The sequence below is a fragment of the Aquarana catesbeiana genome, linkage group LG08 (genome assembly GCF_042186555.1).
Source record: "Aquarana catesbeiana isolate 2022-GZ linkage group LG08, ASM4218655v1, whole genome shotgun sequence".
In the NCBI taxonomy this organism is placed as follows: domain Eukaryota; kingdom Metazoa; phylum Chordata; class Amphibia; order Anura; family Ranidae; genus Aquarana; species Aquarana catesbeiana.
The window spans coordinates 124,683,874-124,828,052 of record NC_133331.1 but is presented as its reverse complement, the minus strand read 5'-3'; the positions used below and the strand labels follow the sequence as shown (position 1 = coordinate 124,828,052).

The 144,179-nt window shown below is 43.2% G+C and overlaps 2 protein-coding genes across 2 annotated transcripts; one reads left to right on the top strand and one right to left on the bottom strand.

The window, feature by feature from the left end:
- Nucleotides 1-26,030: 26,030 nt before the first annotated feature.
- TFAM (transcription factor A, mitochondrial) lies at nucleotides 26,031-98,849 on the bottom strand. The gene is made up of 7 exons (XM_073596347.1): nucleotides 98,556-98,849; nucleotides 86,809-86,993; nucleotides 66,902-66,972; nucleotides 45,586-45,735; nucleotides 38,711-38,806; nucleotides 32,552-32,608; nucleotides 26,031-26,562 (listed from the first exon to the last, which is right to left on the bottom strand). The coding sequence occupies exons 1-7, from the start codon at nucleotides 98,630-98,632 to the stop codon at nucleotides 26,329-26,331; spliced, it is 870 nt and encodes a 289-aa protein (XP_073452448.1). The 5' UTR covers nucleotides 98,633-98,849; the 3' UTR covers nucleotides 26,031-26,328.
- On the top strand, nucleotides 98,812-117,248 carry DNTTIP2 (deoxynucleotidyltransferase terminal interacting protein 2). The gene is made up of 7 exons (XM_073596346.1): nucleotides 98,812-99,015; nucleotides 103,075-104,699; nucleotides 105,537-105,675; nucleotides 108,761-108,856; nucleotides 108,969-109,133; nucleotides 109,312-109,421; nucleotides 116,684-117,248. The coding sequence occupies exons 1-7, from the start codon at nucleotides 98,947-98,949 to the stop codon at nucleotides 116,775-116,777; spliced, it is 2,298 nt and encodes a 765-aa protein (XP_073452447.1). The 5' UTR covers nucleotides 98,812-98,946; the 3' UTR covers nucleotides 116,778-117,248.
- The last annotated feature ends 26,931 nt before the right edge of the window (nucleotides 117,249-144,179 follow it).

The following is a 144,179-nucleotide window of genomic DNA, read 5'->3' as shown; positions in this document are numbered from 1 at the left end:
CTAGCACACCTAAGATTACTATCACTGGTATATTATTAAATTTAGATTAAGATGGATGTACAGTTTTTGTGAATAAGCCACTAATATCTATGTGGGCTTGTTGATGAAGATCTATCATATAATTAAGGTTCTAGCATTGAACCCCCCGTATTCAGGGTGGTCACATGTATGAGTCACGAATATTGGAAATATTTAGTTTTTTATTTTTATTTTCTCTAATGTGGTCACATGTATGAATTATGAATTGCTTCATTGAAGATTGCACTGCTGCACTATAGGTTTTACACTTTATTGGGTTGATGGTATCCCGTACCACCATTAGGGGTATAGCTGGAGTAAATAATTGGTTCCAGTCACAAGGAATTTTGCAATAAAAAATCCTCCCCCTCTAAAACTCTAATACCCCATTACCCTAAAGGGAGCGCCATACCCCATTATACAATCTAAACTACTATTACAATGATCACCGCAATCATGACATCACCGCCCCGTCACCCCAACTCGTCTAGTTACAGAATGCTGTGAGAAAACTCATTGATAAATCCACTGAGAAAAATGCAAAGCGTTCTGTGATTGGCACTTGCGCTGAGCATGTGACCCTCTGTAGTTACTATGCAGTAGGGCAGCCACTTGGCACAGGATCTGGAAGACAGCAGCGATCACTGTAGTAGTGCGGCTACTACAGTGATTCTCCCCCTCTACATCAGTCCCACAAGTATGTACATATGCATATTAGCATGCTGGACAATGTAACTATGCAATAAATGCATGGACTATGCAACTTTGCAATTGGCATGGACCATAGGGTGAGTACATGGATTGAAAACTGGCTATAGGGGCGAGTTCAGAGGGTGGTGATGAATGGGTAGTACTCGGAATGGTCTAGGGTGGAAAGTGGGGTCCCCCAGGCTTCTGTCCTGGGACCAAAATGTATTTGTGGACGATACGAAGCTAAGCAGGGCAATAACTTCTTCGCAGGATGTGGAAACCTTGCAAGAAGATCTGAACAAATTAATGGGATGGGCAAATACACATGGCAAATGAGGTTTAATGTAGAAAAAGTAATGCATTTGGTGGCAGAAATATGAATGCAATCTACTCACTGAGGGGAGAACCTCTGGGGAATTTAGGATTCAAAAGGATCTGGGGGCCCTAGTAGATGATAGGCTCAGCAATGGCATGCAATGCCAAGCTGCTGCAAGCAAAGTCAGAATGTTGGCATGCATTAAAAAGGGGATCAACTCCAGAGATAAAATAATCATTCTCCCGCTCTACAAGACTCTGGTCCGGCACCTCGAGTATGCCGTCCAGTTCTGGGCTCCAGTCCTCAGGAAGGATGTACTAGAACTGGAGAGAGTCCAGAGAAGGGCAACAAAGCTAATGAAAGGGACTGGAGGATATTAGTTATGAGTAAAGGTTGGAAGCACTGAACTTATTCTCTCTGGAGAAGAGACACTTGAGAGGGGATATGATTTCAATTTACAAATACTGTACTGGTGACCCCACAATAGGGATAAAACTTTTCCATGAAAGGGAATTTAATAGGACACGCGGCCATTCCTAAAATGAGAAGAAAATCGGTTTAACCTTAAACTGTGTAGAGGGTTCTTTACTGTAATGCCCCGTACACACGGTCGGACTTTGTTCGGACATTCCGACAACGAAATCCTAGAATTTTTTCCGACGGATGTTGGCTCAAACTTGTCTTGCATACACACAGTCACACAAAGTTGTTGGAAAATCCGATCGTTCTAAACGCGGTGACGTAAAACACGTACGTCGGGACTATAAAAGGGGCAGTGGCCAATAGCTTTCATCTCTTTATTTATTCTGAGCATGCGTGGCACTTTGTCCGTCGGATTTGTGTACACATGATCGGAATTTCCGACAACGGATTTTGTTGTCGGAAAATTTTATATCCTGCTCTCAAACTTTGTGTGTCGGAAAATCCGATGGAAAATGTGTGATGGAGCCTACACACGGTCAGAATTTCCGACAACAAGGTCCTATCACACATTTTCCATCGGAAAATCTGACCGTGTGTACAGGGCATTAGAGTGGTAAGGATGTGAAATTCTCTTCCACAGGCAGTGGTTTCAGCGGGGAGCAACGATAATTAAAAAAAAAACTATTAGATAAGCACCTGAACAACCACAACATACAGGGATATACAATGTAATACTGACATAAAATCACATACATAGGTTGGATTTGATAGACTTGTGTCTTTTTTCAACCCTGTAAATGCTTGATTTTTTTTCCTTTATAATAAAAAACATGTCATACCTGTTCTATGCAAGGGTTTTTCATAGAGCAGCCCCGATCCTCCGCTTCTTGGGTCTCCTGGCGGCGCTTATGGCCCCTCCCCCTTGCCGCATGCCCCCAGATCAAGCTGCTTGCACAGGGGGCACTCGTGTGTGCTCACTCCTGAGCCGCCTCTGTGTGTCTATAGGGCACACAGAGCATGGCTTAGTCCCTCCCAGCTCTCTCTCCTCACTGGCTGTGATTGACAACAGGAAGTGCCTAAAAAAAGAGGAACTTCAGTCAAGTTAAAGAAATTATTTTAAAAACCTGCAGCAGGTAAAAATATCAATTATAATATATGGGGGCTTTATTTTAAAAAATAACCTGTGTTTCTATGTGAAAGTTTTATTAGTACAGCGTAACTGATATCTGACAGCGGCCATTTTAACTAGGGGCAGCTGAAGTCGCCCATTCCGAGAGATGCAGCAACTGCAACTCCACGATGTGCTGCTAAATTGCGCAGTAAGGACACAGCTTTCTTTCATATAACCCCTCCCTCTTCCATATTCCTCCACCCTTCAAGGACATAAATCTAAAAAAAAAAAAAATCTGCCCTAAGACTCCTAGTATTTATGATGATAATATTTCAGGAGTCAATGGTAGGAGAGACTATGTCACTGGTCTAGGCAAAAAAGGAAGAAGTCGACCAGGATCATATACAAAAAGATATTAGATTGGAGAGCAAAAAGAAAAAAAATAATATCCAATTGCATAATATGAGGGGAGAGAATTGTGTAGTACCGTCAACTTAGGAAGGTGCTAGAAGTTAGGTTTTTTGTAGTACAGGAAAATTTAGGCAGGCCTAGCTGGAAGCTTGATCTGTGTGGGCTGGGAGTGGCTCAGAGTAGCAGCTGTGACTCACAGACAGCATCATTCTACTGTCACCTACCTCTTTCTTCTAGAGGATTCTAGAAGAAGAGGAGGGGAAGAAGCGTGGAGCTGTGTGGGGTGTTTCGGAGGGGCAGGCCTCCTTGAAATACCTGGCGTCAGCCCAGCTGTGGAGGAGTTATTGGGTGGAAGAACTGAGGATGGAGTACTAGGCTGTCGGGACCTTTATGGGAGCTCCCCAGTCTGGGGGGGGGGACCTTGTGCCTGGAACTCTGGTGCAGGACGGAGCCCTTCAAGAACTCATGAAGGATCTGAACAGGAGGCACAGGAGGAGTCAGAGAGGAAAGCAGGAGATAGTGCTGCCGGGCAATTCTTCAGGAGGGAACCACTAGTTGCAGCCAGGAGGGCTGGTGAGTGACATGTGCAGTTGGGAGGACAGGAGAAGCATGACAGAGAGGACTAAGAGGAAACAGTCAGAGCTGGGTGTGGAGCCAGTAGGGAGCATTGCAATGTCATGTGCAGTGAAGTCAGGCAGCTGCAGCCAGCAGTGCTGGCAGGGCCTGAAGAGGACTGACTGGGAGTAGTAGTCCACCAGAAAGACAGCTAGCACTAATAAGACTTTCAATATTTTCTGCTAAACTATAGGGGCCCGCGGTCCCTGCCTGCAAAGGGCAAGTTACTTAGGCCTGGCTGAGCCAGTGTCAGGCCTCGCTACCATGTGCTAGCTGATCCTGAATCACTAAATAGCAAGCCACATCCAGGAGGGATGGAGCGAACCACTAAATAGGAAGCAACATCCAGGAGGAATGGAGCGAACTACTAGATAGGAAATAAAGAGTTGTGCTGGAGGAGTCTGGAGAAGTGTACAAAGAGTGTACATAGTTGTCCCTGCCAACTTGCTATTATTTCACTGTGCATTCCATAATTTCTAACCCTGTCCAAGTTGAATTTCCCCAATAAAATAACAAAAACAAAGCCAGCGGACTGTTCATTGTCTTGGAGTGTCTGGGAATTGAATACTGGGCTGGGCAGGGTGACAGGAGGGCCACATCACTTAGCAGCCCCTACGGGGGTACAGCTACAATTGTAAAAGGAGGAACTTTAAAAAAAAACACTGAAGGTCCCCTATAAGGACCATCATAGCAGAACTACAGCTATTATTTTAACAAAAGTTTCAGCTTTAAAACAATTAAAGATGACTATTGAAATAACATTAACTTAGTAAAGTTTAGGTGATGTTTTAGTGACTGGGTTTCCATAATCCTCAACTGAGAATTTCAGATGTTTGAAATTATGTATAAGAATATTTTATGCTATTTCTTCTTAGAAGAGGGTAACAGAAGAAGCTGACCAGGGCACAGGGAACTCTAACATATACTGAAATATTTGCAGTTACTGCAGTTCTTTCCTTAGATTTTCCTGACTCTTACATGATTGGTACATTTTGTTCATTAATCCCATAAGAAACAGGACATTTGAAAAGAGGGTGGTTCTGTAAAACAAGAACTGTTGTAAATAGGCATACTGCCCTTTCATTCACACTGACACACCCTTCTGTAATTTAAAAAATAGTCCTGGCTGCCAACCTAACAGACTCCTAAGAAGCCACATGTACCATTTACTGTGTTAATACAGCTGCAGTAGCCAGGATGCTGCACTCATTTAAAGCCTAAGTTTACTTAAAGCGGTAGTAAACCACAGCTGGTGAAAAAAAAAAAGAATTCCCTGCAAGGCAATAGCTAGTATGCATCACATAGTGGCACATTATGAGAAACTTACCTTAAAATAAAGTCCTCCAGCACTCCGCTGTCACCACTGAGAGGGCTTCCATCGTGGGGGCATGATGGCGTCACTCCCGCGCATGCGCACGGGAGCCGCTGTTTATGGCACAGGCTCTGAAGGTTCAGCACTGTATGCCGGACCTTCAGAGTGCATGCAAGTTTAAGAGATATTCACAGTACCTACAGGTATTATAGGCTTACCTCTAAGTATAAGTGGTGTAACAGAATTTACTACCCTTTTTTTTTTTTTGAATCGGCACATGGGGCAGTATTTACATTCAAGGAGAAGTGTCCCTTGTGATGGTGACTGCTTGTTTTGTTGAAATCTTATCCTAGGCACTCATCAGTGAAAAGTGCTCTATGAATAAAGGATGGGCGGACAAATGAAAGGTCTGCCTGCTCCATTTATAAAGAGTTTTTCATTGATGGAAGTTACAGATTCTATGAATGGAGAAAGGGGACTGAAAGGCCGGGGGGTGGGGGGGGGGGGGGCATAGTCTGCACTCTTGATAAATACCTATGGCAGGTCCAGCGGCTGTAATAACCCCTGCATCATTTGAACATTACTGCAGGGGTATGGGGGGTGGGGGAAGCAGAGGACTGAAGATTTTAGCAAGACAAGCAGCCATCAGCACAAGTGATACTTCTCATTGAATGTAAGTACTGTCCCTTGTGCTGATTTAGTTTTTTAAACTTAACTTTAAACTTAAACTTAACTAAATGTAGGCTTTAATAATTCAAACAACTTCGTTTTTACTTAACTACTTTTTTAGGCCCTGTTCACACCTGAGCGATTTTCAGCTTGTAAAACGCTTAGCTCTGAAGCTCCAAAATGCCCAGGAAGCAAAATTCCATTAATTTCAATGGCCCTTGTTCACATATGAGCATTCTGATGCCTGAAGCTCAAAAAGTACAAGCTTCTTTTTGGCAGACTACAAGAGGCCCCATAGACTTCAATAGAAACGCCTGACTTGAGCAGAAAAACGCTTGTAAAACGTTCGTAAAACGCCCATAAAACGCTCAAATAGCAGCCCTCTACCCCTAATTTCCACTCCCTCTCCTGCCCCTAGTGCTTTCTTTTGGCTACACAAAAATGCCTGAAGTTGTAAAACTCTTGTAATACACGTCTAAAACGCTTTAAAAAAAGCTGCAAAAAAAGCTTAAAAAACATCAGTAAATCGATACACTCAGGTGTGAACGGAGGGATGGTATATACAGTGCTCTATTCAGGATGCATCACAAGCATGGTCATCATAAGCACATTTGACTGTAAAGTGATTGTAAATGTTTTTTTTTGCTTTAAAAATAACAAACATGTTATACTTATGTAGCACCCTGTAGCTTAGGCAGGGAGCTCCTCACAAATTTAATTGTCAGGAGTAGTTATCCTGGTTGATTTATAGAGATCTATTGATTTCTCCCTAAGTTTGGCCTTGTTGCACTTTTCTCTTCTACCACTAGGTGGCCGGGTACTTGGTGGTACTAGATATGAGAAGGGCAACCCAAGGTGAGGTTATGGGTATATGGTGTATCTCAGCCAATGGGCAGGGGTTTTCTTGAATCCCTTGGCCTTCTGGGAGCACCTATATATTTGGGTGGAGTCAGGTGGGCTGTGTTCTGTGCCAGCTGAACGGCTGTCTGGGTGGACATGTGTCATACGCCCTGGGCTGCTAGGCCGGAGATTGGGCCTATCTCTGGGGCATCTGGCTGCCAGGCTGTGTGAGGGCCTATCCAGTAAGAGGGCAGCGCAGGGTTGGGATTGCGGCTTGCAATCCAAACAAAAGTGACGGTTCTGCTAGGCCGGAGAACCTGTCGTGGTTGGAGGTAGAAGGGGAGCTGTCACCACTAAGGGACCAACCACCTTTAATAGGGACCACAGTGAGTAACTGAAGCAAGTACCAGAGCAGTATTCTCACCGAACGGGCACGGTGGAGAACCAGAAAACTTCAGGCGGTGATCAAGTCAGGGACCCAACCAGCGGAGGTGACGCTTGCAGAGCAGCCTTGTGTGTCAAGCCAGGGACCCGAGCCGGTCAGCATGGGTGAAGCTTGAGGAGTATCTGGAGTGCCAAGCTAGGGACCCAGCAGGGAAGCATGGGTGACTCTTGAGGGATATACCACCGCAAAGATTGGAGGAGCTCAAGGGATTCAGTTATTGAATCATTGGGTCTAGTGAGAGACCGGCAGCTCAGTGTTGAAGAACTACAAGAAGCAGTTGTAGTGAAGCTGAAGGATCTGTTACATTTGTGTTAGAAATGGTTAAAGACTGTTGCCATAGGAGACAGCATTCCTGCATGTGCAGATGTGGCACCTTGCTAGGGACTTTCCCTGCACGGCTGTCTTCCTATTGAAGTCTCGGAGTCTGCCAGTTGAATCTACAACTACTTAAGTGTGTCCTGGCCCTAACGCTCTTTCCTCCAAAAATACAAAAGGACTGTCAAAAGAAATCCTCTTTTACATCCAAAAAGTGTCTGGCGCCCAATGACTGTCACCATCTTTGCACCAACTATGCCTCACAACGCCTTACTTATTGAAGGATGTCAGCTATCTTTGGCCTTGGAGGTCCTCATTAGACTGAAAGAGGCTAAAGACTTTGCTACACTTACCTGCACTGTTGCAGTGGTTTTGCACAGAGCAGCCCAGATCCTCCTATTCTCAGGTCCCTCTTCGGCTCTCCTGGCCCCTCCCTCCTGCCGAGTGCTCCCACAGCAAGCAGATTGCTATGGGGGCACCTAAGCCGAGTCACAGCTCCGTGTTTCCATTCAGACACAGAGCCCGACCTGGCCCGCCCCCTCCCTCCCCTGATTGGCTGACTGATTTTGATCGACAGCAGCAGGAGCCAATGGTGCCACACTGCTGTCTCAGCCAATGAGGAGGAGTGTCCTAGGCAGACGAGACAGTCGTGCAACATCACTGGAGAGGGATGGGACCTTAGGTAAGTATTAGGGGGGGCTGAGGCAGCTGCTGCACACAGACGGTTTTTTTTATCTTAATGCATAGAATGAAGTTCCTTCATGGAAAAAAGTTTGACAAAGACTGGGGTAGAAGTATAATGTTGGTGGCTTTTCATGTTGCTATAGCAGTAGTAAATGTAAATGGTTATCTGCTGCAAAATCAAAGGTGAACACTTTTACAAAAAAACTGTTCCAAGCAACTGTCCAACCAAGCAACAATCTAGTCCTAACAAGTAGGGATATATCCATAAGTGCATCTTTGTAACCCGTATCATAGGGACCTCATAGTACACGCAGCCTGATAAATCTGACTTTATATTTGTTATAGATACTTAAAGAAATCACATCCTATTCTTCACAGTTCATAATGTTCACACTAAAAGCAACACTGCCATCTAGTTGAAGCTTGTTGATGTTGACATTGATTAACGTGTAACTATGCCAAAACATTTTCCCGTTCGAGTAGGGAAGGCTTAGACCCTTTGTCAGGTGTTCAGTGATATATGTGACCCCTCTGGTAAGACTCCCCATCACTTGTCCTGTGAATAATGTTATCACTAGGACAAAAAATGATGAAATCTCTGTAACAGTTACAACAGTAATAATATTTTTTTGATAGTTTTGGGGGAAAAAATCCTAAATTAAGTTACATTTTAATAAAAAAAAATCCAGCTGATATTATGTTATCAAATAATACAAATTGTTGTGTGCAAATACTATTAACACTACCACTTTGTAACACGTGTTGCTCGAAAAGGTAGATTTAAAGTATAACTAATGGCAAAACTTTTTCCTGTTGCCTCCATGGCAGCATACCTGTGACAAGCTCCGCCTTGGCTCCTCCCTCAGGATCAGTATCTTTTAAAAGAGAGGGTCAGAGACCCACCAGCAGTCTCCTTTTTTTCCTCATACCTTATGGACAGTGATTGTTGGTCGAACGTTCTTACCTTTGCATTCAGCAGTTTCCATCTGGTTTCAACCTCTTCCAGATGCAGTCCCTGGTCTTGGGCTCCTAAACGCACTAATACAGTCAGGGAGTCCCTTCTGTTGGTCTTTTGGGACATACAGTGCTTCCTAATTAGGAACTTTTATTTCTGCACCTATTATCAGGTGTCTGCTCAAGGCCTGCAGCGGAGAAAACAGCTACAGTCAGCCCCTTAGCTTGCACATTTTTTTTTTTTTTCCCCCTTGTTTCTTTAAGAAGGAAAGTTTTCTCTGTGGCCATTCCCCTCCTTTTCAGTTTTCCCCTCTCCTCTTCCTTTTCACCTTATTTCGAAGGATTTATTTTTTCTCTTTTCCTTACCGGGCAGTGTTGTTTCTTTCCTCCTCTAATTTTAGCCTCTGGGGTCCTTAAGGACCGGCAGGCGTCTTGCGCCAATCTTTCTAAAGTCTCTGGCATCTCTCTGCCCCTACTGCGCAGGCGCGGGAGTCTATCATATTCGGCAGAGCAGGAAGGTCTGAGCGCCGTCGGCTGTGCATGCGCGGTACGGCGGGAAGGTCTGGCAACTTTGTTAAGGGAAAGAAGTAAATTCTTTGCCCTCACTTAAAAATTAAGCTTGGGAGGAGTTGCCTTTTGCAAAATACCTCCCCTTTTGTCCATTTAAGCCCAGGAAATTCAGCATGGCTCTGCTGTGCTTCCAGTGGGTCGACTCTTTGGAGCTCCTGGTGGTCTGCCAGTCTGTCATACACGGTACCTTTTTTTCTTGGATCTTTAACCATTCAGTTTTTTTCCCCCATCCTGTAAAGCCCAATAATTAAAATCGCTTCTTGTCTCTAGCTGTTTGTCCTGCCTGCTGCTTACAATGAGCTGTTGGCCACCCTCTCAAGACCTTCAACAAAGTTTAAGGTAAGGACCATCTTCCAGGTAAGTTTAAAAAAAAAAAAAGAGTGCACTTATGCTGGTACATATTATGTATTACAGCCCTGTACGCCAGAAGAAGTCTAAGAAGACCTCAAGGCGTCATGACGAATCCCATCAAAGCCCTAACCGGAGTAGATCCTCAAGATCGGGACATCATGCTCATGTAGAGGGCTCAGCTGCATAAAGGCATCACTCCTCGCATTCTCCAAGCGCCAGAAGTCCAAGGCGTAGAGCATGTGGAGCCACTCCTCTTCCGGATAAACTGGTCTGCAGAAGCTGCTTTAGGGAGTATGCAGCGGACAGAGAGTCAGAAAGCCAACAGGTGGCTGACCTTCTTAAGAGAGTGATCAAGGACTCAATAGCAGAGCTAACAGCAGTAAATACCCCGCAATCTCCGGCTCAGCCTCCTGCAGAGCCCCCAGTCCCTGGACCCTCATCTGAGGAGCCCGCTAGGCCCAAAGGGAATGTCCCAGTCAGACAGGAGCAGTCTGATGATTCAGAGGATTCCTAAAAAGAACAGGTTTCCTCTGGCTTCGCTTTTCTTTAGGTCAGCCATATATACAGGCTGTAAAAACAGCTATGGGCTGGGAGGAAGCTGAAACTACCTCTAATAAGTCAAAGCGCTATTTTCCTTTCCCGAAGAAGCAGATCTCCTTTTTTCCTCTAATGGAGGAAATCAAAGATGTTATCGAAGACGAGTGGAAGAAAACGAAAAAAGATTTCCCCTCAACCGTTTGGGTAAACTCTACCCAATGTCAGAACAGGACTCGGCAGTGTTAGATGGTCTGCCGGCGGTAGACGCGGCTGTAATTCATCTGGCAAAAAATCTCACTCTCCCAATGGATGATTCAACTTCTTTTAAGGATCGATAGGCGAATAGATTTTGACTTAAAAAGAGCGTATCAAATGGTGGGCAATGCATGCAAATCAGCGATTGCTTTAACATCGGTATCCAAAGCCCTGCGGACTTGGACAGAAAATATAGAGATGGCTATTCGTCAAGATATTCCAAAGGAAGATATGATAAAGGCCCTGGACAAGCTTAAATGCTTAGCAGATTTCATTAGCGAAGCAGCAATTGATACTATCAGGTGTTCCGCAAGGGCAATGCTACATGCCGTAATGGCTAAACGGGCACTATGGCTGAAACCCTGGGCAGTTGATACTGTATCCAAACAGAATTGGTGCAAAATACATTTTGACGGGAAAGCACTTTTTGGTGAAAAGTTAAAAAAAGCAATTTCCCGGGTCACGGGGGGGGGGTGGATCAAGTCTGCTTCCCCAGGACAGAAGAAACAGAAGCCCCAGAGGGCCGCCTTCTAGATTCCAGCAGTCCAGAACAAGAGATTATAGACAGCAGACAGGTAAAGGACACCAGGAGAAATTGGAGGAGTACTCAATCCACCTTCGTGAAAGCACACAAGCAGAGAGCCTTGCCTAACCCACAGGACTCTAATAAATCCTTTTGATGCCAGACCATCCCAGGAGGGTTCTATTCCACTCTCTTCCTGGTCCCCAAAAAGAGCGGAGGTTGGAGGCCTGTGATAGTTCTCAAAAAGCTAAATCGACATATAGCTCTAGAGAGGTTCAAAATGGAGTCACTACAGACAATAATCCGAGCAGTCTGCCCGGGAGATTGGATGTTGTTGGTGGATCTTCAAGATGCATATTTGCACATCCTCATTCTAGAACCCTTCCAAAAATATCTGAGATTTGCATTTGGCCAGACTCATTTACATTTCCAAAGTCTCCCATTCGGCCTTTGTACTTCACCCAGGGTCTTTACCAAGGTGCTGATTGCGATTTTAGCCCCCCCCGGGGCAGGGGCTCAGGGTGTTCCGCTATCTCAATGAAATTCTCCTGCTAGCGAAGCATCCAGTCCAGAGTGGTCTCTACACCCGAGGATATTCAGTGGGATAGTACACAGGTGGGGCGGAACTGGACCTATTTGCATCAATAGTCAATACAAAACTACCAAGGTTTATCTCACGTCTGCCTCACCCTCGGACAGAAAGGACGAATGCCCTGTCAAGTCCCTGGCCATACAGCCTAGCTTATGCCTTCCCTCCACGGCCTCTTATCTCGAGATTCCTCTCCAAATTAGCGACATGGAAGACAACGGTCATAGCAGTCCTACCATATTGGCTGAGACGCCCACGGTTTTCAAAGGCAATGTGTCTGAGCATCAGTCCTCCAGTGAGGATACCTTCAATATCATTTCTCCTATCACAAGCGCATGACACCCATGCAAACCCCCAGAGACTGAATCTCCATGCTTGGATATTGAGTGGAAGAGGTTCCAATCTCTAGGTTGTTCCACAACCATCATCTCAACTCTGCTGAAGGTGCTCAAACCTTCAACAGATACCATGTACAACAGAGTCTGGAACAAATTCAGGTTCTTTACCACAAAAGCTTCAACCCCTATACGCCCTCCTCTTCCCAAATTCTGGATTTCCTCCAAACAAGTCTAGATTTGGGATTAGGGCTAAGTACCTTAAAAGTGCAAGTGGCAGCCATTTCTGCAGCAACAGGCAGCAGATGGGCAGAAGACCCATTAGTGGTGCAATTTTTTAAAGCAGTCAGGAAGATACGTCCACCTATCAGACAGTCCTTCCCCTCCCGTGACCTCTCCATTGTCCTGGAATCCTTATCTGACAAACTGTTTGCTCCTTCAGAAACAATTTCATTATGGAACTTAACCCTGAAACTGTCCTGTTTAATCGCAGTAACATACGGCAGAAGGGTTTTGTCCTTAAAGTATCTCTCTCCATTAGGCTATCGGAGCCCTGGACCCTACCAGCCTTTTCTAACCAGGATGTGGAGCCTCATCGCGAATTTGACATAGCAGCCATTTTGAAACACTACCTCTGGGTCACAGCCACCTGCAGAAGCTCATCCAAATTATTTATTATCCCTTGGGGGAAAAAAAGGGCAAAGAGGCAACAGCTAGGACAATCGCATCATGGATAACAAGATTGATCCAGAAAGCGTAGAGGGTGAACCACCTACTTCAATTAAAGCTCATTCCACCAGGTCGGTTTCCGCCTCGTGGTCAGCAAGGGCGAACGTGTCGTTTGAAACCATCATGGATAACAAGATTGATCCAGAAAGCGTAGAGGGTGAACCACCTACTTCAATTAAAGCTCATTCCACCAGGTCGGTTTCCGCCTCGTGGTCAGCAAGGGCGAACGTGTCGTTTGAAACCATCTGCAGGGCAGCATTATGGTCATCTCAGCACACGTTTATGAAACACTACAGAGTAGATCCAGGGGCTCTCTCATCTGTTGAATTCGGCAGGCAAGCCATCAAGTAGGCATTATCTAAAACTAAACGATAGTCTCTTCTAAATACATTTTTTTCTAAGCATGGACCCACCCGTCTAGCTAGTTATTTGTCACGGGTATGCTGCCATGGAGGTACCAGGAAAACAGAAAATTGTTTCATACTTACTGTAATTTTCTTTTCCTGGTGCCTATCCATGGCAGCATACACACCCACCCGCGGTATGCTTTATTACGTAAGAATGCTGGGGGGGTCTCTTACCCTCTCTTTTAAAGATATTCACTGATCTTGAAGGCGGAGCTTGTCATGGGTATGCTGCCATGGATAGGCACCAGGAAAAGAAAATTACGGTAAGTATGAAACAATTTTCTGGGTTTTTTTTTCATTTTGGACAGAGGGGAGAGAGATTAGAATGACTGATTTTATTGACAGTTTTTATTGCGGTCTGTGTTCCCGTTAAGGAGATTCACCCTCTTTATTTGTCCTGTTTACCATTTTCATTGAAAGTGAAGGTAAAAGAAAATCCAAATTTTGGGTTTTTCCCACAAAAATAATAGAGGGAACATTTTCCAATGGGGACACTAGTTCTGGTGACCTGGGGGTCCCCAAGGAATTCCCTTAATTTGCAGGGATTTCCTCTCACTTCCTGTTTGACTATGGGGCAGGAAGTGAAGGGAATTCTCTGCAATGGGGCAGAGATGGCGAAAAAAATCTGACAGAGGTTATACCCTCCCTTGCTCTATCCAAAATAGAAAAAAAGTTTGCCTATAGTTCTACTTTAAGCAGATACAAGATAGATTATATATTGGGAACCCATTTGCTTAATTATCAATTGTCTTAAATCTCTCTTTTAACACCTTATAACAGAAAACCTTTCAAAATTATAAATACACACATAGACCATCCATATTGTTTTAATTCTACAGCGCAATTTTACTATGACCAGTGAAGGGTTTTACTTATTTTCCATTGAATACATGGTGTTCTCTGATTGGAAAATGTGGAGATTGCAAAATCACTGCCCCTCTTTTCTCCCTCGTCCAATCAGAGAATGTATTAACAAAAAAAATACAAGGAGTTCTAAGAATGCCAATAATGCAGAGCAAGCGACACCTTGTGGTCAATGTGCAGAGGGGCAGCTGCATGCACAGGACCCAGAAGATTGTGGCTATCGCTATAGTAGTAGCAGATTACTTCTACAGTCACTGTCAGCTTTCCCAGTGACCTCTCATGTATGAATTATGCATACTTACATTGGTCAAAGCTGGGCCAATGTAAGCATGCAATAAAGAGCATACCTGGAGATCATCTTTAAGAAAAGTGCAGAAGAGACATTGCTGTGCTTGGAAATTGTAAATTTAATATTACAAATACTAAGAGGGAACAATTTATATCTCCCTGTGGCTGTTTAATTTAAATGCAACAAATTAAAAAGTTCCAAGAATTTGAGATTTTGTCAATGTATACCCAAGTCATGAAAAACATGTAGGCGTCCATTCTGACCTTTAAAAATGCTAGATGACCCAGAAAAGATAAAGAAATAAGGAATCCCAACTCTTTCAGACACTGATTCTGCACGCTTGTTGTAAGTCTGTAACAACAGAAATGATAAAGACACAAGTACCTAGCACTTTTAGAACAAGGCCAGCAATGACAGTCTTCATGATGTCCTATAAAGTGAAACTCAGCTACCAAACAGAGGTTGCAACGTCAGCCTAATAACCATAAAAAAAAAAAGCCTAGAGCTCAATCTACTGGTTGAAAATAGTAAATATAAAATATTACTATGAAATGTCTCATACTAACCTGACTAAAGTATGAAAAAATATTTATGCATATTTGTATAGTGTCATAAATCATAATCAGCATTTTTTTGTTGTGTGCATACAACTAGAAAACTCCAGTATAGTGAAAGAGAACTGCCCATACAGGTTCACTTAATGCTCTCCTTTCTAATTGCTTTGTTCAACTGTCTGGAGTGAAAAGAAATACCTGGTACTCCTGAAAACTGAGAGAATGTAACCCTTATGGGCCGTACACACAATAGGATTTTCCGACAACAAATGTTAGATGTGAGCTTGTTGTTGGAAAGTCCGACCGTGTGTATGCTCCACGGAACATTTGTTGTTGGAATTTCCGCCAACAAATGTTTGAGAGCAGGCTCTCAAATTTTCCGACAACACTTGTTTTGGAAATTCTGATCGTGTGTACACAATTCCGAAGCACAAAAGTCCACGCATGCTCGGAGTCAAGCAGAAGAGCCGCACTGGCTATTGAACTTCATTTTTGTCCGCTCGTCGTACATGTTGTACGTCACCGCGTTCTTGACGTTCGGAATTTCCAACAACATTTGTGTGACCGTGTGTATGCAAGACAAGTTTGAGCCAACATCCTTCGGAAAAAAATCCACGGTTTTGTTGTTGGAAAATCCTATTGTGTGTACATAGCATTTGAGTGTCCGATCACCAGGCCCCAGCGCTGTTACATAGTCAAAGGGAGAGAGTCCATAGCCCTTTGTGAGCTCCAACCAGAGAAGCATGGAGTTCCATAGGTATAAAGTGCCATTTGGTGGTAAATAGAAGGTAAGTATAAGCAGTTGGAGGGTGGTGGAAGTTAAGTGAACCTGTTACTTTGTACTATATATTCAGAAATATTTCAGCATGGAAATATCTGTGAATGATAATGTAAAATAGTATTGTTTACGTCAGTATTGGTTGTTTATCACATTAGCTGTATCATTTATGACCAGTACAGAAATGTAAAAAATTAAGTACACCATATGAAAATGTTTGATTTTTCCAACATATTTTGAACACGCATTAGATGTTTATTCAAATGGCACCTACAAATAAAGGTGATAGATTTAATAAGAATTAAAAGGTTGATTTACCAAAACTGGAGTGCAAAATCTGGTGCAGCTCTGCATAGAAACCAATCAGCTTCTTTTTTTTGTCAACGCTTAATTGAAAAGTTAGAAGGTTACATGCTACCTTGCACAGCTGCTCCAGATTTTGCACTCTCCAGTTTTAGTAAATCAACCCCTGTGATGTTTTTGACCACTTCTCAATGCAAAATTCCTTCAGTTGCAAGGTGCTTGTGGGCTTCCTTGCATAAACTGCCTGTTTCAAAAGCCTCCTACAAAGTTTCTATCTATGTGAATCAAATCTGGGCTTTGACAGTGGAACTCCATAACCCTTCCATGTCTTTTTTTTTTTTAGCCATTCCTTGATGGATTTGCTCCACTTCAATTATTTTGACAGATGACCTCACATTTTCATCAAGCACACTTTGATATGATGCAGAATGTAATGTTGATTTGATGGCTGCAAGCTGCCAAGAATCTGAAGCAGAAAAGCAACCCCAAATCATAACATTTCCACCATCATGCTTGACTGATGGTATGAGGTTCTCCTCCCGAAATACTGTCTTTGGTTTGTGGCAAACAGTCATAGTAGATATGTCACCAAAAAACCTCAGTCTTCAGCACATTGATCCAGAAGGCCTGGTCTTTGCCTATATGTTTAAAGGCAAACTGTAATTTTACTTTTTTTTTTTTTTTAAACAGAAAAGGCTTTTACTTAACACCAAGTTGAATTGATGCAATATTTTTCTGATTTTTGACCCCAAATGTTGCATAAGTTACCTAAACACCCTGCAATGAAGTTTTGGAGACTTGTTTTTGCATCAAATGTTTAGCTCTTAAGTTGAATTTGCTGGCCTGGCCAGTCCTGGACAAACTGTTTGACATCTATGCCACTTGTAAATTATTTTTGGTACAGTGGAATGATTTATTTAAAAGCGATTTTCTTTTTAAATCTTTTCCAGACTCAGAAGTATGCATAAGTCTTAGAAAGCTCTGTTGATCTTGGCATGATGACACCACACATGGCAGTAGCAAAAAGAACACCATACCCTAGATGTCTGAGGTTTCAGGTTGGGCTTTAAGGTAAGCCATAAGTCAAATTAAGATTGGAGGCCAAGGGATGTGGGAGATCCCTTTTCTTATTGAAAATGAACTACTGAACTGAAAGGCACTGGCCTGAAATCATACCGCCAATAGGAGTGATATATTTTGATCTTAGGTAGCTTGGGAATGACAGCCAGCCGGTTTGGTAAAATCAACCAGTTTGTTTATTTGAGAAACAGATAAACAAAAACAGTTTTCTTCAGCCAAAACAATACTCCAAAGTCCTGGTACAACAACCTCACCGCCAATCTGTTGGTCCCACATTGGGGTTAAGGCTCCTCTGTGGCAGGGATGCCAGACAGGCCACAAGGGGCTCAGCAACCAGTATCACAGCTTGTTCATAAGATCATGCTTAGTCACAGCCTGTGAGCCTCTCTCTCCACTCTACTTCCTTGACACAGGTGCTGATTTCTCTTTCTTGCCTTTCAAGCCTCTTCTGCCTGAAGCTTAACCTCCCTGGCGGTATGATTATTTCGGATTTTAGGTGCTGAAAGCGGTACAATTATTTTGCATGGAAATTTGTAGGTCTGTAATTCTTAACAATAACACACTTAAATCTGTCCAAACAAGAGTCTAGTAGATATGATAAAGTTTGAAACACAAAAACATAAATTATAATATAATAAATAAAAATAAAGAATTAAAAAAAAATAAAAAATAATAATAATAGAATAAATTTCCCCACGATTCACTATCGCTCAATTCTGCAAGTGTTCTAATTTACTATTGCTGTTTTCTAGCTGGTCTAAAGCCACTTTTGACGTAAAGGGACACTTTTTGGTTGCTATGGACAATCTACAGTTTCCAGGCAGAAAGAACAGTATATATAACATAAAACTGCATGCAGGGCATAGGACAAAGCACTGGGGACAAAAGGGATGTGAAACGATTTCATACAGTACTGTAATCTGTAAGATTACAGTACTGTATGTGTTATGTTTTTACAATTTTTCGAATTTGCCGCCAGGCTCCGCCCCCATGCGTCACGCCGCTCGCAGGGAACAGAGCCTGGCACAGAGAGGCTTCGGAGGAGGACGGAGCCCGCAGACACAGCGGGGGACATCGCAGGATCCCGGGGACAAGGTAAGTAAAGCCACACCAGAATCCTGCGATGTAATCCCGAGTGTGGCTCGGGGTTACCGCTAATGGTCCTGAATTTTAACCCCGAGCCACACTCGGGAAAACCGCCAGGGAGGCTACCCCCCTTCGGGACCAGAGTCCTGGTAGTCAGGGTTTGGAGGTTTTTTCAAATTTCTTTGGACCTCCAAAATTCAGGGTCCCTAATCAAACCAGATGGTTTACTGGAAATCAGTCCCCTGGCTAGCCAAACACCCCCAAAACACCTCACCCTGCATGGGTGAAAACCCCTGAGTACAGCAATGTCTCCACAACTGTCCCCCTTAAAGGGACCACAGCCCAAATATCTGGGAAATGTACCTGCAATGCAGGACACACTCCTGGTGTCCTGTACAATGTATACAGAGAAGTCATCTATTAACACTCGTTGGCACAGGATACCTGCTGCTCCATGGTATTCTGCCATTACATAAGCATGACTATTCATGCCTCTTCTTGTACTTACCCTGGCTAGATAAGAAGGACTTTTATTATTCTTGCACACGTTATGTGGTCGGCAAGAGGTTAACATACATGCATACAAGAAAAACTGTTTATGTAAAAAATGTTCGTGTTCATTTTTAATATGGTATAAAATTGGTAGCTAAATGGGTCAATGATTTAGTGTTAGATTTAGGTAAAGCTTTATTTTAAAACTTAGTTTAAACTGATTGTAAAGCTTTGTTTTTTATTTTCTAAAAATAACAAATATTTTATAGTTACATAGTAGATAAGGTTGAATAAAGACAATAGTTCATCCAGTTCAACCTGTGTAGGTATCCCTGTATATTGTGTTCTTTAACCACTTCAGCCCTGGAAGGATTTACCCCCTTCCTGAGCAGAGCACTTTTTACAATTTGGCACTGCGTCGCTTTAACTGCTAATTGCGCGGTCATGCAATGCTGTACCCAAACAAAATTTGCGTCCTTTTGTTCCCACAAATAGAGCTTTCTTTTGATGGTATTTGATCAGCTCTGCGGTTTTTATTTTTTGCGCTATAAACGGAAAAAGACCGAAAATTTAAAAAAAAAAAAAAGATATTTTCTACTTTTTGTTATAAAAAAATCCAATAAACTCAATTTTAGTCATAATTTTAGTCCAAAATGTATTCAGCCACATGTCTTTGGTTAAAAAAATGTCAATAAGTGTATATTTATTGGTTTGCGCAAAACTTATAGTGTCTACAAACTAGGGTACATTTTCTGGAATTTATACAGCTTTTAGTTTATGACTGCCTATGTCATTTCTTGAGGTGCTAAAATGGCAGGGCAGTACAAACCACCCCCCAAATGACCCCATTTTGGAAAGTAGACACCCCAAGGAAATTGCTGAGAGGCATGTTGAGCCCATTGAATATTAATTTTTTTGTCCCAAGTGATTGAATAATGACAAAAAAAATAAAAAATTACAAAAAATTTCACTAAATGATATATTGCTCACACAGGCCATGGGCATATGTGGAATTGCACCCCAAAATACATTTAGCTGCTTCTCCTGAGTATGGGGATACCACATTTGTGGGTCTTTTTGGGAGCCTAGCCGCGTACGGGGCCCCGAAATCCAAGCACCGCCTTCAGGATTTCTAAGGGCGTAAATTTTTGATTTCACTCCTCACTACCTATCACAGTTTCGAAGGCCATAAAATGCCAAGATGGCACAAACCCCCCCCAAATGACCCCATTTTGGAAAGTAGAGACCTAAAGCTATTTGCTGAGAGGCATGGTATTTTGCAGCTCTCATTTGTTTTCATTTGGTTTCAATTTTCAAAATTGTCAAAACTTTGTGACAAAAAGCGAGGTCTGCAAAATACTCACCATACCTCTCAGCAAATAGCTTGGGGTGTCTACTTTCCAAAATGGGGTCATTTGTGGGGGGGTTTGTGCCATCTGGGCATTCCATGGCCTCCAAAACTGTGATAGGCAGTGAAATCAAAAATTTACACCCTTAGAAACCCTGAAGGCGGTGCTTGGTTTTCGGGGTCCCGTACGCGGCTAGGCTCCCAAAAAGTCTCACACATGTGGTATCCCCGTACTCAGGAGAAGCAACAGAATGTATTTTGGGGTGTAATATCATTTAGTGACAATTTTGTGCAAAAAAAAAATTTGTCTTTTTCCTTCAACTTGTGTCACAATATAAAATATTCCATGGACTCGACATGCCTGTTAGCAAATAGCTTGGGCTGTCTACTTTCCAAAATGGGGGGGTTTTGAACTGTCCTGGCATTTTATGCACAACATTTAGAAGCTTATGTCACACATCACCCACTCTTCTAACCACTTGAAGACAAAGCCCTTTCTGGCAATTTTTTTTACATGAAAAAATATTTTTTTTTTGCAAGAAAATTACTTTGAACCCCCAAACATTATATATTTTTTTTTAAAGCAAAGGCCCTACAGATTAAAATGGTGGGTGTTTCATTTTTTTTTTCACACAGTATGTGTGCAGCGATTTTTCAAATGATTCTTTTTGGGAAAAAAACACACTTTTTAAAATTTTAATGCACTAAAACACACTATATTGCCCAAATGTTTGATGAATTAAAAAAGATGATCTTATGCCATTTACATGGTTACCAAACATGACATGCTTTAAAATTGCGCACAAACATGCAGTGGCGATAAACTACATACATTTTTAAAAGCCTTTAAAAGCCTTTACAGGTTACCACTTTAAATTTACAGAGGAGGTCTACTGCTAAAATTACTGCCCTTGATCTGACCTTCGTGGTGATACCTGACATGCATGGTGCAATTGCTGTTCACATTTGACGCCAGACCAAAGCTTGCATTCGCCTTTGCGCGAGAGCAGGGGGGGATAGGGGTGCTTTTTTTTTTTTTGCTTTTTTATCTTATTTTTAAACTGTTCCTTTCATTTTTTTTTTTTTGTATCATTTTTATTGTTATGTCAGGGAATGTAAATATCCCCTATGATAGCAATATGTAGTAACAGGTACTCTTTTAAAAAAAAAAAATGGGGTCTATTAGACCCTATATCTCTCCTCTGCCCTCAAAGCATCTGACCACACCAAGATCAGTATGATAAAATGCTTTCCCAATTTCCCAATGGCGCTGTTTACATCCGGCGAAATCTAAGTCACGAAATGCTTGTAGCTTCCGGTTTCTTAGGCCATAGAGATGATTGGAGCCACTCTGGTCTCTGATCGGCTCTATGGTCAGCTGGCGGAATCACCGGCTGCATTCTCAGGTTCCCTGTTGGGACAGGAGAGCCAGAGAAAAACATGGAAGACGGTGGGGGGGGGGGGGAACATTCCCTCCCACTGCTTGTAAAAGTAGTCTAGAGGCTAATTAGCCACTAGGATTGCTTTTACATGAAAGCCGACCGCTGGCTGAAAAGAATGATACCAAGATGATACCTAAACCTGCAGGCATCTTTCTGGTATAACCACTCAAAGTCCAGCAACATACCAGTACGTTGCTGGTCCTTGTTGGGCATATATTGTAATCTTTTTTTCATGCAGCCTGTGGGCTGAACGAAAAAAAGAGATTGATTGGTGGGTATGCCCACCATTAGAATACCTCCCTTCATCCACCCACTTCTAATGATTGGCATACATGCACCATTTATATATGCCAAAGCATGGGGGCATCCGCCCCAAAAGTTAGGAGCAAATCGCTCCTCTGCCCCTGCTGCCCCCATGCTTCGGCATATATCACCTCCAACAGCGCTGGAGTCACGGCTTTATGTATCGTGGGAGCAAACGCTGTTGCTGTCAAGATAAATAAATCCGCGCTGCAGCTGAATGGCGTACCTGAAAACAAAAAAATGGTTAACAATAAAACACAGGAAACAGTAAAGTATAAAAAATTGCATACCTGAAAAGCAAACATGATAAAACATAATAACAATAAAACATTGCAGAATAGAATACAGTAAAAAAAGAGCAGAACAATAGAGAGAGAATAGAGAGAGAGGACAATAAAACGACAACTATTTTTGTTTTTTTTATTCTATATATTTGTTTGTGTTTTTTACACTTTTTTTATAACTGTAACTTTTATAACTCTAACCGGTTCCAGGTTCGGGTCTCTCAAAATGCGATGGCATCTTGGGAGACCCTGTGAAAGTGTGCCTAGTCTGTGCAATGCTGTACCCTACGCTAATACTCAACTAGTGTATGGAAGCGTTGAAAACATTCACCAATGCAAAGACCAGGATTGTCAGGACAGGAGGGACAATAATAGCGGGTGTCACACCTATATCCGCGCTTGCTGCAGACATGACATCTTTTTTGGGGGGGTTCGTTGGGTAGGGGGACTCGGGAGGACATAAAGAAAATGCCTTTCAAGCAGCCGACTGCATTTGGTTGGGGATGTGAATGGGGGAAGTACGGGTGCTGCAGAAGTGGTGGGTTCCAATTAGGATTGGCGATTGCAGCAGGAAGGGCACTATGGGCCTGTGTTTGTCTTCTTCTTGGTGGCAGCGGGACACTACTTGTGCTTGCCACCTCACCAGCTTGAACTGCACTTATGGGACTCGCCACGTCACCAAGTGTTACTGCAGTGCTTGTTTGACTACGACCGGGGTGTACTAGGCAGCTGGTGCTTGCCTGTTCACCAAAACGCTACCAAAAAAACTGTTAGCGATCGCAGGGATCAGGCCTGACTGACTGACCAAGATTCTTTTTTCCACATTCAATCTATTGATCACAGTGAACCTGTGTATTTAATGTACATTCAACACTTGGTTATTTTTTTTTTTTTAACTAAAAAAAAGAAAAAAAAATGTCATGATCCACGCTACACTTCCTAGAGCTAACCAGCCTAGCATGCCAGACATGCAGGCTAATATACTCAAATTAAATGGAGATGCAGTCTGGTTATCAGCTGACATGCTCTTCAGCATTGGGAGGAGGTACTCTGGGAAGGGTCCTGCTTCTAAATCACTGGTGCCTAAGGTGGACATTGGGGTGATAGCACGAGGTAGGGGGCTGGGGGGGGGGGGGGGTTATGTACCACTCACCTCACCCCTAACCTATTTACTAGCAGTTCACCAGGGAGTACAGTTAAAAAAAGCACAAGTCCTTTAATTACTTACCTTTCCAGGGTTTAGCGATGTTCTAAAATGCCCGGCTGGATCTGGTCCAGAATTGTTAGTAGCTGAGAGGAAAGAGAAGAGTACTCCTCATTCCTCACTGCTAAAACTCGTTTTAAATTTGCCACGCTGAGCAAGGTTATATGTGCGCTAGGTAATTTTGTGGATGGAGTTCTTTGCCCATATTTATGAAAAATCATATCCGTAAAGCTCATCTTTGACATCACCTGTTATTTCCTCCTACGCTGTGGGATTGCTTTAGAATTCAAGGGCAGAAATGCATTTGTGTGTTAGCTGCTTGGAGGTTGAAATGTGGCAGAACCCACCTACATCAGCCAAGTGCATGTAGGGCACTCTGCCAGCCCCTACCACTGGTGAGTGCAATTAGGAATTTTAAGCAGACCTTGTAATTATGTCAAAACAAAATAATTTGACAAAGGAGCAAGGTATTCTAAAAAATCTTTTTAAATGTTTTGGGAGAGTGAGCAAGGTTCTGGCATGTTTAGATCATGGATCATCAATAGGAAATAAAAACAACATAAAAACGATAACCCATGAGCTTAATTCAGTCACAGACACAAGAGCATAAAAAAAAAAAAAAAAAAAAGTAAGTTTTTTTTTTGTGCCAGCAGCACCATCTACAGGTTCCCTATTATATTATGCTGAAAATTACCCTTGTTTTACAGAAGGAACCTCAACACTTTGAAAAAATTCAAAAAGAATACACACTTTATGTCATAGTATTGAATAGGTCAGGCAGCATCTTTACAACTGTAATAAGCAAATATAAATTCCATGGCATTAGTCATAGCAAATCAAATCAATCCATTAAAATGCACCTCATGCATTAAAATACACACATGAAACACATTACGTGTATGGGAGCTATTTTGGGATCGTTAAAACCTTTTTAAGGTCAGCTGCTTTGATGAAAGGCTATACAGGGGGATTGGTGCTTGTAACTCCCCACCACCGCTACACCAATTACCCCCGACTGTCCCCCGTGTCCTCCTCTGGCTTCAGGTGTCCTCCTCCTTCTCTCCGTGTTGTCCTCCGGGGTCCCACTCTGTGCTCTGCGCGTCCATGTCCAGGTCCTCCTCCGGCACCCCCCCCCCCCCCCCAGATCTGTCAGGATGGAGAGCGGAGGAAGGAGACAGTATATGTATATATGTGATTTACCGGCTCCTTCCTTTTCCAAATGCACAGAGTCAGTTATCACAGTTAACTGTGTTTACGATGCTTCAGTTTATGAATGGAGAGGAGCCGCTGTCTCCTGTTTATTCATCTTTAGTGCAGCTGAGGCTGCAGAGAAAGGAACTTAGGAATCTCTGTCCTCAGTCGCTTTCCTTGTTTCCTTGTCTCAAAGGGGAGATGTCAGGAGTCTGTTTAGACTCCTGATATCTCCCCAAAGCGTCCCCCCTCAACAGGGCTGATAAATAAAAACATATAAAAAAAAAAAAAAAGATAATAAAAAATTAAAGGTTAAATTGAAAAAATAATAAAAAAGTAATAAAAAAAAACAAAACAAAAAAACAAAAAAAACACTGACCCCCCCCCCCCCAAAAAAATAAAGTATTATCGGTATCGGCGAGTACCTGGAAAAAAAAAAAGTATTGGTACCTGTACTCAGTCTTAAAAAAAGTGGTATCGGTGCAACCCAAGTGTAAAACACTAAATTCACCCAGAGGCTGGTGTACACGAACAAATTTTCTAATAGAAAGAAAAAGCCATAACGTCATGGAAGTTAGAAGCTCAATAGGGTAGGACAGGAAACAGGAAAACTTAGGAGGAAGAAGGGAAAAAAAAAAGAAAAAAAGAAAGAGGTTTGGGAATGCATGCACAGTCACAGTTGCTCACCCGGGGAGGCCATAAAGGTGTTGTAGTCTCGCGAGTACCAAGAAATCGTGCCAGTAAAACCAGATTTTATTTAATTGTTCCTCTTTTCATTTTAAAGCAGCCGTTAATAGTTCATGCATTCCACTTTTTAACAAAAAGGCCTCATTTACATTCGCGCTGAGGCCTATACTCTGCAAATGTACCATGTGATTTTGCAGCTTGACCTGTCAGGTGCTGCGGTGCAGGCAGCCCATGTTTGTGCATGGCTAAGCACTAGACAATTTGTTGGACCTTTCTCAATATATTCTGAATATGCTTCTTATTTCTTTTCTCGCCTGGTCTGAAAAGGGAGAAGGTGGGCCTTGCAATAAGGACAAATAAATACTTACCTTTTTTCTAGGTCCTAGACCAGCCAGGACTCCAGTCTTCTTTGCACAAGAATGTGGAGGGACCCTCAACCTCATCATGTACAATGCAGGACCAGCAGTGGCAGCTGGTGCTGCACTGTAGGTTACAAATATCAGCAAGGTGGGAGAAAACAAGCAGCTTTGAGAAAAAATGTTTCAAAAGGTGGAGATGGTTTTCCCTATCAGAAAATCTTTCACCGTTCTCTTATTGGGAGATCTGACATCTAGGGGAAGTTTGGGAGATCTGACATCTAGGGGAAGTTTTGGAGATCTAACATCTAGGGGAAGTTTTGGAGATCTAAAATCTAGGGGAAGTTTTGGAGATCTGACATCTAGGGGAAGTTTTGGAGATCTGACATCTAGGGGAAGTTTGGGAGATCTGACATCTAGGGGAAGTTTGGGAGATCTGACATCTAGGGGAAGTTTGGGAGATCTGACATCTAGGGGAAGTTTGGGAGATCTGACATCTAGGGGAAGTTTGGGAGATCTGACATCTAGGGGAAGTCTAAATGCAACCAGTCACCATATTTTGGACCATTTAACAGTTTACACATTTGTTTCAACAAAGTAAAAAACCTGAAAAGTACACTTCTGTTTTTTTTAATGCTAGTCTACTAAAAACAAAACAAATGCAACACAGTAAATGTGAAATTATTATTTAATTAACACACAAAAATAGCTGAACTGAAAGAAGTTAAATCGTTTGTTGGCAGAACAAAATGCTCTTACTGGACTCAGAATGGTATGAAAAAGCTGGACACATGTAAAGTCTTTTCCCTTGTAGGATAAAATGTCACATGAACATACAGACAAATCCTTTGTATAGGCAAGCTGCTGCATGTGTTGCGACGTGACAGTATGCCACTTGCTATTGTCCTCCTTAAGGAACCACGTTGCACAGTTTGTGGGGTATTTAAGTACTGTAAATCCTCATGACTTTACTCTTCATGCATTTTAGGACCTCTTGTCCTTCCTTCAGCAAGTTCAGAAGACTTCTTATTTTCCTTTTTTCCAGATTCCCCCTCTGCCGACACAAATCTTTCTTTCAAAAGACGTTTTCTTATCTTAGTTCGAACAAGATCTTCACGACCAATTTCGATCATCTGTTCTTCCCAAGCCTTTAACTCGTTTTGGTATCTGACTTGGTCATCTTCAGCTAACTGCAAATACACCTGTCAGAAGAGAAAAGAATGATAAAATAGAAACGGTTGTAATGCAATTATAGGATCTGGCAAACACAATAGCAAGCAAGCAGGTTGATTAAATAATAATCTCTTGTCTTAAGTAATCCAGTGGTGATACAATGCATTTTCGGTGTTTATATATTTTAACTGATTATTGTAGCATTTACCTTAAAAGGATAACTTTTATAACATCATCCTTTAAATTTATGCTCCTGCCCCTCTAAAATTGTTTACTCTCCTGTCTACTCTCTGGCCAGAGACATGTTGTGCGGCTCTTGGGGGGCTAAACAGCCACTACTGCAAACTTTATTGGTCAATCCCTTAACCACTTCCAGCTCCGCCACAATAAATGCAATAGCAGGGACTGGACAAATTTCGATCTGTGTAGCCCGCCCTCCTTGTTTGACAGAAGTTGATTGTCACAACAGTGTCTGTTGAACATACCTGCTGGAAAATTCCCATTCAATCAACGGCAGCAGTGCTGATCAGTGTATTCCAATGGTGGGGGCAATTCCTGCATCCACCTTGCTTGTGTGGATGCAGGAATCTGCCTTTTTTTTTTTTTCTTTTAGCCTACTGGCTAAAATAAGAAAATTGTACCCAGCTTAACATGGAGCTCCACCCAAAAGGGGAAGCTCAGCCTCTTTGCACCCACCCCCCCCTCCACTGCCACATTTGGCACTTTTTTTTGGGGGGGGGGGGGCAGGTAGCTTTTGACAGGTACCCATGCTCACTTCTGGGTAAGATCACCGATCTACGACATTTCCGGCTCCTCCTCCTTCCCCCTGCTGCCTTCTGGGACATACACAGGTCCCAGAAGATGGCGGGACCATTCAGAAAGCACAGCGTGACTCGTGCACGCTCAGTAGGAAAGGCTTCACTGCCAGTTTCCCCTACCTACAATGTCGACTCCTGAACCGGAAGCCAATTGATGAATTGGCTTGGGGGGCTGACATCGCGGGATCCCTGGACAGGTAAGTGTCCTTATATTAAAGGACAGCAGCTACAATATTTTATTTTTCTACAGACTGGAGCTTTTCTTTAAGGTGTATTTCGGATTTAAGAATTAGGTAGCTGAATAGCCATTAATAATTGACCTAGGAGTTATGAATTGGGAATGGACTGAAACTCAGAATTTGAAGATTTTTCTGAAGAGGTGGGGTCGGTGGTGGTATTTAACCTAGTGGATTTAGTGTAGTTTAGGGAGGCCTGTCTAATAATTATGAGGGGGTGGTTTGGGGAATGTCACATTTTCTTTCATTAAGGTGTGTGGGTCTTTGGTAGAGCTGGGCGATTTTCTCCAAAAAAAAAATCTGCGATTTTTTAAAAAAAAAACTTGATTCACAATTTTTCTTTTTTTTGATGGACAGCGCGCCGGTCCTGAGGTGCTGCGGGCAGGAGTTTTTAGGCGAGGCCGCGGCTTCGGCCCAGTCCGCGACATCCGGCCTCGCGGATTAGGCCTAAGCCGCGGCCTCGCCTAAAAACTCCTGCCCGCAGCTCCTCAGCTAAAAAATCGATTTGCTGAAAATTTGAATTGATTTGACCTCTGAACTTGATTCAAATAGATTTTTTTTACCCAGCCCTATTCTTTGGTAATTATAATAGCTACCTAGATAAAGGAACTTAAAGACCCAACAAAGTGGGTAGGTATAGGATTTATAGCAAAAAATTTAGGTTTTGAATAGTGAGGCCTGAGTAGTTGCCAGAATTTCCAATATTATCCAATGCAGTTTAAAGAGTCAGTGAGATTAGCTAAGAAGAGGATCGCATCTTTTGCGTAGAGTGCTAGTTTTTGAGTCTATGTGTGTATGATTAGGCCTTCAACATTGGCTCCTGTTTCTGTCAATCAAAGCTACTGAGGAGGGAGTGGGGGCGGGGCCGAACAGCACATGTGTGTCTCAGACACACAGAGGCGACTCGAGGGAAAACGGCTTGTTATGGGGGCACTTAGCAGCTGGCAGGGGTCCCGAGAAGAGGCTGCTCTATACAAAAACAAAGTATGACATGTTTGTTATTATAAAAAAAAAATAATTAAAAAAAGGCTGAACCTTTACAAATCTTTTAAGATGATCGTTGACAGCAGTTACTACTAGTAGTAAACAAATTGTGTGATACAAGTTGGTTACTGTTGCGTTTTAGATAGAAAAGCCAATAGTTTACCAGTTTTCATTGTTTATAAATCTTTTGTTGAGTAAAGAAGGCCTGAACTTTCGACTTTTCCGCACAATGCATTTTATGCTGAAAAGACGCCTGCTGCCAAGGTCATTCAGAGGTAAGAGAAGGATGTCGCACACACTTTGCTTCAGAGGCAAGTATTAGGCTGGTAAAACTATGCTCCTCCGCCATGAAGGCATGTTTTAAGTTTTGCACAGTGTTAAATAATAAACCACAGGCGTACACCTAAGTCCTCATGCACATTGGGTTTTTAACCTCATGCCTGTGCATGAGATTACAACCTCTTTGTGCAAGCGGGAGGCAAAGGCACATCTGTCCAGCCCCATTGCTGGCAGTCTGTAAATCTCTATGAAAGGCTAAAAGCGGCTGTGGCACCAAGTGGTACACTAATGCTTAGGGCAGTATGTGCCCAGGGATGAATGCCCAAAACACAAGAAATCTGCACTCTGGAAATACATCCCTGAGTGCATACTGCCCTAAACATTTGTATCACTTGGTGCACCATCAACACCCAGTACATTTCAGCTGCTCAAAGATTTTTTCTAGGCTGCCAGCAGCAGGGTTCCTTAACTTCCGTCTGCAAAAGAATGCCAAACTCTTGTGCACAGGGGCTAAATGTCCAGTGTGCACAAGGCCTTAAAAGAGACCCAAGTTATTAATACATCAGTGTTATCATTCAATTCATAGAAAGCAGACCATATGGGGGCGAGGTCAGTTTCTTCTGGGAACAAGGAAAACCAAACAAGGTTGAATTTCCACAATGTTCCAGGGGACCAAGTCCCCACTACATTAAGAGAAGGAGAAGGGAATTATCCAAATGCTGCCTGGGCAGGAACTCAGCTTTTTAAAGTAGGGTAAGGATAGAATGGGTAACATAGGTGTAGCCTATGGAATACAGCACAGAGTGGATGCTGGAATGACAAGACGATTGACAGGTATTTGGTAAAGCCCTCTCCACCAGTCTCAGTGGGAACTTAATTAAAGCAAAGGGGTAAGGCAGGCCACAGACTGTGCAAATTTCTTTCCTGCACCCAAAATTCCCCCTCATCAGCTTAGACCACGCCAGTGTTAATTTTGTCGACTAAAACATTTCATTACGACTAAATACTATTTTAGTCAACTAAAATAATTGAGATGACTAAAATAAGACTAAAACTAAAATGGCATTTTAGTCAAAAGACTAAGACTAAAACTAAATTGAAATTTGACTTAACACTGGTCTGTAGTGCATGTTCATACCTAAATAACATAAATAATAACATATTAGATTTTTCACTCCAGCAGAATATGAGTTTGGAAATTGTAGAGAAATGCTTAACTAATGCATTACAATTTAACCACACCCATTCAATTTAGATGACTAAAATGAGTTTGTCGACTAAAATGTACTGGAGATTTAGTCGACTAAATAGGACTAAAACAACTGCAGAAGACTAAAATGGGACTCAAACTAAAATGCCATTTTAGTCCTAAGACTAAATCGAAATTTGCTGCCAAAATTAACACTGGACCACGATGACTAGGAAATTCCTCCTGCTGAGACATTATATTCTCTCAGGAGGGTGGAGCCGGGTTGGGGAAAGCAGTCCCCGCTGGGAGAAGACATTGATTATTGCTAGCAGCCGCTAGCAATAATCGCAAGTAAAATCAGTTAGGCTGGTTGTGCCCAAGTCGAGTAATCAATAAACTTGGCCCATTTAGCCTGCCCATACACAGCTCGAAACTCGCACAGTTCCTGTTGAATCGGCTGTCGATTCAAACCGTCTATAGTCAGCTTTAGCCTATCCATGGGGAAAAGGAGTGGGGTGAGCTTGAATAGGGAGGGTTGTGGAATCTCATATTAGCCAATGTATTTCATATTATATATATTGATTTGCATATATTTTATTGATTATTATTATTATTATTATTCATATTATTATATAGTAGTGGTTTTATCAATATTATTATTCAATAAGTAAAGCAACAATTATTAATCTTTTAATAATGTATACTGTGTTTTCCATAGATTTAGAAAGTCTTCATTTATAAGTGTTGAACTTTAAATGACCTCTGCTTTATGACAAGTACTTGTAAACAGGTGTTCTCGAAAATGTATTAAGATAGTCTACTGGATGAAAGTTCATTAGAATAGATTCAAGTTATGTAGAATGGTCTCAGACAGATAAGAAAACAGGTGGTTAAAATAATTAGGTGGAATACAGGAAAGTTATGTACAGAACATTAATTAAGTTTGACAGGGTCAAACAAAGGTCTGCTTGTGCCCTCATTAAAACTGTTAAAATACATGCATATAGTGAAACATATAAAACATCTGGTGGGGTTATTGAAAGTTAATTGTCTCAAAGTTGTAAATCTGCAAATCCTTAAAGCTAGTTAAATCTTATCAAGACCTATTAGATTGTAAGCTCTTCTGAGCAGGGCCCTCTTAATCCTATTGTATTGTATTGTATTATATTATAACTGTATTGTCTCCCTTTTATATTGTAAAGCGCTGCGTAAACTGTTGGCGCTATATAAATCCTGAATAATAATAATAATAATAATAATAATAAGGAGAGTCTGATAACACAGCTGGGTGCCAGACTGTCTCTATACAGGTGTTTTTAATTGGACAAAACCAGTTATAAATCACTTTAATGAACATATAGGAATTTTGGGAATAATTAAGTTTATCTGGTTGTAGAACAGGTGTCAGATTTATGGTTGGTTACTTTGATGTAGATCTTAGCGACCAATCATATGTAAGAGATAAGTTGAGATAAGACTTGTAAAAGTGTATATAAATGCAAGCTCTGCAATTGTTAGACAGACAAGTCAGATAGGAGCTCATAAGGCTGAACTCTATGTATGCTGCCCTATTGCACGGGTCATAGAGGTCAGAACCAATGGGCAAGTATCTGTCCTAACTTGTCCCTTCGGACAAGTCAGATAGGAGCTCATAAGGCTGGACTCTATGTATGCTGCCCTATTGCACGGGTCATAGAGGTCAGAACCAATGGGCAAGTATCTGTCCATAACTTGTCTCCTCGTACGAGTCAGAGAAGACTTCTTAACTTGTTCCGGAGTGTGGTCTCAGGTGAATTTCCCTCACAAACTTGGTTGAGCTGGAACCCAGAACTCTGTGAGGAGACCAGACCACCGGCCAATTGGCTGGTCCCTATCAGGTGAGAGGTTCCCAAGAATTGGCAGTAAAGACCCATTCTGGTTCAAGGTAAGAACAATTCACAATTGTATCAATTGGGGTAGAGGATAAGAATATTTATATCTAATATGCTTCCATTGTAAGAAACTGTATAAATTAGACCTGTATATTGTAATATTTTGAACATAAACCTGTATGTTATCAGCTGTTAATAAACCTGCATTGCTTAAGTTCTGCCTGGTTCAATACTTTACTATTCTACTTCAGGAGCTAGTAAAATGGATTGGAATCCATAGATCCGTGTAACCTAATTTGGAGTTAACAGGACCAGAAAAACTTCCTACTGCTGAAAGCATCCAAATGTAATTTGCATCACAATTTAATGCTGTATTTAGCTCTGAATTTATTTTGTCCGTGCAGTTTCAAGTAAAAATAAAGGCCACATACAACCAATGTGAACATCTTAGCTTTCGCAGAAAACAGCAGTGATGGAAAGGTTTCTTCAAACAATGTTTAGTGCCTCAGCGTTTTGATGGAACGTCCTCTATTATGGACTATAATATATGTAAAAGCTACACCATCAAAACAACAACGTAATCTCATGGAAACCTATCATAGTGTTGGTAATCAAAAAGGCCACATGCTAATAACTCTTACCTGTTTTTTTGAGCTAGTCATATTTTCCCACTGATGTACTAAGTGCCTCATCTTTACCTGTAAAACAATAATAGCATTAATAGTTTCTTCCTCTGTCTTGCTCTCTGCTATATGTTTTTTTTTTGCTTTTTAGCAAACAATACTGTATATGTAAGAAGGGCTTAAACACTCTAAAACCTTCATAACTGCAAGAATGGCACAAGTTATATTCCCAACCATACTTTGCATAAAAAAAAAAATAAATAATTTTAATGTCTGCATATTAATGAATACAGGGTTTACAGAGAATAGTCCGAAAAAGAGAAAATATCCAGTTGTGGACGAAAGTGCTTTGTTGATGTTAGAGGAGAATGGGCAGACTGGTTCGAGATGATAGCAGGCAACATTAACTCAAATAACCACTCATTACAAGGTATGCAGAATACCATCTCTGAATGCACAACACATAGAAACCTTGAAGCAGATGGGTTACAGCAGCAGAAGACCACACCGGGTGCCGCTCCTGTCAGCTAAGAACAAGAAACGGTGGTTACAATTGTCACAGGCTCAGCAAAATTGGACAATAGAAGATTGGAAAAACAATGTCTGGTCTTACGAGTCTCGATTTCAACTGCAACATTAAGATGTAGGGTCAGAATTTGGCATAAATACCCTGAAAGCATGGATCCATCCTGCTTTGTATCAAGGGTTCAGGCTGATGGTGTAATGGTTTGGAGGATATTTTCTTGGCACACTTTGGGCCCCTTAGTACTAATTGAGCATCATTTAAAAGCGATTGAAAAGTCTCCTTTTTTTTTTCTATAAAAATAACAAACATGTCATACTTACCTGCTCTGTGCAGTGGATTTGCACAGAGCAACGCAGGTCTTCCTCTCCTCTGGTCCCTCTTCTGTGCTCCTGGTCCCTCATAGCAGCTTGCTATGGGGGCACCGAGCCGAGTCACAGCACTGTGTGTCCATTCAGACACAGAGCCCTGTCCCGCCCCGCCATCTCCCGATTGGCTAGCTGACTTTGATTGAAAGCAGCGGGAGCCAATGGCGCCACTGCTGTGTCTCAGCCAATCAGGGGGGAGAGTCTTGGACAGCCGAGACACTCGTGGACATCGCTGGACAGAGATGGGGCTCAGCTAAGTATTAGGGGGGTTGCTGCACACAGGCGGCTTTTTATCTGAATGCATAAAATGCATTCGGATAAAAAAGAAACTCCCGGCTTTACAACCCCTTTAAATTCCAGGGCCTACCTGAGTATTGTTGCTGACAATGTCCATCCTTTTATAACAACAGTATACCCATCTTCTGATGGCTACTTCAAGCAGGATAATGTACCATGTCACTAAGCTCAAATCATCTCAAACTTGTATCTTGAACATGACAATGAGTTCACTGTACTCCAATGGCCTCCATAGTAAACATATCTCTATCCATTAGAGCACCTTTGCGATGTGGTGGAACGGGAGATTCACATCATGGATGTGCAGCCAACAAATCTGCAGCAACTGCGTGATGCCATCATGTCAATATGAACCAAAATCTCTGAGGAATGTTTCCAACACCTTGTTGAATCTATGCCACGAAGAACTAAGGCAGTTCTGAAAGCAAAAGGCAATCCAACTCGGTATTACCAAGGTGTACCTAATAAAGTGGCTGGTAAATATGTGTGTGTATATATATATATATATATATATATATATCAGCATAAATGAGTATACCCCAACAGATTTGTCAGAAAACTTTTACTTTCCTTTCAGAATCAAAATTTTCTATGGGACGCTATACTACAAAAATACTCCCACAAATGTGGGCCATTGATTTCAACCAACATTTGTTAATTTGTACACACAAAAAAAGTATTTTTCCTAACAAATTCATTCAAGACCATGTTGAAAAAAGGAATACCACCAATGAAGCAGGAGCAAAGCTAAATTTTGGACAACAAAATCCTAATTAACAATAATTCAACTACAGGTGAATTATTCATTAAACAGGTGTCCAGCAGACAGTGGATTATAAAAGAGCATTACTTAACAAAGAAAACCCTTTCCCATTCAATGGCACCACATGAAAGAGAAATGTCACAAGGCCTGAGAAAGAAAATTTCTTTACACAAGAAAGGTGAAGGCTACAAGAAGATCAGCAAAGCTTTACTTATCAGTCAGAATACTGTAGCAAAAGTGATAGAAAAATTTAACAAAGATGGAACTGCAACCATCTCACAGAGACATCCAGGACGTCCATGGAAGTTAACACCTCGACAGGAGCGTCTTCTGATGAGAAGTGTTGAAGAAAATCACCATGCAAGTTCACTGCAGTTAGCTAAAGAAGTAAAAAGCCAACCTGGGGCGATTGTTTCCTGTGACACAATGTGGCGTACACTGCAGAGGAATGGCATGCATGGGTGTCATCCACAAAGGAAGCCTTTCCTAAAGCCCATTAAAAAAAAACCCTGCCTAGAATTTGCCAAAAAGAAAAAGAAGCAGACTACTGGGACTCTGTACTCTGGAGTGATGAGACAAAGATAAATGTTTTTGGAACGGATGGCTTCAAAACTGTATGGCATCGCAAAGGCGAGGAGTACAAAGAAAAATGAATGGTGCCTACAGTGAAACATGGTGGTGGCAGCGTCCTTCTGTGGGGCTGCATGAGTGCTGCTGGTGTCGGGGAGCTGCATTTCATTGATGATATCATGAATTCACAGAGGTACTGCTCTATATTCAAAGAGAAGATGCTACCATCACTCCGTTTCTTGGTTGTTGTGCACTTTTCCAACATACCAATGATCCAAAACACACATCTAAGGCCACTGTTGCATTTCTTAAAAAGAACAGGGTGAAAGTGATTCAGTGACCAAGTATGTCTCCTGATCTGAACCCAGTTGAACATCTATGGGGAATTTTGAAGAGACAAGTTGAGTATCACTCTCCATCCAGCATCCAGGCTCTAAAAGAGGTAGTTCTTGAAGAATGGAAAAACGTTCATTCTATGCCTAGAAGACTTGGCGCTGTCCTTTTAAAATTACAAAAATCAAGTAGTAGTTTTTGTTGTGGGGTGTATTTATTTTTGCATCAAATCATTTGAGTAAAACTGAAGACTTTGTAATCCAAGTTATATTATTACCTTGCTTTCATGTATTGAGCTAAACAAATGTTCTATAAGACTCAGTTTTGTGAAAATTTTGGAAATTATTCTTTTGTGTTCATTAATATATTGAATAAAATCTTATTTTTCAAAAGGGGTGTACTAATTTATGCTGAACACTCTATCTCTCTCTCTCTCTCTCTATATATATATATCTATATATATATATATATATACACACATACATACATACACATATATATATATATATATATATATATATATATATATATATATATATATATATATATATATATATATATATATATATATATATATATATATATATACACACCACACACAAAAACTTTAATGGCACCCCAGTCTTAGTCAGTGGGTTCAATATTTTAGCTACAACAGCTTCAACCCTTCTGGGAAGGCTGTCCACAAGGCTTAGGAGTGTGTCTGGGAATGTTTGACCATTCTTCCAGAAGCTCATTTGTGAGGACAGGCACTGATGTGGATGAGAAGGCCTGACTCCCAGTCTCCGCTCTAATTCATCCCAATGGTATTCTATAAGGTTGATGCCACTACTGTGCAGGCCAGTCAAGTTCCTCCACCCCAAACTCGCTCATCCCTGTCTTTATGGAGCTTGCTTTGTGCACTGGTCCAAATCATTTGGTGGAGGAGGGATTATGGTGTGGAGTAGTTTTTCAGGGGTTGAGCTTGGCCCCTTAGCTCCAGTAAATGGAACTCTAAAGGCATCATTTTGAACAATTTCATGCACCCAACATACAGTATCTCACAAAAGTGAGTAACCCCTCACATTTTTGTAAATATTTTATTATATCTTTTCATGTGACAACACTAAAGAAATTACACTTTGCTACAAAGTAGTAAGTGTACAGCTTGTATAACAGTGTAAATTTGCCGTCCCCTCAAAATAACTCAACACACAGCCATTAATGTCTAAACCGCTGGCAACAAAAGTGAGTAGACTCCTAAGTGAAAATGTCCAAATTGGGCCCAATTATCCATTTTCCCTCCCCGGTGTCATATGACTCGTTAGTGTTACAAGGTCTTGGGTGTGAATGGGGAGCAGGTGTGTTAAATTTGGTGTTATCGCTCTCACTCTCTCATACTGGTCAACATGGCACCTCATGGCAAAGAACTCTCTGAGGATCTGAAAAAAAAGAATTGTTGCTCTACATACAGATGGCCTAGGCTATAAGAAGATTGCCAAGACCCTGATACTGAGCTGCAGCACAGTGGCCAAGAACGCTCCACTATTTGTGGCGCAGACAGGGACTCCAGCTGTAGCCATTTCCGCACCAGGTGGACTAGATCAAACATCTGTGATCTTGGGGGCCTCTCATCTTGGAAGAACCAGCTGTGGACCCGCTATGCTCGAACGGCCAAGGTGACACCGAGTTGCGTCAGGATTTCCCGCTTGACCTTCTCATAGTCTCCCATTTCTGCTGACTCCAGATCATAGTAGGCCACCTGCGATTTTCCAGAAAGTAAGGGGGTGACCAGTCCTGTCCACTGCATTTCAATCCAACCTTCCACCTCAGCGGTCCGTTCAAACGTTAGCAGAAAGACCTCTGGATCATCATCTGCAGCCATCTTAGAAAGAAAGTGACCCACATGGATGGCTGAGCAACACCATCAATTTTAGCAGGTGACCACTGAGCTAGTGTCTCCACAACCTCAGTCAGGGTTTTCCTATCCGCTTTTGCAGCAGTGGCTATCTGTCGCAGCCTCTGCGATTGCTCATGTAAAGCACCAATCTGTTGGCACAGCGCCTTGGTTTGCTCCTGTGAGATAGCGTTGGCTTGCTGTTGTGCAGCATTTGCTTGCTGCTGTGTAGCGTTTTGATAACGCCAATTGTTTGAGTATTTCCTCCATGTTTAGTCACAGTAGGTACTGGCCTTTTAAGTAGTAACTTACTACAGCTGGTCGCAGCCTCCATCATATGTAACCCGGGGGACAGGTAGGCGGAACAAATCTCCCTGAGATAAGCAGTCTTTCAGGCACAGATACCAAATCCAGTGAGGTAGTGACAAACAGTGCAGTGTTTATTGGTGATATATACAAGTCTATATACAGGTGCTGTACAGTGTTTCAGAAACCAAACAGAACAAAAATAGTCAAACAAATACCTAACCGTGTCTCGGCACGAACTACATAATATATATAGGCCCTAACTACCAGGCTGCGTAAGCCTACAGCTTGTCAGCTTCCACAGATACAGCTTAACACCAACCTTTTGCTCTCGCAGACCAGCGTTGTCTGTGTTTCCCAGGCAGAGAGCGAAGACTGTCTGTCACAGGGGAGTTTAAATTAGCCTGGGGGAAAGGACCAAGATCCAAACTGGATCGTGGATCAGAGATCCCTGAACATGTATGAGAGGAGCCTGGGAGACGTATAAACTCCAAACAGGACTTTTCCCAGCTCTCTCTGGGACGCCCTGCTACAATATGATATCTATATTCTAAATCTATCTATATCAGATATATATATATATATATATATATATATATATATATATATTGAGGTAGAAGAAAGTCAATAATCTTCCTCCTCAGTTCTCCAAGGATTTTATCTGCCCCCACCCCCCCACTCTCCACCTTTGAGCTGGAGAATCTGGGAGGGAGAGCTCTGACAGAGATCGCCAGTGAGGTGACGAGATCACACCTTCATAAACTAGCCATTTCTGTTTTTACTAATGACAAATTCTTTGTGTGCTGAGATGGTCAGCGCAGAGCATGTTCTCCGCTCATCATCTCCGTTTCATAAACCGATAATGATCTGAGATCAGCTGCAATCATCACGATCATAGATCATCTCGGTTTCATAAAACGGACACAATAGTGAGCACCCTGGTACTGATATTAGGCATATTCTGACTTGGTTATTTAGATATTGGACCATGTTGCTTTTAATATACTGTGTCTCTTGTCAAGATTTTTATAATTCGCGTGGATACTCAATTTATGTGTAAATATTCAGCATATAAATGTATTAATAAAGATTTTCCTGTAATACCCTCAGAAACAAGCACTATATTTTGGCATATACTTACTGATAAAGTATTGCCTTCAGCCTCATTGTAATTTTCTGCCAGGAAGATATTGAAAGCATTACGACTTCTTTTGGGTCTCCCAAGTAATTTGCTTTCCTAGATAATAAAATATAACAAACTGAATTCAGTAAACTAAAGGAAACAGTTAAAACAGTTCATAACACAGCTTTACTTATTTAATAGATGTGTACCTGGTAAATGTAGACAATAAAAATTGCTTATAAATGTAACAAACCCTAGTCACATTGTCTTCTTAAATGGTACCTTGCTGTGCACCAAAAATATCTTAAAAAGACCCTGTCAGTTAAAAAAACAAAAACAAAATACCAGTTCCCTGCAATTGAAGAGGAAAAATATTCACCTCTTAGGGGACCTGTGTCTCCTATCTTACCTCCATTTCAGTGCTGCAGCCTCAATCGGATCCTTTAGCATTCAACAATTCTGGGAGTGTTGGATGCCTATGTCCTTTTCTGTCTGCTTTGGTTCTTTCCCTTGACCCCTACACTACTACAGGACAGCAATGACGTAGGGAATTTGAGGATGGTACCACAATATGCAGTGAAGAAGGCATCCAATACTTACAGAAATGCGAATGCTGAAGAGCCCGATGGACCTGCAGTGCTGAAACTAGGTAAATAGACAAAACAGGCAGCTGGAAATGTGAGCATAACCCCTCTTCTATTGCAGGGACATGCCAATTGATGTTTTTTTTTTTTTTTTTATCTGAAGGCACAAGGTACAGTATATACAGACAAATAGTGCATAATGTATAAATCACCATATACCCTTCCTAAAAACTGAAGTTATTTTTCCCCTGGAACAGCTGGATTCAAATATATTTGCAAGTTATGGTCTGGTCATACTGCTTTGAATAAAAAAATGCCTTTTTTATTAATAGATTTTTGATGATTTGTGCATTTTTCATGCCCTTAAATGCAAACCCCCAATTAGAACATATATAAAAGTGCTGCAAAGCAAGAAAAATTAAGCCCACCCTGAAGTACATAAGAAACTGCAATTTTACCTCACATTAGGGTGGATGGACCCCAAAGTAAACCTATGTTTTGCCCATACTTACCCCTCCCTCTACTCTACTTACTCCTTCCTCTCCAGCTGCACAAACTTTCCTGCCTTCACTTTCCCACAATTTAATTTGACAACAGGGAGTAAAAATTACTATTCAATACCTCCATGTATGGAGAGCATATGACTTACACCCTTATCTCCCATATGACAGCAGTGATACCTGGCTACACAGGTACTCACATAAGTACAGTAAGAAAGTCCTCAGCCCTGTGTAATCTTCAGTAGACAACTTGGACTGCCTACAGAACTTACTCTTTGTGTCTGGCAACTGAACAAAGCAAATTAATAAAAGCAACGTGTGCGTAGTTCGGAAGGGTGAAAGGTAAAGTGTTTGTAAAGTCACATTGTGACTTTGCTGGTATCCCCTCTTTTTTACACAGTTAACTACAGTGTGTGTGTGTGTGTGTGTGTGTGTGTGTTTTTTTTTTAAATGACAAGGCTAAATACTTTTTCTCACACCGCAGCTGTGCGATCACGTGACCACCGCTCTCCTTCCCCGATTTAAGGAGAGCAACAGGAGGGGCTGAGATTCCCCTCAGACGTCAGCAGAGGGAAATCAAATGACGCACAGCAGCGGTGTGAGAAAAGGCATTTAGCCTTGTCATTTAAAAAACAAAAAACAAAACACACACTGTAGTTAATAACTGTACAAACCAGAGGGGATGCAAGTATATTTGCTGCATATTGTAGCGGAATACCAGCGGGGGGAGAGACTCAGAGGAGAGAGCGGGATGACTGAGGCACGTAAACCAACCACAGTATCATGGCTCAGCAGCCATGATTACTGTGGTCAGCACACACAGGAACAGGCAGGATCAACCAGGTATATTACAACACAGAAAGAGACACAATACACAGCGCAAGCACTGTGCTATAGATCATGCCTTAAAATTACTTTTTTTTTTTTAAGGGTTACAACCACTTAAACTGAGCCTGTCGCTCTGCCCTGCCAATCACAGGTACACTAGAGATTGTAAACCCTTACATTTGCAGTGGATATAAAAAGTCTACACACCCCTGTTAAAATGTCAGGTTTCTGTGATGTAAAAAAAAAATGAGACAAAGATAAATCATCTCAGAACTTTTTCCACCTTTAATGTGACCTATAAAATATACAACTCAGTTGAACAAAAAACTGAAATTTTTTACATGGAGAGAAGTAAAAATAAAAAAACTAAAATAATATGGTTGCATAAGTGTGCACACCCTTAACCACTTCCAGACCGCCGCAGGACGATGTACGTCCAAACTTTGAAGGGGGATACTGTTATGGCAGCAGCTAGCTGCCATAACCCTGGTATCCCCGTTTTCGTGCGGCGGCCGGCTTTCTGATAAAAGTGGTCCCTGCGGCGGATTCGCCACAAGATCACTTTTAATCGGTGGCGGGAGAGGCCCCCCCGCCGCGATCCGGTGCCCTCTGCCGCTTACTGGAGCCGTAGGTAGCGACGGAGGCGATCGCGTCCTTCTCCGTCCTGTGTCTGGAGACAAGTGAGGCTAAGATGGCGTCCACTCGTCTCCATGACACTGCTGGGCGGAAGCGACGTCAAAACGTCACTTCCGCCCACGCCTCTTATAGGCATATTTTTTTCAATGTAATTTTTTTAAATTACTTTTTTTTTTTTTTTTTTTTAATTGCATTTTAATGTAAATATGAGATCTGAGGTCTTTTTGACCCCAGATCTCATATTTAAGAGGTCCTGTCATGCTTTTTTCTATTACAAGGGATGTTTACATTCCTTGTAATAGAAATAAAAGTGACACAATTTTTTTTTTAAAAACGGTGTAAAAAAAATTAAATAATGTAAAATAAATAATAAAATTTTTTTTTTAAAAAAACCCCCGTCCCGACGAGCTTGCGCGCAGAAGCGAACGCATACGCGAATATCGCCCGCATATGAAAACAGTGGTCAACCCAAACATGTGAGGTATCGCCGCGACCGGTAGAGCGAGAGCAATAATTCTAGCCCTAACCTCCTCTGTAACGCAAAACATACAACCTGTAGAATTTTTTAAACTTCGTCTATGGAGATTTTTGAGGGCGCAATTTTGAAGCGTGACATGTTGGGTATCAATTTACTTGGCGTAACATTATATTTCACAATATAAAAAAAATTGGGCTAACTTTACTGTTGTCTTATTTTTTTCATTCAAAAAAGTGAATTTTTTCCAAAAAAAGTGCGCTTATAAGACCGCTGTGCAAATACGGTGCAAAAAAAAAGTATTGCAACGACTGCCATTTTATTCTCTATGGTGTTAGAAAAAAAACATATATAATGTTTGGGGGTTCTAAGTAATTTTCTAGCAAAAAAAACCTGCTTTAAACATGTAAACACCTAAAATCTAAAACAAGGCTGGTCCTTAAGTGGTTAAACTAATACTTTGTTGAAGTACCTTTTGATTTGATTACAGCACTGTCTTTTGGGGTATGAGTCTATCAGCATGGCACATCTTGACTTGGCAATATTTGCCCACTCTTTGCAAAAACAATCTGTCAGATTGCGAGGGCCTCTCCTGTGCACAGCCCTCTTCAGATCACCCCACAGATTTTCAATCGGATTCAGGTCTGGGCTCTGGCTGGGCCATGCCAAAACTGTAATCTTCTGGTGAAGCCATTCCTTTGTTGATTTAAATGTATGCTTTAGGTCGCTGTCATGCTGAAAGATGAAGGTCCTCTTCATATTCAGCTTTTTAGCAGAAGCCTGAAGGTTTTGTGCCAATATTGACTGGTATTTGGAACTGTCCATAATTCCCTCTACCTTGACTAAGGCCCCTGTTCCAGCTGAAAAAAAAACAGCCCCAAAGCATGATGCTGCCACCACTATGCTTCACTGTTGGTATGGTGTTCTTTTGGGGATGTGCAGTGTTGTTTTTGTGCCAAACATATCTTTTGGAATCATGGCCAAAAAGTTCAACCTTGGTTTAATCAGACCATAACACATTTTCCCACATGCTGTTGGGAGACTTCAGATGCGTTTTTTTGCAAAATTTACCCGAGCTTGGATGTTTTTCTTCCTAAGAAAAGGCTTCTTTCTTGCCACTCTACCCCATAGCCCAGACATATGAAGAATACAAGAGATTGTTGTCACATGTATCAAACACTCAGTACTTGCCAGATATTCCTGCAGCTCCTTTAACTTCTTAAGCCCCAGAATGATTTGCCCCCTTAATGACCAGACCTTTTTTGCGATATGGCACTGCGTCACTTTAACTGACAATTGCGCGTTCATGCGACGCTGTACCCAAACAAAATCTATGTCCTTTTTTCCCCACAAATAGAGCTTTCTTTTGGTGGTATTTGATCACCTCTGTTTTTATTTTTTGCACTATAAACAAATAAAGACCGAAAATTAAAAAAAAAACATTTTTTTTTTACTTTTTGCTATAACAAATATCCCAAAAAACAAAACAAAAAACCCCACAAATTTCTTCATCAGTTTAGACCAATATGTATTCTACATATTTTTGGTAAAAAAAAAAAAAAATCTCAATAAGCGTGTATTGATTGGTTTGCGCAAAAGTTATAGCGTCTACAAAATAAGGAATATATTTATGGCATTTTTATTATAATTTTTTTTTTTTTTAACTAGCAATGGCGGCGATCTACGATTTTTAGTGGGACTGCGACATTGCAGCGGACAGTGCGGGCACTTTTTTTTTGGGACCAGTGACATTTATACAGCGATCAGAGCTAAAAATAGCCACTGATTACTGTATACATTTCACTGGCTGGGAAGGGGTTAACACTAAAGGGGGATCGAGGGGTTAACTGTGTTCCCTGGGTGTGTTTTAACTGTAGGGGGATGGGCTACCTAGGACATGACAGAGATTGCTGTTCCCGATGAATGGGAACAGAAGATCTGACATGTCACTAGGCAGAATTGCCTTGTTTACATAGGCAGTTCCCCATTCTGCCTCTGTACACCGCGATAGCGGGTCACCGGCAGACAGAGTCCGCAGGGCGTGCGCTCGCTAGCCTCCCTGAACAGACCGACATACACCTACGGCAGGAGAGCCGACCTGCCACAGTATAATGATGGCGGCTGGTCAACAAGAGGTTAATGTTGCTGTAGGCCTCTTGGCAGCCTCCCTGACTAGTTTTCTTCTCGTCTTTTCATCAATTTTGGTGGGGCGTCCAGGTCTTGGTAATGTCACTGTTGTGCCATATTTTCTCCACTTGGTGATGACTGTCTTCTATGGTATATCTAATGCCTTGATAATTCTTTTGTACCTTTCTCCTGACTGATACCTTTTAACAATGAGATCCCTCTAAAGCTTTGGAAGCGCTCTGCGGACCAGGACTTTTGCTGTAGATGCAACTAAGAAAATGTCAGGAAAGACCTACTAGAGCAGCTGAACTTTATTTGGGGTGAATCAGAGGCACTATAAAATGATGGCAGGTGTGTACCGACTCCTATTTAAACATGATTTTGAACGTGATTGCTTAACTTGCCGCCCTATACGTCAGCACAATGGCAGCGGTGGGCAAATGGGCATACCTGTATGTCCCCTTTAAGAGCAGGGGCTAGCAGGGACAGGTAATCGTGTGACGGAGCCTCAGCACAGGGAAGCGTCTATGTAAACAAGGCATTTCCCCGTTCTGCCTTGTGTCATGACAGAGATCACTGCTCTCTGTCATCGAGAGCAGTGATCGCTGTCATGTAAGTTGAAGCCCATCCTCCCCACAGTTAGAATCACTCCCTAGGACACACTTAACCCCTTCATCGCCCCCTAGTGGTTATCCCCTTCACTGCCAGTGTCATTTACACAATAATCAATGCATTTTTATAGCACTGATCTCTGAATAAATGACAATGGTCCCAAAATAGTGTCAAAAATGTCCGATGTGTCCACCATATTGTCGCAGTCCCGATAAAAAAAAAAAAAAAAAAAAACAACGCAGATTGCCGCCATTACTAATAAAAAAAAAAATGAATACTAAAAATGCCATAAAACTATCCCATATTTTGTAGACGCTATAACTTTTGCGCAAACCAATCAACATACGCTTATTGATATTTTTTTTTACCAAAAATACGTAGAAGAATACATATCGGCCTAAACTGAGGAAAAAAAAATATTTTTTTTATATATTTTTGGGGGGTATTTATTATAGCAAAAAGTATAAAATATTGCGTTTTTTTCAAAATTGTCGCTCTTTTTTTGTTTATAGCGCAAAAATTAAAAACCACAGAGATGATCAAATACCACCAAAAGAAAGCTCTATTTGTGGGGAAAAAAAGGACATCAATTTTGTTTGGGTGCAACGTCGCATGACCGCACAACTGTCAGTTAAAGCGACACAGTGCCAAATTGCAAAAAGTGCTCTGGTCAGGAAGGGGGTAAAATCTTCCAGGTCTGAAGCGGTTAATTCTGAACACAGCTACAGCCCCAGTTATAAGAGGGTGTGCACACTTTCGTTTTTTATTTTTAAAAACAAAAAGATGAAAAGATTTCAGTTTGTTTTTCAACTGAGTTGTACAGTTTATAGATCACATTAAAAGGTGGAAAAATTCTGAGATGATTTATCTTAGTCTCATTTTTTTTTTATATTACAGAAACCTGGCATTTTAACAGGGGTGTGTAGACTTTATGTGCTCGAGCTGCCCCCCCCCCCTCCCCCTTCAATCCGTCAGCTCATGCAGATAGCGGAGGAAACAGACTGCAGACAGAAATCACGCTCCCTTATAAAATGATATTTTTGTTCATTTTTCATGTCAGAGTTTTAGAAACACTTTAAGGTATGATCAGCGTATACTTGTTACTGATCTTGTGCAACATTTATCCCTTACCCTTTTCTGTCTCCTCTTTTTTCTTCTTTGCTTCGTCTGCTTCCTTTTCTCTTTCAGTACTTCCTCGTCTAGAGGATCAAGGCTCTCTTTGTATTGTTTATAAATTTCTCTGTATTTCAAAATATCAACCCTTGCAGCATCTATATATACCTGGTAATAAGAAAAAAGGAGCAATTATCAATTGTCTGCTCATAGATCTCTAATGTGGGAGCTTTGCATGTCATACAGAACAAAGCAAGAGCTTTGTACTGTATCGCATGCAGTATGATGCAAGTCCTTGCAGAGGCCAAGAGATATACCCCGCCAGTTGTCTGCTGCCACTCAGGGCGCACCAACATCCAGCGCCAGACAAGGATTAACAAGCAGCTCAGGCATAGAAGGCCCACCAGCTCACACCTAAACAAACTTTTTTATTGCCAAAAGGAACAATGTTTATGTACTGACACCACGAGAGAGTACAGGTGACTGAGTGCTAGATGTGTACAGACGATAGTAAAGTTACCCAAGTATTTAAATAGGTCCGTCTGAGGTTAGGCAGAGCACAGGGCTCACAATGCTCCAAAAATCTTCTGAAAAACCAGCATGAATATTAAGTCTGGGCCAATCGATGTCACCATGTGAAAACAAAAAAGCATAACTCAGTTTGAAAATAAGTATAGTTAGGCAACTATGCAGCAGGAGTAGACTGTGGAACTTGGAATAACTTGGTATTAGCCAGTGGTAATTTTTGGCATTGTCAGAGAGACCTACTACTTGTCATAGCATAGCTGTCGGAAGGGTCTGCTACAAATGCCCATATGCTGGTGTCTTAAGGTAAATAACACGAGGATAGAATTTTGAAATCAGGAATTTCTGCTGAAATAAGTAAAGAATTCAGGGCAGGCTTGTAAAACATATGTTCTGCAAAGTTCACAAAGTAGACAAAGCAGTAGTCAAGAGGGAGATAGGAGACTGGTCCTTCTTTCTTCAGCGGGCACTGAGGTGACGTGAAAGCAATATGTAAAAGTTACTAATTCACAGAATCTACACTTAAGTGGCGTTATTTACTAAAAATATTACCACATTTCTTTAGCTACGGTAGTAGTAGTTGGTTACATTCAACTTGGCTTTTCTGTATGTTGATGATTTTTTGTAAAGTTTCCAAGCCACTTCTTTAGTTCAAATGCGTGTCAGGAAGATACACCAGCATTGACTGTCCAAGAACAGATTTGGAGGTGTAATGCCCCGTACACACGGTCGGACTTTGTTCGGACATTCCGACAACAAAATCCTAGGATTTTTTCCGACGGATGTTGGCTCAAACTTGTCTTGCATACACACGGTCACACAAAGTTGTCGGAAAATCCGATCGTTCTGAACGCGGTGACGTAAAACACGTACGTCGGGACTATAAACGGGGCAGTGGCCAATAGCTTTCATCTCTTTATTTATTCTGAGCATGCGTGGCACTTTGTCCGTCGGATTTGTGTACACACGATCGGAATTTCCGACAACGGATTTTGTTGTCGGAAAATTTTATCTCCTGCTCTCCAACTTTGTGTGTCGGAAAATCCGATGGAAAATGTCCGATGGAGCCCACACACGGTCGGAATTTCCGACAACACGCTCCGATCGGACATTTTCCATCGGAAAATCCGACCGTGTGTACGGGGCATAAGAGTTGTGGAGCCACACTTATTAAAATACTTAATTCTATCCTCACTGTTAGGAAGTAGACATGTGCATTCGTTTTGTCCGAATGCATTTTTGTCCGAATTCCAGGTATTTTCGTTATCGTTTTAAGAAACGATAACGAAAGTGCAGAATCCGAAAAACTAAAGATCTGACATAAACAAATGCTTTATTTTCATTTTCATTGCTACAACAGTTCGATATAGATAGGAGATTCGACATGATGATGACAATAACAATCTGTGTCCATCAAACCTGTGGTCGAATGTGCCTAACCTTAACTCTATTAGTCCAAGATTATTCTACATAGAGAGAAAAGATTCGACGTAGGGGAGAAAAGATAAATAAAAATAATGATGATGATGATGATGATGATGAATGTTATTGGCTGATTGTAACCAAAGAGGAGGCGCAGTAAAATAGCTAGAACTAAGTACACACGTACTTTGGCTTATGGTGTCTGTTGAAAGTTCTAAGAAGATTAGACGGAGCAGGTAAACTATACAGCGTCGTACAGTTTAGCTGCTCCTTCGAATCTTCTTTGAACTTTCGACAGGCACCATAAGCCTTCAATGACAGATTCAACCTTAATTTGGATTTTCGGACGAATGCAATTTTTTACGAAAAACGAAATAAAAAAAAACGAATTTCGAGAGTAATTAAATAAATGTATTTTTCAGACGAAAACGAAATTCCTAAACAAAATATTTCAGTGTGCACATGTCTATTAGGAAGTCTTCATAGGTCTCATTTCCTTAAGTTACATGGCTGAAGGTGTCAACTGTTTTCAAATCACTGGGGTAGAAATGTTTAAACTGCAATATATATGGAAGACAGATGGTATCAAAAGACCCTACCCCTGTTCGGGGATAGCTGTTCTAGTTTGACCTAGATGGCCTCTTTCACGCCTCTTACGAACCAGTAGTCCTAAAAGCACATATCCCACATCGACAATTGGGGAGTCACTTTAGACCCTTATCTGGTGAGATGATCACCTCCAAAAATACACATGTAATTCATATTAGCAAAATATTGAGGTAGTCAAGCAAATAATCAGCAAGAGGAACTTTCAACTTAAAGATTACATAAAAATAATTTTAATTTTACAATAATATTTAAAACCCAAAGATGAAAATCCATCCCAATTATTAAAAGATTATATATGAAGCCACTCCATAAATCACAGGGTCTGTGTACTAGCTTATAAGGGTGTGTCAAAAATATTCACATCAGGGGTACAATATATAATGAATGAAATAACGCATAGGGGTTTATTCACTAAAGCTGGAGAGAGTGCAAAATCAGTCTCACTTCTGCATAGAAACCAATCAGCTTCCAGGTTTTATTTCCAAAGCTTAATTGAACAAGCTGTAGTTAGAAGCTGATTGGTTTCTATGCAGAAGTGAGACTTATTTTGCACTCTCCAGCTTTAGTAAATAAACCCCATGATGTCAAATAAAACATGATCATGAACCAGTATTCCCTCCAACACATTTCTCATGTGAAACCTGTGTCTTCAGGACAAAGGAACCCGAGTATCTAGTTGATAAAAATCAACAAAGGTCCTCACGGTATAGTTGTACAAAGAGTAGATAGACAAACATCCCCCAAACATCAGAAAATGTCACAGCGATAAATCTCATTTGTGAATGGTATCCGTGCATCTCTCAATTTTCCATCCCAGTACAAAAAGGCACCTGACTTTCTGAGGGAAAAGGATCTCCAGACGAAGAACCCACATACAGTCAGGTCCATAAATATTGGGACATCGACACAATTCTAATCTTTTTGGCTCTATATACCACCACAATGGATTTGAAATGAAACAAACAAGATGTGCTTTAACTGCAGACTTTCAGCTTTAATTTGAGGGTATTTACATCCAAATCAAGTCAACGGTGTAGGAATTACAACAGCCTGTATATGTGCCTCCCACTTTTTAAGGGACCAAAAGTAATGGGACAATTGGCTGCTCAGCTGTTCCAAGGCCAGTTGTACGTTATTCCCTCATTATCCCATTTACAAGGAGCAGATAAAAGGTCCAGAGTTCATTTCAAGTGTGCTATTTGTATTTGGAATCTGTTGCTGTCAACTCTCAATATGAGATCCAAAGAGCTCTTACTATCAGTGAAGCAAGCCATCAGTAGGCTGAAAAAACAAAAAAAACCCTTCAGAGAGATAGTAAAAACATTAGGTGTAGCCAAATCAAATGAACTGTTTGGAACATCCTTAAAAAGAAAGAACGTACCGGTAAGCTCAGCAACACCAAAAGACTCGGAAGACCACGGAAAACAACTGTGGTGGATGACTGAAGAATTCTTTCTCTGGTGAAGAAAATAGAGTTAGGTACCTGGTAACTCTTTTTCTAAGAAGTCTTCCAGGGCAGCATCAGAGATAGGCTCCTCCTCCCTGAAACAGGAAACACATTAGTCCACCATTATAAGTTTCACAGTCTTACCTGCGTGCCTCAGTTGTATTAAAGCACCAAAGGAAATCTCAGTAAATCTTAAAAGCTCCCCCGTTGTACCTGGTATTTGTCTTTTCAATGGTGGGAACTAGTGCTGCCCTGGAAGACTTCTTAGAAAAAGAGTTACCAGGTACCTAACTCTATTTTCTCGAATCGTCTTCCAGGGCAGCATCTGAGAGGATGTATCAAGCAATACTTACTAGGGTGGGGATAGAAGCTGGAGCACCTTGCGACCAAGTGCCTAGTCTTGGTCAGACAGCTGGTCTATGCGGTAGTGCCTTGCGAAGGTACTGAAGCTCGACCATGTCGCTGCCCTGCAGATCTGCTCTGGAGTTGCCCCTGCTTTCTCTGCGACCGAGGTAGCCCAGGCTCTGGTTGTGTGTGCTCTGATCCTGCTTGGCGGAGTGAGGCTTTGTGCCTCATAGGTCGTCTGTATGGCCATTCTTATCCATCTGCTGATGGTATTCTTGGAAGCCCGTTTCCCTTTGTTGACTCCTGCATAAAAGGACAAAAAAGGGAGATCGTTCTTCGCCAAGCCTTCGTTCTTTCGAAGCATGTTTCCTACATCGCGTTTGTTGTGAGTGTGTCTCTTTTCGCTAGCCATAGTTTTGGAAGCAAACGTATGATGATATTTTGGGTTCTATGGAATGTTGAGGGGACCTTGGGCAGAAAGGCCGGGTCTGGAGAGAGAATTATTTTGTCTAAATGTATTAGGCAGTATGGTTCCATTATAGACAGTGCTTGGATTTCGCTCACTCTTCTGGCTGATACTAGGGCCACAAAAAGTACAGTCTTTAAGGTGAGGTTTTTGTCTGAGCTATCTTCCATACAAATGGAGGGGAAAGAAATCCTCTAAGTACTGTGGGCATGTCCCAAGTTGGAGTTCTATTCATTTTGGCTGGTCTAGCTCTTTTGAGTGACATCAGGAATCGCTTTATCAGCGGGTCCTCTGCTAGTCTTGTGTCTATGGACGAGGAGAGAGTGCTGCAACATGTACCTTCAGCGTACTTGGGGAAATATTTTTGTCTGCTCCATCTTGTAGAAAATCCAGGATTGTTGGGATTATTCCTCTTTTGGAATATGGTTTGTTTCTGTTCCAGGAGAAAAACTTTTTTCCCTCACTTCCTCGTAGATCGCCCTAGTTCCGGGCTTCCTGCTGTTTAGGATGGTATCGATCCCATTGTCTGACAATCCCTTGTTCTGAAGTCTCACCCCTTCAGTACCCAGGCCGAAAGCTTCAGGCTTCTGTGGTTCGGGTGGTTGACTGGGCCCTGCGATAGGAGATCTGGCTGGTCCGTCAGTGTCAGCTGAGGCTGGATGCTGAGGTTTTTCAAGTGGCTGAACCATGCCCTTTGTTGCCAGTGCGGTGGTATTAGTATCACCATTAATCTCTCTCTGCCTTTATTTTTTGAATCACCCTTGGTATGATGGCAGTTGGAGGGAATGCATAGCATAGTTGCCATACCCAGCTCTGGTTGAAGGCGTCTATGCCGCTGTTGCCATCTATGGGGTCCAGAGAGAAGAATGTTGGTGATTTTGCAATCGCTTTGGAGGCGTATAGATGTACCTCGGGTACTCCCCACTTTTGAGTGACTTGTGCGAAGGTCGCTTGGTTCAGAGACCACTCCATCTGTTTTATGGTCTTCCGGCTCAGGAAGTTTGCCAGCGTATTGTCTGTTCCTTTCAGATAGATACCTGATATTGACTTTGTTTGATTCTGCCCATAGTAGGATTTTCTCCGTCAGCTTCATCAAGCTTCGGGACTTTGTCCCACCTTGCCTGTTTAGGTATACCACAGTCGTGACGTTGTCCGATTGTAACTTTACGTTGCTCCCCTGTATTGCTGGTTTGAACGCCTTTAATGCTTCCCCCACGGCTTTTAGTTCTCTCATGCTTGAGGAGGCTTGGGACCATTTGGAGGTCAATATTCCCTGTGAGCAGAGGCCCTCCAAGTGTGCCCCCCAGCTTAGGCACTGGCATCGGTGGTGATCCCGATTGGCTTGGATTGGGCCCATTTGCGTCCTTCGATGTATCGAAGTAGATTGAGCCACCATTGTAGTGTTAGTTTGACTGTGGTTGGAACAGGAAAGGACCTGTCTAGGGATGAGTGGCTGCCATCCCACTGGGACAGAATGTAGTTCTGTAGAGGTCTCATGTGAATCTGTGCCCAGGTGATAGCTGGAATAGAAGACGTCATCAGTCCTAGTACAGTCATACCTTGTCTGAATGTTATGGCGTTGGTCCTTATTAGGAAGGTTACTGCCTGTGTGATTTTTTCGTTCTTTTCTTCCATTAGGAAGGTTTTCGTTAGTCTGGAGTCCAGTGTATATAGCCCAAATATACCACTCACTGGCTTGGGGTCATCTGTGATTTTTCTGCATTTATTATCCATCCCCGGTTTTGCAGATAGGCCATACTTGTGCACAGGTTGCTTTCTAGGGCCTCTGCTGAGTCCGCAAAGAACAGTAAATCATCTAAATATGGTATTATGCCAATACCTAGTTGTCTTAGACCTTTTAACGCTTCTGCCATTAACTTTGTGAAGATTTTTGGTGCGGAGGAGATGCCGAAAAGGAGAGCTGTGTATTGAGGGTGCGGCGTAGTTGCTGGCCCTTGTACTGCGAACCTCAGGAATTTTTGGATGACCCTCCTTTATGGGGGCATGTAGGTAGGCATCCTATAGGTCTATTGTCGCCATAAATGTCTCCCGTGGAAGGATGTCATGTCTTTGGAGTGTGGGAGGAAACCGGAGTACCTGGAGGAAACCCACGCAGGCACAGGGAGAACATGCAAACTCCAGGCAGGTAGTGTCGTGGTTGGGATATGAACCAGCGACCCTTTTTACTGCTAGGTGAGAGTGCTACCCACTACACCACTGTGCTGCCCTCCCTAGGTGTGTCACTCTCCAGAAGTTCTTGAAGCTGGGTTAGCCAGATTGATAAAGTCCGGGCTGTGCAGGTGGAAGCTATTGCCGGATTTCCATGGGGTCACTTAAGGTACCGGCGTCGTCAAAGGCCAAGTCAGATTTATTTGTGACTTTTGCCAGAGAACCATCCACTTTGGGGCATTTAGCCCAGGTTTTGGTGCCCGTCTCTGCAAACGGGTCTGCGTTTGACTGTGGCTGGCATGAAGAGAGTTTCCTCTCTGGGTCTTCGCACTCATTTTTTTAAAGATATCTTTATGAGTTTGGTGTACAGGGAATGTACTAGACTTTCTGGGTTGTAGCTCCTTATACATCTTGTCATGTATTGTAAGTTCTGCGGATTTATGTTCTTTAATACCTAGTGTGTCCGCTATGGCTTTTAGAAGGCTATTCGTATCTCCTGATAGAAATAATGTTGCCCTCTGAAACCGCATCTTCCTCGTCGGAGTCTGAGCAAAGTTCATTCTCCGATTCGGATTCTTCCGAATCCTCTTGTTCTGTCTGTTCCCTGTTACCTGAAGGAACGCATATCCGGTGGTAGACGGGGTATTGGTCTGACTGACGCTTGATGGCGCTTCTAACTTTTTAATAGCTGAGCGTAGAGGCGCCATGGTGCTCTGTATTTCTTTCTTGAAAGAGCTGAGCAGATCTTTCAGATGCCCTTGCGATTCTTTGGCCACCATTTTGTCTATACATTTTGATATAGGTTTTTTTTTTTTTTTTTATTTTCCATTCTGGGGAAAACCGGGGGCTGCACAAAGCACATGTTTTGTTGCTTTCCACTTCCCTTTCCTCAGGCGTCTTTGCCTGAAATCAAGCACAAAAAAGGTCCCCATGAGGTAGGCGGGTAAAGGCTGCCTGTAAGTAGGCAGTTTTACAGTAAGGTTAAGACAGAGGTGACTCTTGAGTATTCTGGCTTACCTTGGAGCTGTCCTGGCTTGCAGGATCTGCAGGGAAGGGTGGAGAAGCATCAGACATGGTCAGCCACCAGGATCCTCTGCTTAGAGGGGCCTTTTTAACTGCTTCCTGCTTAAGCTCCGGCCCCGCCCCCAGCTGACCCCATGCAGGTTGGTGGATATACCTGCACATGCCGCTGCAATTGGTATCCTCCCTTCTGGGCCCAATAGGGAGGGGGACTCTGCTGCAGTATGCATGTATATTGATATATTTGCTATTATTAAAAATCTTTTTTTTTTTTTTTTTAAATTCCCACCCCCGGAAGTGATGTAACCGTAGCCCATTCTGTACCCCTGGAAGCATGCTCCAGGAAAATGGCCGCTAACCCGGAAGGGTCTCTGGCGCCATCTTGGTACACCCCACCAAGCCTCCATGAGGAGAGGCTTGTTTTTGCGGTGTGTAGAGGACGCCGATCGCGGCAAAAAAAAACGGCAATCAAGTGGGCGGCGGGTGCGGACATAGGATAGGGGTAGGGGAGGAACAAAAAATAAGCCATGAGGCACCTACCGGTCCGGCGCGGCAGCGGCTGTAATCAGGGGGTAAGGCATCCATGCACCCACACCACTGTACGCTCTTCATGTCTGGGAGTATGTTGCCAGAGTTTGCACATGGCGTTCCCTGGTGAAAAAACTGCAGCAGGTCCCTTGAGCAGCGGCATGGGGGAAATGTCAGTGCATTATTGCAGCTTAGGGGGATGATTGCAGACCCCTCTGTAGGGGTGAAATCTCAGACAGAACAATACTGCTCAAATATGCTGCCCCTGCTCGCCCTCCCAAGGCCCGCTGGGCTGGATGGGATGCTGGCAGGGAGTCTCCTGCAACTAGCACAGAGACTGAAGTAAAATAATAAACGTTTCTTTTGCAGCTCCTGTGGGTCCGGAGGAAACACAAACAACTGAGGCACGCAGGTAAGACTGTGAAATTTATAATGGTGGACTAATGTGTTTCCTGTTTCAGGGAGGAGGAGCCTATCTCTCAGATGCTGCCCTGGAAGACGATTCGAGAAAACACCCTTCACAACAGTTGGCCAGATCAAGAACACTCTCCAGGAGGTAGGTGTATGTGTGTCAACAATCAAGAGAAGACTTCACCAGAGTGAATACAGAGGGTTCACCACAAGATGTAAACCATTGGTGAGCCTCAAAAACAGGAAGGCCAGATTAAAGTTTGCCAAACAACATCTAAACAAGCCTTCACAGTTCTGGAACATCCTATGGACAGATGAAACCAAGATCAACGTGTACCAGAGTGATGGGAAGAGAAGAGTATGGAGATGGAAAGGAACTGCTCATGATCCAAAGCATACCACCTTTTCAGTGAAGCATGGTGGTGGTAGTGTCATGGCGTGGGCATGTATGGCTGCCAATGGAACTGGTTCTCTTGTATTGATTATGTGACTGCTGACAAAAGCAGCAGGATGAATTGTGAAGTGTTTCGGGCAATATTATCTGCTCATATTCAGCAAAATGCTTCAGAACTCATTGGACGGCGCTTCACAGTGCAGATGGACAATAACCCAAAGCATACTGCGAAAGCAACCAAAGAGTTTTTTAAGGTAAAGAAGTGGAATGTTATGCAATGGCCAAGTCAATTACCTGACCTGAATCTGATTGAGCATGCATTTCACTTGCTGAAGACAAAACTGAAGGGAAAATGCCCCAAGAACAAGCAGGAACTGAAGACAGTTGCAGTAGAGGCCTGGCAGAACATCACCAGGGATGAAACCCAGCGTCTGGTCATGTCTATGCGTTCCAGACTTCAGGCTGTAATTGACTGCTAAGGATTTGCAACCAAGTATTAAAAAGTGAAAGTTTGATGGATGATTGTTAATCTGTCCCATTACTTTTAGTCCCTTAAAAAGTGGGAGGCACATATGTAAACAGTTGTAATTCTTACACCGTTCACCTGATTTGGATGTAAATACCCTCAAATTAAAGCTGATGGTCTGCAGTTAAAGCACGTCTTGTTCGTTTCATTTCAAATCCATTGTGGTGGTGTATAGAGCCAAAAAGATTAGAATTGTGTCAATGTCCTAATATTTATGGACCTGACTGTAGTAGTCTTTCCATCTATCAACTCTTTGTACAACTATAACAAAAAGACCATTGCTGAATTTTATCAACTTGGGTTCCTTTGTCCAGAAGAAGCATGTTTTACTTGAGAAATGCGTTGATGAAGGCAATATTGGTTTATGATCATGTTCTATTTGAAATTATGCTTTATTTCATTATATATTGTATCTTTGGTATAAATGTTTTGTGACACACCCTTTCAAGCTAGTACTCACACCCTGTGATTCATGGAGTAGCTACAGTGGGGCAAAAAAGTATTTAGTCAGCCACCAATTGTGCAAGTTCTCCTACTTAAAAAGATCAGAGGCCTGTAATTGTCATCATATACCTCAACTATGAGAGAAAAAATGGAAACAAATCCAGACAATCACATTGTCTGATTTTTGAAAGAATTTATTTGCAAATTTTGGTGGAAAATAAGTATTTTGTCAATATCAAAAGTTCATCTCAATACTTTGTTATATATCCTTTGTTGGCAATGACAGAGGTCAAACATTTTCTGTAAGTCTTCACAAGGTTGTCACACACTGTTGCTGGTATGTTGGCCCATTCCTCCATGCAGATCTCCTCTAGAGCAGTGATGTTTTGGGGCTGTTGCTGGGAAACACAGACTTTCAACTCCCTCCAAAGGTTTTCTATGGGGTTGAGATCTGGAGACTGGCTAGGCCACTCCAGGACCTTGAAATGTTTCTTACAAAGCCACTCCCTTCGTTGCTCGGGCGGTGTGTTTGGAATCATTGTCATGTTGAAAGACCCAGCCATGTTTCATCTTCAATGCCCTTGCTGATGGGAAGAGGTTTGCACTCAAAATCTCATGATACATGGCCCCATTCATTCTTTCATGTACACGGATCAGTCGTCCTGTTCCCTTTGCAGAGAAACAGCCCCAAAGCATGATGTTGCCACCCCCATGCTTCACAGTAGGTATGGTGTTCTTTGGTTGCAACTCAGCATTCGCTCTCCTCCAAACACGACGAGTTGTGTTTCTACCAAACAGTTCTACTTTGGTTTCATCTGACCATATGACATTCTCCCAATCCTCTTCTGGATCATCCAAATGCTCTCTAGCAAACCTCAGACGGGCCCGGACATGTACTGGCTTAAGCAGGGGGACACGTCTGGCACTGCAGGAACTGAGTCCCTGGCGCTGTAGTGTGTTACTGATGGTAGCCTTTGTTACGTTGGTCCCAGCACTCTGCAGGTCATTCACTAGGTCCCCCCGTGTGGTTTTGGGATTTTTGCTCACTGTTCTTATGATCATTTTGACCACACGGGGTGGGATCATGCGTGGAGCCCCAGATCGAGGGAGATTATAAGTGGTCTTGTATGTCTTCCATTTTCTAATTATTGCTCCCACAGTTGATTTCTTCACACCAAGCTGCTTGCCTATTGCAGATTCAGTCTTCCCAGCCTGGTGCAGGTCTACAATTTTGTTTCTGGTGTCCTTCGACAGCTCTTTGGTCTTCACCATAGTGGATTTTGGAGTGTGACTGTTTGAGGTTGTGGACAGGTGTCTTTAATACTGATAACAAGTTCAAACAGGTGCCATTAATACAGGTAATGAGTGGAGGACAGAGGAGCCTCTTAAAGAAGAAGATACAGGTCTGTGAGAGCCAGAAATCTTGCTTGTTTGTAGGTGACCAAATACTTATTTTCCACTATAATTTGCAAATAAATTCTTTCAAAAATCAAACAATCTGATTGTCAGGATTTGTTTCCACATTTTGTCTCCCATAGTTAAGGTATACCTATGACAATTACAGGCCTCTCTCATCTTTTTTTTTTTTTTTTTTTTAGAACTTTATTTAGGGAATGCAGATTATACATAAAATTTAACAATACAATATGACAGTAACCTATTTCTGTTAGTATTTTTCACACACAAAAAATATAAGAAATTCAAGTATACATTTGTTTAACAGCAAGCATGGATCCTTTGAAATGTATTATTGGGACAGGTAGTTGTAGGTTAGCGATTCCAGCTTGATTTATCCAACAGTGCTGGAGAGAGTGCCCTCTATCCGAAATAAGTAATAAACTGAAACTAAGCTTAACTCAAAGAGGGCACTCCAACCACCCATTGTAACTACCTTTGTGACCTCTTGGGAGGTCACACCAGTCTAACCCTGTTATCTGAGTAACGCTCTGCCATCTTTTAGTGAGTTAAATCTATGTATTGCATTATATAAAAATTATGATGTTCAATCCTACAGACATAGGAGTGGCATCAAAATGGGATACTGCAATCCGGGGTTTTTTTTTTTTTACCCCCTTCCCCCCTTACTGATGGGGAAAAGGGGCAAAGGACACTAGTAGTGCCAAAGAAGAAGAAAGGGAATAGGAATAAGGGGAAACATAAGTGGGAAAACAAGAAGGAAGGAGGGGTAGGCATAGGGTTCCGGCGAGGCTGACGACCCGTAGCCCCGACGAATATAGGGAACGGACACCTATGTGTACGAGTTGTATTCATCCGAGAAGCGGAACAAATTCCAATGTGTCCAACGAGTGCTATGTTCCTCCTCTTTTTCCCTGAGAGCAGCTGTGAGGCTCTCCATTTGCTGGATATCACAGACCCTGTTAAACCATTGTGTCACTGTTGGAGCAGACTGTTGCTTCCACATGCTGGGAATACATGCCCTAGCCGCGTTCAAGAGGTGTTTCAGTAAAGATTTGCTATACCGCTTACTAGACATCGGAGTCAGATTCAGGAGTACTGCCGCCGGGTTGTTCTGGAGAGCCACATCAGTGAGCTTGTGAATGATTTCCAAAACCTGTCTCCAGAAAGGAGTCAGGGCCGCACATTCCCAGAAGATGTGGATTAATGTGCCATTTTGTGCGCCACATCTCCAACATAGGGGACTGTGCCCCGGGAAAATGGATGCCAGCACCGCAGGGGTCCTGTACCATCGTGTCAGGATCTTGAAGGTAACTTCTTGGTATTTGCTACACAATGAGGATTTATTTGCAAAGAAGAGGATTCGGGTCTTTTGGTCTTCTGTAAACGTGATGTTTAGGTCTCTCTCCCACTTCCCTAGGTATGGGGGATCCTGTTGGGACATATGGGTCAGTAAAATGTTGTAAGAATGAGAGAGAGATTTCCGAATTGGCTCCTCGCCCATGCACAACTCCTCAAAGGGTGTAGGTTGTCTGCAGAAACCCGTGACTTCTGGAAGGGATCTGAGGAAGTGTGACAATTGTAAGATCTTCCATCTGCCCAATATGGAGGTGTTAAAACTAGGGTATATGTTAGATGGGTCATTCCAACCTGTAGGCCCACAAAAAGAGGAGGCTCTAACTAGGTTCCGGTCCAAACGTAGCCGAAAGGACCTATCAGAGAGGCCTGGGTTGAAATCCGGATGTCCAATTATTGGTGTCATTGGGGAAGGAAAATTGGGTGTCTCCGCCACTCTGGAGTATCTACGGAGTTCCTCCAAGGTGGTGTCACGCAATGGGTGGGAAGGTAAAAATCTGGAAGAGTGAGTTCCACTCCAGGGTAGACCCTCAATGGGAAACGGAATTGTTTCCTGTTCTAGTCCAATCCACAGCTTATGTGATGAGTGCCTGCACCAGTCTACAATTCTGTTCATGTGGACTGCTGTGTAATAGAGAGCTGGGTCAGGGAGGCCCACGCCCCCTCTAAGTTTTGGTCTTTGTAATAGGGATCTCTTGAGCCTCGGTGGTTTGCCCTGCCAGACATATCTGACAAATACTGAGCGTAACTTACGGAAGAAGTCCTGTGGTATCTTAACAGGCAATGCCTGAAGAAGGTAAAGCAATCTCGGCATGATGTTCATTTTTAACACATTGCATCTACCGAACCAGGAGACCGCCAGGCCCCTCCATCTATCTAGGTCTGAGGAGAACACACTCAGAAGTGGTTGAAAGTTGAGTTGATAAATGAGGTGTAGATCAGAGGGGATTTTTGTGCCTAAATATTTGATGGCCTGAGAAGACCACCGGAAGGGCAAATTGCCGCTAATGGAGGCCCGGGAACTAGAGGTAAGAGTGATGTTTAGCGCTTCTGACTTTTGGAGGTTAATTTTGAAATCTGATAATTCCCCGTATTTACGTATTGCCAATAGTAAGTTTGGGAGAGACGTATGAGGATCTGAGATGTAGAATAACAGGTCGTCCGCATATGCGGCAATTTTATGGTGATAAGTGTTCGTCTCAAGTCCCCTGATGTTCGGATTAAGCCTTATATGTTGTAATAAGGGCTCTAGTGAAATTATAAAAAGGAGTGGGGAAAGTGGACATCCCTGCCTCGTACCGTTACTTATCTTAAAGGGGTTAGAAGTAATCCCATTTACCCTAACTGTTGCTGTGGGAGTAGAATATATGGCAGAAATCCAGGATAACATGGGAGCCGGCATGCCAAGGCGTCGCAGGGTGGCCAAGAGGAAGGTCCAGTTTACCCTGTCGAACGCCTTTTCGGCGTCCGTAGATAACAGAATGAATGGGATGTTGAGGCGTTTAGCCCTAGCTACCACATTTATCGTCCTGATGGTATTATCTCGAGCCTCTCTGTTACGGATAAAGCCTGTTTGGTCTAAAGGGATTATGCGTTGGAGAACTGCACCTATTCTCTCCGCTAGAATTTTTGTGAATAGCTTCAGGTCGCAATTAAGAAGGGAGATAGGCCTGTAACTCGCGCACATGAGAGGGTCTTTTTCAGGCTTAGGGATGACAGATATACTGGCTTGTAGGATATCTGTAGGTATGGCGTGATTGTCCAATATAGCATTGAAAGCAGTAACGAAGTGAGCTGTCAATTGAGTTTGGAAGGTCTTATAATAGTTGATGGTGAAACCATCGGGGCCTGGCGCTTTCCCCGTCGGGGTGTTGGCTAAAGCCTTTGTGAGCTCATCTGGGGTAATAGGCTGTGAGAGCAAGTCTATCTCCTCTTCGTTAAGGGAAGGTAGTTTCGCCGCTGCGAGATACGCCTCTATAGAGTCTACACTATTTTGGTTCCGTTCCCCTATGGGAGAGGAATGTAAGTTGTACAGGGCTTCATAGAATAGCTTGAAAGACTCAGCCATTTCTGCGGAATCATAAACCTTGGATCCTGTTGAAGAAGATAAGGCGGTGATGTAGGAAAGGTTGCGTTGGGTCCTTATGGCGTTTGCGAGCGTTCTGCTGCACTTATCTCCGAATTCGTAAAAAGTTCTGCGTGTCCTCAAGAGGTTATTCTTAGCGTGAAACAGAGAATGCTCTCTGATTTGCTCTCGGAGCTTGGTTACTTCTGCCTCTGTTGCCCTGTCTGGATGGTGTTTGTGACGTTTTTCACAGTCGTGTAATTTTACAAGTAATTCAGATAGCGTTTTTTCTCTGGCTACTTTGAGTCTGTGGCCATGTTTGATAAATATTCCTCTTATGTAGCATTTATGCGCTGACCAGATAGTTAGCGGGTTGGGGACCGATTGTTTGTTACTCTCGAAAAAGAGATTCAGTTCTCGCAAGATGTCTGCTCTCACCTCAGGATCTTGGATAAGAGATTCGTTTAGACGCCAGGTGGCTCTCTGGGGAGCCGGGCGCTTCCAATTTAGGGTCAAAGAGATCGGGGCATGGTCCGAGAGTGCAATGTGCCCAATCTGTGCCCCCGAGACAAGAGGGATCGTAGCGTGGGAGACCAGGAAGAGGTCAATCCTGGAATAAGAGTTGTGGACAGCCGAAAAAAAGGTGTAATCTCTCTCTTGCGGATGAAGAATCCGCCAAATGTCAACTAAGCGATAAGAATGCAGTAGATCCCTGATTTGGTTCCGGTATCGCAAAGATAGGGCCGAGGAGCCCGACGATGTGTCCCTACGGGGATCTATAGTTAGATTAAGGTCTCCCCCTAAGACTAGTGTTCCCTCTGTGAAGGCAGCCAAAGCGTCCAAGCATGCTTCAAGCACCGGCAGTTGGTCCACATTTGGCAAGTACAGGTTCGCAAATGTGAATGTCTGTGACTGAATAGTACCTTTGACAAAAAGGTATCTACCCTCAGGGTCAGCATGGAGATCCCTCAGCTGCCAGGGCAAAGTTTTAGCGAGGAGGATACTTGTCCCTTTAGATTTTGAGGAGGGTGAAGCACTGTGGTACACTATTGGGAAATGCTTGCTGTGGAGTTTAGGGATACAATCCGCCCGAAAATGGGTCTCCTGTAAAAACACGATCTGGGGTCTCTGCCTCCAAAGATCTGAAAGGCAACTAGACCGCTTCTCGGGAGCATTTAGGCCCTTCACATTCCAGGATACAAACTTCAGAGACATGTCTGAGAGTGCAGGGTCGGGTCGCCAGACCTCGCCAGAAACCGAAACTGTTAGCGAGATGGGAGAAAGGAGGGGAGGGGGAAAACAGATTAGAGTAAAAGAGTTACAGGGAGAGGGTGGGGAGGGGCACAAGTAGGATCAAGAAAAGAATAAGAGAGGAATAGGAGAACAAAAAAGGAGAAGTAAGAACAATCTAAGTCTCCAATCGGAGAGTTACTGCCTAATAGGGCAGCTGGGGCCTAGTGGGGGAAGAGGTAGGGCACTTCAGAGGTCAGGCTCCCGGAACGCGAGTCCCCCCCAGCCCATTTTTCATTAGGTGCGGTCCTGTCGGGAACCGCATTAGGCTTTGTTGAAAAGAGATGGCTCTTTAGTTACACATAACATTTAACCCTTTCACATTCAATTTAACATAACACTTTTTAACTTTATAACCGACAAAAACAAGACATTAAGAGTTGCCCTAATTGAAAGAACTATGTCAATTTTTGATCTCTCGTCATTATCTCTGTTTGCTAAGTGGGTCGCTAATCCCACCGGGCTCCAGCCAGATGAGAGCGTCCCTTAACCCCTTATCTGAGTCCCTACATCTGAGTGAATCAATTTCCGTCTGGAACAATTTTAGGGTCCCAAGGTGGGATAGATGGTAAGAAGGAGGAGTGGATGGGGGAGGGGGTGAGGAGAGGGGAGAGGAGGGTGAATGTGGGGAAGGGTGGGGAGAGAAAAGGGGTAGGGAGAGAGGGGGAGTAGGGGACCATTAGTAAGATAACAATATCTCTATAGAGACATTCATCTTTGGTTATTATAAAAGTTTCTACTCCTGATACCAGCTAGCCCTTCTATATCCCATCTTAGAAGTTCAACTCACTTCGGTGGTAAGCTTCAAAGTTATTAAACAGTGTAAACTATGTGTACTCGTTTCCGCGTCTTATAGTGTGGTACAAGCTGCATATCATAAACAACTGAGTGATTGCTAAGCTATTATCAATAAAGTCCATTATCTCTGGATTATAACAATAAAGACGGACATATCTGTGTCTTCTTAAGGATGATCCCGCCTGTGGGACCCGCTTACCATTCTGTGTACTTTTCCTCTGTTCCTGGTATATATAAAAAAAAAAAAAAAAAAAAAAATTTCCACTAACCAGGATACTGGGACCTTTACTTGTCTCCATGGAACCAATAGGCCAGAGAGGTACTAGAAAGTCAATCCAGGTGAGCATCCGAAAGGGTACAACAATAGGAAACCAAGTAGCCAAGTTCAGGCTTTAGGGCGACTTTTCTCTGTAAGTTCAAAGTTCGTTGTCCTGAGGGGCCAGCGGCCTTCTACGCTGTGATCTGTTGTTGCGTCGCGATCTTTGAGGTCTGCCCGAGGGGTTCCCTGCCGGTATGTTAGTAGCGGGTGTCAGGACAAACGCCAGCCAGTTAGGTAGTGACATCGAAGGTAGCCCGAGGGTGTTGAGAAAGGTGGGAACCTCTCTAGGGTGTCGCAGGGTGTAGGTGCGACCTCCCTTCCTTGCGATTAGATGAAAAGGATGTCCCCATTTATAGGTGATTCCTTCTTCACTGAATTTCTCTAGCAGGGGCTTCATGCAACGACGCATCTGTAGGGTCCTGCGGGAAACATCTGGCAGGAGAGATATCTGGGCTCCATCAAAGTCAATATGCCCTCTACGCCAGGCTCTTTGTAGAATGTCCTCCTTGATGGAATAGTTATGCAGGCAACAAAGGACATCTCTAGGTCTATCCTCTGCTGCGTTTCTGGGGCCAAGGGTTCTGTGGACCCTGTCAATGGCAATTGGCGTTTCTGTTGGGCGCTCTAAGCAGTCATTAAATAACGCCGTTACTGTCATCTTTAGGTCCGCTTGCTGAGTCGCTTCTGGTAGACCGCGGATTCTTATGTTACGCCTACGGCTGCGGTTTTCCTGGTCATCTAGCAACAAATGTAGCTATGCGATTTGGTCTGCCATCTCATTTTTGGTGTCATTTAATTCCGTAAGACCCTGGCGCAGAGTTGTAGTGTCCTCCTCAATGGTAGTGACTCTTGAGGTGACCTCCGTTACAGATTGCCTAATTCCAGCAATCTCTCCTCTTAGCGCTGCCTCCATTCTAATGGCCACTGAGTCCAGGTCATCTCTAGTGGGCAGCTTTTGTAATAAAGCCCATAGTGCCTGCTCTCCAGTAAGCACAGATGGGGGCATATGTGGAGGCAGGGACAGTGAGGCAGAGCTCATGGAAGCTTGCTGCAAGATGGGCAGAGGCGCACCAGGAGTTAAGTTCCGTGGCTGGGAGCGTTGGATGTCTTGTGAGTCCCACTGCGGAGTGCAGCTGGGTTCTCCTCCCGGGCTTGTGAGTGATACGAGGGATAGTGAGCGAGGGAGGCAGGGGGAAAGGTCACTACTCGGGGAGAACGGGAGCATATCATTACCCTGGTCTTGTCTCCCTCTACCTCCTGCCGGCACACCATGCCCCCCTCCCTCGCCTGTGTTCGGCGCCATCTTAGAATAGTCCGGTGTAGAGGCCGCCGGTTGTTTCGGCACAAGGTATCTCTCCATCTCTATTCACGCTTCCCCCGCACAGCTGTGCAGTCTTCCCTGTCTGTGTGGGTATGCTGAGAAGCCAAAATATGGGATTTTTCTGTGCGGATGGTCTGAGAATGAGCCGCGGCCCGGGAGCCCTCTGCAAAACACGGCTTCACTCTTCCATGCCGAGACCACGCCCCTCTCTCTCATCTTTTTAAGTGGGAGAACTTGCACAATTGATGGCTGACTAAATACTTTTTTGCCCCACTGTATATGTGCTTCATATATATTGTTTTAATCATTAGGATGGCTTTTCCTCCTTAGCTTTTAAAAGTTTTTGTAAAAACTAAAATTTGTATGTCTTTTTTTTCAGTTGTTTTAAGTTCTTCTTGATGATTTGCTGGACTACCGCAATATTTTGCTATTATGAATTACATGTGTATTTTTGGAGGTGATCAGCTCACCAGATAAGAGTCTAATATGACTCCCCAATTGTCAATGTGGGATAATAAGCGCTTTTAGGACTACTATTTAAAAAAACTTATTAAAATTATTTTTTTGGCTGAAGCTACACTTAAAAAAAAAATGTACCTGTTCTAACTTACAAACAAACTCAACTTAAAGCGGAGTTCCACCCAAAAAGTGTAGCTGCTGACTTTTAATAGACAGGCACTCACATGTACCACGGTCTAGCTATGCGGGCGCACAAAGCTTCGCTACTCTTCCCTTCACAACCGGACGAGCACTGCGCATGCACGAGCCGTGTGTTGTGAATGGCCGGGCAATCTTCTGGAACCTGTGATGTGTCCCAGAAGATTGCAGTAAGGGAGGGGGTGGAGGTGAACTTCCTTCAGGCGCCAGGGGAGGAAGTGGGAGCTGGGTGCCTGTCAAAACTGGGTACACGCTCCCCCCCCCCCCCCCCAAAACAAATGACATGCTAAATATGGCATGTCAGGGGGTCACCAGTACTTAAAGCGGAAGTTCCATTTTTGGGTGGAACTCCGCTTTAAGAACAAACCTACAGACCCTATCTTGTTTGTAAACTGGGAACTGCCTGTAGTTAAAACAAGCTAATCGCCACAGCAGCAGCTGTTAGCTTTTTTTTTTTTAATACAGCTGCCTTGCAGTTTTTATGTAAAAGTGATCAAGCTTGCCATGATGGCAAGCGAGAGCATATCAGGGAAAAAGTGTGAACCAAAAACGCTCAGCATTGAGAGCTTCCAATTCAGAGCTATTAAAATCCTGGCTAGAAAGCCAGGTAAAGAACTGAACGAGCACAAGTCTGCTTGGCTGGAGTAAAGGGCAGGGGACACATTAGGGGTTTAATAGACCTGTCAACTGCTCAATGCTATGACATAGGGGGCTTTAAATCCCCTTGTTATAGAAATAAAGTAAAAAAATGTTAAAGAGTTAAATATAATAAAATAAATATAAAAACAAAAAGTGCACACATGTAAGTAAACAAGGTTATATCGCAGCGCATGCCAGAGTGAAAGCAAGAATCTGTCTCTCATTTAAATTGAAAGCTGATCTCCATATTTCCTTTAAAGCGGTTGTATACCCACTGGGTTTTTTTTTCCTACACCCCAAGGGAAAAGGCATAATGAGCTAGTATGCACCGCATACTAGCTCATTATGAGATACCTACCTTAGAACGAGGCGCCGGCATCTCATCCTGTCCACGCCGAGGGAGCTGACATTTCCCCTCGGCGTGTCTTCTGGGTATCGCGGCTCTGGCGCTGTGAATGGCCGGGGCCGCGATGTCATCACTCCCGCGCATGCGCGCGGGAGACTTCTGTCCGGCAAGCTCCGGAGTTTGCCGGGCTGTCAGCCGAGAATCCCCTGTGCGCATGCGCCGCTGCAGTCAGCGGCTCATTGCGAGGGGAATATCTCCTAAACCGTACAGGTTTAGGAGATTTTTTTTTTTTTTTACCTACAGGTAAGCCTTATTATAAGCTTACCTGTAGGTAAAAGTTAAAAAAAAAGGTATACAACCACTTTAACTTTAGGCTTCGTTCACACCATACGAGGCTAAGAAGTGATTGAAAAAACGTGGAGATTTCACTTGCAGAGAGTTTACATCAGTTTTCATGTGCATTTCAGTGAGTTTTTACAGGGCACATAGAAAACAATTGTTTTTTTTTTTTTGAGCCTTTGCAGCTTGCGTTCACAAAAACTGAACAAGACCTAAGAGTTGCAGCGGCTAGGAGCACTCTAGAAACTTTATTGTAGCCTCAGCTCCTTACAGTATAAAGTAGTGTGTTTTAGCAGCAGGATGAGAACTTCCCATCCCAATGCCTGAACAAAGTCGACCCTATGAATGAATGCACAGCTTCCTCTGATTGGCTGAAGTGGGGTTTGTGACATCATCAGCCAGCCTCAGCCAATGCCATGGATCGAATTTTAAAAATTACAGATTTATCTCAAACATATTTAAAGTTCAGCATAAAACCTTACTTGTCTTTCAGCTTCTGAAAGTGCTCTCCATTCATTCCCAATAATCTTGGCAAGTTCAATCATTGATGCCTCTATAAATAATAAAAATACAAATACATTGAACAAGCTTAAAATGACCGCACATGAACAAAAATAAATATATAACTCTGTGGAAATCCCTAATATAACACTAGAGTGGACTTTTCATCTTTACCCAAACTGTTCATCAGGCACTTTCTCTTAGTTTAGTAAATAGCCAATTTTTCACATTCCACTTCCACCTTTGTCACTGAAGCAAAAGTGATGTTCCTTCAGTCACCTGCAACCTCCTGGGATATCCCTGTTACAAATTATAAGGCCTGTTGGTTAGGGAATGCCGATTACCGAAGTATCATAAGATTTTACGATTGCATTAGGGCTGAAACAACTAATCGAATAATCGACAACTAATCGATTATGAAATTAATCGATTACTATTTTCATAATCGATTAATCGGCCAGTAACATAATGGGGTTAAAAAAGAACTAAAATTAGGCTTTTATAGTACAAAAAGAACAAATCGCTACTGTAAATATTACTTTCACAGGTCTACAGAAAAAAAAAATGAACCCCTTACAGTAGTGATTATCTGCTTTTTTTGGTACTATAAAGGGCTAATTTTAGTTTTTTTTAACCCCATTATGTTACTAAACGTCTTAGACCTGAGTCACATCTATGTGTTTTTTGGTGCTTTTTGCAGAAACGCATCACAGTTTATTTACATGATTTCCTATGGGACCCATTCACATCTATGCTTTTTTCAGCCGCTGCGTATTTGGAAAGGGTCAGTGACTTTTTTTTTAACGCAAAACGGTGCTTTTTTGGTTCAATATACTTCAATGGAGAAGCTGCAGAAAAGCATGTAATGCGTTTTTTGCAGCAATTTGTGTTTGTGTTTTTTTAATCTGCCCAACAACAAATTGGCCAAAAAAAATGCAAAAACGCAAATCGCAGCAAAATCATGTGTGCAAAAATCAAAACACACAGCAAAAAGCACTGCAGAGACAGATCAAAAGCAAACTGCATAGGTGTGAACCGAGCCTTATGCTGGTCACATGGATCAATTTTCAGACGAGAATATTCAGACGAAAAATCTTTGTACATTGGCTAAATGAAAGAATGTTTGAAATTTTCACTTGTTTTTAACATTCTGTCTTTAAAATTAATGTCATTTCTGAACGAAAACCACGTACACTGTCTGAAAATTCCTTTGACCAAGAAGTTTTCTATTTCCAAATTTTCCCGTAACTGTGGTTGAAAATGAATGTCGATTTGACCCCACTAACTATTATGCCGCATACACACGGTAGGACTTTTCAGCTACAAAAGTCCGACAGCCTGTCCGACAGACCTTCGACGGACTTTCAACAGACTTTCTAACGACCGGACTTGCGTACACACGATCACACCAAAGTCCGACGGATTCGTATGTGATGACGTACACCGGACTAAAATAAGGAAGTTGATAGCCAGTAGCCAATAGTTGCCCTAGCGTGTGTTTTTGTCCGTCGGACTAGCATACAGACGAGCGGATTTCTGGGTCCGGCGGAGTTACGACGTAAGGATTTGAAGCAAGTTCCAAATCTAAAGTTCGTCAGATTTGCGATTGGAAAGGTCCGCTGAAGCCCACACACGATCGGATTGTCCGCCAGATTTGGTCCGTCGGACAAGTCTGGTCGAAAAGTCTGACCATGTGTACGCGGCATTAGAAAATCAAACAAACGTTCTTAAAATGACATTTTTTTTTTGAAGGAAGACATTGTTTTTTAAATAAAAAAAATTTGATCTCTGAATCTGATGTTAGTTACCAGATTCACCCTTTAATAGTATATAAGCATATCACCCCTAATAGTACAGCTGCACGATTCTGGCTAAAATGAGAATCACGATTTTTTTGCTTAGAGGATAGATCACGATTCTCTCACGATTCTCACGGCGTAACATCATCTTTCACATTAAAACAAAAAAATTGTGCTAACTTTACTGTTTCGTTTTTTTTAATTTATTGAAGTGTATTTTCTCCCAAAAAATTGCATTTGAAAGACCGCTGGGCAAATACAGTGTAACATAAAATATTGCAGCAATTGCCATTTTATTCCCTAGGGTCTCTGCTAAATATATATATATATATATATATATATATATATATATATATATATATATATAATCTCTAATGTTTGGGGGTTCCAAGTAATTTTTTTTAGCAAAAAATATTGATTTTAACTTAAGAAAGAAGTGTCAGAAAAAGATTTAGACTTTAAGTGGTTAAACTTCCTGCATTTACACCTTGATTAAAGCTTGGCAGATTGCCTAGGTTATTTGTTTACACAGAGAAGTTTATCCCTTTGATCTAAGAAGGAAGTTAGATACAATGTTTCAAGTTCTAAACTTGGCAGACTGCCTGGATGTTTTCTTTTGACAGCTGAGTGAACAGATAATCTCTCCACTTGTTTATATGAAAGAATCGGCAAACTCAGCAGGAGAGATTGTCAGGGGAGGTGAATCGAGATCACGATTTTTTAACGATTAATTGTGCAGCTCTACCTAATAGTATATACAGTATGTCTCCCCTAATAGTATATCTCCTCTAATAGTATATACAGTATATCTCCTCTAATAGTATATACAGTATATCTCTTCTAATAGTATATACCGTACATCTCCTCTAATAGTATATCTCTTCTAATAGTATATACAGCATATCTCCTCTAATAGTATATACAGTACATCTCCTCTAATAGTATACACAGTACATCTCCTCTAATAGTATACACAGTACATCTCTTCTAATAGTATATACAGTATATCTCCTCTAATAGTATACACAGTACATCTCTTCTAATAGTATATACAGTATATCTTCTCTAACAGTATATACAGTATATCTCTTCTGTCTGTTATTCTCTGAGTGGATTACATATTTTGCTCCCTAACCATATAGTTGGTTATTTATATTTACCACTGCATAGAGATATTTAAGAATAAATTGCCTTTTTTTAAAACTACATATTAACTAAATTATACACCACACTTTTTTTTAAGATTATTAACCAATTAATCGAAACAATAATCGGCCAACTAATTGATTATGAAAATAATCGTTAGTTGCAGCCCTAGATTGCATAGAATGATTCATGTTAATCACATGGTGCCCTCTCAGTGTTTTAATAAAGAAAGCTGCAGTGTCTGCATCTCTTTAGAAGCATTTAACCCTTTGGGAGTATATCTCTTTAAGGCCTTGCTAACACCATGGTGCAGAGAGGTCAGTGTTCTGCAAGGGCACATGCATGAAAATTGATGTCAACGTGCATAAAAACTCACTGAAACACACATAATTGATGAGAAACTGATGTTAACTCGTGTCTCTGCAAGTGAAATCTGCACAGTTTTTCCATCAGTTTTTATGCACGTGTGGTGTGAATGGGCCCTTAAACTGAAATTCTATTGCAGAGGATGCCTAAAATTTGACTTGCATCTTAGTGCAGCACTGCAGACTCCTTGGAAATTTAGTGAGCCAGTCACACAAGTAGGAAATTACATTTCTGGGGGCATTCTTAATAATAATTGAACACAATATGGATTGTCAAGCAATTGTATATGCTATATTATTTCTTTCATTTGTTATATTTTTTTCCATGAAAGTGGAGTTATCCTTTGACAAATATACAGTGGGGACGAAAAGTAATCAGACCCCCTTAAAATTTTTCTTTGTTATATTGCAGCCATTTGCTAAAATCATTTAAGTTCATTTTTTCCTCATTAATGTACACACAGCGCCCCATATTGACAGAAAAACACAGAATTGTTGACATTTTTGCAGATTTATTAACCGCTTGCCGACCGCCTCACGCAGATATACTGCGGCAGAAGGGCTCGTACAGGCAAAATCACGTACCTGTACATTGCCCTTTAAGAGGCGGCCAGTGAGCTCCGTGAGTCGGGTCGCAGGTCCCGCGGACTCGATCGCCGCGGGGATACCCGCGATCGCCTCACGGGGAGGAAGAACGGGGAGATGCTGATGTAAACAGCATCTCCCCGTTCTGCCTAGTGACAGTGTCACTCGATCTCTGCTCCCTGTCATCGGAGCAGAGATCAGTGACGTCACACTCACAGCCCATCCCCCTGACAGTTAGTAATCACTCCCTAGTACTGATTTAACCCCTCCCCGCCCCCTAGTGGTTAACCCCTTCACTGCCAGTGTCATTTACACAGGAATCAGTGCATTTTTATAGCACTGATTGCTGTATAAATGACAATGGTCCCAAAAATGTGTCAAAAATGTCCGATGTGTCCGCCATAATGTCGCAGTCACGATAAGAATCGCTGATCGCCGCCATTTAAAAAAAATATATATATATTAATAAAAATGCCATAAAACTATCCCCTATGTTGTAAGCGCTATAACTTTTGCGCAAACCGATCAATAATCGCTTATTGGGATTTTTTTTACCAAAAATATGTAGAAGAATACGTATCGGCCTAAACTGAGAAAAAAAATAGTTTTTTTATATATTTTTGGGGGATATTTATTATAGCAAAAAGTAAAAAATAATGTGTTTTTTTTTTTCTAAATTGTCGCTCTATTTTTGTTTATAGCGCAAAAAATAAAAACCGCAGAGGCGATCAAATACCACCAAAAGAAAGCTCTATTTGTGGGAAAAAAAGGACGTAAATTTTGTTTGGGAGCCACGTCGCACAACCGCGCAATTGTCAGTTAAAGCGACGCAGTGCCGAATCGCAAAAAGTGCTCTGGTCAGGAAGGGGGTAAATTCTTCCGGGGCTGAAAAAAAAACTGAAATATCACATGGTCCTAAGTATTTAGACCCTTTGCTGTGACACTCATATTTACCTCAGGTGCTGTCTATTTCTTCTGATCATCCTTGAGGCTGGGTTCACACTGGTCCGACAAACGCTCCAACATTGAGAGCTCATATGTCGCATGATGTGTGAAATTCAATGTTTCCCTATGGGAGCCGTCCTAACTGGTCCGACACAAGTCGTTCCTACTTTAGAAATGCCCCCTGTACTACTTTGGTCCGACTTTGATCCTACTTCAGCCCACTGACTATCATTGAAGTCGGATCAAAGTCGGATCGCTGTCTTGCATGATCCGACTTCGGCATGCGACTTGTGCTCAGATGATCTTGAGGGGGAACTCCGCGACAAATTTTAAATAAAAAAACGGCATGGGTTTCCTCTCCAAGAGCATACCAGGCCCTTGGGTCTGGTATGGACCTCAAGGGGAACCCCCCTACGCCGAAAAAACGGCGTGGGGGTCCCCCCCCAAAATCCATACCAGACCCTTATCCGAGCACGCAGCCCGGCCGGTCAGGAATGGGGGTGGGGACGAGTGAGCCCCCCCCCCCCCCCCGAACCATACCAGGCCGCATGCCCTCAACATGGGGGGTGGGTGCTTTAGGGCAGGGGTCTTCTTCCGACTTCAGGGGTCTCTCCGGTGTCCTGATCTTCTGCGGCTCTTTTGCTAGCGGTGGCCCGGACTTCTGCCTTCTACCTTCTTCCCATGTTGACACAAGGCTCTCTCCTGCTGGAATGCTCTCTGTGCGCTCCGCGATGGACTTATATCGGCGGTGACCCCGCCCCCTTATAAGGTCACTGTCCCGGGGCATGCTGGGACTGTGCCGTCATAAGGGGGCGTGGTCAACATCACCCAGTGACCATGCCCCCTAAAACGTCACAGTCCCAGCATGCCCAGGGACTGTGACGGCATAAGGGGGCAGGGTCACCGCCTATATAAGTCCATTGCGGAGCGCCCAGAGAGCATTCCAGCCGGAGAGAGCGTTGTGTCAACATCGGAAGAGGGAAGAAGGCAGAAGGCAGAAGTCCGGGCCACCGCTAGCAAAAGAGCCGCAGAAGATAGTGGAGGAGCCGGCAGAAGATCAGGACACCGGAGAGACCCCCGAAGTCGGAAGAAGACCCCCGAAGCCGGAAGAAGACCCGGAGCTGCCTAATAAAGTACTTTAAAAACCTGTGTAGTGTGTTTTTTTTATTGACACTTTTTCCCTAGGTGAATGAGTAGGGGTACCATGTACCCCATACTCATTCACATAGGGTGGGGGGCCGGGATCTGGGGGCCCTCTTATTAAAGGGGGCGCCCAGATTCCGATAAGCCCCTTGCCTGCAGAACCCGACAACCAAACGGCCAGGGTTGTCGGGAAGAGGCCCTTGTCCTCATCAACATGGGGACAAGGTGCTTTGGGGTGGGGGGGCCCGCAGGGCCTGGTACTGTTCAGGAGGGGGGGGGGGGGGGCGCTCGCTCGTTCCCACCCCCATTCCTGACCGGCCGGGCTGCCTGCTCGGATAAGGGTCTGGTATGGATTTTGGGGGGGACCCCCACGCCGTTTTTTTGGCGTAGGGGGGTTCCCCTTAAGGTCCATACCAGACCCAAGGGCCTGGTATGCCCTGGAGGGGGAACCCATGCCGTTTTTTTTTTTATTTAAAATTTGGCACGGAGTTCCTCCTCAAGATTCATACCAAACACAGTGCCGGGCATTGACGGGGATCCAAGACGGATCCCCATTCATTGAAAGTCGGACGCATGCCGGCTTCATGTCGCAGGGTAAAGTCGGATCCAAAGTAGGATGGCTGTCATATCGCACCAGGGTGAACACAGCCTGAGATGGTTCTACACCTTCATTTGAGTCCAGCTGTGTTTGATTATACTGATTGGACTTGATTAGGAAAGCCACACACCTGTCTATATAAGACCTTACAGCTCACAGTGCATGTCAGAGCAAATGAGAATCATGAGGTCAAAGGAACTGCCTGACGAGCTCAGAGACAGAATTGTGGCAAGGCACAGATCTGGCCAAGGTTACAAAAAATTTCTGCTGCACTTAAGGTTCCTAAGAGCACAGTGGCCTCCATAATCCTTAAATGGAAGACGTTTGGGACGACCAGAACCCTTCCTAGAGCTGGCCGTCCGGCCAAACTGAGCTATCGGGGGAGAAGAGCCTTGGTGAGAGAGGTACAGAAGAACCCAAAAGATCACTGTGGCTGAGCTCCAGAGATGCAGTCGGGAGATGGGAGAAAGTTGTAGAAAGTCAACCATCACTGCAGCCCTCCACCAGTCGGGGCTTTATGGCAGAGTGGCCCGACGGAAGCCTCTTCTCAGTGCAAGACACATGAAAGCCCGCATGGAGTTTGCTAAAAAACGCCTGAAGCACTCCAAGATGGTGCGAAATAAGATTCTCTGGTCTGATGAGACCAAGATAGAACTTTTTGGCCTTAATTCTAAGCGGTATGTGTGGAGAAAACCAGGCACTGCTCATCACCTGTCCAATACAGTCCTAACAGTGAAGCATGGTGGTGGCAGCATCATGCTGTGGGGGTGTTTTACAGCTGCAGGGACAGGACGACTGGTTGCAATCGAGGGAAAGATGAATGCGGCCAAGTACAGGTCAGAGTGCTTAGGACCTCAGACTGGGCCGAAGGTTAACCTTCCAACAAGACAATGACCATAGGCACACAGCTAAAATAACGTGGCTTCACAACAACTCCATGACTGTTCTTGAATGGCCCAGCCAGAGCCCTGACTTAAACCCAATTAAGCCTCTCTGGAGAGACCTAAAAATGGCTGTCCACCAACGTTTACCATCCAACCTGGCAGAACTGGAGAGGATCTGCAAGGAGGAATGGCAGAGGATCCCCAAATCCAGGTGTGAAAAACTTGTTGCATCTTTCCCAAAAAGACTCATGGCTGTATTAGATCAAAAGGGTGCTTCTACTAAATACTGAGCAAAGGGTCTGAATACTTAGGACCATGTGATATTTGTTTTTCTTTTTTAATAAATCTGCAAAAATGTGAACGATTCTGTGTTTTTCTGTCAATATGTTGTGCTGTGTGTACACTAATGAGGAAAAAAATTAATGCAAATGATTTTAGCAAATGGCTGCAATATAACAAAGAGTGAAAAATTTAAGGGTGTCTGAATACTTTCTGTCTCCACTGTGTATATATATATATATATATATATATAACAAAAACAAAAAATGTAATACATTGCAGCTTACCAGTCATTAGATGTGATGGCTGAATTTGTTTTTATTTATTTTTTTGCCTTTTTTTCTCCGTTTTCACCTGGTGATCTGGCCAGTAACACACCTCCTGTATTAGCGTGCCCCCAATCTGGATGAAGGAGAACAGGGCACCTTTTGACAGCAGCATTGTACATCTAAAGGGGAGGGGAGTGTTAGATGAACTAGCAGATTTAGATACACTAAACAAATTAAAGCCAAACTCCAGCTCACACTTTAGAAAGCAGCTACAGCAATTTTTTTCCCCTTTAGGGATATAGATTTAACATACCTTTACAAATAAATAAAAGCTGATCACTATAGGCACCACTGTCTCTGTAAATGGTTTGTCTCAACCTTGTAACTGCTACATCTAAAAGAGGGCTTGTTGTGTTGAAAAACAGGCTTACTGGCTGGATCACCAAATGAAAATAAAGGAAAAGAAAGCCTAAAAAAAGAAAACCAAAGCAGCCACCACATTTAAGAATTGGTAAGCTGCAAAATAATAATGTTTGCTTTTGGGTTTAACTCTTTAAGAAAACCTGACATCACCATTCCTTCCTTCTTTGCATATATGCTTTCTGAAATCCATTTGTTCCTCTTTGCTTTACAATCTTTTAACCACTTGCTGCCCGCCCACCGTCATATGACGGCGGAACGGTGCAGCTGTTATCCTGGGCCGCCGTCCCTTCCAGGTCCCCCAGGGTGCGTGTGCCCGGCGGCCGCGATGTCCGTCGGGCACCCGCGATTGCCCGGTAACCGAGCAGGACCGTGGATCTGTGTGTAAATACACAGATCCACGTCCTGTCAGATGGGAGGAGACCGATGGTGTGTTACTTGTACAGAGGAACACCGATTGGTCTCCTCCCCTTGTGAGTCCCCTCCCCCCACAGTTAGAATCACTCTCTAGCAACACGATTAACCCTACAGCGCCCCCTCCTGGTTAACCCCTTCATTGCCAGTCACATTTATACAGTAATCAATGCATTTTTATAGCATGGATCGCTGTATAAATGTGAATGGTCCCAAAAATGTGTCAAAAGTGTCCGATATGTCTGCCGCAATATCGCAGTCACAATAAAAAACACAGATCGCCGCCATTACAAGTAAAAAAAAATAAAAATAAATATGCTATAAAACTATCCCCTTATTTTGTAGACGCTATAACTTTTGCGCAAACCAATAAATATACACTTATTGCTATATTTTTCACCAAAAATATGTAGAAGAATACATATCGGCCTAAACTGAGGAAAAAATTTGTTTAAAAAAAAAAAAATTGGATATTTATTATAGCAAAAAAGTAAAAAACCACAAGAAATAAAAACCACAGAGGTGATCAAATACCACCAAAAGAAAGCTCTATTAGTGGGGAAAACATGATAAAAATTTCATTTGTGTACAGTGATGTATGACCGCGCAATTGTTATTCAAAGTGTGACAGCGCTGAAAGCTGAAAATTGGCTTGGCCAGGAAGGGGGTGAAAATGCCCTGTATGGAAGTGGTTAAACAGCTCATTTGCCTGTTAACTAACTTAAAACTGATCCCTGTGTTTTAGTGAAGTTTAAATAGTTTGCTTGGACCAAGCTGGTCCAAACAAACCATTTACTTAAAGTGGTTGTAAACCCACGGAGAAAAAAAAAAAAAAAAAACCTGCAAGACAAAAAGGCATAATGAGCTAGTATGCATAGTATGATATACTTACATTAGATCAAAGCGCTCTGAGTTACTTCTGGGTATTGCAGGCTCCGACGCTGTGAATGGCCGGAGCCGCGATGACGCCACTCCCTCGCATGCACGTGGGAGCCGCCAGTAACGGCACATCAGCTGAAACAATGGCACAAACCTGCCGTTGCTTTAGTGTGCCGATGACGTCTGCACATGCTGATACAGGTAAGCTTTATTATAGGCCTACCTGTAGTAAAAAGTGGTTGTAAAGGGTTTACAACCACTTTACCTAACAGATGCAGCGGTTGTCAGAGCAATATGAACTGTATTGCAGCCTCAGCTAAGTACAATATAGAGCGCTGTGTCCCGGCATTCCCAGGAAAAAATTGAGTTGCTGCTCAGCCATTTCACATGGAGCTCTGTATTCTATAAATTATATGAATATTGAAATCTGCCCACCTCTCTGCTTCAGCCAATCAGCAAAAGCTTTGTATTCATTTATAGAATACAAAGCTTCCTGAGAATGGCTGAGCAGTGCTCAGCTCAACTTGATTTTGCTCTGGGGAGCAGCATGGGAAGTTCCCAATCCACTGTCAGAGCACATTGCTGTATAATGTGTGTAGCTGAAGCTACCTACAGTTTATACAGCGCACACAGCCTCTGCAGCTACTAGGTGAAGTTCACACTGGAACTAAAAGCAGGCGTTTGAGGGGCGCTAAAAACACCCCTCAAACGCCTATCCAAATGATAAAAAGAACAGCACACAGTGCTATTCACATTATCAAAACATAGAGCATTAGCATCACTTCAAAATTGAATTGTCACGAGGGGTTTGAAGCCTTTCAATGCCTCCCATTCAAGTCTATGGTAACACTTTGTAAATGCTCTGGCTGGCATTTTCGGCGCGGTTGTGGGACGTTAAAATTTGTTTAATTTCCTGTACTGTCACTTCCCATTTAAAAACAGGCATCTGTGGACCCGTTTTAAACACTTCAAAACTGTGCATAGGATGTTTCGGGAGCCTTTTTAACTAGTCATTAATGCTTGTAAAATGCCCATAACTAAAGCTCATTGATGCCAGTCTAGTGCCCATACGAACGCTATAGGAGCATTTGTTTAGCATCAGAAATTTAGTCAAGTGTGAAAAAGCCCTTAGTGAACTAAATAGTTTGTTTAAACCAGCTTGGTCCAAACAAACTAAACTTCATTAAAACACAGAGACCAGCTTTAAGAGGAATACCAGTACAGGACAGAATAAGGCTGAGACTCCATAACAGCTTTCCATAGGAGGTAGATTAGTGGCAGCTAAGGCTGCCGTTATCACCCAAAAGATGCTGGCACCCAGTAGCAATTAGTATTCATTTGTGAATGAGGGAAGGAAGCACCTTACATGGTCAAAATATTGCTAGGAGATATTTGCCCTGCAGTACCTTAACTTTACATTAAACAAAGTAATTCAGACAGGTTCTCTAAGTGTGAAGTACACTGAAGTAAGGGACCCTGTGCTCGATTTATTGAAATGGAAAACCAGAGTTATAGTTAACTGGTAAATATTTCCAATAGTCTTCCAAGACCGCACGTGAGAGATAGATACCTCCCCCATCAGGAACAAGAAACCCATCATTGCAGACTTTAAAAATAAGTCCTTCTAGAAAATTGATCAGTATTATTAAAAGGTTCTTTTTAAAAAAAAAAAAAAAAAAAAAAAAAGCCCAACTAAAATGCTGGGATTTATTGTTCCCCTATACCCAATTAGCAATGACACCCTTGCAGTGCTGGCACAGCCCGCTGCAAGACATCATTTTTCAGTTGCACGGAGTTGGACTTCAAAGTGATTGTAAAGTCTTTTTTTTTTAAATAACAAACATGTGATACTTACCTGCCCTATGCAGTGGATTTGCACAGGGCAGCCTGCATCCTCCTGACCCCTGCCTCCTGTCGAGTGCCCCCACAGCAAGCAGCTTGCTATGGGGGCACCCGAGCTGAGCTGCAGCTTCGTGTGCCCATTCAGACACGGAGCTGCCGTTCAGCCTCGACCCCTCTCTCTCCTGATTGGTTGACAGCAGCAGGAGTCAATGGCACCACTGCTGTGTCTCGGCCAATCAGGAGAGAGTCTCAGACGGCCGAGACACTCATGGACATCGCTGGACAGAGATGGGGCTCTGGTAAGTATTAAAAAGCCTTTTGTGTGCAGCAGCCTCCTTATCTTAAAGCGGTTATATACCCGCACACATTTTTTATATATATATATATATATATTTTTTTTTTAACCTGTAAGGCAAAAGCATGAGCTAGTATGCACCGCATACTAGCTCATTATGAAATACTTACCTTAGAACGAGGCGTCGGCATCTGATCCCTGTCACCGCCGTGGGAGCTGACATTTCCCCCTCGGCGTGTCTTCCGGGTTCGCGGCTCCAGCACTGCGAGTGGCCGGAGCCGCGATAACGTCACTCCTGCGCATGTGCGCGGGAGACTTCTTTCCGGCAATGTCTGCCGGACCTTCACAGTGCATGCGCCGCTGACTTCAGTGGCTGCATGCAAAGTGAATATCTCCTAAACCGTACAGGTTTAGGAGATATTCATTTTACCTACAGGTAAGCCTTATTATAGGCTTACCTGTAGGTAAAAAAAAAAAAAATAGAATTTTAAAATCCTTTTCTTGGAGTACATCACGGGACACAGAGCCACAGTAGTTTTTATGTGGGTTATAGGCCACCTTCAGCTGATGGACACTGGCACACCCTAAGACAGAAAGTCCGCTCCCTATATAACCCCTCCCACTACTGGGAGTACCTCAGTTTTTGTAGTAAAGCAACATACGTGTATTAGAAGAGGAGAGGGACCTCTGTGTCCCGTGATGTACTCCAAGAAAAGCATTTTACAGGTAGGCCGTTAGAAATCTTCACTTACCTTTCCCGTGCAGAGATTCTGTGGCAAATCCAACAGATCCAATCTTCACCCCTCACAGTGGGCTCTGTTAAAAAACCTTCAGGAACCGGGGCCCCTTTCTATCGGGGGATCCACACTCCTGGACCCGTAAAGCACCCTGCCAGGAAAACTTTATGGCTGAAAAAAATCAAAGCACTGGATCCCGGGGTCCAGCTCTCTAAACAGAGAAGCGTTATGGGTTAAACCTTGTTTCTTCCGCCATGACGCCCGGGTACCATTCAATTCAGCCTAAAAAGACACTTTGAATGGATCCGGTTGCATAGCCTGCTCCAGCAAGGAATATTCCAGTGGAGCTCAGCACAGCACATCTTTACTCGTGACCAACACCGGCGAAAAAACTGAGGTACTTCCAGTAGTGGGAGGGGTTATATAGGAAGTGGACTTCCTGTCTTAGGGTGTGCCGGTGTCCATCACCTGAAGGTGGCCATTAAGCCACATAGTAACTACTATGGCTCTGTGTCCCGTGATGTACGATAAAGAAAAAAAGGGTATAAAAGCATTTTAATGCATAGAATGCATTAAGATAAAAAATCTTCTGACTTTACAACTCCTTTAAGACTTTTGGTGGTTTTGATATAGCTTTATTTTACATTACATTTCTTGTATATCTGAGCCCAAACTTCTGTCTTGTTTTAGTGTAGTTTGGGTTGAAAAATATAAAAATTGTATACTTTTACAACTTATTGTCTAAAATATTGTTCAATATATTTACTGACAACTTACATTTGTGTGGTTTGTCTTATGGGTGTGTCAGAGTGATTGAGATATCCCACTATTTAAACATTTTAGTTCCAGAAAAAATATTAAAATTAGCAGCTTCTAAAGCCGTCCATGCATTATTCAATTTTCTTGTACAATTTTCTTTAAAATTTCCCAAATCCATATAATATGAGGCCAGACCTAAACACTCAATTAGTATGCAATCCTACAGGCCCTTGCACTACATAGTTGAAGGCAAATCTACAGGAATTTGAATAAGAAAATTGTATATTGTATGGCCAGCATTTGGAAGTGAGCTACACTGATAATAAGAATGCAAGATATAGATTCACTGGCCATAAATATTGCATAGAAAATCTGTGCTATAACATAAGCATAAACCGCTCAGCATTCACCTGCGCAACCATGTCATTCATTCACAAAGATCTTTGTACGAGTAAACTACAAGTCTCGTCTTCCACTGCAGCAGATGGAATTGTACTTCTCAATGGAAGTAATCATCACACTCATAGAATCTGCAGGAGCCTGGCATTGCGCCGCGCTCCATAGCCAGTACAGGGCCCAGACCTCCCTGAGTGATCCGTCACTATTATGAATTAAAAATCAGTGCAGGATGTTCATTCAGAGCTTCGGCTCTGTGTAAAGTATCTGCCTATAAAGTGTATATATATATATATATATATATATATATATATATATATATATATATATATATATATATATATATATATATATATATTTATATTGTATCTGCCCTGTGTATGTACAAGCAGCTAAATCACAAAGTGTGAATGGGGCCTGAATCTTTGAACACACAGTCTACTACTGTTTCTAACTGTGACTTACTGTAGCTCAGATCAGAAGATGGTCTAATTTAACCGTCTTATTATTATCAATATTTATTACAGGTACTTACAGTGCATCTGGAAAGTATTCACAATGCTTCACTTTTTCCACATTTTGTTACGTTGCAACCTTATTGCAAATTAAATTAAATTCATTATTTTTCTCAAAATTCCACAAAGAATACATCATAATGACAACGTGCAAAATACATCAAATACAAATAAAGAATTCCGTGTAAATCAATGGGATAAATAATATAATCTAAGTGAATATATGTGATATCAATCAAACAAATCTCACATTTTCTCACTGCTGCAAGAGTGATATAAGAGTCCATTCAATAAATCCACACATAAAAAGTTGATAAAAGGTCAATGGAAGAAAGTGTTTGAATAAAGTGCAAAAGGTGCTCATCAAAAAAAATTGTCAATGTGCCAATCTTCGTGTGCATCACTCAGTGCTCGCTGGACTCTTACCTCCATGTGGATGATAAATGGCAGGGAGGATGAGTATAGCTGGAGAACTTTCCGGGATGCAGTGATGGTGGATACCCCTCTCAGAGCACTGTATGCTAAATGATGGCTTTGGATTAATCCATACGGACGTTCACACTCCGGGAATATATGTGGGGGATGAAAGAAAATCTCCCATAGTGCAATATTGTATAAACTCACTGATTTATTAAAAAGCCAAATGGGCACTTACAACAAAACAAGTTAAAAACAGCAGATCTGTAATGTTAAACAGCGTTACAGGCGCCTCTTACGTCACTTCCGATCTTACGTGGTCCGGTCACTCCCTATGCATTACGTCATACCACGTGACTTCCTCAGGGGATCCGGATTGGTTAGAGCCCAAGTCAATTTATGGAAAAAGGACAGGAAGTATTCCTTCAGCATAATGCTTGTTGGTTTGTTTACCTACCAACTACATGGCCGCCGCTACCACTACACATAGTAATACATTGTTTTTTAAACCAACCAAAAATGGCCGCGCCCATGTTGGAGACATGTTTCCAACAAAATGGCCGACGGAACACTTCCTGTCCTTTCCCATAAATTGACTTGGGGTCTAACCAATCCGGATCTCCTGAGGAAGTCACGTGGTGTGACGTAATGCATAGGGAGTGACCGAACCATGTAAGACCGGAAGTGACGTAAGAGGCGCCTGTAACGCCGTTTAACATTACAGATCTGCTGTTTTTAACTTGTTTTGTTGTAAGTGCCCATTTGGCTGTTTAATAAATCAGTGAGTTTATACAATATTGTGCTATGGGAGATTTTCTTTCATCCCCCACATATATTCGCTGAGTGTGAACGTCCGTATGGATTAATCCAAAGCCATCATTTAGCATACAGTGCTCTGAGAGGGTTATCCACCATCACTGCATCCCGGAAAGGTCTCCAGCTATGCTCATACTCACCGCTTTTTATCATCCACATCGAAGTAAGAGTCCAGTGAGCACTGAGTGATGCACACGAAGATTGGCACATTGAGAATTTTTTTAATGAGCACCTTTGAAGCACCTTTTGCACTTTATTCAAGCACTTTCTTCCATTGACTTTTTATTAACTTTTTATGTGTGGATTTATTGAATGGACTCTTATATCACTGTTTCATTGTTGCAGCAGTGAGAAAATGTGAGATTTATTTATTTGATATCACATATATTCACTTAGATTATATTATTTATCCCATTGATATACTGGATTTACACAGAATTCTTTATTTGTATTTGATGTATTTTGCACCCTAATCATTTTCATTTGCACATGCGTTTTTGCACAGTATAATAGGTCGTTGTTGCACAGCTATATTCATATAGCGTTTTTTAAATATTTTTTTTAATATATATTTATTCACACAGTGCATTAGTATCATTTTTCATCATCATATATAGTAACACATTGCGCTGATCATATATTTATTTTATACCAATTTTAGTGCATCTATACACTTTAGATCAAGCTGCAATTTAATTTGATCATTACACACTATGTAGCATATTCAATTTGATAGTGCAAGGGACTTTATTCACATTTATCATAATGACAACGTGAAAGAAGTTTGTTTGAAATCTTTGCAAATTTATTAAAAAATAAAAAACGAAAAAATTCACACGTACATAAGTATTGACAGCCTTTACCATGACACTCAAAATTGAGCTCAGGTGCATCCTGTTTTCACTGATCATCCTTGAAATGTTTATACAACTTGATTTTGGTCCACCTGTGGTAAATTCAGTTGATTGGACATGATTTGGAAAGGCACACACCTGTCTATATAAGGTCCCACAGTTAACAGTGCATATCAGAGCACAAACCAAGCCATGAAGTCCAAGGAATTGTCTGTAGACCTCCGAGACAGGATTGTATTGAGGCACAGATCTGGGGAAGGGTACAGAAAAATTTCTGCAGCATTGAATGTCCCAATGAGCACAGCGGCCTCCATCATCCGTAAATGGAAGACATTTGGAACCACCAGGACTCTTCCTAAAGCGTGCCGCCTGTCTAAGCTGAGCGATAGGGGGAGAAGGGCCCTAGTCAGGGAGGTGACCAAGAACCCGATGATCACTCTGACAGAGCTCCAGCATTTCTCCATGGACAGAGGAGGACCTTCCAGAAGCACATCGATCTCTGCAGCACTCCACCAATCAGGCCTGCATGGTAGAGTGGCCAGACGTAAGCCACTGCTCAGTAGAAGGCACATGACAGCCTGCCTGGAGTTTGCCAAAAGGCACCTAAAGGACTCTCAGACCATGAGAAAAAAAAAAAAAATACTCTGGTCTGACGAAACAAAGATTGAACTCTTTGGACTGAATGGCAAGCGTCATGTCTGGAGGAAACCAGGCACCACTCATCACCCGGCCAATACCATCCCTACAGTGAAGCATGGTGGTGGCAGCATCATGCTGTGGGGATGTTTTTCAGCGGCAGGAACTGGGAGACTAGTCAGGATTGAGGGAAAGATGAATGCAGCAATGTACAGAGACATCCTTGATGAAAACCTGCTCCAGAGCACTCTGGACCACAGAGTGGGGCGGTTTATCTTCCAACAGAACAACGACCCAAAGCACACAGTCAAGATAACAAAGGAGTGGCTATGGGACAACTCTTTGAATGTTCTTGAGTGGCCCAATCAGAGCCCAGACTTGAACTTGATTGAACAACTCTGGAGAGATCTAAAAATATGGCTGTGCACCGACACTCTCCATCCAATCTGATGGAGCTTGAGAGGTCCTGCAAAGAAGAATGGGAGAAACTGCCCAAAAATAGGCCTGCCAAGCTTGTAGCATCATACTTAAAAAGACATGAGGCTGTAATTGGTGCCAAAGGTGCTTCAACAAAGTATTGAGCAAAGGCTCTAAATACTTACTGTATGTATATGTGATTTTTTTTCGTTTTTTATTTTTAATTAATCTGCAAAGATTTCAAACAAACTTCTTCCACGTTGTTATTTATTTGGTATTGTTTGTAAAATTTTTAGGAAAATAATGAATTTAATCCATTTTGGAATAAAGCTGTAAGATAACAAAATGTGGAAAAAGTGAAGCGCTGTGAATACTTTCCGGATGCAATGTATACAGTGCTGTCAATTTTACACAGCACTTTACTTATACATCAGTCCCTACCCTCAAGGAGCTTATTATCTAAGTTCACTAACTCACATTCATACATACACATAATTGGGCCAATTTAGACAAGAGCCAATCAACCTACCAGCATGTCTTTGGAGTGTGGGAGGAAACCAGAATACCCGGAGGAAACTCAAGGAGGCACAGGGAGAACATGCAATCTCCAGGCAGGTAGTGCCATGGTTGGGATTTAAACCATCGTCCCTGATAGACAGAAGTGCTAACCACTTAGCACATAGTGCTGCGTTTATGGCCATAGACAGGATTAGACATACCCCACAGCATGTCTCAAAAGTAACAGCTTACACAGGAGCCTCGACTGAGTGCAGCCTCTTCAATTAGTAACCTAAATAGATCCTGTATCCCTGCTGTATATCCTAGTTAGGGCAGCCATGCGGGAACACACAAAGATCAATAAACATACCCACAAAAAAAAAAAAAAAAAAACTCTAAGAAAGACTTAACCCATACAAACCTGCGAGGCCCAGAAATTGTGGGATATGTAGTTTCTTCACAGGAAAGGTCAATTCTCATACTACAGACAGAGATCATGCATTAACTTGTGCAGTGCCATGCCCCATATCTCATGTTTCTACACAAACAAACAGGAATGTGAATATTTACTCTACCATAGGCTGTGTGAACACAGTCACAAATTATATGCAGGTCAAAAACACAAGGCCAAAAAGCTCTAGATTTGCCATGAAGATCTACTAAGAAAGTAGATGGCAATTCCTACTAATACTGTAAGAAAAGTTACTGTAGATCCACCATCAATGCCCATCATCAAGTTGTTGAAAAATAATAAGACCAGGCTTGCAACAAGCAGAGTAACAAATGGGTTTCTCATGTAAACTAACCCTTTAAGCCCTGAACAAGAACACACACCAACAATCAAAATAAGGCCAATCATGCCAGGACCCTTGAAGCCCACATACAATGATAGTCTGTGTTACTGACAGGTCCCAGTGAACTCTGAAGGAAAAAAGTGCCGTGACAGCAGACTACACAATCAAGCTGGGAGACAAGATACCGACTCCAGACTTACCCTCCTTTTCACTGGTGCCTGTCACTGCCAAAGCTGCTGTCTGCCCTTGGAAAACACAGCAGTGGGTGCAGTGGAGAACTCCAAAAAGTTCTTCTGGCGTAAACACCACCACTTTCAGCATTCTTGGCCGGAAGAGGCCCCAGCATCCCTGTCCGCTCCCTCTGCGGCTGAGCAGCTTAGAAAAGCAAATTTAGCCAGCTACATCCACAGGCAGGAACATTTATTTATTGCCAAAAAACTGCTGACAGAAAACATCCAACCAGATTAGGAAAATCCACAGAAGGGGTAGGTCACCTCACAAAACTGGCCTTCTCCAGGCACTGACAAAAGGGAGCGAGTCCAAACCTTAAAATGTTTGTAAAGGCAATTTTTTTCAATAAACATGTCATACTTACCTGCTCCGTGCAGGGGATTTGCACAGAGCAGCTTAGATCCTCCTCTTCTCAGGTCCCACACTAGCGCTATAGGCCCCTCGCCCCTGCCAAGTGCATGCACACTCCTGAGCACGGCTCGCTGTGTTCATAAGACATAGAAAGCGTGACTCATACCCGCCCCCTGTGCCCTCCTCATAAGATGTAATTAACAGCAGAGGAAGCCCATGGCTCCTGCTGCTGCATCCTAGGCAATGAGGAGAAAGAGACCCCGGAGAGCAGCTGCTCTTGTGCACATTGCTGGATCGAGATCGGGCTCAGGTATGTATTAGGGGGGCTGAGGGGGGAGCTGCACACTGAAGGTTTTTTACCTTCATGCAAATAATGCATGAAGGTAAAAAACCTTCAGCATTTACAACCACTTTAACCTGCCATAAAGAGGAAGAGACTGAGGGGGGCAAACATGTTAACAGGTAAAGTGCAACCAAAATGTCATTTTAATGGGAGGTAAACTTATGAAAGCTTAAGTCTGATACAAACTTGTATGAGTCAAAAGTGCATTGTGTGAACTACAGAAATAGGATATTTCTATTAAAACCATATCCAAGAACTTACCAGGGTACTGCCTAATTAGTTGTGGTCGTTGCTGACGGGTAAAGCGGAAAAAAGATGACACGGGACGTTTTGGGGGTTCCTTTGGTGGATCAGCTGTTGGGAAGTCATATAATACTGGATTTTTCGAGAACCACCTTGCTGTCGTACACTGCACAGCTGATAAAGCACTGGGAAGACTGCTGCACCTGGAAGAAAGTGAGGACTAAGTTACAAATGTACCTTTGACTCCAGGGGTCAACTGCTCGTTTTGTCTAGGGGTGAAAAGAAATCACATACTCACCCAATCTTTTAGAAAATGGTGCTCCCCCACAGTCCAGTGGTGGACTGTTCCTGGTCTATAGAGCCTGCTCTAGGCATGATGACGTCAGGAACAGTCCACTATTCAAGACCACTGGAGTGGGGGGGGGGGGTAACAGACCAGTCTTGTGCTGGGAGGATCGAAGGATCGGTTAAGCATATTTCCTCTCCTCTATTAAAAACAAAAACGAGCATATAGAACTATGGAATACTGGTGATGCGAAAGATTGTTAAAAGTGAAACTAGCTACATATTACCAGACCCTGGAGAAAGATGTGTATCTATAATCACAGACTTTCCAAAGAAATTATATTCTCAGTTTTCAGTAGGCAACACAAATCTATATGATATATTAACTTCAAATGAATCCACAAAACTGGGAATAATGGAATTCTAATCATTTTACAGCATAACAAAATACAGTGGCAAGAAAAAGTATAGGAATCTGCAATTAATGGGCTTTCTGCAGTAAGGCGTCATAAAATGTGATTTGACCCTCATCTAAGTCACAACAATAGACAAACACAATGGAGGAATTAAGTAAAGACGCTGTGTAACTTTTCTGGATTTATTCCCTTTTGTTAAAGAATTACACCAAACTCATTAAGCATTCGCAACACTTTTGGTTCTGACAGCGACTTGTGCACCAAATTTAGGAAGTTCTACAATGCGCCACTTTTACATTGTGGTGCCATGAATGTGCCAAATTCAATATAACATACCTGAAGATCATATTTACCTAACGTGGAGCTATTTAAAGGATGGATTCACCTTTAGAAACAGATTACATGTTCCACCCGTTTAAGGGTGTAACATGTTCCCACTCCTGCAGCCACTGCCTCTAGTGACAGCAAGCGGGGGGGGGGGGGGGGAATCTTCTCTCTTTTTTTTTTCTAATTTAGAAAAAAAAAAAAAAAAATGCAGCCACGTGGGGCTCCACCTGCCCACCCTGCCACATAATTTATTCACAGACTTCTGTTAATGAAAAAACTACAGGTACCAACAACCTTTGTGGGTGTCGGCTTGTAGTTCTCAATGAACTACCATGGTGCTGACATCCAACCCGGTCCGATCTGCAAAAAGCAGACGGATGGCCCTACGTCCAGATCCGTCGCTGGCGGATCGGATGAGATCTGATGAAAACGAACATGCTGTACGTTTTCATCTGATCCCTCCATAGGCAGCAGCGGTGCCTCACAAGCCCCCCCCTCAGTGAGCAGAGAGGGACCTGTCATCCGCCGGCTCAGCGGAGATCAACGGAGAGATCTCCCGCTGAGCCGGCAGACCGAGGCGGGCTCCGTGGAAACGGAGTCCGCCTCGTGTAAATGAGGCCTAAATCTTTTTCTGACACTTCTTTCTTAAGTTAAAATCAATATTTTTTGCTAACAAAATTTACTTGGAACCCCCAAACATTATATATATATTATATATATATATATATATATATATATATATTAATTAGCAGAGACCCTAGGGAATAAAATGGCAATTGCTGCAATATTTTATGCCACGCTGTATTTGCCCAGCGGTCTTTCAAACGCAATTTTTTGGGAAAAAATACACTTCAATAAAAAAACAAAAAAAAAAAAAAAACAGTAAAGCAGTAAAGTTAGCACAATTTTTTTTGTTTTAATGTGAAAGATGATGTTAAGCCGCGAGAATCGCGAGAGAATCGTGATCTATCCTCTAAGCAAAAAAATCGTGATTCTCATTTTAGCCAGAATTGTGCAGCTCTAGGCTGAAGTGGTTAAAAAAAAAAAAAAATTTCATTTAAATCTGATTTTTTTTTTATTTTTATCAAATTTATTTAAATAAAACGCTTTTGGAGTAAAAATCTATCTAAAGAGTTTTCTATTTTAAGATACATTATAAATTTAGTTTATTCAAGCATGAAATGGAGCTTAGTTATATGGCATGAGGCTGTATATTCTGCAATATTTACATTTTTGGTAAACTCGTTCAATGAATCCAAGTTCTGTAAGCTAACACGCACTCACACAATTTCACAGTAACCATGAGAGATAAAACAAAGTTCAGGAATATTCCTTTATCCCATTGTTTTGCAAATCTATGTACACTACAAACTGTATGATTGAATCGGTTCTGATATCGCTGTTTTACTAACCTGACAGCTTATTATTCTAAATAGGAAACCTTCATATTGTTTGCAAACATTATATATTGCAACTACAAGCAAGAATAAGTCCTTACATTTAAAGAGCACCTGTCATTTCAGATCCATCATGGCAGCGCTGATCCAGATCCATCATGGCTCACCTGCTGCTGCCACGTCCCTCACCTTGTTGTGTCACTGCCGCATCACCAGCCGTCTCATTAAAGATATCCACAGTCTAACATTAACCTATCTAGCCCTGTAAAGAAGAAATCAATATACATACCTTTTCTGCAGCCGCTTCAACCCCATCCCACGCTGAGCTGTCAGCCGCGGCTTCGCTGTTTGGGGGGGGGGGGGGTGCAGAGGACACGTCTGACAACTTAAGCCCCATAGTAATGCTGCGTACACATAACCAGACTTTCCGTCAGAATAGACTCCGACGGTCTTTCCGACAGAGTTCCACTGAAACGGATTTGCCTACACACGATCACACCAACGTCCGATCGTTTAGAACGTGATGACGTATGACGGGACTAGAAAAAGGAAGTTCAGTAGCCAATAGCTGTCCCTGCGTCGTTTTTTGTCCGTCGGACTAGCATACAGAAGAACGGTTTTCCCGATAGGAACTGATTCCGTCAGAAAGATTTGAAACATGTTCTATTTCTAGGTCCGTCAGAATTTTAAAAAGAAAAAATCCGATGAAGCCCACACACGATCGGAATGTCCGACGGAATGATTCTGTCGGACCTTTTCTGCCGGAAAATCCGGGCGTGTGTATGCGGCATGAGTCTATGGGTGACGTCACTCCCCATTTCACAGCCCTTGTCAGCTGTGTCCTCTGTAGAGATTCCGCCGCTGGAGACCGGACCAGCTTCAAAAAGCTATGTATACGATTTCTTAATTACAGGGCTAGATGGGTTAGTCTGAGAACGTGGATGTCTGTAGGTGCAGTAATTTTAGTTCTAGGGTGGACTTCCACTTTAAAGTGAATGGGACAGTCGGTGAGTCAACAGCGGGTCAGAGGAGGAGCCACTGCGGGACAGAGATGACTCTTGCTCTTTAAAAATTATGATTTAAACCAAGTTGATTTAACCACTTGCTGTCCAGCTCACGCAGATATACTGCGGCAGGTTGGCTCTCCTGCACAAGTCCCTAAATCTATCCCAAAGTTTGTAGACTTTTGCGCAAACCAATTTTTTTTTTTTAAATTGTTGGTCTTTTTTTGTTTATAGCGCAAAAAATAAAAAACGCAGAGGTGATCAAATACCACCAAAAGAAAGCTCTATTTGTGGGTGAAAAGGGATGGCAATTTTGTTTGGGTACTGCCTTGCACGACTACACAATTGTCAGTTAAAGTGACACAGTGCCGTATCTTAAAAAATGGCCTGGTCATTAAAAGTGGTTGTAAATCCTTACACACCACTAGGACTGGGAGATTTTCTTAAAAAAAAAAAAAAAATCTTCGATTTTCCTAAAATAAAACTCAATTCACGATTTGAATTGATCTTTCTTTTCTTTGTGGACACCGCGCTAGTCCCGAGGAGCTGCGGGCAGGAGTTTTTAGGCGAGGCCGCGGCTTCGGCCTAGTCCGCGGCGTCCGGTCTCGCAGACTAGGCCGAAGCCACGGCCTCGCCTAAAAACTCCTTCCCGCAGCTCCTCTGGACCGGCGCGGTAAAAAAAAAAAAAAATAGATTTGCTTAAATTTTGAATCGATTTGACCTCTCAACTCGATTCAAGATTTAAATCGATTTTTTTCCCCAGCTCTACACACCACTTTTACCTACAGGTAGTAGGTTATAGAAGATGAACCATTATGGAGAAAAAAGAAACTCAATTTTTTGTTGCCACCATCCCAAATATATTATGTATTTAAAGAAGATAAGTACCCCAGTACTATGGGGCTTTAAGGGCGAACTTTTGAAAACACAATATTTTGAAAACATAGAAAAATGTATTGATTTATAAAACAGTATAGCGGTGAGAAACAGCACCATACATAAAATAGTACATAATATCCATATAGTATGAGAAAAAAGCAGATGCTGAACGCTGCTGTTCTAGGGCTCTTCTGGGAGACGAACGCCGCCATCTCATATCAAGGACTGATACTTCGACAATTCCAGTCTCATGTTTGATTTTATGAGTCGGCTGCTGGGACCTATATTGGGGATCCTTGTGAGGGATTTTCCAAGCCCAGAGGATTCGTCCAACGGTACTCCACATCAGACTGGAACTATGGAATTCTCATCCTGTAGGTCTACCTTCCATTGTGTCTTTTTGTCAGTGTGTATCCACTTGCCAATACGAGCAGACAGATACACTGACAAGTCTGCAGGAGTCCTGCATGGCAACCGTGATGGGTGCAATGCTTTACAAGCTCCAAGTAAAAAAAAAAAAAAAAAAAAATTAAACATTTTATTATCTGAAAACGGATGTGCATTTATTTATTTTTAAAGCGAACTTATCCTTTAAAATCAACTCTCTTGGCGTACAAAGAGAAAAACTTGCTCAGAAAGATTTTGGAAAAGTGTCTCTCATGAGTTCTTAAAGTGGCACAGCGTGCGCTAAATGCAAGTACAAGTTCTAGACGGGTAGATGAATTTGGTGCATTGTGCACCACTTTTAGAACATGAGACACTTTTACAAACTCTATGTACACCAGTTTTTTTATGAATTCCAGGGAATGTGCTTAAGCTGATAACAAACCATTCTAATTTCTTGTGTGTTTATTGAAGACACCCATTAAACATTCACAGTGCTGGAGAAAAAGGTAAGTGAACCCTTGGAGTTAATAGCTGGTCGAACCTCTTTTAGCAGTAATGACTTCAAACAAGTAATTTTGGTAGCTTTGGATCAGACCTGCACAACTTTGTGGAGGAATTTCTGATCATTACTCTAAGACCACTTTCACACTGAGGCGTTTTACAGGCACTTTCGCGCTAAAAATAGCGCCTGAAGAGCGCCTGTAAACTGACTCTTCTGCAACCCTGATGCTTTCACACTGGAGCGGTGCGCTTGCAGGACAGGAAAAAAAGTCCTGCCAGCAGCATCTTTGGGGTGGTGCGGGAGAGCTGCATTTAGTGCTTTGCAGGTGCTTTCAACCCTTTTTCAGCCATTAGCGGGGGTTAAAAGAGCCCACTAGCGGCCGAAAAATCACTGCTTAAACTACGATAAAGCACTGCTAAGATTAGCGGTGCTTTACCGCAGCCAGCGCCTCAGTGTGAAAGTGCCGTTAAGAAACGTGCTTTACCTCAAGACACAATTGTAGGATGTTTGTTGTGAATAGCTCTCTGGAGGTGACACCACAGCATCACTATGGGGTTAAGGTCTAGGCGGTGACTGGGCCACTCCAAAAAAGGCAGATTTTCTTTTTTAGAAGCCAGTCTATGGTGGATTTACTTTGATGCTTAGGGTCATTGTCCTGCATCACCCAACTTCTATTAAGCTACAGCTGGCAGACACCCTGACATTATCCTGTAGGATATTTTGGTAAACTTGGGAGATTCATTTTCCCCTTAATGATGGCAAGTGGTCCAGGCCCTGAGGCAGCGAAGCAAGCCAAAATGAATTATTACTTCACCGTTGGGATGATGCATGATGTTGGTAATCTATGCCCTTTTTACACCATACATAATGCTGAGTATTCGTCCCGAACAATTCAACTTTTGTTTCATCAGTTTACAAAACATTTTCCTAGTAATGTTGTGGTTTGCCAAGGTGCTCTTTGTCAAACGTCAGGGAAGTGTTGGTTTTAGAAAGCAGCACCTTCCTTCATGGTCATGCCTGTTCAAAGACTTACAAATTACGTATATATAAGATTGGATGGTCTCCCCCCCCCCCCCCCCGTTGATTTATCAAGATGGACTTGTGTCTTTTTCAACCAGACTAACTATGTATGATAGATTCACAAATAGGGATGTTTGCCAGTTCTGGTGATGTCTTCAAGCCTTTAGTGGTTACTTGTTGGTTTTTCTTTACCTAGTTGAAGATTGTGTGTTGTGCCTAGGGAGTCATCTAGGCTCTACTTCTAGGAACAGTAGCCACAGTACTAAAACTGTCTCCCTTTATTGACAATTTGTTGGTTGATTGATAGATAGATGCCTGAAGATTGCTTTATATTCCTTTTCAGCCTTCTGCAGATCAATTACTCTTAATTGCATGTTTTCAGAGAGCTCTTTTTTGCAAGATATGTTTCAGATCAGCTGATGCTTCTTATGATCAGCAATATTAAAAGTGTCTCTTATCAAAGGAACTCTAAACCACACCTCCCAACTCATTTCATTTGTTGTACTCCGGGTGTGCAAACTACTGACTCCATTAGCTTTCGTTGAAGTAATTAGTCTATGGTTTTACTTTTTCCTCCAGCACTATGAATGTTTAATGGGTGAGTTCAATAAATGCACCATAAATTAGAATTGTTTGTGTATTATCAGCCCATGCACATTGTGTTTGCCTATTGTTGTGACTTAGATAAGGATCAGATTACATTTTATGGTAAATTATTGCAAAAACCCAGTTAATTACAAGGGGTTCACATACCTTTCTTGCCACTGTCTTTAAAAAACATTTATCGAAACTTGGGAGAAACTAATAATAAATCCATATAGAGTACATGTTATACCTAAAGAACCACTAAACTCAAAATAATGGGATTTTTGGTTTTACTAATTTTTCTTGGAGAAAATCAGGGGACACAGAGCATCTTTGTTAAAGCGGAGTTCCACCCAAAAATGGAACTTACGCTTTAAGGGCAGACGGCCCCCCGACATGCCACATTTGGCATGTCATTTTTTTTTGGGGGGTGGGGGTGAGCGAAAACCCTCTTTGTAGAAAGCCATGGACCACAGAAGGAGGGGGGGGGGTTCTCTGTGTCCCTTGATGTACTCCAAGAAAAAGTTTTTACAGATAAACCAAAAACCCCATTTTCTTTACACAAAACCCCATTTTCTTTACACAGCACATCTTCATTAGCCATTATGATAAAGATGTCCCAAAGCAGTGAATATGAGGGGAGGTCAACACAGCCACGAGCCAACTGGCCCCCAAAAAAGTAAACCAAAATAGGTTAGAACACATAGCAACACTCCAACCTAGGGTGGAGTCCTTAGCCACCTATAGAAAAGGGACAGCAGGGGAGGATAGAGCAATTCAGAGGGAGGACACAGGGATTCATTTCCAGGGAAGGACAGTAGAGGAGAACGGGGGAATTCAGTTTCAGGAGGCAGACAGAGGGATGCATTTCCGGGGGGGGGGGGGGGGAGACAGAGAGATTCACTTCTAGGAGGACAACTGAGGAAGACAGATGGATTTGATTCCAGGAAAGGACAGTAGAGGATGACAGAGGGATTCCATTCGAGGATGAGGACAGCGGAGGAGGACAGAGGGATTCAGTTCCAGGGGGAATACAGAAGGATTTGGTTCCAGATGAAGGATAACTGAGGAAGACAGAGGGATTTAGTTCCAGAAAAGGATAGTGGAGGAGGACAGAGGGATTCCATTCCGGGGAGGGGGGGACAGAGGGGTTCCATTCCAGGGGAGAGGACATAGATATTCAGTTCCAGGAGAGAAAAAGCAGAGGAGGGCAAAGGGATTCCGTTCCAGGAGAGGGACAGCGGAGGACAGAGGGATTCAGTTCCGGGGAGCACAGCAGAGAGGACAGAGATTCAGTTCCGGGAAAAGGAAAGCGGAGGAGGGCAAAGGGATTCAGTTCCAGGGGGAGGGCAGAGGGATTCAGTTCCAGGGGGAGGTTAGCAGAGGACAGCGGTAATGAGTTCCGGGGGGTTTGGCGGAGGACAGCGGGATTCAGTTCCAGGGTCAGAACAGCGAAAGAGGACATCCAGATTAAGTTCCAGGGGCAGGACAGAGATTCAGTTTCAGGAGAGGGAAAGAAGAGGAGGGCAAAGGGATCATTTCCAGGAGAGGGACAGCGGAGGAGGAAAGGGAGGGTTCACTTCCAGGGGGCGGTCAGCGAAGGACAGAGGGATTAAATTCCAGGGGAGGTCAGCGGAGGACAGAGCTTCAGTTCCGGGAAAAGGAAAGCAGAGGAGGGCAAAGAGATTCAGTACCAAGGGAAGGGCAGAGGGATTCAGTTCCAGGGGACGCCAGCAGAGAAGGACAGAGGGATTCAGTTCCAAGAGGAGGTCAGCAGAGGACAGATGGATTTACTTCCAGGAGGAGGTCAGCGGGATTGAGTTCCGGGGGGGGGGGGTTGGTGGAGGACAGCGGGATTCAGTTCCAGGGGGAGGACAGCAGAGGAGGATAGAGAAATTCTGTTCAGGGGAAGGACAGTGAAAGAGGATGTAGTTCCAGGGGGAGGACAGAGATTCAGTTCCAGGAGAGGGAAAGCAGAGGAGGGCAAAGGCATTCATTATTCATTTCCAGAAGAGGTACAGCGGGGGAGGAAAGGGGGGTTCAGTTCCAGGGGGAAGTCAGTGGAGGACAGAGGGATTCAGTTCCAGAGGGAGGTCAGCGGAGGACAGAGATTCTGTTTCCGGGAGAAGGAAAGCAGAGGAGGGCAAAGGGATTCAGTTCCAGGGGGAGGTCAGCAGAGGACAGAGGGATTCAGTTCCAGGGGGAGGTCAGCAGAGGACAGATGGATTTAGTTCCAGGGGGAGGTCAGCAGAGGACAGATGGATTTAGTTCCAGGGGGAGGTCAGCAGAGGACAGATGGATTTAGTTCCAGGGGGAGGTCAGCAGAGGACAGCAGAATTGAGTTCTGGGGGGGGGGGGGTTGGCGGAGGACAGCAGGATTCAGTTCCAGGGGAAGGACAGAGATTCCAGGAGAGGGAAAGCAGAGGAGGGCAAAAGGATTCATTTCCAGGAGAGGGACAGCGGGGGAGGAAAGGGGGGTTCAGTTCCAGGGGGAGGTCAGCGGAGGACAGAGGGATTCAAGTTCCAGGGGGATGTCAGCGGTGGAGGACAGAGGGATTCAGTTCCAGGGGGAGGTCAGCGGAGAACAGAGGGATTCAGTTCCTGAGGGAGGGCAGCAGAGGATGGACAGAGGGATTTAGTTCCAGGGGGAGGACAGCGGATGACAGAAGGATTCGGTTTCAGGGTAAAGACAACGGGGGAGGAAAGGGGGGTTCGTTCCAGGGGGAGGTCAGCGGAGAACAGAGGGATTCAGTTCCCGAGGGAGGTCAGCGGGGGACGAACAGAGGGATTTAGTTCCAGGGGGAGGACAGCGGATGACAGAAGGATTCGGTTTCAGGGTAAAGACAGCGGGGGAGGAAAGGGGGGTTCGTTCCAGGGGGGGGGGGTCAGCGGAGGACAGAGGGATTCAGTTCCAGGGGGAGGTCAGCGGAGTAGGACAGAGGGATTCAGTTCCAGAGGGAGGTCAACGGAGGGCAGAGGGATTCAGCTCCTGAGGGAGGTCAGCGGAGAACGGACAGAGGGCTTTAGTTCCAGGTGGAGGTCAGCGGAGGACAGAGGGATTCAGTTCCTGAGGGAGGTCAGCGGAGGACAGAGGGATTCAGTTCCTGAGGGAGGTCAGCAGAGGACGGACAGAAGGATTCAGTTCCAGGGGGAGGACAGTGGAAGTGGACAGAGGGATTCCGTTCCAGGGGGCAGACAGAGGGATTCAGTTCCAGGGAGAGGACAGCGGAGGAGGACAGAGGGATTCCGTTTCAGGGGGAGGACAGCGGGATTCAGTTCCAGGGGGAGGTCAGCAGAAGAGGACAGAGGGATTCCGTTTCAGGGGGAGGACAGCGGGATTCAGTTCCAGGGGGCGGACAGCGGAAAAGGACAGAGGGGTTCAGTTCCAGGGGGGTGCACAGCAGAGGGGACAGAGATTCCGTTCCAGGAGAGGGAAAGCGGAGGAGGGCAAAGGGATTTGGTTCCAGGAGAGGGACAGCGGGGGAGGAAAGAAGGGTTCAGTTCCAGGGGGAGGTCAGCGTAGGAGGACAGAGGGATTCACTTCCAGGGGGAGGTCAGCAGAGGAGGAAAGAGGGATTCAGTTCCAGGGGGAGGTCAGCGGAGGAGTAAAGAGGGATTCAGTTCCAGGGGGAGTTCAGCGGAGGAGTAAAGAGGGATTCAGTTCCAGGGGGAGGTCAGCGGAGGGGGACAGAGTGATTCAGTTCCAGGGGGAGGTCAGCGGAGGGGGACAGAGTGATTCAGTTCCTGGGGGAGGTCAGCGGAGGACGGACAGAAGGCTTTAGTTCCAGGGGGAGGTCAGCAGAGGACTGTGGGATTCAGTTCCAGTAGGATCGGCGGAAGACAGCAGGATTCAGTTCCAGGGGGAGAACAGCAGAAGAGGTCATCGGGATTCAGTTACAGGGGGAGGACAGAAGGATTCAGTAGCAAAGGACAGAGGGATTCAGTTCCAGAGGGAGGACAGTGGAAATGGACAGAGGGATTCAGTTCCAGGGGGAGGACAGCGGAGTACGGAGGGGTTCGGTTCCAGGGGGAGGACAGCGGAGGACGGAGGGATTCGGTTCCAGGGGGAGGGCAGCGGAGGAGGGAGGGATTCAGTCCCAGGGGAAGGACGGAGAGATTCAGTTCCAGAGGGAGGACAGCGGAGGACAGAGGGATTCGGTTTCAGGGGGGAGGACAGAGGAGGACGGAGAGATTCAGTTCCAGAGCGAGGACAGAGGGATTCGGTTTCAGAGGGAGGACAGAGAGATTCAGTTCCAGGGGGGGGACGGAGAGATTTGGTTCCAGGGGGAGGACAGCAGAACACAGCGGAGAACAGAGAGATTCGGTTCCAGAGGGGGGGGGCAGCGGAGGACGGAGGGATTCGGTTCCAGGGGGAGGGCAGCGGAGGACGGAGGGATTCAGTTCCAGGGGGAGGGCAGCGGACGGAAGGATTCGATTCCAGGGGGAGGGCAGCAGATGATGGAGGGATTCAGTTCCAGGGGGAGAACAGAAAGATTCAGTTCCAGGGGGAGGACAGCAGAGCACAGAGGGATTTGGTTCCAGGGGGAGGACAGCGGAGGATGGAGGGATTTGGTTCCGGGGGGAGGACAGAAGGATTTGGTTCCGGGGGGGAAGACAGAGGGATTGGGTTCCGGTGGGGGGGACCAGAAAGGTTTGGTTCAGAGGGGGGAGGGGGACAGAAGGATTTGGTTCGGGGGGGGCGACAACAGGGGGATTTGGTTCCAGAAGAGGGGGAGCAGGGCTCTATGTATTTCCTGCAGAGGGTGGAAGTAAATCAATAAACCATGATTTGGCCAAGCTATGCACATAGAACTAGAAGGAGGTTGAGCCCCAGCATGGCTGGAGGGCACATGGTGTGACAGCCGGGTTCCCGTAGGGAATGCTGGGTTTTCTAGTTCCACAGCCAGGAGATAGGGAGAAGTACTCATCACCCACAGTCTTCCCCTCCCCCCACATGTAACACCTTGCAGCCTGTGAACAGCTGAGCCCGACCAGCGACTTGGCAATCACGCCGACACCTCTAGACAGCAGGGACACCATGACTGCTGCACGATCTTCCAGTCCCGCTCATCCGCAAGGCATGCCGGGCATGTCTACGTCACTTCCTCTAGTGTTCTGCCTAGTTACATGTTTTCTTGTTATCGCCCTACTGCTTGTCTTGTTCACTGGACACTTGACCGTATGAATCTTGTATTTCTAAATTCCATAATAAATGATCAGGTGTCTGTTGCGGAACTGTGGCACGAGAACGGAACGTTTGTATAATGTTATGTTTCCGCAGGGAACGGTTTCTTTGGTGCGCATTGTAGAGCAAGCGTGGTGCGCATGCGTGAAGTGACTTCTTAGCAGGGAAGATGGTGGCGACCAGGAGAGGCACGAGGGTAGAGCCTCAGGAGGAGATGGAAGGCGACGGAGGGGAGCAGGTAGAGTACGGGAGATGTGATATGGACAGGAGGGTGATCGGGGCTCCCTGGCACACTCACTTCTACTCCGCTGTAGGGTCTGGATAAAGATAATATGATTTGTTCTAATGAAATGTGCAGCCAGCAATGGTTTTCTATGGGCCCGGTGTAGGAGTGTGATGATTCTGGACCCAATCACAATCTCCACTCAGGATCGGTCATCATCACACCGAGGTGGAGGTTCAGCTAATGGCACCTCCACATCTTCTCTCAAATAGATGTAAAGCCAAGACTTCACTTTATTGAACTTTGGAGTAGGGAAGGGTTAAAGCTGTTTGGACATCTGTGTCTGCTCAGGGAGATTTCACTTCCTGTCTTGTTTCTGCAACAGGAAGCGAGAAGATATCTTGCTGCTCTTAGGCCTCGTTCACATTGGAGTGATTTGACAAGTCACAGCCCATTTCCAGTAATGGCACCATTCCAGTCTGTGTGACCCCGACTTTGCAGCGCAGCACCGATTTCTAAACGTAGTTCCTGCACTACTTTTGGTGATTTTGGTTCGCCTTCAATTGGACATTTGTGCATGAAGCCTTACAAAGCTGTGTTAATTTGAATGAAGGCTTGTTTCAATGTGCTGCGGCCCTTGCCACCCCTCTGAAAAGTGTTCTGTGGTGGACTGCTTTTCAGGGGTCATACGACAGTTGGTGTGAAGGCGATATGTTGCATCCTCACCTCTTGGCTGAGCCATCGCTGCATTGGACATGGTTATAGGGCTGTTGCTGCCTGACCTTGTATGCTTAAATGGGTTTCATTTGGCATTTGTACCGCTTGCTGAATGCGACATGCTGTTTAATTTTTGCTGTAAAGCATCTAAACTGTGTCATACGTACAGCTGAGTGGTTGCATGCCTTTTTTTAGAGCCCTTTCACACTGGGGCGGGGGCGTTGTCGGCGGTAAAGCGCCGCTATTGTAAGCGGCACTTTACTGTCTGTATGCGGCCGCTAGCGGCCGAGAAAGGGTTTAAAGCGCCTCTGCAGAGGTGCTTTGCCGGCGGTATAGCCGCGCCATCCCATTGATTTTCAATGGGCAGAAGCGGTATACACTCCGCTCCTTCACCGCTCCGAAGATGCTGCTGGCAGGACTTTTTTTACCGTCCTGCCAGCGCATCGCTCCAGTGTGAAAGCCCTCGGGGCTGTCACACTGAAATTAAAGCAGCGGCTGTTTTCGGGTCGGTTTGCAGGCGCTATTATTAGCGCAATAGCGCCTGCAAACCGCCCCAGTGTGAAAGGACCCTTAGGGGGGCAGTAAAACTGATTTCACTGTCTGCTTTGATTGATCCCTATTGCCTTGTTTCCACTGAGCGGATCGGTTCGGGTCGGTACAGTTTGAATGGCCTAGAATGGTCCAGTCTATTCTGGTGAGCGTTTCCACTGCAAGTGGGACCACAAGGGGCCATACAGGGTTTAGAAAAAATGCCTCAGCATAGCACAGCAGAGGGTTTTCTGTCAGCCAATCAGTGGAATGTATCGTAGCTCCGCCCTAACCGAACCGTTCCATTTTCTATGGCCCCACATCTGAAGCAGGACCCTGAATGGAACGGTTCGGTTGTATGGGCCGCTTTCATAATGGAAACACCCAAAATAGCGTACCGAACCGGTCCGCTCAGTGGAAACAAGGCATTAGACAGCTGTCAGAGGAACAAATAGATAGTCCCTCTATTCCTGTCCTGGTGATAAAGCAATATTTATTTTCAGTTTCTTTAAAAAAAACAAAACAATATATTATTGATATACACAATATATAATAAATATATTGGGGCACGTTTTTCCTCTGGAAGAAAAGAGATTTGATTTAACCTTCAAATGCAGAAAGGCTTTTTTTACAGTAAGATATGTGGAATAGACTCCTTCAAGAGCTGGTTCTGGCCAGCTAAGTAGTTGTTTAAAAATGGATGCGTTCCAAAATGCACAAAATATAACTGTATACTAATATTTTATATGTAAGGTTGATCCAGGGAATATCCGATTTGCTTCTTGGGGGATCAGGAAGGATTTTTTTTTTTCCCACTGGAGCACATTGGATCGTGCTTTTTTTTTTCCTTAATACAAAAAAATAAACGTGCAGCGCTAAGCAAAAAAGGAAAAGTGAAAATAAAAAATAAGACAGTAATTGAAAGTAACTATAAGTGATGTTACTCAACACAATGGACACTTTTGGTATACCTCACAGGTGTATAAAGTGAATACACTAAGTTTAGGAATGTCCAGAGGCAATAATTGACCTCAACATATTAGAGCCAAAAGACCGCAATTAATAGGTGTACATGGAAGGAGTCTTCTCGGACAGGGGAGGTGCTTGGAAATAAGGTGTTGACTGAAGACTGGATATCACAGCAATCAGAGGCAAAAGACATAAACTTCTAGAGTTAAATACTCTTACCAGATCCTGTGGGACATATCTGCCATACGGCAGTACGTCTATCAGAGCTTGTGGGAATGGTCTCCCATGTATTCTCCCCGGAGGTTCTCCCTATGGTCACGATCTCCAATGGGTGAAGTTAGCATGAGTCACGGTCACCGATAGCCCCTTTTTTTTTTTTTTTCTCTTTCCTCCATGAATACTTCCATGATGGGGTGTTTCTGACCCCTTGAACCTGCCGAGAATCGGAGAGTGTGTGAGCGAGCTGACAACTCCCACCGGCGATTGTCCTGGCTATCGGTGACCGTGACTCAGGCTAACTTCACCCATTGGAGATCGTGACCATAGGGAGAACCTCCGGGGAGAATACATGGGAGACCATTCCCACAAGCTCTGATAGACGTACTGCCGTATGGCAGATATGTCCCACAGGATCTGGTAAGAGTATTTAGCTCTAGAAGTTTGTCGTTTTGCCTCTGATTGCTGTGATATCCAGTCTTCAGTCAACACCTTATTTCCAAGCACCTCCCCTGTCCGAGAAGACTCCTTCCATGTACACCTATTAATTGCGGTCTTTTGGCTCTAATATGTTGAGGTCAATTATTGCCTCTGGACATTCCTAAACTTAGTGTATTCACTTTGGACACTTTTGGTATACCTCACAGGTGTATATTGTGTTGAGTAACATCACTTATAGTTACTTTCAATTACTGTCTTATTTTTTATTTTCACTTTTCCTTTTTTGGTTCGCGCTGCACGTTTATTTTTATGTATTCATTATAACTTGGTTTGTTTGTGTGCTAGCTGCTATATGTCACAGTGTTCACATAGTTTTATTTTGGTCAGTGCAGCTTCCCATTTATATCACTTTTTTTTTTTTTCCTTGCCTTCCTCTGGATCAACTGTGGGCATGGGATTGTGTATATGGAGGTTTGTGTGTGTGTGTGTGTGTGTGTGTGTTTTTTCTTTTCTCTGTAGTTGAGCTACACAATTATCGTTATCGCGATCTTGACTAAAGTGTTTCACAATTCTTTCTATGCAAAGAATTCTCTCTGCTCCTCTGAAGCCACAGCCCTCAAAAGAAAGGAAGAGAAGAATGTGCAGTCTGCCAGGAAACAAAACATTGTTTATCAGTTGAACTTAAGTATAAACATTGTAACAATTTGTCAATGGAATAGACTTCCTGTGCAAGTGAAAAAAGTTTAACCACTTAAACACTAAACCTTTTTCTGACATTTGTTGGTTTCAAGTTAAAATATTTTTTGCTAGAAAATGACTTAGAACCCCCAAACATTATATATTTTTTTTAGTAGACACCCTAGAGAATAAAATGGTGGTTGTTGCAATATTTTATGTCACACTGTATTTGTGCAGCGGTCTTTCAAATGCAATTTTTTTGGAAAAAATTGCTTTAATGAATTAAAAAAAAAAAATCTAACCAGTAAAGTTAGCCCATTTTTGTATAATGTGAAAGATTTTACGTCGCGAGAATCGTGATCCTTTTTATTCCAAGTAAAAAAAAGAGCAGCAATATGCCCACCAAACGAATTAATAATACTGTATTTAGTTTTCATTTTGATGTTACGAATGAATATAGAAATGATTTGTTTACATTTTTTCCCAGAAGTATTTTCCTGTAAAGATATATATTTTGTTTTTCAGACTGCAGTGGAACCTGTTACAATGTCTTCTCCAAAGCGGACACAAAGAACAGTTAAGAGTGATTCTTCGGCACAGGATAGTGCTAGGAATAGTCAAGATCAGAGTGATGAATCTACAGTAACAGGCAACCCCTCCAAGAATGATTCTAGAAGGGGTCCGTCTCAGGTGATCACTCGCAGTAGGCATAGGAGCGGTCAGTCAGATGCAGATGTCTCAGAGGCAGAATCTACTACATCCAATTCTTCCACAAGAGTTACACGAAGTAGACAAAGTCTTGGAAGCATAACAGACTCCGCTAGGAAACTGAGGAGCCACCGATCTGCTATTCTAAATGAGCCTATCTTGGAGTCTAAAGAAGATGAGGAGCTATCAGAAGCTGAATCAAACTGCTCCTCTGTTTCTACAAGGGCTAGCAGGAGGACGCGAGCAAGTGCTTCACACTCAACTAGAGCAAGAAGTAGGAAGTCTGCTTTGCTTTCTGAACCAGTCTCTGATCATTCTGAGGCTGAATCAAACTGCTCTTCTGTTTCATTGTTGCAAAATACTGCCATCAGGTCTACAAGAACATCTGAAGCAACCCATCCACTCTCCATTAATAGTGAACCTCAGAAAGAAGAAATATCCGAAGCAGAGTCTTGCAGTTCTGACTTTGTTTCTGAAACACAGGCCAGACGTTCTAGCAGGAGAATTCAGAGTAAACCACAGGCTGTTGATGCTAAGAGTCTCAGTGAAACTAGCAGTCAAGAACAAGAATCACCGAAAAAACAAAGGTATAGTTTACGTGGAGTAAAAGTTATAGAGACTTTGTCCTCTGTGCAAGAGCAAAATGTCTTGTCCACTCCTCATAGGAGTTTGAGAAATCGCATTGTAAATGAATGCAATGATATTATATTACTTTCAGACACTGACTCTCAGAGTAAGGAGTTCTCAAGCAAGGATGCACGTGTGGACCAACCAAAAGCTGAAGAATCTTTGAAAGATAGAAAGTCTAACTTGTCTGTAGAAGAAAGTTCAGTTTTCAATCAAAAGTTACCTGAAACACCTCAGTCAACAATAAATGATGAAGCAGATGAAGTGATTGACCTTACAGAAGAGATGAACGAGCCACAACTCCAAGAGCAAGGCAAAGCTGGGGATGATAGTGACAGTGAGGCAAGTGATATTACAAACAAAGATTTTTCAAATCTAAACACAGAGACCCAAAGTGGGCCATCCAATGTCACTAAGGGTGTGGAAATATCTTTGCTGCTTCATAGCGATGAAAGTGAAGAATCAGAACACAGTGAGGAAGAAGCTGATGTAGAAATGCAGAATGAAGAGATCCAGGAGGAACTGGAAGAGGATCATGAAGACCTTGTGATAACGAAAAAGCCTAAAAAGACTTTAACCGAGCAATCACAAGATGCAGTAGACGATGGACTTTTTATTATTGATACGGCTCCGGGGCTGGATTCAAGTAAAAAATATTATGTGGATGACAAAGAATCTGAGCGAGAGCAAAGTGAAAATGAGTCTGAGGAAGAACTGTCTGAGCCTGATGAAGAGGAGGAAGATTTTATGGATGAAGAGGTGGATGATGGTGTTAATGAAGAAGAGGAGTTATTAAACCGACCTAAAAGAGGCTTGTAAGTGTTGTGTGTTTTTTTTTTTTTTTTTTTTTTTTTTAAACTGTGCTTGCTACCCACTATACAAATGTCATACATATTATTTGTTTTGTTATCTTTAAATTATTATTAAAAAATAACTATCTTGAAGTGAGCCTGTCATGAAAAAAGTACATGGCCTGCCATTCCTGATCTCCTTAACTTCTTGCCTTGATGTGTCTGGCATTGAGACCATTGTCACGATAGACAGAGCACTAGCATTTTTAGAAAGAATGGTCAGCGCCGTCAGCCTTCAGGATTCCTCAACAATGAGGTTTCCTTTATGCTTGTAATGTAAGTTTTAGTAGCAGGTATTCTACAAACTTCCAGGTATGTAGTATACAAATGACCCTTTTGTAAAAAATTCACTTTAAAGTTGAGCTGGCCTAACATGGACTATAGACTGCAGAGATGATCAATGTATTCTGATGGTGGGGAAGTCTCCTTGCTGTCAGAATACATTGACACAGTGGGGAGGATTGCTCCATCCACCTCAAATATGTGGACGGGGAAATCGGGTCAATTTTTCATTTATTTATTTTTTGTTTTGTTTTTTCATTCAACCCGCTCGTTGAACAAAAAAACTGACCCATCTATGGCCAGCTTTACTCTCTTGTTAAAGGCCATTGATCTCCTTGTTGGCAGCAGAAGCATCAAAGTGTGTGTGTTTGTTGCCTTTAGACTAATTACCATGCCTTGCTGTGAAAAATAATTTCTTGTAAATGTTAGATATGTCATTTTCATTACCATTGACCACATATGGCGTTTTTGTTATTTTTTTTTATTGCATGTTCTATTTTTTTTTTTTTTTTTTTCTAGTGATTTGTCAACAAGTATTGACACAGGACTGAATATTAAGGAGCTGGGTGGCTTATATATCAACTTTGATGCAGAAAAGCCAAACCCTGGTCCAAGCTTGCAAGAAAAAATGAAAAAAGAAAATAAAAAGAAAGATGAGGTAAGATGATATATATATGCACGTACAGAGCACTATTAAAAAAAAAATTATGAATGTAAAATATATTTTTGAGTATCTGTCACCCTATGGTTAAAGCGGAGCTCCACCCAAAAGGGAAGCTCTGCTTGTTTGCACCCTCCACTGCCACATTTGGCACTTTTTGGGGGGAGGCGGGTACCTGGTTTTGACAGGTACCTGCTCCCACTTCCGGGTCAGATCGCTCCCACAATCTATGAGGAACTTCGACCCCCTCCTCTCCCCCCGCAGCCTTCTGGGACACACACAGGTTCCAGAAGACTGCAAGACCATTCACACAGTGCAGTGTGATGCATGCATGCACAGTTGGAACCCGACTGTGAAGCCGGAAAGGCTTCACTGCCGCTTTCTCTTACCTAAGATGCTCGTCGCCTGCAACCAAAGCAGAGTGAAGAATCGGCCAATATCACTGATCCCTGGATAGGCAAGTGTCCTTATATTAAAATCTAGCAGCTACAGTATTTGTAGCTGCTGACTTATATTTATTTTCTTTCTTAGCTGGTAAGAGACATCGCATCGCTAGAGTAGAGGGTGAGTATAGTTAGTCAATGTTTCTTGACATCAGTCCTCAAGTACCCCCAGCAGGTCATGGTTTTTAGAATTTTCATCAGATGAAATGGCTGTGGTAATTACTAAGGTAGTGAAACTGATCAAATCACCTGTGCAAAATAATGAAAAGTCTGAAAACATGACTTGTTGGGGGTACTCGAGAACTGGAGTTGAGAAACATCGCTTTAAGTAACTCAACACATGTTAAACGTGGGCAACAGTGACCTCGGGAAATGAAACGGTTAAATGAAGTAGGTGGAACTGCTGATGTTGCTAGCAGTATTTCAGATAAATGTAATTGTAACCTTTTTGAGGAACATTTATAGTATATACAGGGATTCCTAAATGCTTAGGTAAAAGGGGTTGTGTTTGCATGGCAGACAGGCACATAGATTACATTGAGTGAACAGGCTGGCTGCTTTCAGCATCTATTGTTCTGTTTAGGTAATTTTTCACATGGGGCAGACTCCAATTAGATCAGCAGGGGATCTGTCTGCTGGTCCCCTGCTGATAAGAGCAGAGCGCGCAAATGACAGATCCATGTCAGCTCAGTTTATGCAAAACGGACACGGACAAAACCCGCTGTGCTTTTTGCATGGACCGGCGAGTGTAAATGCACTCTGCTGTCAGTTTGCACCCGACTGCCCTACGCTCTGATCTGCCTAGACAAAGGAGGGGACAGATCCCCTTCCGTGTTTTTTTAATAGGACCGAATTGGAGGTAGGAACGTGTAGTCTGTTTACACCCACCTGTCCATAGGGGTGAATGGAAGGTCCCTGAACAAATTTGCCTTTTAAAGAAGAGCAAGTCATCTCCCGGGTGCCTTTTCCATGGTGTTTTGGCTCTTGGTTAAGCAATTAATTTTTCAACAGGATTAAAAAGTTTCATCTCTACACTATAGAAAGGTTTGTTCAGATAATGGTTTCTCAAACTTGTCCTCAAGTACCATTAAAGGGTCACGTTTTACAGCTTTGTACAGACATTTGCAAAGCTCGGTAATTCACCTTTTGCAATTATTTCATTTTACTTGCACTTCTATTAAAAGAGAAGTTTGGGTTATTTATTTATTTTTTAAGACATCATACTTACCTAGGTGGATGCAGCATCAATCCGATGCTGCATCTGTTCCCTGCCACCTCTGAGACTGAGAACTGGGCGATCAAACACAGCAGATTGCTCAGTGCTCCTTGTGCAGAGAGCTGGTGACTCTCATTGGTACGATGGGCTCGCTCGCTGAGAGGCTGAGCTAGGTGCCAGTCCAGGCTCCTGGGTGGGTCCTGACCAAATAATCAAGATCTTTCCCCAGCCTGGACTGGCTCTGTGACGTCAGCCTACAGAGGGATTCAGCTGAAAACACGTCACAGGCGTGCAGAACAAACTGCACTCCTGAGATCCACAAAAGAAGTACAGCCGAACAAGATTTGTCTTTACTTTTGCCTTTTGAAGCGATATGGAAATTGCTATTGTTCAAAGATTCCCTTAATGTCTGCGAGAATGCTGTGACAATGGATGCTATTCAGACTATTTACTACATGTTAAGCTGGGCTCATACTTAATCGTGTAGTAATGCATACATTATGCACGTTGGTTAGTGGCTCTTCATCCCAACGTGTGTTGACAATGCATGGTAACACACTCATGTGCTGTGTTAAAAAAATTAGTGTGTACAAAAATGGTGTGCTACATTACAAAAAATAGTGCATGCACCTTGTTTGGTATATTAGGCAGCTTATTTAAATCAATAATCATGGAAAACCTGGTAATGTGAATGCTTTGCTGTAGTGCAACAATTTGAGTTTAGCCTTAGTTTCCTACTGCATTTTGTTCAGTTCCAGTTGAGTATTGGTGTTTTATCACCCCATTGGCATCACTAAATATCAACCTATGTCTATTCAGGATTATAATCAAAGCTCAAAGTAGACCTATCACTCACATGGGTCACAGGTGAGTTGTGGTTTAAAGGGAACTGTAACAGTTTTGGGTCTATGTTAAAATTTTGTAACATACATTTTTCAGCTGATATTTATTTTTTTATTTTTCTAGATATACTTTAATTTTTTTAACAACTATTTAATAAGTGATGCTCTCATGACACCGACCTCACAGAGCATTATGAGTTTTGTAAAGAGGAAAACATAGCACAAGCTGTTTCCAAGCAAAAACTTTGGTTTAACAGCCATCTGTAGGAGGGAGATGAGGCGCTGCTTTTTTTTTTTTCTTCTCTTTTTTTTTTTTTTTTTTTTTCTTCCTCCTCAAATGAAGCGGTCAAAGTGACCCAGGAAAATGTGAAAAGTAGCTGAAAGTGCCACAAATCCATTATACTTTGCCATTAACTGAAACAAATACCCTGCATTTCTTTCATCTATGTACTTGGTTCAGGAAGGCTGCTGTATATCACAGTTGCATTATAAACGGTTTAATGCAGCAATTTATCTATTTTTAGATGCACCGAGGATCCTTTGTGCTATTTTACTTTAAACCTATTTTTTCTCAATTTCAGCTCCTAAAGAAAAGTGTAATAACTCCTGACTTTGAGAAGAGAGAATCTGTCCCACCTTATAGAGAGTCTTTGAAAAAGCTGAAAAAACAGAGAAAAGTAAGTGTTATATACAGTTAAGCTTTATTTAGTTAACGTATCTGTGTTTTTACAGTATCCTAATTGAGATTACAGTACTATGGTCTTATATTGATGCACATTTGTTTTATAGGCAGAACGTGATAAAACAACTGGACAGGGATGGTTTGACATGAAGGCTCCAGAAATGACAGAAGAATTGAAGAATGATCTAAAGGCTTTGAAAATGAGATCAGCCATGGACCCCAAACGCTTCTACAAAAAGGATGACCGAGAGGGCTTCCCCAAATATTTCCAGGTATTGATGCAAGACTTAATACACAGGACAGTCTCTTTGTGCATTTAAAAGGGGAAAAAAAGAAAAAGGAAAACAATGTAGATGGTGCTTGGTGATATGAGCCAGGTTGTGAAGGCATGTGGGTTTGTATGTTGTTATTTAGGCTGTGTAGAGCAATCATTTTTGGTTTCTGTTCTAGGTTGCAACTGTGGTGGACAATCCCTTAGACTATTACCATTCTCGAATTCCTAAAAGCCAACGAAAGAGAACAATTGTGGAGGAACTTCTTGTGGATTCTGAGTTCAGAAGGTAATACTCTATAAATTGTTGTTGGTAAATGTAGACGAGCATCAGAGTTAATGACATAAATCACTCACTGTGCTTCATTCAGTAATAAGACCACTCACAAATGCAAGATAAGGTTTCATCCACTCACCAGAAACTGCTCAGAAAGAGCTTTTTTTTTTTTTTATTTAGTCACAACTAATGTTTTAGGATTGCACGGGGGGCCTTGTTTGATGAAGAGGGCCTTGTTTGGCCCTAAATACTGAGTTGTTTTTGTTGTGTCTAAATAAAAAATTTCTTGCTGAGCAATTTTTTTGTGTGCAATTGACACAGCTTGTTGAACATCAGAGTTGGACACAAGGACCACAAACATTGCTTCAGTGCTTTCCCCATTTCTTAAGACTCCTCCCTGTGGCTTAGTTTACACCTGTGGCTTCCTTCTTGTCCAAGGTAGTTTTGTCTATCTTCCTTTCAGGAAGACTAAAGTGGTTGTAAATGTAAAATGTTTTTCCACCTGCATTAAGGTGAAAAAAACCTTTTACATGCAGGTGCCCCCCCCAAACACTCACCTGAGCTGTATCTGGGTCCAGTGCTGCGCCTGTCTGCAGCAGCTTCTCTCCTGGCTCTCACAGGCTCAGCTGAGAGCAGCGGGAGACATTGGCTCCTGCTGCTGTCAGTCAAAACCTGTGAGCAGAGAATGTAGGATAGGGCCAGGCTAGGCTGTGTATCTAAATGGAAGCAAACAGCCCAGCTCGGAAGTAAACCTGCATGAGTGACCACCATATGGGGGTACTCAGCGGGGAGGAGGAGCTCTGGGAGCGCCAGTGGGGAACCTAAAAGTAGAAGGATCAGGGCTGCTCTGTGCATAACCATTGCCCAAACCAGGTAAGTCTGTTATTATAATAAAAAGCTTTAAGCACTTCAGCCCCGGAAGAATTTACCCCCTTCCTGACCGGGCCATTTTTTGCGATACGGCACTGCGTCGCTTTAACCGATAATTGTGCGACATTGTACCCAAACAAAATTGACGTCCCCCTTTTTTTTTTTCCTACAAATAGAGCTTTCTTTTGGTGGTATTTGATCACCTCTGCGGTTTTTATTATTTGCGCTATAAACAAAAAAAGAGCGGCAATTTTGAAAAAAAAAAAAGACTTTTTTTTTTACTTTTTGCAATAATACATATCCCACTTTTTTTTTTTTTTTTAAATCGCAGTAAGCGTATATTGATTCATGCAAAAGTTATAGCGCCTACAAAATAGGTTATTTTATTTATGGCATTTTTATTATTAGTAATGGCGGTGATCTGCGATGATTATTATTATTTTTTTTTTTTTTTTAATCGGGACTGCAACATATTGGCGGACAGATCGGACACTTTTGACACTTTTTTTGAAACCATTGACATTTTATACAGCTATCAGTGCTATAAATTGCCACTGAATACTGTGTAAAATGACACTGACACTGGCAAATGAAACTAGGGGGGGCGATCAAGGGGTTAAATGTGTTCCCCAAGTGTGTGTTCTAACCGTGGGGGGGGATGGGACTGACTGGAGGAGACCGATCGGTGTTCCTTTATACTAGGAACACACGATTTGTCTCCTCACCTCTGACAGAATGTGGATTTGTGTGTTTACACACACACACACACACACACACACACACACACACACACACACACAGATCCCCGTTTTTATGCTCTGTCAGGAGCGATCGCGGGTGACCGGCCGACATCGCGGCCGCCAGAACACGTGCATCGGCTCTTCCGTGACGCGGTGCACACCTGCCCCCTATACTCCTTAAAGCGGCTCCTCCAGGCCTTACAGCTACGGCGATTCGCTCAGGGGAGCCATTCTGTCGCCGCTGAATATCCCTGAACTCCCTTTTTTGTAATCTTATCATCTTATTCCACCATTTCTAGGTGTCTTAGGCAGATTGTTGACCAAACATATGGTATGGTCTCAAGAATTGGGTTCCACGCTTTTCTGTTGGGGCTCCCTTCAATAGATCTGTGGGTGTTTTGAGTCTTTTCAACATCAAGCATCTGTTTCTCAAGTTTGCAAGGCTGCCACTTGGTTTTTGCTATAGGTTCTACCAGGTGCATGTTGTGGCCTCCTCTGATGCCAGCTTCAAACATAAGCTCCTCCAGGCAGCTCTTTGAGCTGCAGGCAGTTGCCAGTTTTCTGTTTTCTTGGTCCTGTTAGCATTTGTTGGCTGTGTTTCCCACCTCCCAGCTGGACTGCTTTTGGACACCCTGGGAGGTAAAGGCTTCCTGTGTCCCTCAATGGACTCCAAGAAAAGGATTTTTACAAAGCGTGCAAAAATCCTGTGTGTGGGGTTTTTTTTTTTTTCAGTGTCAGTGGAATGTTTTAGGTGGGAGTACTGGTGTGTTGAATCATAAACATTTTCTGATCTTTTAGTGGTTAGGCTACCTTGCAAATGTGTATTAACCTCATTCTTCAAGTCCTTATGATTGTGGTTCTAATAAAGCTGGTTTCTTTACTGAAGGTGCCTTCTGTGGCATGACGCCTTCAGTTGCCTTTTTAGTGGCTGCCCAAAATCGCTATATAAATCTTACTCCGCTCTGTGCAGGGGGTACGTTTTATAAACATTCTTCTTCTTGAAAGTTACCAGTCAACACTTAGTGCAGCAGTTAGGTCTCTAATTCATCTGACAGTTTGGTTTCTGATCATCGGTGGGAATCGGATCTTGATCAGTATATAATCTAGTATCAGCATAAGTGATCACATGCATGCTGGAGGCATAATTTAAAGCGTGTAATAAACCACACCAAAAAAAAAAAAAAGGCCCCCGAACGATTTAAGTCATAATGTGCTAGTATGCACTGCATACTAGCACATAACAGACTTGCCTGAAAACAAAGCCCTCCAGGTCCATGCTGTCATGGGTCTAGGTGCTTCTATCTTCACCTGGTCTTCCTTCCAGGGATGCAGGCTTCAGCCATATGAATGACTGAGCCGCAATAACCAGGGCCATCTTTAATATTGATTGGGCCCTGGGCAAACATTTTCTTGGGCCCCCCAACCGCTCTTAGACATGTAACAAATAGCAGTTAGGCTTAGAGCCGGTTCACACTGGGACAACTTGTCAGGCGACTTAGCCGCCTGACAAGTAGCGTTCCGTTCTGTACAATGGAACCGTTCTAATAGGAGCAACTCAAGTCGCTCCAACTTAGAAAAAGGTTCCTGTACTACTTTGGGTGTGACTTGCATTGAAGTCTATATAGAAGTAGTTTTGCAAGTTGCCGCTGCTGTCGTGTGCAGGTCGCCTGAGGCAGTTGCGTTGCAAGTCGTGCTGCCTCAGTGTGAACCGGCTCTTAATGTACACGGGACGTTTTTACAACCTCTCCTGAAGGATTTAACTTGACAGATAGTAACCCATGTTTAAAATGTCCGTTTTGCTGTGTTTAACATGCCGTGTTTAGAAGCGTTTTTTTTTTTTTTTTTTTTTTTCAAAATAGCCAAAAATGAAAAATGCCTGTAAACGAAAGGGGGCTAAACACAAGTTGCCGCGTTTGGCTTCTGAAACGTCGGAAACTTCGGCGTCTGAATTCATTTTTATTTTTGCCTTCAAAGAGAAGCCTATAAACGTAACTAGAGGTCGACCGATATATCGGCCGGCCGATATATCGGCCGATATTTGGCTTTTTTTACTTAATCGGCATCGGCCGATTGTGCTGATAAAAAAAGCCGATTATAACTTCAGCGGGACTTGCAAATGACTTCTGTAATAGAAGTCAATTGCAAGCTGTTTGAAGTTTGTTTTCTCTCCTCCTCTGGGCAGCCTGCCAAGTCTGATAAGAAGATACATTTGTATCTCTTCGGGTTCTTTTATCAATAGACTGAACTCCGTGGAGAAGTTCTCAGTTTAACCATTTAAAGACTAAATCTTTTTTGACATTTGTTGCTTACAAGTAAAAATCCTGTATTTTCTGCTAGAAAATCAATTGGAACCCCCAAACAATATATATATTTTTTTTAGCAGAGACCCTAGGGAATACAATAGCGGTTGTTGCAATATTTTATGTCACGCGGTATTTGCGCAGCGGTTTTTCAAACGCAATTTTTTTTAAAAAAATACACTAATTAAAAAAAAAAAAAATAGTAAAGTTAGCCCATTTTTTTTTTTTCGTCCAAAAGTTTTGATTACCTGTTTTTGTGTATTTAATATTTAAGATATAGTTATTTTTTTAAATCTAAATTCTACATACAAGTGAACTGATTGGAGGTTTGTTTTGTTCAATAAATGTTTAAATGTAAAAAATTTTCTGTATCACTTATTACTTAAGATTGCTTTCACACTGGAGCGGGCATGCGTTGACGGTAAAACGCTGTTAGTTTTAGCGGCGCTTTACCGTCATTTTAGCGGCGCTATTCGGCTGCTATCGGGGCGCTTATAACCCAGCTAGCGGCCGAGGAAGGGGTTAAATGCGCCCCTGAAGTGCTGCTGCCAAAACGCTATGCAGGTGCTTCGGCAGCGGTGCGCATTCATTTCAAAGGGCAGGAGTGGTGGTATACACCGCTCCAAAGATGCCGCTTGCAGAACTTTTTTTTACATCCTGCCAGCGCATCGCCTCAGTGTGACAGCACTCAGGGATATCACACTGAGACTGCAGGGGAGCCGTTTTACTGGCACTTTACAGGCGCTATTTTTAGCCCAAAAGCGCCTAAAAAAATGCCCCAGTGTGAAAGGGGTCTAACTGTTAGATTTTATGAGATGAAGGGGAAAAAAAAAGAAAAAAAAATCGGCCTAATATATCGGCCCAAAAAAATCGGCATCATATATCGGCCATCGGCCACCGCGATTTCTAAATATCGGCATCGGCATCGGCCAGAGAAAAACCCATATCGGTCGACCTCTAAACGTAACTGCCTAAAAACAAACCTGTGTACATGTACACATAAGATAACAATGGATGAGTTTAGGGGCAGTTGAAAAAAAGCATCCAACTGCCTCTGAATGTCTGTTTACCAGCAGCAGCGTACATGAGGCCTGAGGCTCCATTCACACCTGAGCGTTTTGTAGCTTGAAGCCTGAAGCTACAAAACGCTTGAGCAGAAAAAATACATTATTCTCTATGGAGATGGTTCACATTTCCACTCCAAGTCGCCTGAAGCTCAAACAAGTTCTGGACCCTTTTTTGTCGTTCGAATCGGGCATATTGGCATTTTTGGAGCAGAAAGCAGATGACCAAATCTAAAAACATAGCAACAAATGATGAAACAGATGGATAATTTTTCCTATTGGCTAATAAAAAATATGCCAAAGCTCAAAAACGCCGGAAAACGCTGCATGTAAACGTGCAAATATGCCCCGACAACGCAGGAAAAAACGCTACTGTCAGGTGTGAATGGTGCCGAAGACTCAAAATCAGTTTACTGCAGCAGATCAGGCAGGATTTGCAGTTGGTTTCCAGAAGATTCAGCATATTATTACCTATCACTCACTGGTTGTTAGAGGTTACAACACATCATTTCTGCTTCCTCATTCATTGCTAGAGGTTACTGCACATCATTACTGCTCACTGAGAGACGTAGTACAGGAGATAACTGGAGACTGCAAATCTAGTACAGGGGATAACCAGGGACTGCAAATCTAGTACAGGGGATAACCAGGGACTGCAAATCTAGTACAGGGGATAACCAGAGACTGCAAATCTAGTACAGGGGATAACCAGAGACTGCAAATCTAGTACAGGGGATAACCAGAGACTGCAAATCTAGTACAGGGGATAACCAGAGACTGCAAATCTAGTACAGGGGATAACCAGAGACTGCAAATCTAGTACAGGGGATGACCAGAGTACAGGAGGTGATCAACTAAGTAACCATTTTAAAATTTTAAAATTTTACCTATCAGCAGTGTATAGCTTTTCTGTTCATAAACAGGTCAGGGCTAGGATAACAGTCAACAAGCTGTCTATGGGGAGAAGGACCTACCTAGCCAGCCAGGCTCACCATCCACTCTCATTGATTCAGTTGCGGCCAGTGTTAATTTTAGTCTTAGGACTAAAATGGCATTTTAGTTTTAGTCCCATTTTAGTCGTCTGCAATAGTCTTAGTCGTGTTTAGTCGACTAAAATTTCCAGTACATTTCAGTAATTGCAATTTAGTTTTAGTCAGTCTTTTGACTAAAATGGCATTTTAGTTTTAGGACTAAAATGGCTTTTAGTTTTAGTCGTATTTTAGTCATCTCAATTGTTTTAGTTTTAGGCGACTAAAATGTTTTAGTCGACTAAATTAACACTGGTTGTGGGGCCTTCAGGGGTCCAGGTGCAGGGCCCTCAGATGTCAAGGTGCGGAGCCCTCAGGGGTCCAGAGGCAGGACTCGCAAAGGTCTGGCGGCCAGACTCGCAGAGGTCCAGAGGCGGGGCTCTCGGCGCTCCTACTCCGATCTCAGCTCCGAGCATACAGGCTGCATGGGATGGGGTCAGAGCGGCAGTGGTGCTCCTGGCCTTACCCCCGCCCTGCTGGCCAGTAACACAGCAATTTATTTCTGCGCTCGGCAGACCCCAATTTGTGGGCAGCGTGGGCTCAAGGAGCAGCGTTAAAGATGGCCCTGGCAATAACGTCATGGCCGCAACACAGAATTCTGAATGGATGGCAAAGTCAATTCAGAGCCCAGTGACATCACCTGCTGCTGATAAAGTAAATATCTCCTAAATGGTGTATGTTGAGGAGATATTTACTGCACCTATAGGTAATATAGGTAAGCCTTATTATAGGCTTACCTATAGGTAAAAATCAACATTGCGACTTTGCTACCACTTTAAGGAAATGAAAGCCTTTAGCTTGCAGATGAACACTGCCATTGTTTGCTGTTCTAAAGGTTTTCTGTTGTAATTATCAGATTATAGTATTACAGTTTTAATTAAAACACAGAAGGGGAAAAAATAAAAATGTTTTCTAAGACTAAAATAAAAACAACATGGTTTTATTTAAACAGGATACGAAACAAAGTCTTTATATGTATTTAAAAATATATATTTTGTAAAAAAAAAAAAATGATTTAGGTGCAAACTAGTCAGTTATTGAGTTAACCTACACGTGCTGACTCTGCTAATCATGGCCTGGGCATCTAGCCATGGATGACCTACTTGGATGAAAAAAAATTAAACTGAAGTGTGAACTTTGTTAGTGGAAGATAGATATAAGTCAGTAGCCAGACAAAACTAAAGCACCAGGTTTTTGTTATAATTGCTCTGCAACTTTTACACTATACTCCAACTGTTTAGCCTTTTCAACATGAAATGTTGTCCATTCTAGATATAATAAAAAGAAGTACCAGGAGATCATAGCAGAAAAGGCTGCCCGTGCGGAAGGCAAGAAGAACCGTAAAAAGAAGAAATTCCGGACATAATATCAAATATTGTTCCATTTTTGTATGTTGTCTTAAATACCAGTAAGAAGAGAGCTATGAGTCACCAAATTGCTGAGAGAGACCCCAAACCTAAGTTTCATTAGGTTTTGTATATAAGTGCCTGTGAAAGACCTATTTTTATAAGGTTGCTGAGGCAATCCACAGCAAACGTATGGGTAAAATATTGGACTAAATTATGTGCAATAAAAGCCCTGTGATGGGATTGTAACTAAAACAGGCTTGATGATTTTAATTGCTTATTTTTCGATATATGCATAAATGTAATCTAACACACAGCATGAATCATTAGAAGTATGTTTTTCAGAGACTGCCGATAGTATGAAAGCAAATTGTCATCAGAAACACTTTCAGTAAAAAAAAAAAAATCCCACAAAAGTTAGCTTACAAATAAATACAGATATTGTGGTCCAACTCGCTTACTGGAAATAAATTTTCTTTTGGAGACCTGTATCAACATCTTTCTTTTGTGTTGGCCTCCTTATCTATAAAGTGTAAGTTCACCTTAAACAACTTTTTTCCAAAAAGCATTCTATGCAATTTCGTATCTTCTGAATAGAACATTGCCATGCTTCGCCTTTTTCCAGTGCTGCAACCTCCTGCTATTACTCTGCTTTTTTTTTTTTTTTTTTTTTACTTCTGGTAACATATCCCCAAACCCTGGGCCTCCATCTGTGCCCAATGCTCCCATCACCTTACACCCTCTGGCAGTGGCTGCAATCCACAGAACTTTGTTTCCATTCCTCTTTTTCCCAAAACCAGCCTTCCCTTCTCCTGCACCCTCTGGAATGCCTGATCTGTCTGTAACAAACTCTCCTCCCTCCATGACCACTTTTATCACAAATTCCTTTAACCTACTTGCCACTGCTGAAACCTCCACTGCCCCAATATTATCAGAGGGACCACATAGGAGAGGAACTAGGGGAGGAAGGAGAAAGAAAAAGAAAGTGAGACAACTAAGCACAGGGCTATTTAATCTAGCAGGAATTGATTTTTCTCCAGAAGAAATGGAAGTTTTAGCTCAGGGACTCAAATTTGCTCCAGATAAGTATCTGGGCAAGTTTGAAACCTATATAGACATTGAAAAATATGCAAGAAAATTAAATATTAAACACTTTTGTGGACAACCATCAGGGCTTCCATTAGTTTCAGACCCCAGATGATTATACACATAGTGGGCTTAAAAACAATTCTGTTTTTAATCCTAAAAAGGGAACTCGTCACTTCATAGAAGTATTTAAAAATATGGTCCAAGATGAAATGAAAAAATTAAAAACCAAAAGATTTAAAAACAACACTTGTATTTGGGAAGGCATTAAAAACAGAAATGTGGTAATAAGGCCAGCTGACAATGGGGGGGGGGGGGGGGGTTGGTAATATATTAACTAAGGACAGCTATAATAAAGAAGCACTTAGATTGCTTAGTGACAAAACCACCTAAAAAGAGTTAAAAGGTGACCCCCCACTCTAAAATGAAAGGCTGAACTTACAGAATGGGTAAACATTTCAGATAAAAAGCCAAAATGTGAGATAAAGAGGCCAAATATCTTGTCCCATATGCCCCTATACTCCCTGTTCTCTACATTGTCCCCAAAGTCCACAAATCAAGAGACAATTCCCCAGGACGGCCCACCCTGAGTGGGATTGGTTCACTTTTTTTCTAGGCTAGGGGAATAGCGAGATATATTCCTTCAACCGCTAGTTGTTAAGGGTGGATCCTATCTTAAAGACAGCAGAGAAATTATAAAAATTCTCTCTAAAGTAAAAACTAACGCAGATACCATACTAGTCACAGTGGATGTAGAGTCCAAGTTTACCATGCCCATCAATTATCTAGATCTGATAAAAAAAAATTATCTAGATCTGGTATTAACTATCACACAGAATAAAATTACCACACATACGTATTTTACAGACACCGACAGGAAAGATTATGTTCCAGTCCAAAGTTGTCACCACCCCAAATGGCTCACAGCAATCCCCAAGGGCCAGTATATGAGGATTAGGAGGAATTGTGACAATGTAGAGGACTACAAAGCACAATCCTCCTTCCTTACGGACAGATTTGTAGAGACGTTATTCACCTCTGGCATTACAGAAATACCAAGCACAAGTTCTCAATATGAATAGAGAAAATCTTTTAACAAAAAAGCACAAGGCACCTTTCAGAGCAGATTTAGCTTTTTTGACTGGCTTTAACCGCCAATACAAAGTAGAAAAGATTTTTAAACAATTTTGGCCTATTCTTTTGAAAGATTAAAGATTTAAAACAGGTATTACCCGCTAAACCACAATTCATATACAAGAGAGCCCCAGGTTTACGCAACAGAATTGCACCTAATATTTCAGAGCCCCCCAAAACCATCTCCACCTTTCTTGATAGAGGGAAGGTTTTCATTACTGCACTAGGTGCAAAGCAGGTAAAACGACTGAGGACAAAAAGGAAAATTGACAGTTTTCAGTCAGTAGTTACTAAAAACAAATTTAAAATTAAACTAAAAATCACCTGCGATTTGGAAAGTGTTACATATGTAATACAATGCCCGTGCCCAAAACAGTATGTAGGTAGAACTACATGTAAATTACGCATTAGCATTAATGAACATTTGGGCCAACATCAAAAATGGCTTCCTAAAGCATAGCTTTTCGAATCATTTCAGGCTATTTCATAATAGTGACCCCAACTTAGCAACCTTCTATGGGATAGACAAAGTGAAAAAGCATTGGAGAGGGACCCATTTTAAAAAAAGCAGTATCGCAAAACGAAACTAAATGGCTATATAATTTAGACACTTTACAACCTGCTGGTCTAAACATAGATGTTGATTTAAATATATATATATTTTTTTTTAAATGACTAATTATGTAAAGTAGTGTTCTAAATCATTTGTTTTTTAATCATGGACCCAAAAAGGTTTAAAACACATTTGGCTTTGTATTTAGTTATTTCTATTTAATTTCCCAGCTCAATATATTTATTTTTTTTATTGTCATCTGTTTTAATATATTTGTCGTTGCCTATCTGGGTTGTGAACAGCTGCACCAGTTTAACTCGCGATAGTAGTATTTACATAATCCATTAGATGGCATTAGAGGCCGTTACAAGGAACCCTCCCAGCCTCAGCCAATCATATTGGACCTGGATAAATAAAAACATGACCTGTCCAGTGACCGGGACACTTCCTGACGACGTCATTGCGACGAAACGTACGTCGAGGCGCATCCCAGTCACTTGTTCACTTCCAGCTATTTCCGGTTTCTGCATCTTCAGGCGGTGGAACGCACACCGGCCAAACACAGTGCGACGGCTATTTCACGATCCACCTGGTATTACATGCGGTTTCCCTTCAGTGCCGAGGCAAGGCACTTTTTAAAGTAAAGAGGCCATTTGGTTTGCTATTTTTATTTATTTTTTTTTAAATAAAACAGAATTATGCTATGGTCCTGCTTTTTTTCTGTTTTTTTTTCTGAGCAATCTTTAAATGGAGTAATTCCCCAGGCTTATCCCATAGGTGTCCACCAGCACAGGCGACAGTACCTAAATCTGTCAAAGCTCTACCTGACCTGTCTTTTTAATTAAAGGGGTCATGGTGGTTTGGTAAGTAGGCTACTTACCTTTATCCACTGGGTGTCGTTTGTTTTCCATGATCATTTCCAGTGGTGACGGTGTAAAGACCTAAATTGCTTTAAATCTGTTATGGACACTCTTGTTATTTAACCTATTCGGACATTTGTTATCACTTTGCACTTTGTGGTTTCTGGATTATTTTGGAATAAGATGCCAGTGATATATAGAAGAAGGACGTTAAAACCTTTATTGAAGATCTTACAGGAACAAGAAATCTGATATAATTGAGGTTTCCCCGCATGCTTGCTTGCTAGGAGAAATGGAAGTACTGCTAAACTTAGGTTCATATAAGAAATTACTGATTTTTGCAAAAAACTTGAAATCCCAATATCGGATAGCACTAGGAAGATAACTCCAAGACAAGAAAGAACGACACAGGAAGAACAATGGCAGTTGATCCCTAGGAAACAGACAACCAGAGCAACTACAATAAAATGATCTAATACTCAATACTTAATAAAAATAAAGAAGTCTGGACTAGGGGGGAGGTCGAGAAGGGCGAATAGAGGAAAAGACAAACGGAGAGGAGATGGAGACCCAGACATGCGGCGTGCCCTGAGGTCACCTCTTCAATTGTAGGAGAGGTTGACCTCGAGTGCCAAACAGAACTCCACTTCGGGCCAGAAATATTAGTCATCTGCTCTAAGACCATAAGGTCAAAATGCCAACAGGAGGGGAGGGAGGATGGGTGAGGGTGGGAAATGGTTTGTGAATCGCGGGATGGTCTGCGGCCCTCTGGGTCTTAATAGGTATGAAGTGCTCCCTGTGTCTCCCTATGTTCGGGGACCCCCCCTCCCTTGTGGGGGGACACTGAGGGGGAGATGCTAGGGAGCTGGAGAGAAAGAGAAGCACGAATAACACAAAATTCCTGACTTACAATGTCTTAGGCCTATGGTATTACGAGAACTGGAAAGAAATGCTGCAGAAATATTCTTACAAGAGACACATATTGCACAGGATACAAATGTCAAGTTATACTTAAGGAATATCCCAATATGGTACTATGGAGACTCTCCAACTAGAAGGGCAAAAGGAGTAGCAATAGGTTTTGGGAAAAATGTTTGTTTACAGTAGAAAAGAGAGAAGTGGACTCAGAGGTCGCTTCCTCTTTCTGAGAGGGACCTTACAGGGTACGAAATACACGCTTGCAAATGTATACTGCCCCAACAAGAACCCCCAAAAAATACTTTGGTAGGAATATTAAATAACTTGATGGAATTCAAACAAGGCAATCTAATATTAGCCGGAAACTTTAATTTCTCCATGGACCATAAATTAGACAGTACGTCTGCTGCACTGGACAGAGAATATAAACAACTAAGAATGATCAAGAAAAAAATACATGAACATCAATTAGTTGACATCTTTAGAATTCAACACCCAAGCACAAAAGATTATACATGTCATTCGGCTGTGCGCGATACGTACTCCAGGCTGGACTATATTTTGGTTGAGCATAGAGCCTTGGAGGTAGTAATGGAAACAACAATAGGAATAACAACAAAGTCGGACCATGCTACTGTAATAATGAAGATGATATTACATGGGGAAGCCCTGGGAAAAGGCCCATGGAGATTAAAAGAAGATCTAATAAAAGATATGGAAAGAGAAAAGATCATGATAAAATATTAATATTTTCTGAAGAATGAGACACCAGAATTAACAAAAGCAACTATATGGGAAGCACACAAAACTGTCATAAGGGGAAAATTGATTTTCATCAGGGCAAGAAAAAAAGGAGAGAGAAAATATGGGGAAAATTGTAAAAGAAATATATTATCTGGAACAAAGGCATAAAAAGCAAGTGGAAGTAGAAACCCATCGGACCCTAATTGTAAAAAGAGGTCAATTAAAAGACCTGTTGGAACAGGAAACGAGGAAGGAGTTTAAAAAGAGTGACACAAGAGAGATACAAATGGGGTAATAAGCCAGGGAAACACCTCGCAAAAAATTTAAGAAAAAAGACCACCTTAAATTATATTGAAAAGATAAAAAATGAGAGAGGAGAAATGGTAAATAAGACAACAGATATCGCAATGGCCTTCCAATCGTATTACAGTGCACTCTACACAATAAGAAATGAAGAGACACAAGAAGAAAAAGAAATAGAAAAAAGGAATACAGAAGATTACTTAACAAAGGCCAAACTACCAAAAAAACAAGTGGAACAGTTGACAGAGTTGGAAAAACAAATCACGCAAGACGAAATTAAAATGGCATTGAAAGAAACTCCTATAGGGAAAAGCCCAGGAACAGATGGGTTCACGATTAAATACTACAAAAAATTTCAAAATCAACTGATTCCAAAACTGTGCAACTATCTGAACAAGATAGGGGAAGATGAAGAAATAAGGCGAGAGTCATTATTAGCCCATATTACAATAATACCCAAAGTGGGAAAAGATAAAACCATCTGCTCTAACTACAGGCCCATAGCCTTATTGAACGCGGATACGAAGATCTATGCAAAAATTCTGGCCTCGAGATTAAAAAAAACTGATGCCAGAGTGGGTGGACCCAGATCAAACAGGGTTTATACCTGGTAGAGAGGGTAGAGATATTAGCATAAAAACGTGTTAATGTTGCAAAAGGGGAAAAATAGGGAATCCCCAGTACTACTCCTGTCAATTGATGCAGAAAAAGCATTCACGGTAGACTGGGGATTTGTGATGGATACGCTTCAACACCTAGGAATGGGACCCAAAATTATGCGATGGATTAAAAATTTGTATAATTGGCCTACGGGGATGGCTAAAGTTAACGGGAAACTCGCTGTCTTTTGAAATGTATAACGGAATAAGACAGGGGTACCCACTCTCGCCACTCCTGTACGCATTGTCGATGGAACCATTTCTCGCAACCTTGCGGAACAATGGAGACATAGGAGGGGCGAGGGTGGGGAAAGAGGAATATAAGCTCACAGCATACGCGGACGACATCTTGATGTATGTAACCAACCCAAGGGTGACATTGCCAAACATAATTAAAGAAATAAAAAAAATACGGTTAACTCTCGAATTTTAAAATCAATCCCATAAAAACAGAAATATTAAATATTGGAGTAGAAAAAAAAAGAAGAACTCAGGGAATTGCCATTCATGTGGGTGGGGAGAGAACTGCCATACCTAGAAATCAAATTGACATCTACTGTTGAGAATTTATACCTGGCAAATTATATCCCATTATTGAATGAGATCAAAGTGGAATTAAAGAAGGGTTCACTGCAACCCCTATCATGAATGGCAAGGATAAATATGTTTAAAATGGTGGTCCTTCCAAAAATAATATATAAATTCCAAATGTTACCAATAGCTATACCACAGAGTTTTTTCATAACAATAAAAATAATGATGATAAAATAAATTTGACAAAATAAAAAGCAGAGAGTAACATTTTCACTAATCACTAGGAAAAAACAGCACCAGACATAAATAGATACTATAAGTCAGTTATCTCACAAATGGTAGAATGGGTTAATGAAAAAAGTGTATTAGGATTGAAAATACCTTAAGCAGAACACTTTTGCACAAAAACATTTGGGTACCACGTAAGCACAGAACATTAGATTTGGAAGTACACGACTTAACTATAAATGTATTCAAAATTTGGGATGCAATATATAGACAAAAAAATTGGATATACAATTCACCATTAACTGCACTCATGGGAACAAATTTTTTTAGCCCAGGGAAGGGGACACTTTTTGGTGCTAGAATGGGGAATGCACAAATAAGGGACATTACTATACACGGGAAGATGAGATTACTACAGGACCTAAAGGAAACAAAAGGGTGGAAGATAAGTGAATGGGAATACTTTAAATTAAAACACTTGGTAAATACACTACCTCAACCAATTAGAGATGGAAAGAATTTAAATCCACTGGAAAAACTCTGTGGTATACAAACTCCACTGAAACATAGGATATCAAAAGTGTATGGAATATTGACAGATTTGGAAGGACAAGAGGGAAATGGGAAAAAGAAATAGGCACAAAATTAGAAGATCAACAAGTTTGAGAGGATGATAGAAGCAGTATACAATTACGCAGCAGATATAAACACAATAGAAATGAACTAGTTCTTGGTAAGATGGTATCTGACACCAGATAAATTCCACAAATACCAACCGGATAAATCCCCACAGTGTTGGAGGGAATGTAAACAGAGGGCTACAATGACACACATCTGGTGGTAATGCCCAAACATTAAGGAATACTGGCAGGAAATCCTGGAATATATAGAAGAGATAACTGGAGAAAAGATAACCAACAGTCTGAAGACATGTTTATTTCATGGATCAAAAGTTTCAAATAAGCAATAAAGAAAAACATTAACTCCGATATTGTTGAATGCCACAAAAGGACTCATTCCAAAGAGGTGGTTAAGCATAGAAACACCAGACGCAAAGGAATGGTTGGGGGGGGATAGAACACTACAGTAGAATGGAATACTTGTACAGTAGAGAAAAAGGGCAACCAGAAAAACAGTATTTGGGGAAGATGGAAAGATTTTAAAACATTGGAGAAATACCTAAAAAAGATGACAGAGGGGGGCAGGGCCTGAGTAGGCCCAGAAGTAAGAAAGAGGGTCGAGATCAAACCATATGGGGTAAGGGGGCAGGAGGGGGAGAAGCGGGTGGGGGGGATGGAGAAAACAGGTAGGGAAAAGAATTGAATCTCTGAAAGACAGAGAGCTGAGGGGCCAGCTCAGAGAAGGAAGGGCTGAGCCCAGCCCTGACAGTACCCCCTCTTCAACAACCCCTCCCCCTCAGAGGACCACCAGGCTTGAGGGGAAAACGTCTATGGAAATCACGAAGGAGGACAGGGGCATGTATGTCTGAGGATGAGGCCCAAGAGCGTTCTTCCGGAGCGCACCCCTTCCAATGCACCAGGTACTGTATGCACCCACGGAATCTACGGGAGTCAACAATGGACAAGGCCCAATAAACCGAGGTGCCAACTTCAGTGAGGGAACACAAAGTCAGAGGTTGTGGGATGACAGCCAGACCCTGTCCCCAACCTGGTAGAAAGGCACAGGCAGGCCTCTGCGGTCAGCATGGAGTCTGTACCTATCATTAGCATGTTGCAAAGCCTCCTGGACTTGTGCCCAAGTGGAACGAAGACCACGGAGATGCTCCTCTAATGCAGGAATATTCTGCGGAACAAACGAGTCAGGCAACATGGAAGGTTGGAAACCATAATTTGCCATAAACGGGGACAATCCGGAAGCAGAATTCAAGGCACTGTTGTGAGCAAACTCTGCCCACGGTAATAGGTCTGACCAGTTGTTATGATGGTCAGAAATATAGCAACGTAGAATTGCTCCAGGGACTGATTGGCTCGTTCTGCAGTCCCATTGCGGGTGATATGTAGAGGAGAAAGCAAGCTGAATTCCCAGCTGTGCACAAAAGGCTCGCCAGAACCGGGACACAAACAGACTGCCCCTGTCTGAGACAATCACCTTGGTTAGCTCATGTAATCAAAAGATCTCCCGAGCAAAAATGGAAGCCTTAGAAGTGGGCAGCTTCTTAAGTGGAATACAATGACACAATGGAATACAATGGTGGTTGAACCGGTCAACCACCATAAGGATAACAGTCTTGCTTCGGGAGTTGGGTAACTCCACAATGAAATCCATAGGCAGGTGGGTCCAGGGCCTCTCTCCATTGGGTATGGGTTGTAGGAGGCCCACTGGAAGGTGTCGTGGAGTCTTACTCTGAGCAGGAGGAAGAGGAAGCTATGAAGGCAGAAGAGGAAGCTACGAAGGCAGTTACATCAGCCGTAGACTAGGCCACCAGAATTGTTGGGAAATGGCCCAAACGAGTTGATTCTTCCCAGGGTGGCCAGCTGCCTTTGGAGAATGGTAAGTCTGGAGCATGGCAGTACGGAGACTCTCTGGGACAAAGCAGCGGTCACAAGGTTTCTCAGGAGGAGCATGGACCTGAGCAGCAAGAATTTTGTCACCCAAAGGAGAAGTAAGACTGGTGCGAACCGTAGCCAGAATCCGATCAGGAGGAATCACAGGAACCGGAACCGACTCCAACTTGGAAGAGGAGGAAAACTGTCGTGACAAGGCGTCAACCCTTACATTCTTAGTATCGGGTAAGAATGAGACAATGTAATTAAAACTCGACAAGAAAAGAGCCCATTGCGCCCTTCTAGGAGAGAGGCGCTTAGCCTCAGACAAGAATGTGAGATTCTTATGGTCAGTAAGAATGAGAACCGGCACAGTGGTACCTTCAAGGGGATGTCTCCATTCTTTCAGGGCTAAAATGATCGCCAACAGCTCTCTGTCACCAATCTCATAATTGCACTCTGCAGGTGACAATTTCTTGGAAAAGTAGCCACACGGATGCATAGCGCCTTTAGAGTTAGGACATTGAGACAGAAGGGCGCCAACTCCAGTCTTGGAAGCATCATCTTCTAGGATAAAAGGCAACAAAGGATCAGGATGTGCCAACAAAGGAGCAGAAACAAAGGCAGCCTTGAGACTCTCAAAGGCCTTAATTGACTCCGGAGACCAACTCTGTGGGTTACAGTCCTTTCTGGTCATATCAGTCAGGGGCTTGACCAGAGACAAGAAGTTACGAATAAACTTCCAATAATAGTTGGCAAAGCCCAGGAAACGCTGCAGAGGACTTAAACCCACGGGTCGGGGCCACTGTAGGACTGTCGAAAGTTTCTCTGGGTCCATCGAAAAACCAGCAGTGGAAATGACATAGCCCAGGAATTTAACCTGTTCACGATGGAACTCTCACTTCTCCAGTTTACAATAGAGGTTGTCATCATCGAGAAAAACCACCACACATAACTGCAACAAATCTCAGAGGACATCATTAATAAATTCATGGAAAACTGCCGGGGCGTTACAAAGACCAAAAGGCATTACGATACTCATAATGGCCTGTTCTGGTATAAAATGCAATTTTCCACTCGTCGCCCTCCATAATCCGCACAAGATTGTATGCCCCCTCTCAAATCAAGCTTTGTGAAAACTGTTGCTCCCTTGAGTCAAATAACTCTGTAATCAACAGAATCGGGTAGGCATTCTTAATCGTGAAACGATTGGGACCCCTATAATCATTACAAGGTCTCAGTTCACCGCTCTTCTTCTTCACAAAGAATAAACCAGCACCAGCAGGAGACGAGGATTTGCGGATGAAACCTTGAGAAAGTGCGTCTGCAACATACTCCTCCATGGCCTTATCCTCCAAGACGACAAAGGGTAAACCCGGCCACGAGGGGGTATGGCACCAGGTTGAAGGTCGATTGCACAATCATAAGGCCGGTGTAGAGGCAAACTACCGGCTTAACCTTTGTCTAAGACATTGCTAAAATCGCAGTACTCCTCCAGCAGAGGTGCACAGGACCTTGGCTACCTTCTGGAAGCATGTCTCACTGCATTGTGGTGACCAGGAGAGAACCTCAGCATGGAGCCAATCAAAAGAGGGGTTGTGCCTCTGTAACCAAGGATAACCAATAACCAGCGGAAACCTAGGTGAGGAAATAACTTGGAATTGGATTATCTCATGATGAAGAGCCCCTACGGCCATGGACAATTGAACCGTCTCATGAGTCATATGGGCAGACTGTAGAGGTCTCCTGTCAAGAGCCTCAATGGAAAGTGGAGTGTCATGCAGCTGCAGCAGAATCGAGTTCTGCGATACAAAGGCAGCATCAATGAACAGGCCTGCAACTCCAGAGTCGATTAGAGCCTGTATCTCGATGGACGACTCAGCCCAAGAAAGGATGACCGAAACCAGGGGCTTATCCTTCTGGATAACTGGATGAAACAACGCCACCTAAGGTCTGTCCATGACAGGACCTCAAGGTTCGGGCATTCCCTGGACAGGTAGGACAAGACTTCAAAAAGTGAACTGCCTGGCCACAAAAAAGTCACAATCTCTCCCTCCTCCTAAAGGCTCTCTCTTCCACAGAGAGACGCGTGAAGCCCAAGTGCATGAGTTCATCTTCACTGACTCGGTACCAGGAGGCATGGGAGGTGAGGGAGGCACAGGTGGAACTGCAAAGCTCGGAGGCAAACTTACAGGAGGTTTCCGCAAGCGCTCCTTAAAAGAGAGTCTTTCTCTGAGTCTGGAGTCAATGAGGATGGCAAACGTGATCAACCTCTCCAGCTCAGTGGGTATATCTCGGGCTGCTATCTCATCTTTGATGGAATTCGAGAGACCATGAGAAAAAGCAGCCCCGAGGGCCTCATTGTTCCAAGCAACCTCTGCTGCCAAAGTACGGAATTCAATGGCATAGTCGGCAACAGTCCTCGTACTCTAATGGACATGAGCAGCAGAAGCGAAGCGTGCGGTAACGTCAAATACCATTTTAAAGGAGGCCACAAAGTCAGGGTAACTCAAGACAACAGGTTTTTGCGTCTACCATAGAGGGTTTGCCCAGGCAAAGGCTCTCTCAGAAAGCAAAGATATCACAAAACCTACTTTGCTTCTTTCCGTAGGAAATGCCTGGGGCAGCATCTCAAAGTAAATCTCAACCTGGTTGAGAAACCCTCTGCATTGAACTGGATCGCCCCCAAACTGCTGATGAAGCAGAGCGGAACCAGACATACCTCTTATAGAGGTAATACTCGAGGCGGGTGACTGCACGGAGACTAGTGCAGCAGCAGGAACGGCCTGCAACTCAGGTTGTAGTAGAGCAGCCACAGTGGGAGTTTCCAGGTGAGCCGTGCGACTCGTTTGTAACGCTATGGCAAACTGATCCATGCGGTGATCTTGCTCATCCAATCTAGAAAAAATATTACCAACAAGTGGATTGACTGTATCTTCTGAATTCATGGCCTTCGCCTACAATCAGGAACCATGAATCAGACCGAGACAGAAGTATAGTTAAATCACACTTGTTTATTAATAATAATAATAATAATAATAATAAGGTAAACAGAGTGAGCGTAGTCAAACAAGCCAGAGTTCAGTAACCGGATCGGGTAGTCAGTCAAGCAAATGTCAGAGAGCCAGAGATAAACGTAGTAGTACAGGAAGCAGGATCAGGAGCCAGAAGGAACGTCAGTTAGCTGAGCGGCCAGCTCAGGGAAGGAAGGGCTGAGCCCAGCCCTGACAATCCCATAGTTTGTAGACGGAATAACTTTTGCCCAAACCAATCAATATACACTTATTGGGAATGTTTTTAACAAAAATATGTAGCAAAATACATACTGCAATAAATTGAAGAAATTCAATCTTTTTTTTTTTTTGGATGTTTTATAGCAGAAAGTAAGAAATATTGTTTTTTTTTCAAAAATTATCATCTGTTTTTGTTTATTTTTTTTTTTTTTTCCATCTCTTTATTAGGATTTTTTTTTTTAAGACAAAAAAAAGTATTCATACAAAACAAGTTCAGCCTAAGCCGGGTTGCCACCCCCGACCCTGCTATACATATAAAAATAGTCTTGAAATTACAACCTCCCACCCCCCCAAAATCCCCCCCGTCCACCCCCAAAGCTCTCCAAGTACCTATCTATAATCCAGCCCTCTCACCTTCACTCACACTGCCTTACCTCTCCCATCCTTTCGGCGTATCTTGGTGATTGCTTGTACTTTACCCAATCTTTGCATCTCCTTTTGAACCCTTCTACTCCTATTTCGCCACTAAACCTTAGGAACTCCCTGTTATAAATGTTGTTAATTTTACCTAGCCAATGCTTCAATGAAGGACTCTCGGGGTCCTTCCACTGTCAGGGAATCACACTTTTTGCTGCATTTAGGAGATGGGGCAGCAATGATCTCCTATATTGTTTGATGGACATACTAACCCCATGGAACAGACATACCCATGGCTCTTCCTGTATTTTAGTGCCAGTGATTTCTTCTATTATTAATAATACTTCTTTCCAGTAGACTTTTATTTTAGGGCATGTCCACCAAATATGGAACATAGTTCCAATTTCTGCACATCCCCTCCAACATAGATTAGAGGTCTCCCTTTTAAATTGGTGTAATTTATCTGGAGTTCTATACCATCGTGCCAAGCACTTGTAGTTCATTTCTAACGAACTACAATCCGGTGATATAGCATGTGTCAACCTTAGTATTTTACAAACCTCTACCTCCATGCCTCCTGTTCCCATCTCTTCCTCCCATTTTTTAATAAATGGCGGGGGACCCAATATTTTTAGTCCATTGAAAATTTTGTAAATCCTCGAAATACTTCTCCTACCGTCTATCGCCAGGCACAGCCACTCAAATGGAAGCAGGCTGTCCTCTGATCTGATCAGCTGGGGGAGGGATTCCACAAAGTGTTTCAACTGTGCATACCTCCACCTATTTATTTCTAAAACATCTTTTTTATTAATCAATTCTTGAAAAGTACATATTTTACCGTTGAGTGTAATATCTTTTAATTGTACGTCTTTATGCTTAATCCACCTACCAAAGAAACTCTCTTTCCCTGGTGCAAAATAATAAGTGTCACTTAGTGGTATCAGTGGGGAATTATACCCCCACTTTTCCTATTTGTGTACCCCATCCCACGTTGCCATAGCTGTCTGTGTAAGCGTGTGAGTGTGCCCATCTAAATCTCTTATGTGTGTCGGGATCCATATCACTTTCCCGAGAGTAACTTTGCTAATCATACTTTCCAATTTGACCCACCTTTTTTCCTTATTTTTTTTTTACCCATTCAACTACCCGTGCCATAAGAATTGCATTGCCCCCTTGTGCCTTATCCCTCATAAGTATCGCCAAACTTATGCAAGGCTTTTTATTTTGCCAAATAAACCTACGTAGTAGTGTATTCAATTTTCTAAAATATACAGTATGTTTGGGATTGAGATTGGTAGCATTTGCATTTTATGTAATATTTTAGGTAGGGTTACCATTTTGAAACTATTTATCCTACCAATCCAAGACCTTTGTCTGGAAGCTATTTTATTTAAATCAGTTCTGATTTTGTTTAGCAGAGGGATAACATTTTGTTTGTAAATGGTTTCGTATGAGGGTGTTATTTTGACTCCTAAGTACTTTAGCTTGGTGTCCCTCCATATAAATGGGAAGTCCTGTTTATAAATTTGTTCCTCCTGTGGCATAACGCTTATATTAAGTATTTCTGATTTTGAAGGGTTCATTTTGAAATTTGCTACATCACCGTAAGTTTTTAGAGTTTTCAGTAGGTTAGGGAGGGTTATCCTAGGGCTGGTAATGTAAAACAAAATATCATTGGCATAGGCCGCCACTTTATGTACCTCATCAATCTGAATCCCCTTAATATTGGGATTTTGTCTTACCCTGGCCAGCAGCGGTTCTATTGAAAGGACAAACAATAATACTGATACTGTCCCGTTAATTTTGACCTTCGCTGTAGGGTGGTTATAAAGGGCATTTATCCAGTGAGTCATCCTAGGGCCCACTCCAAATGCCTCCAGTGTGTTCTGCATAAATCCCCAGTCTACTCTGTCAAATGCTTTTTCGGTGTCTATAGACAGTAGTAGCCCTGGGGATTTACTCTCTTTTATCTTTTGTACTAACAGAAGGGTTCTAATACCATTATTCCTACTTTCCCTACCTGGAATAAAGCCCACTTGATCAGTGTGTACCAGGTCATTCATTACTGTCTTCATTCTGCTAGCTAATATCTTTGCAAACAACTTCACGTCGGCATTCAATAGGGAGATGGGCCGGTAACTTGAGCACAGCGAGGGGTCCTTTCCTTCCTTAGGGATGATGATAATCGTGGCCTCAAGTGCTTCCCGTCGTATCTCCCAATTAGCGCCTATCCCGTTCATATAAGAGCACATTTTGGGCACTAAAATGTCACTGAACTTTTTATAATATACGGCCGACAGCCCATTGGGCTTTATTTAAAGCTTTTTCTGTCTGGATCAGATTCACAGGTTTTTGCAGCAGTGTCCCTTAGCTTTACTTTTAGATAGCGCGGGAGTTATTTACATATAAATGAAATAAATATGGTTTGGCAGTGAAAGGGTTACAAACAAAAAGGGGGGAGGGGGATTGGTTTCATAAAGGGTTCAAAAATGAAAAGAAAAACATTTGATTTGGCAGTGAAAGTGAAAATGGAAAAATAATTGGTGTGTAATAATGATAAAATAAAAGAACTGAAAAGATTTGATGTGCAGGGAGGATTTCTAAGGCTCCATTCACAATGTTATCATAAGAATAGAGATCTTTATTTCAGCCGTGGGACTGTAAGGGTTAAATCTCATTCACAATAACCGTCACTTCAAGAAAAACATGTTCTTCCAGGAGCCGTATCGCTATTAGATCCGTATACTGATCCTACAAGCTGAATTCACAAATAAAGACGTGGCTCCTTTAAGAAAAATCGTCAGTCATTTTTTTTGCTGAGTCATCATGAGATTTAAAAAAAAATCTCTGCCTATGATGTCATTGGCTGAGCCAATATAAAGTGGCGCAGGGAAGGAAGGCAGCAGAAGCTGAGAGATCACTGACCAGTGAAGACGTGTTTTTAATCTCTCCTGAGATTTTTCTTGCGATTTTATTGGATTTGATTTAATTCGATTCAATTTCATTGCGATTTCTATTTTCGTACATTTAAAGCATGTTTCTTTATTCTTAACCAGTTGCCAACTGCTGCACGCCGATGTACGTCGGCAGAATGGCACGGGCAGGCATAAGGGCTTACCTGTACATACCTGCCTGCCCGCGGGCGGGGGGTCCGACCAGACCCCCCCCCGTGCCTGCGGCGGTCGGATTAGCTTCAGGAGCAATCTGTGCTGAGGGGGAGGCCACTGATTCATGGCCACCCTCTCGCGATCGCTCCTGGCGAATAGAATGCTTCCTCTGCTTCTGTAATGTAAACCGAAGCGGAGGAAGTGATGTCATCGCTCCTCGTAAAGCCTTTTCATTCCGGCTTCCGAGGAGAGAAGACATCCACACTAATCACCCCCTGATCACCCCCCTGCACCCCCTGTCACAGTGACACTAATAGCAGTTTTTTTTTTTTTACTGCATTGGTGTCATTTGTGACTGTTATAAGTGGTAGAGCAGTTAGTGGCAAGCCCCTTTAGGTCTAGGGTACCCCCTAACCCCCCCAATAAAGGTTTAACCCCTTGATCACCCCCCCAGTAAACCCCTGTCGCCAGTGTCACTAAGCGATCTTTTTTCTGAGCGCCGTATTAGTGTCACAGGTGACGCTAGTTAGCCAGGTAAGTATTTAGGTTCAGCGTCAGGTTTTTATAGCGTCAGGTACCCCCATATACTACCTAATAAAGGTTTTAACCCCCTGATTGCCCCCTAGTTAACCCTTTCACCAGTGATCACCGTATAACTGTTACGGGTGACGCTGGTTAGTTAGTTTGTTTTTTATAGTGTCAGGGCACCTGCCGTTTATTACCTAATAAAGGTTCAACCCAATGATTGCCCGGTGGGTGATATAAGTTAGGTTTTAGGGTCAGATAGGGTCTGCGTCGCCCCAGGCAGCGTCAGGTTAGTGCCAGTACCGCTAACACCCACACACGCAGCATACACCTCCCTTAGTGGTATAGTATCTGAACCGATCAATATCTGATCTGATCAGATCTATACCAGCAGTTTAGGGTTCCCAAAAACGCAGCGTTAGCGGGATCAGCCCAGATACCTGCTAGCACCTGCGTTTTGCCCCTCCGACCAGCCCAGCCCACCCAAGTGCAGTATCGATCGATCGCTGTCACTTACAAAACACTAAACACATAACTGCAGCATTTGCAGAGTCAGACCTGATCCCTGCGATCCCTAACAGTTTTTTGGTAGCGTTTTGATACAGTCAGGAGCTTTTTTACCTGTGAGTCTCACTAGTGTACCACTAAATTTAGAGCCCAAAATGGCCAATCGAAGGTACACTAGTGAAGAGGCCTACACCTTTCTGAGCATGACAGATAGTGAAGAGGAAGTCACTCATCTGTCAGATTCAGGCTCAGAACCTGTAGACAGCAGCGGCTCCATGACAGATAGCTCTGACGACGGATTTGTGGTCCCTGCCAAGGTCAGGCGTACCAGACCTCAATCTTCTTCTGCTGTTGAGGTGCAATAACTGCAGGGCTCTCGTATGGAGCAGAGAAGTACTACCGCCGCTATTCCTTCTGGTGAACTGGCAAGCACCAGCGGCCTAGTACACCCTGGTTGTACATCCAGCACTGCAGTAACACTTGGTGACGTGGCGAGTCCCATAAGTGCAGTTCAAGCTGGCGAGGTGGCAAGCACAAGTAGTGTCCCGCTGCCACCAAGAAGACAAAGACAGGCCCGTCGAGCCAATAGTGCCCTTCCTGCTGCATTCACCAATCCTAATTGGGAACCCACCACTTCTGCAGCACCCGTACTTCCCCCATTCACTGGCCATCCCGGCATTCAGGTGGGAACAGTTGATTTTACGTCACTTGATTTTTATTCGCTGTTTTTCACCAAAGATCTCTATAGATCTATTGTGGACCAAAGCAATTTGTACGCTGGTCAACACATCGCCACTATTCCCCAGTCCTCCCTTGCCAGAGATTGGAAACCAATTACGGTTTCCGAATTTAAGATCTTTCTGGGCCTATCCCTCCTCATGGGCATAACCAAAAAGAGTGAGTTGCGGTCATATTGGTCCACTGACCCAATTCACCATATGCCCTTGTTCTCTGCCTCCATAACCAGGGAACGATATGAGCAGATCTTGTGGTTCATGCACTTCAACAACAATGAGCTCTGTTGTCCTCGTGGAGACCCTGGATACGATCGGCTCTAGAAAATTCGGCCCCTCGTAAACCACTTCAACCAACGTTTTGCAGACTTGTTTACTCCCCATCAAATTGTCTGCATTGATGAGTCCCTGATTACGTTTTCTGGCCGCTTTTCATTCAAACAGTATCTTCCCAGCAAGCGTGCCAGATACGGGGTCAAGATGTATAAGCTCTGTGACAGGGCCACAGGCTATACTTGTAGTTTAATGGTTTACGAGGGAAGAGATAGTCACGTAGCACCAACAAACTGCCCTGACTACATAGGAAGCGCTGGCTTGTGTGGGACTTGGTGTCACCCTTATTCGGAAAGGGGTACCACTTGTACGTGGACAATTATTACATGAGCGTGCCACTTTTTAGTCACTTGTTTGATCATCAGATTGGAGCATGTGGCACCGTGCGATCTAATCACCAGGGCTTTCCCCAGCGGCTTGTAGATTCCTGTCTTAGGCTGGGGGAGAGAGTCTGCTTGAAGTGTAATAACTTGCTCGCTATGAAGTGGAGGGATAATAAGAATGTTTTCGTTCTTACCTACCTTCATGCTGACACGACGGTCCAAATTACTACGGCGACTGGTGTTGTGGAGAAACCCCTCTGTGTCCACGAATATAACCAAAATATTGGAGGGGTGGACCTCAACGACCAGTTGGCGCCATTCCTAGTTGCCCGTAAGGCCAGGCACTGGTATAAAAAAGTGTGTGTATACTTATTTCAATTGGCTTTGCTGAACCCTCATGTGCTATACAGAGCTTCAGGACGAACTGGATCCTTCCTTAAATTCCATGAAAAGATCATCAGAGCCCTTCTGTTTCCAGACGGTGCTCCACCTCACCTTCCCAATCCAAATGCAGTAAGCCGGCTGCATGAGAGGCATTTTCCTTATGTCCTCCCGAGTACCCCCACCCAACGAACCCCCCCCAAGAAAATGTTGTGTCTGTAGAAAGCGCGGATATAGGCGTGACTCCCACTATTATTGTCCCTCCTGTCCTGACAATCCTGGTCTTTGCATTGGTGAATGTTTTTTTTTTTTTTTTATAATCAAAATTTATCTTTATTTCTTTTATAAATTCACACAATTCACATTTACACATTCTTCATAATAACTACACAAAGTTAACATAGTAAACATAGACGGTTAATTGGGAAACAAGCTAGTTACACAGTTCTCTTGTCAGCAGTTAACTGGTTGTGCTAACCCTAGATAGGGTTAGCATTGGTGAATGTTTTGAGCACTACCATATACTAGTTGAGTTTTAGCGTAGGGTACAGCATTGCACAGATTAGGCACACTTTCACAGGGTCTCCCAAGATGCCATCGCATTTTGAGAGACCCGAACCTGGAACCGAACCGTTACAGTTACAAATAAAAGTGTAAAAAAAAAAAAAAAAAAGTCGTTTTATTGTTTTCTCTCTCTCTATTCTCTCTCTATTGTTTTGCTCTTTTTTACTGTATCCTATTCTGCAATGTTTTATTGTTATTATGTTTTATCATGTTGGCTTTTCAGGTATGTAATTTTTTTATACTTTACTGTTTACTGTGTTAACCATTTGTTAGCCATTTTTTTGTTTTCAGGTACGCTATTCAGCTGCAGCGCGGATTTATTTATCTTGATAGCAACAGCGTTTGCTCCCACGATACATAAAGCCGTGACTCCAGCACTGTCGGAGGTGATTTCACCACCACAGTTAAAAAAAAGAGCATATATGCCGAAGCATGGGGGCAGCAGGGGTGGAGGAGTGATTTGCTCCTAACTTTTGGGGCAGATGACCCCATGCTTCGGCATATATATATTTTAGGCACAGGTTGCGTTAAAAAATGTTTTGTTTTTTTTTACTATTTTTTTGTTGTATATGCTTTGCAGGTATGTCTTACTGTTATACTGTAATGTTACTTTGTTTTATTGTTAACCATCATTTGCTTAGCAGGTATGCCATTCGGCTGCAGCGCGGATTTATTTATCTTGACAGCAACAGCATTTGCTCCCATGATACATAAAGCCATGACTCCAGCACAGTTAAAAAAAAGTGCATATATGCCGAAGCATGGGGGCAGCAGGGGTGGAGGAGCGATTTGCTCCTAACTTTTGGGGCAGATGCCCCCATGCTTCGGCATATATAAATGGTGCATGTATGCCCATCATTAGAAGTGGGTGGATGAAGGGAGGTATTCTAATGGTGGGCATACCCACCGATCAATCTCTTTTTTTCGTTCAGCCCACAGGCTGCATGAAAAAAAAGATTACAATGTATGCCCAACAAGGACCAGCAACTTACTGGTATGTTGCTGGGACTTTGAGTGGTTATACCAGAATGATGCCTGCAGGTTTAGGTATCATCTTGGTATCATTCTTTTCAGCCAGCGGTCGGCTTTCATGTAAAAGCAATCCTAACGGCTAATTAGCCTCCAGACTGCTTTTACAAGCAGTGGGAGGGAATGTCCCCCCCTCCCCCTGTCTTCCATGGTTTTCTTTGGCTCTCCTGTCCCAACAGGGAACCTAAGAATGCAGCCGGTGGTTCCGCCAGCTGACCATAGAGCTGACCAGAGACCAGAATGGCTCCAATCATCTCTATGGCCTAAGAAACCGGAAGCTACAAGCATTTCATGATTTAGATTTCGCCGGATATAAACAGCGCCATTGGGAAATTGGGAAAGCATTTTATCACACCAATCTTGGTGTGGTCAGATGCTTTGAGGGCAGAGGAGAGATCTAGGGTCTAATAGACCCCAATTTTTTCAAAAAAGAGTACCTGTCACTACCTATTGCTATCATAGGGGATATTTACATTCCCTGAGATAATAATAAAAATGATAAAAAATATATAAATTAAAGGAACAGTTTAAAAATAAAATAAAAAAGCAAAATAAATAATTAGAAAAAAAAAAAGCACCCCTGTCCCCCCCTGCTCTTGCGCAAAGGCGAACACAATCATCGGTCTGGCGTCGTATGTAAACAGCAATTGCACCATGCATGTGAGATATCACCGCGAAGGTCAGATCGCAGGCAGTAATTTTAGCAGTAGACCTCCGTAAATCTAAAGTGGTAACCTGTAAAGGCGTTTATAGGCTTTTAAAAATGTATGTAGTTTGTTGCCGCTGCGCGTTTGTGCACAATTTTAAAGCATGTCGTGTTTGGTATCCATGTACTCGGCCTAAGATCATCTTTTTTATTTCATCAAACATTTGGGCAATATAGTGTGTTTTAGTGCATTCAAATTTAAAAAAGTGTGTTTTTTCCAAAAATCGCTGAGCAAATACTTTGTGAAAAGAAAAAATGAAACACCCACCATTTTAATCTGTAGGGCTTTTGCTTTCAAAAAATATATAATGTTTGGGGGTTTAAAATAATTTTCTTGCAAAAAAAAAAGATTTTTTCATGTAAACAAAAAGTGTCAGAAAGGGCTTTGTCTTCAAAGTGGTTAGAAGAGTGGGTGATGTGTGACATAAGCTTCTAAATGTTGTGCATAAAATGCCAGGACAGTTAAAAACCCCCCCAAATGACCCCATTTTGGAAATGAGACACCCCAAGCTATTTGCTGAGAGGCATGTCGAGTCCATGGAATATTTTATATTTTGACACAAGTTTTGCACAAAATTGTCACTAAATGATATATCGCTCAAACATGCCATGGGCATATGTGAAATTACACCCCAAAATACATTCTGTTGCTTCTCCCGAGTAAGGGGATACCACATGTGTGAGACTTTTTGGGAGCCTAGCCACGTACGGGACCCCGAAAACCAAGCACCGCTTCCAGGCTTTCTAAGGGTGTAAATTTTTGATTTCACTCCTCACTACCTATCACAGTTTTGGAGGCCATGGAATGCCCAGATGGCACAAACCCCCCCAAATGACCCCATTTTGGAAAGTAGACACCCCAAACTATTTGCTGAGAGGTATGTGAGTATTTTGCAGATCTCGTTTTTTGTCACAAAGTTTTGAAAATTGAAAAAAAAAATACATTTTTCTTTTCTTTCTTCATTTTCAAAAACAAATGAGAGCTACAAAATACTCACCATGCCTCTCAGCAAATAGCTTGGGGTGTCTACTTTCCAAAATGGGGTAATTTGTTTTTTTTTGCCATATTGGCATTTTGTGGCCTTCAAAACTATGATAGGTAGTGAGGAGTGAAATAAAAAATTTACGCCCTTAGAAATCCTGAAGGTGGTGCTTGGTTTTCGGGGCCCCATACGCGGCTAGGCTCCCAAAAAGTCCCACACATGTGGTATCCCCATACTCGGGAGAAGCAGCAGAATTTCTTTTGGGGTGTAATTTCACATATGCCCATGGCATGTGTGAGCAATATATAATTTAGTGATAACTTTGTGCAAAAAAAAAAAAAAAAGTTTGTCATTTTCCCGCAACTTGTGGCAAAATATAAAATATTCCATGGCTCAACATACCTCTCAGCAAATAGCTTGGGATGTCTACTTTCCAAAATAGGGTCATTTGGCTGGGTTTTGTGCCATCTTGGCATTTTATGGCTTTCAAAACTGTGATAGGTAGTGAGGAGTGAAATAAAAAATGTACGCCTTTAGAAATCCAGAAGGCGGTGCTTGGTTTCATACATGTGGTATCCCCGTACTCAGGAGAAGCAGGAAAATGTATTTTGTGGTGCAGTTCCACATATAACCATGGCATGTGTGAGCAATATATCATTTAGTGACAACTTTTTGTAAAACATTTTTTTTTGTCATTATTTAATCACTTGGGACAAAAAATAAAATATTCAACGGGCTCAACTTGCCTCTTAGCAATTTCTGTTGTCTACTTTCAGTGTCTACTTTCCAAAATGGGGTCATTTGGGGTGTTTTGTACTGCCCTGCCATTTTAGCACCTCAAGAAATGAGATAGGCAGTCATAAACTAAAAGCTGCGTAAATTCCAGAAAATGTACCCTAGTTTGTAGACGCTATAACTTTTGCGCAAATATACGCTTATTGACATTTTTTTAACAGACATGTGGCTGAATACATTTTGGCCTTAACCACTTGCCGACCGCCTAACGCAGGGGTCCTCAAACTTTTTAGACAGGGGGCCAGTTCACGGTCCCTCAGACTGTTGGGGGGCCGCACTATAGTTTAAAAAAAAAATGAACTAATTCCTGAATTCCTATGCACACATCTTTTTTGTAGTGCAAAAGAATAAAAGAATGAATAATAAATAATAATATATATAGGGGATGGACAGGGGGACAGAGGGATGGACAGGGGGACAGTGGGATGGACAGAGGGGTGGACAGGGGGACAGGGGGACAGAGGGACAGAGGGGTGGACAGGGGGACAGGGGGACAGTGGGGTGGACAGGGGGACAGAGGGATGGACAGGGGGACAGAGGGATGGACAGGGGGACAGAGGGGTGGACAGGGGGTGGACAGGGGGACAGTGGGGGGGACAGTGGGGTGGACAGGGGGACAGTGGGGTGGACAGAGGGGTGGACAGGGGGACAGTGGGATGGACAGGGGGACAGAGGGATGGACAGGGGGACAGAGGGATGGACAGGGGGACAGAGGGATGGACAGGGGGACAGAGGGGTGGACAGGGGCACAGAGGGGGGGGCAGTGGGGTGGACAGAGGGATGGACAGGGGGACAGTGGGATGGACAGGGGGACAGAGGGGTGGACAGGGGGACAGTGGGGTGGACAGGGGGACAGTGGGGTGGACAGGGGGACAGAGGGGTGGACAGGGGGACAGTGGGGTGGACAGGGGGACAGTGGGGTGGACATGGGGACAGAGGGGGGGACAGGGGGGTGGACAGGGGGACAGTGGGATGTACAGGGGGACAGTGGGATGGACAGGGGGACAGTGGGATGGACAGGGGGACAGAGGGGTGGACAGGGGGACAGTGGGGTGGACAGTGGGACAGAGGGGGGACAGTGGGGTGGACAGGGGGACAGTGGGGTGGACAGGGGGACAGAGGGGGGACAGGGGGACAGAAGGGTGGACAGAGGGGGGGACAGAGGGGTGGACAGAGGGGGGGACAGGGGGACAGAGGGGTGGACAGAGGGGGGGACAGGGGGACAGAGGGGGGGACAGGGGGACAGAGGGGTGGACAGAGGGGGGACAGGGGGACAGAGGGGGGACAGGGGGACAGTGGGGTGGACAGGGGGACAGAGGGGGGGACAGTGGGGGGGACAGGGGGACAGTGGGGTGGACAGGGGGACAGAGGGGGGGACAGTGGGGTGGACAGGGGTACAGAGGGGTGGACAGAGGGGGGGACAGGGGGACAGAGGGGTGGACAGAGGGACAGTGGGGTGGACAGGGGGACAGTGGGGTGGACAGGGGGACAGTGGGATGGACAGGGGGACAGAGGGGTGGACAGGGGGACAGTGGGGTGGACAGGGGGACAGTGGGGTGGACAGGGGGACAGTGGGGTGGACAGGGGGACAGTGGGATGGACAGGGGGACAGTGGGGTGGACAGGGGGACAGAGGGGGGGACAGTGGGGTGGACAGGGGGACAGTGGGATGGACAGGGGGACAGTGGGATGGACAGGGGGACAGAGGGGGGGGACAGGGGGACAGTGGGGTGGACAGGGGGACAGAGGGATGGACAGGGGGACAGAGGGGTGGACAGGGGGACAGAGGGGGGGACAGGGGGACAGAGGGGGGGACAGTGGGGTGGACAGGGGGACAGTGGGGTGGACAGGGGGACAGTGGGGTGGACAGGGGGACAGTGGGATGGACAGGGGGACAGAGGGGTGGACAGGGGGACAGTGGGGTGGACAGGGGGACAGAGAGGTGGACAGGGGGACAGAGGGGTGGACAGGGGGACAGTGGGGTGGACAGGGGGACAGAGGGGTGGACAGGAGGACAGTGGGACAGTGGGGTGGACAGGGGGACAGTGGGACAGTGGGGTCCTCACTTGTTCGTAGGCTGTTGCTTGAAGCCTCTGCTCTCTCTGTCACTCTTCGCGCCTCCTGTCTCCGTGCGGGACTGTGCTGGGAACTACACTTCCCAGCATGCAGCGCGGCACACGGAGCCCTCCATTACTGGTGTGGGGGAGGCGGCTTGAGCGGAGCGGAGCGGATATGCTCCCTGCCGAAGCCGAGCCGACCTGGCCCCGGCCCGAGCCTGGATTGTCGGGAATCCAGCCCTGGGTGGATTGGGCCGGATAAATGTCCTCGGCGTGCCGCATGTGGCCCGCGGGCCGTAGTTTGAGGACCCCTGGCCTAACGCATATATACGGCGGCAGAATGGCACGGGCAGGCAGAATCACGTACCTGTACGTGATCTGCCTCCCGCGGACCCCCCCCCCCGGTGCCATAGGCGGTCGGCTCTCGTTCGCGGGCGATGAGAGGTGAGGGGGAGGCCATCCATTGTTGGCCACCCCCTCCCGATCGCTCCCGGCGAATGAAAACGCTTCCTTTCCCTCTGTAATGTAAACAGAGGGAAAGGAAGTGATGTCATCCCTCCTCGAGCCGGTCTTTTCGTCCCGGCGCAGAGGAGAGAAGACATCCAAGTAAGTGCACCAACACTACACTTACAGTAGAACACGCAGGCACACTTTTCACCCCCCGATCACCCCCCTGTACCCCCTGTCACTCTGACACCAATAGCAGTTTTTTTTTTTTTTTTGCATTGGTGTCAGTTTGTGTCAGTTACAAGTGTTAGGGCAGTTAGGTTAGCCCCCTTTAGGTCTAGGGTACCCCCCTTTAGGTCCAGGGTACCCCCCTAACCCCCCCTAATAAAAGTTAACCCCTTGATTACCCCCCGTCGCCAGTGTCGCTAAGCGATCGTTTTTCTGATCGCTGTATTAGTGACACAGGTGACGCTAGTTAGGGAGGTAAGTATATAGGTTCGCTGTCAGTGTTTTATAGCGACAGGGACCCCCATATACTACCTGCTAAAGGTTTTAACCCCTTGATTGCCCCCTAGTTAACCCTTTCACCAGAGATCACCGTATAAGTGTTACGGGTGACGCTGGTTAGCTAGTTTGTTTTTTGTAGTTTATTATAGTTTATTACAGTTTATTATAGTTTATTATAGTTTTAGGGCACCCGCCGTTTATTACCTTATAAAGGTTTAACCCCCTAATTGCCCGGCGGTGATATAAGTTAAGTTTTTAGGATCTGATAAGGTCTGCGTCGCCCCAGGCAGCGTCAGGTTAGCGCCAGTACCGCTAAAACCCACGCACGCAGCATACACCTCCCTTAGTGCTATAGTATCTGAACGGATCGATATCTGATCCGATCAGATCTATACTCCCCAGCAGTTTAGGGTTCCCTGAAACACAGTGTTAGCGGGATCAGCCCAGATACCTGCTAGCACCTGCGTTTTGCCCCTCGGCCTAGCCCAGCCCACCCAAGTGCAGTATCGATCGATAACTGACACTTACAAAACACTAAGCACACATAACTGCAGCGTTCGCAGAGTCAGGCCTGATCCCTGCGATCGTTAATAGTTTTTTGGTAGCGTTTTGAATCAGTCGCTAACAGTCAGGAGCTTTTTTGCCTGTGAGTCTCACTAGTGTACCCCTAAATTTAGAGGCCAAAATGGCAAATCGAAGGTACACTAGTGAAGAGGCCTACACGTTTCTGAGTATGACAGATAGTGAAGAGGAAGTCACTCATCTGTCAAGTTCAGGCTCAGAATACGAACCTGTAGAGGACAGCGGCTCCATGACAGATAGCTCTGACAACGGAGTTGTGGTCCCTGCTAGGGTCAGGCGTACCAGACCCCAAACTTCTTCTGTCCTTGAAGTGCAAGAACCGCAGGGCTCTCGTATGGAGCAGAGAAGTACTAGTGCCGCTACTCCTTCTGGTGAACTGGCAAGCACCAGCGGCCTAGTACTCCCTGGTCGTACATTCAGCACTGCAGTATCACGTGGTGACGTGGCGAGTCCCATAAGTGCAGTTCAAGCTGGCGAGGTGGCAAGCACAAGTAGTGTCCCGCTGCCACCAAGAAGAAGACGAACACAGGCCCGTCGTGCCCATAGTGCCCTTCCTGCTGCATTCGCCAATCCGAATTGGGAACCCACCACTTCTGCAGCACCCGTACTTCCCCCTTTCACTGGCCAACCCGGAATTCAGGTGGAAACAGTTGACTTTACGCCACTGGAT

What these genes read in the sequence shown, in the direction of transcription:
- DNTTIP2 (XM_073596346.1), top strand. Translation starts at nt 98,947, where the DNA reads ATGGTGGCGACCAGGAGAGGCACGAGGGTAGAGCCTCAGGAGGAGATG. An exon ending in AAGGCGACGGAGGGGAGCAG is followed by an intron (nt 99,016 to 103,074) that starts GTAGAGTACGGG and finishes TTTGTTTTTCAG; the next exon opens with ACTGCAGTGGAACCTGTTAC. An exon ending in AGCTGAAAAAACAGAGAAAA is followed by an intron (nt 108,857 to 108,968) that starts GTAAGTGTTATA and finishes TTTGTTTTATAG; the next exon opens with GCAGAACGTGATAAAACAAC.
- TFAM (XM_073596347.1), bottom strand. Translation starts at nt 98,632, where the DNA reads ATGGTGTCCCTGCTGTCTAGAGGTGTCGGCGTGATTGCCAAGTCGCTG. An exon ending in AGCTGTTCACAGGCTGCAAG is followed by an intron (nt 86,994 to 98,555) that starts GTGTTACATGTG and finishes ACTTTCTTCCAG; the next exon opens with GTGCAGCAGTCTTCCCAGTG. An exon ending in CTGAAGGCAATACTTTATCA is followed by an intron (nt 32,609 to 38,710) that starts GTAAGTATATGC and finishes ATTGTTTTACAG; the next exon opens with GTAAAGATGAGGCACTTAGT.